Source organism: Sceloporus undulatus, chromosome 4, assembly GCF_019175285.1.
Source record: "Sceloporus undulatus isolate JIND9_A2432 ecotype Alabama chromosome 4, SceUnd_v1.1, whole genome shotgun sequence".
NCBI classification, from domain to species: Eukaryota; Metazoa; Chordata; class Lepidosauria; order Squamata; family Phrynosomatidae; genus Sceloporus; species Sceloporus undulatus.
Genome location: NC_056525.1, coordinates 97,131,962 through 97,276,140, shown reverse-complemented (window position 1 = coordinate 97,276,140; position 144,179 = coordinate 97,131,962). Strand labels below are relative to the sequence as shown.

Genomic DNA, 144,179 nt, shown 5'->3' with positions numbered 1-144,179 from the left:
TCAATAAAAAACCTTCAACCAGGATTGCATCTGCACTGCAGAAATAATGCAGTTTGACGTTACTTTAACTACCATGGCTCAATGGTATGGAATGCTGGGATTTGTAGTTTGCTGTGGCCCTAGAGCTCTCCAACAGAGAAGGCAAAATAGCTCACTAAACTACAAATCCCTGCATTCCATAGCATTGAGGCATGGCAATTAAACTGGTGTCAAACTGCATTATTTCTGCAGTGCAGATGCAGTTTGTGACGAGAAGGGATGTTTGAAGACAAGAAGCAGTATTGCTACAAAAGAATACATGGGAAATATTGAACATGATTATAACCCCAATCCCAGATTTTGCACCTAGCATTTTCCATGGGCTGGAATACACCTTAAGGGACTTGGCCCACTGAATTTTTGGCTCGATATGCTTAAAATGTACTGCAACTTTTAAGCAGCCAGTCATTGACCTACTACTGTGCATTGGTTATCAAATCTAACCAAATTACTGCTGGAACACATAAACCTCAGGCTGTGTTTCAGGTGAAAAATCACTCTAGTTAGTAAAAAAAAAAAAGTCATAACAGCTATAACATTATGAGTTTTCCAGCAGCTTGTTTTAATTCATATACATATTTCAATGCCTTACAGGGGCATTCTTATCCTCATCACTTGGGACTTGGGGATTTGCACGCATAATTTCCAATAACACTAATCAGCATTTGAGTATGCATTGAGTGTATAACAATCCTCCCCCCATCCCTCACATATACATATTTCAGAAGGAGATATACTCCTGCCCTGAAGACAGAAAGTGAGAGCCCTGTATTTTATTTTATGCAGATTCTTTATATAACAGAAATAACAAAATACTGATTTTCCCAGAAACTACACATGTCTTCACCTCAACAATTCTACCATACACCTTTTTTCCCCCTCAACTACATTATTTCCTTTCTTCTTTCTTCTTCAAATAGCAGGGTAAACTCAAGATACTTACTGAAAGATCTTTTGAAGGAGTCTTCGTTTAGAAATGCACCTCCCTCCCCCTCCGTGTCTTGTAGCCTCATGACTTTCTGACATGCCATGCCATATTATTTTAGTGCCATCTGCTGGATAAATCTTGTGAACCACTCCAAACAACATAGATGTCACTAAGGAAAGAGCAGTCCGGACAGAAGCTGCAACTGAATATTTCACAGAAAACACATATTTTCATAGTGGCAGCATCTCCTGGGAATGGAGACTAGTCAGTAATTTGTTGGGAAATTCAAGTTTATACATTAACATTAATGCAGCTAAGAGTTGATTTCATTTCTTTTCTTTTTCTGTTACTAGAATAAAAGTGGTTGCTTGGCTAGCCTCAGCAGCCTTCTTCCTGAGATGGACTAGTCCACAGGATATGATATGGAAATTATAATTAGCAACCACCACAAACACAAAAAAAATGTCCCACATACCCTCCAATGTTTCATGGATGAAAATTGGGGCACATGTGGCCAAGCAACATTAAAGTGTAGTCAAGATGGCAGAGGTTGCTAGTGAGGAAAAACAAACAGGCCAGGAGAGGCTGCAGTGGTTTGCTTTTGCCTGAGCCTACTGGGAAGGACAAGATTCTATCTTCTCTCCCCCTCTCCCCCTTGCTGAAGTAATTGAGTATCAGGTATTTTTTGCACTTTGAACTCGGGTTGTGGTAATTGAAGTAAACTGAGAATAGAGTGGGAAAGGGAAAGAGAAGAAACTGACTGGGAGATTTTAAAAGCAGCTGGGAAAAACTGGGACAATACACCATCAATGGGAACAGTCTCTGCCAAATCAGGACAGTTAGAGGGAATGTTCCCTTGGCCATTGTGCTTTCTTCTGCCAAAAGACTCTGTATATACTCTAAATAAAACCTTAATTCACAAGAATCAGGCAGGAGCTTTTAACTAATCTCATCCCCAGCCATCTTCACCAGAAAATGCTTATCCATTGAGCCAATTTTGCTCATAGGTGACTTCATCTGATTTCTTACTTAGTTGGGGGAGAAACAATAAACCACAATTCAACTGCTGTTTTTCCCCACTAAAACATTCAGGAATAGACATCCAAATTGGAAAGTAGACATAATATTTCTGAACCTCCAAAGCATATTTTAGTGGACTGGGAATAAATTTTGCACTCACATTTTACCTGCTTCAGACCTTGCCTTCTAAATAGTGAAAGCAAGTGCAAATTATATTCTGAAATTCAGTTAAGAGGTGACATGGCAGCCATGTTTAACTACAGTATTTGAAAGGATGTCATAGTGATGATGGAACAAGCTTGTTTTCTGCTGCTCCAGAAACACTACAACCATCCAAAACTCTGCTATCCCATTTCCATATTTCCAATTTGTTTAGCGCTGTATGCTGTATGTGTTTGAACTGGTATATTGTGTGTGAGAGATTATACTCTGTATATACTCTAAATAAAACCTTAATTCACTCAAAACCTGGAATCCTCCCTGTTAGTACACTATATATTGGTCACATGGTCCAAAGGTTACCTAAGCCTCTTGCAAAGCTACTTTTCCAGCATTTGTATCACTGACAGCTTCTGGGAATCTCCAGGCCCTCCCCCACCTCCCCTTGGGTAACAACTGAGCCACATATCTTCCCTCCAACTTACTGAAAAGCACGTGAAGCCAACATGCTTGGCCATTCCATGCTTTGTGGTGAACAGAAAGGATCAGAGAAGCATCTGGCTATGTGCACATAGCCAGATTTGTACTGATTACAATAGTACTGGGTTCTCTAGAGTACCTTAGTGGATCTCAGCTTTGATGTCATCATTTTGTGTCTAGCTGTGGATACATATCCAGATACTTCTCCAATGCTACTCACTCACCACTAGCATGGAATAACCAAGTGCAATGGTTTCAGGAGCCTTTCGGAAAGTCAAGGAGGTGTTGGGTACTGTGGAGAGAGGAAGAGAGCAAAAGTCTTCCAGTACCTGAAAAAGGGCATCCACATGTGTAAGGAAAACTATCTGAGCCATGGTCTCCTTAATTGATGATCTCCGTCTAGGCGCTGACAGGGGAAGTGTGACCATGCTGGTGCTCCTGGACATCTCGGCAGCTTTCGATATCGTCGACCACGGTATCCTTCTGGAATGCCTGTGAGAGATGGGAATTGGAGGCACTGTGCTCCAGTGGCTCCATTCCTACCTTTCGGGCAGATTCCAGATGGTGAAGCTGGAGGATGCATGCTCCTCTATGAGAGAATTGACATCTGCTGTCCCTCAAGGAGCTATCCGGTCCCCCATGCTGTTCAACATTTACATGAAACCACTGGGAGAGATAATCCAGAGACATGGGGCGAGGTGTTATCAGTACGCTGATGACACCCAAATATGGTTCTCTATGTCTCTGACTGATGCAGTGACTAGGGAAGGCATCTCTCCTCTGAACGCCTGCTTGAAGTCGGTAATGGGCTGGATGAGGGGGAAAACTCAGAGTGTATCCAGAGAAAACAGAAGAACTAGTGATAGGTCCCCAAGGTCTAAGGAAGGATATTTGTCCACCCGTCCTTGATGGGGTCACACTTCCCCTGAAGGTCCAAAACACACTGCAGAAATAATCAAGTCTGAAACCATTTTAACTGCACTGGTTCAGTGCTTAAGGAATCCTGGGAACTGTAGTTTATTGTGGTACCAGAGCTCTCTCACAAAGAAAGATAAATGTCTTGCAAAACTACAGTTCCCAGAAATTGCTAGCATTGAGCCAAGACAATTAAACGGTCTCAAACTGGATTACTTCTGCAGTGTGTTTGGGACCTTAGCTTTTAGAGACAAATGGCCAAGCAGAATGATAATCCTTATTTCTTTCTGCCCTCTGTGTTAAGCACTTTAGCTTGCCTTATTCATCAAGCCATGAAATGAAGGAAGGTGCTGTAAAACAGATCTTTAAAAAAAGAAATATGATTATATTTTATTTTACTTGTTACTGAAAAATGTACACAATCCCTTAACAGAGAAACCACTTCAGGTTTTGCTAGATGAGAATCAGGATAAGAAGGGAGCCAGCAATATACAGCAAGGTCCAAGTGGCTGAATTTGGATTCATGAAAGATTAAATTGCAAGGCAACTATGTATTTCAGGAATGTTTAATCTGAATGATTCTATTATTATTACACTGATGTATATCATCAAAAAGTCAATGAAGCAAAGAGATTTGGCATGTAAAGGGATTTGGCATGCATAACTAGCATACAGACTTTGTCATTTATAGACACCATTATTTATTACAGATATTTATCCTGCCACATGCCTCTTGAGCCAGAATATCTTGCAATACAATACTAAAAAGTATCATCACAAACTACCTCAGATTCCATTTTAAATGAAAACCAGGAGACAGTTATTGTGCGTAGTATTCACATTGTCAGTCCCATAAAAATATCTTTTTAGCTTTACGAGGAACTCCTCCAGATTTTATTTTTCACAGAGATGTTGTTGTTAACTGCCCCTGAGTCAACCCAACTCATGGCAACCCTATGAATAAGACACCTCCAAGACCCCTGTCCTCCACTGCTCTGCTTAGGTCCTGTAAATTCATACTTGTGTGTGACCTCCCTAATAGAGTCTACCTTGTCTTTCTTTCTTTCTATTTCCTTTCACATTTCCTAGCATTATTGTATTTTCTAATGAGTTGTGCCTTCTCATGATGTGGCCAAAGTATGGCAGCTTCAGTTTGATCATCTTGGCTTCCAGGGAGGCTTGATCTGTTCAAGGACTCATTTTTGTCTTTTTGGCTATCCACACTATTCTCAGCACTCTTCTCCAGTACCACATCTCATATGAGTTGATTTTCTTCTTATCTGCTTTCTTCACTATCCAGCTCTCACATCTGTAAATGGCGATGGGGAATACAATCAACTGGAATATTCTAAGTTCTCAATTCTATATCTTAGTTCTCAATTGTATATCTTTACTCTTGAGGATATTTTCTAGCTATTTCATGGCTGCGATTTGCTTCTTCTGATTTTTTGACTGCAGTCTCCATTCTGAGCAATGTTTGATCCAAGGTATGGGAACTCTTTTACTATTTCAATTTCCTAATTTTGGAGCACTGGTTAAATGCTGGTACTGCAGCCACAAGGTTGTGAGTTCAATCCCAGGGCTCCAAGGTTGACTCAGCCTTCCATCCTTTTGTAGGTCGGTAAAATGAATACCCAGCATGTTCAGGGCAATTGGTTAACAGATTGTAAACCACTTAGAGAGTGCTGAGTTCACTGATAAGTGGTATAGAAATGTAAATGCTATTGTATATGTTGAATGTAAATAGCTCCTCCATGGAACTATTTTTGTTTTGTTTTGTTTATATTCAGCATTAAGCCTTCCTTTGCACTTTCATCTTTGTACAGGATTGAGATCTGCAAGGATTCTTCGGGGACTTCAGTGGCATACTATGCTGTGTGGAAGAGATTGGAAAGGATTGTTAGGACTAAATTCTGTCCCTTAACCTGGCCTACCACTCATGTCCTATCTTCCCAATATAACAATGGAGCCCAAAGGAAGGGAGTTGAAAGAGAGTACCAGGGCGATCCTGATGATGACCACAAAAATCAGCCCTTAAGCCAGATGCTCCAGATGCCAGCAAAAGAGGCAGTAGTTACCTGGAGTTCTTTGGATAAAGGTCTAGGACTTCATTTCCTTGGGTCTAGAACATCAATGAAGTCCTAGACCTTTTTCCAAAAGTAACTACTGCCTCTTTTGCTGGCTTCTGGAGCATCTGGCTTTAGGGCTGATTTCTGTGATAAATAAATTTATATTGGGCTCTTGCATCTGCTTTTCCTCTTTTTCTTTCTAAAGATACTTTTAATTTATATTTAGGTATGAAATTGTTGTGCATTTTACAGAGCAGTTGGCAAGAGAGAGAGAGAGATGGGAACTCAAGAGAATTTAGATGGTACATCAAATAGAGGCAATGGGCATTGCCATAAATACCACATTTCAGATGCTGCTCCAGCGGCTACAATTTGTGCCACAAAAGCAAATAGAATTCTGTCTACCTGCTCTAAAATGCAAGGAAAGTACTTCTTTCAGCAAAGTGACATCTGTACAGGAGAAACCAGAAATTATGTCTGTGAATGAAGTCAGTGATTGCTTTGGCTTTGTACCTGCAAATGCTGTTGGGTCACCCTGAATTTAAAAAAAAAAGAAGAAGAAGAAGAAGGGGGGAGACTATATGTCAACAAACTCTGCTTTTAAGCAAACTTTCATCAGACCACTTTGACCTGTTCTCTGTGTATCTGTCAGAATTATTTGTTCTTTCATAGTGCCCAGAACAATTGCAGGGTAAAGGTTTGTTTACCCTTTTTGCATCCCATTCAAATCATTTACTTGCTTTGCTGTGCGAAGCTGTTCAAGGGGAATATGAGATGAAGATATAAATAATAATGACCAAAAATAACAACTGAACATTTAAAATAAACAGCAACAGAATTTTAACCATTTGATTGCCAATAAAATGGGGGAAACATAACACAATATCTATTAGAACTTGAAACAAACTTGCTGTTGGGTCAAAAAAACGAATTCCTGATGATAATGCAATGAAAATAACCAGCCACAGTGGGAAAATAACATATTGCCTACTTCAGTTTTAAGTATTATAATTACAGAAGATATCTTATCCAGCCTAGTTTTTAGATTTCATGTATGTAACTAGCTATCATCTGTTGTAATTTCCTTTTACTGGTTCTTAAAATACAAGATATCTTATGTTAAACTTTGATCTCAAGTTGGGATGACTGGTAAAGGTCTGCCAGTTATACAAGGCCTATATGGAATTTATCAGACAAGGGAAATTGGAAGTATAATCCAAAGGCAATCTGAACGCAATCATGGGGTTTAACTTTATTGCATGATAACCCACTACATGCAAATTTGGGCAATGGGAAGTCAGTCCGAATGCAATCATGGGGTTTCACATTATTGCGTGATAGACTGCCACATGCAAATTTGGGCAATGACATGCTATTTTGGGGCAATGGGAAGCCAGTTCGAATGCAATGCGCATTCACGTAATTGTGCTAAACTAGCAACTTTAAGTGAATGCATTTTGGCCCCTCTTTCTTTTCATTCAAATTTAAGAGAAATTCCTCTCGTCTGATAAACTCCTATGTCTACTTAAAAATGGAATAACGGCAGCAAGAATATTGTGCAAGGTGTTTGAGCCACAGATGTAAACTTTTTCCGTTATTTCACTTTTATGGACAAGAATGAATAATTTCAACTATTTTCTCCATTCTGCAAAAGGGTCCTCAAAAGCTGTGACATTTTCAAGGGCTTTTTGCAGATTGAGATTTACTTTGCATGAAAAAAAAATTGTGGGGTTTTGTATAGGAAACTGGACTCTCCATGCAGGAAAACTTTCTTGGCACAGAAAATGAAGGTGTTTTTTTTCCTACCCCATTTTCTATGCAAAAAAACAAACAAACCCAAATCCTCCCACTGTACTTCTAGAGTAGCTACAAACAAAGTGTGTGCAAGAAGTGTACCAAACTGTGGAAAATCTTGTTGCATTCAAGGTTTCTTGGCAGAGAGTCCCAACACATTTTCATCAAAGACTGGAAAACAGACAAATTGTCTTCATATCCCTAGCTGAGACGTATTGTATTTTGGTGTAAGGTCAAATGCCTTTGTAGAACCAATAGAGAAATACTGTGGCCTCTTGTAGCAAGTCCTAATTTCTTCCATGTGTCCTTTGGAGAACATGATTTTTTTAAAAAGCACTATCTGAGAAAATGTCCACCACTGGTAGAGGTGGTAAGTGGATTAGCACATCAACCAACAATATTGATGCACAGGCTAGTTGGCATGGGAGTACTTAAGAGAATGAGTTCAAGGTCTGCGTGAGGCTTGACAAAGGAACAAAAAGTTTTGCTTTGAGGAAACTAAAGGAACTCTAGAGAGACAGCATGGTGTAGGGAGTTTAAGTGTTGGATGAAGATTCCAGATGACCAGGGTTCAAATCCATGTTCAGCCACGGGAACCCACTGGGTGACCTAGGGCAAGTCACACACTCTCAGCATCAGTTGAAGGCATGGGTAAACCCCCTCTGCACACATCCTGCCAAGAAAACCCCTTGATAGGTTTGCCTTAGAGTCATAGAGAAATAGATAGTGAAGGGGAGAAAGTGAGGCAGGCACTTCAAGGATGTTGGGTTTCTTTTCTTAAGTAATAACAGTAACAGTGGCCCAGCCATTCACTTTTAATTATGCAAATTTCAGTCAAAGCAGGGAAGAGGAGGGGGAGAGGGAGGAATTCCATTATAAAGATAAACACAGGCCTTGCTTCTTTGAACTTTACCACATTGCCCCAGGAAAGGGCCACTAGCATTCCAAAAGGGAATGTTCTGGGGACAGAAGGCGGTGGGGAATGGATTTTACCACACAGCGGGAATGCTGCTGCTGCCGCCCGAATATCCCCATCCCATTCTGGATGTGTTCCCCAGGGGGTGATTTCGGGGAATGCTTCTGAAGCATTCCCAAAAATTGCCCCCTCTGGGATGCATCTGGAACGGGATGGGGATGCTCAGCGGCAGTGGCCGCATTCTTCCTGTGCAGTAAATTCTGTTCCCTGCCACCTCCCATCCCCAGAACATTCCCTTTTGGAACGCTAGTGGCCCGTTCCTTGGGCAATGCGGTAAAGTTCTTTGTTAGACACTGTGAAAGGGAAAGACTGTTGAGTGTTTTATGGTCCTTTCGAGTCACCACCCAAAGTGTTATTGTTGTTATGCCTTGAAGTCAAATAAGTAGGCAATTGAATTATGATCCAGGTGAGTAGTCCCAGTCAAATTTTGTTCACTACATCGTATGAAGTGTTTGTGCTGTTTTCAAAGGCATCTTCATCTGTTATTATGTCAATTTAAATGTGAAGTTCCAAACCAAAGATAACAATGGCCAAATTATCTCCATTTAGAAGAGAATATAGTAGATACAACAATCAAATCCAGCAAAAGAGGACGTGTGCTACAACTTTTGCACAGACCTGTAAAAAGAAGATCCAGGACCACTCGTAAGCTTTCATCTTGTTTCTTCAGAAAATTCATGTCCCTCCAAAATCGGGTTAATCTCCCTGAACCAGAGAGCCACAGATGTCAGGATTAAATTTTTGTTTCTTAGGTCTACTCTGCACTGCTGAAATAATGCCATTTGACACCACTTTAACCACCATGGCTCAAAGCTATGGAATTCTGGGATTTGTAGTTTTGTGATATATTTAGCCTTTTCTGTCAGAGAAACAAACTAAAAATCCTAGAATTCCATAGCACTGAGCCACGGCAGTTAAAGTGATGCCAAACTGCATTATTTCTGTCATCCTCCGGTCTGCAAGGGAGTGACCAGGCAGGCCTAGCTTCATCAGGGCTAGCCTGAAGGAAGAGGCTCCTCCCTCCATAACTGCTATCCTCCAGCCTGCAAGGAGTGACCAGGCAGGCCCAGCTTCATCAGGGCGAATGTGAAGGAAGAGGCTCCTCCCTTCATAACTGCCACCCTCTGGTCTTCGAGGGAGTGACCAGGCAGGCCCAGCTTCATCAGGGCTAGCCTGAAGGAAGAGACTCCTCCCTTTATAACTGCAATCCTCTGGCCTGCGAGGGAGTGACCAGGCAGGTCCAGCTCCATCAGGGCTAGCCTGAAGGAAGAGACTCCTCCCTCAATAACTGCCATCCTCTGGCCTGCGAGGGAGTGACAAGGCAGGCCCAGCTCCATCAGGGCTAGCCTGAAGGAAGAGGCTCCTCCTTTCATAACTGTCATCCTCCGGCCTGCGAGGGAGTGACCAGGCAGGTCCAGCTCCATAAGGGCTAGCCTGAAGGAAGAGACTCCTCCAGCCATAACTGTCATCCTCTGGCCTGCGAGGGAGTGACCAGGCCGGCCCAGCTCCATCAGGGCTAGCCTGAAAGAAGAGGCTCATCCCTTCATAACTGCCATCCTCCGGCCTGTGAGGGAGTGACCAGGCAGGCCCAGCTCCATCAGGGCTATGGATTCACCGTTCCTCTAATGCTAGTGAAAAGAAATTAAACAATAATCATTCTCCATCGAAGCAGCCATCTCTTTCCAAACTGCCCAAAACGTATAAGACAAATGATAAATACTAAAGTAAGTTTTCAGATTAAGACCTGAAGATTTGTAACATGCTTTGTATTAGCAAAACAATCACATGCATTCTTTATAACTAATGAAGAAATGTTCTCTGTCTTACATAAAAGGATTAGGCTGGATCAAGAGCAGCATTTGCAGTGTTCTGCTCATAATAGAAGAAAGAGTTGTGGAGGCAATTTTTCATCCACACCTCTTCAGCCCCACTGTGTCCAATTCATGAGGATTGGAGGGCCATCTGACCTATTCAAGGATTTGCAGTTGGGGGATATCTCTCTAGTTTTTTTCCCCCTTCAGTAGACAGCCTCCATTCAGTTCTGGTGTTTTCCATGAAAGGAAAGAGCCCTTTTGCTCATGGCAGAAGCAATATGATGCCAAGCTCTTTTGCTTTGAAAACTTTATTTAAAAATAATAATACAAAAATAAGTTCTGATAGGAATGCTTGCAACAGAAATGTTAGGAGGAGATCTCCAGAGAGGTACAGTTATGGTAGTGGTATACCTATGGGATCAAATTACAAGTTATAGGTTGATGCTCCATCATCTATCCTACTAACTGCCTTCACTTTGTCCTTGCTCCATGTTGCCATGGCATGAAGGAAATGGCATGCCTGACCTTTGAGAGAGCTGGGTAGGCTGGCTTCCCATTTAACCCAATTGTTACATGCCAAATGCACCCATCTTCTCTTCTACATGTAAATACAAGTGCAGCTGACCTCCACCCACCAAGAGAGAGGCAGAAAGCACAGCTCAGTTAAATTAAGGTAGCTCAGTCAATTTAACTAGAGCATCTTTTAATCAGCTGGCAGCCTTGGTTGTGTTTATGATTACTGAAAAACAGATGTTTGGGAACATTTGGCTCTGTATTTAGTGCACATAAACAGATGCAGAAAGGTGTGTTAACTTGGTCTCATAAAAGCTTGCCATGTGAATATTAAAACAGTTTTGGGATACATCACTGAATATCAGATTTATTCTCAATGATGCCATTCTTCCAATAGCACACTATTTCAGCAGTTATAAAGGGAATGAGCCATACTTTCCCACTGCAATAAACATTTCCCAGGACTATTTGAAATCTGTACTTAGCACATCTTGCATTCACTGCCACCTTTCTATCATGCCTCCTCTTTTTTTGCCATTTCCCAACAATTTTAGATAAAGGGTAAATGGGGAACTGGGCAACCATCAGTCTGGCAGAAGGAGTATTGCCAGATATTCAACACAAGAAATAAAATGGGACACTCAAGCTTTATATAATTTAGCATGACTGACTACTCTGTGGAAACTGATGTAACAGAAGCTATGAACTCTCTCTCAAGAACTTGCAATCACACTAAAGTTTTTCAAGAACTTTACAGAAAGAGCTCCCACCCCAACAATGTCCAGTATTTTTTTAGTTTCAGCATGAATATAGTGGTTCTCATATTATCTTAATGTATATCTTTAAAATAAATTCTAGGGAAACAGAAATAATTGACTAGAAATAGATGTGACTATTTTAATGTAGGTTGTCGCAGAGTTTGTACAACTATCCAGTGTCTTTCCTCTATTAAGCAGATTGCTCAAGACTGTAGGATATATTTGTTGTCACACATAACAACACTAAAAAGACTTAATTCTATCTATATCTCTATACATAGAGATATTGGAGCTATACAGACCACCCCCTGTCTGGATCCAGGCAATGGCAACCTCATGCCACGGCCACAATCCAGCCTTTGGAGGGTGCAAAAAGCACCATAGCCATGGTGGCACAGCTGTATGGTGCCCCTTCAGTGCTGCATCATCTGGAGCACATTTGGAGTGGCGCGCAGCATCATGGCACCCTGGGGGCAGAGTCAGGGATGGGGCAGGGACACTGCACCCTGACTCGACCCACAGGCCAACCTTTCAGGCCGGTCTGTATAGGGCCATAGAGATATAGATATAGATATATAGAGTTAGCCCTCTATATCCACAAATCCTTTATCCACAGATTCAAGCATCCATGTCTTGAAAATATTTTTTTAAAATATGAATTCCAAAACGCAAGCCTTGATTTTGCCTTTTTATACAAGGGAAACCATTTTACTATCCATTGTATTTAATAGGACATGTCAGGGATTTCATAGGAAGTGTTGACTTACTGCCTTCATCTTTGTCTATGGTATGAAGAAAGCTGGGCGGGGAGGGGAGATGGAGAAGAATCAAGTTCATTCATCCTCCACACGTCTTTGGGTCTCCATGTCCTTCCCATGGGAAATTCAGCTGGTGTTCCAAAGGTCATCATGACCTCAAGAACATGCTCCAGATATGAAAATATGGAGAGCCCAGATATAACATGTAATATGTCAGGTATGCTAGCAAAGGCTGATTATGAAGTGAAGTTTAAGTTTTGTTTAAGAGGACCAAAAATAAAAAAGAGCAGTATATTGATATTGTTAAGGATAGTGAAGCCTATCCCCCCTCCTTGATTTTTCCTATGAAATTATATGTACTACAGTTATATCCCTTGCCTTCCTGGTTTCCACTGGTTTGCACCAACTTATTGTTGCTGTTTTTAATTACCATCACATCAGCTTTGACTTGTGGCAACTCTTTCAATGAGAATGTAAAGGAATCCTTTACATTCTGTCCCAATGCTATTCAACATTTATATGAAGCCGCTGGGAGAAATCATTCATAGACATGGGGCAGGGTATTATCAGTACACTGATGACACCCAGACATACTTCTCCATGTCTCAGTCATCAGCGACAACGACAGATGGCATTTCTCCCCTCAATCAATGTCTTGCAGCAGTAATGGAATGGATGAGGGAAAACAAACTCAAGTTGAATCCAGACAAACAGAAGTACTTACGGTAGGGACCCCTAAACCAATTATTGGGCTGCAACCTCCAGCCCTAGAGGGGCTCACACTCCCCTCAAAGGACTATGTTCGCAGTCTGGGGGTGCTTCTTGATTTGTCACTTCAGATGAGAAATCGGGTGAATGCGATGGTCAAGAGCACCTGTCATCAGCTTTGGCTGATATGCCAGCTGCGCCCTTTCCTGGAATCGGGTGACCTCGAAACTGTAGTACACGCACTGGTAAGCTCAAGACTTGATTTTTGCAATGGCTCTACATGGGACTACCCTTGTGCCTAGTCCGATACAGAATATGGTACAGAATATGGCAGACAGATTGATTACTGAAACAACCAGGAGTGACCACATTACACCAATATTGAAGTCACTCCACTGGCTGCCATTAATTTCTGGGCACAGTACAAGGTGTTGGTCATTACCTTTAAAGCCCTTCATGGCTTGGGCCCAATCTTTTTAAGGAATCGCCTACTTCTGTATAATCTGCCCTGTGCATTCAGATCCAACCTGTTGCAGTCCGCAAAGACCAGATTGACTGCGACCTCACAGAGGCCTTTTTCCGCAGTCGCTCCCACCTTATGGAATGGCCTGCCGGACAAGATCCATCAAATTACCAACCTAGGCCCTGTAAAGATAGGCCCTTTGTGGCGTGTCCACAACATGCTAGGGTTGCCTTGGGGTGGTGCATGCACACATCCCACAACCCTAGCACGTTGTGAATGCACCGTCATTACACAACGCCTTACTGTTGGCGTGCATAATGATGACGTCGCAGCTGTGCCGCCTCCAAACAGCGCTGCACAACTGTGACGTAACCACGCCATCTCTACCACTTTGCGGCGCAACAAAAAGGAGCCGCTTTTGGGAGCTCCTTTTTTGCTGCGCAGCAGCGCCACACAGTTTGTATGCTGCGGCACTCCTGCACAGCAAAGAGAGGCACCGAGGAGGCACCTCTTTTTGGCGGTCTGTAACCCGCCCTAGATAGCTTTAAGAAAGCTCTCAAGATAGATCTCTTCCGGCAGGCCTTCCCGGAATAGCACCCGGCCACATAAAGATCCACATAAAGATCCCCTCATATACATATATATGTGATGATTCTGCCCACCATTATTGTATTATTGTTTTTAGATGTTATTGTTTGTAATTTTAATTGTTAGAACTGTTTAATCCTTTTGGGGTGGGAGATTGTATATATATTGCTGTATCATTTTAATGTTGTATGCCGCTTTGATTGTTTTAACAAAAAGTGGGATATAAATAAAAGTTTTATTTTATTTTTATTTTATTATTATTTAGAATCTTGCAGCACCTTTGAGAGTGACTGAAAGATAAAAGTTGGCAGCATGAGCTCATCAGCAGCCACTTGAGCAACAGTCAGATGCTTCCTAAGAGACAGGGAGAAACAGCTGACTAGCCATTTCACCCCCTCCCCCACAAAAAAAAAGATCTGGAGGCATCAACACTGAGTAAGCCTGTGCTAGAAGGAACTTTGGTCTCAGCCATCCAGCTATTCTTAAACGCCAGTGCAAGGGGCAATTTTGACAGGGACTCTACTTCTGCCTGTTACATTAGCAATTTATCATAGAAAAGTATTGGAACATCAGTCTGCTGCTTCTCAAACAATGAGGGAACAGATTCCCAATGATCACAGTGACTGCTGCCCAGTAAGTGGGAAAGGGGGGGGGGGGGGGTCGTGCTGGAAGTTACTGCATAGCTGCATCACAACTTTGGTTATACATTCATAAGTAACCAACCGTTGTCTGAAAAGATCTTTCTAATGGCTTGCAAAAGTACTTTTGGTTGCCAAGGAAAACACCAGAGTAGAGAAGAAGCACCACATGTGGCACACATGCAGAACACTCCCATGTTGAAATTGTGGCAGGTCAGTAGTGCCAGGTCATCCAGGATAATGTCTGCTTAGGTTAGCCCTACCCAAAGATATCCAAGCATTGACTGCACATATATCAAAAGAATTCCTATGAATTCTTTTAATATAACAGTTTTTGTTACAGATATCCAAAGGTTTTGTTACAGATATCCATAGTCAGTTGTGTGAGTGCTGTGGGCAGGCCTACAGACAGCATGGAAGTGTCAGAATTGGAATTAATGGGTGGATGTTGGACCATCAGATAAAGTTGATTAATTATCTATTTAAAATATTCAAAAAAGCCAGAATCCTGTATATCTTTGGAAGTGGAGTTTACACAGAAATCAGAACTGGGCAGTTTCATAATGTCCACATCCAGTATAGGACTGGTGATATGTTACTAGATAATATATGATAACATCTCATTTATTATATAAATTACCATATTATTTTTTTAAAAATATTTAAAATTACTGTAGTAGTAGTTGGTGTTGTGGTCAGTTTAATTTATATCTTTCCTTTTCCCCAAAGCCAAAACTCAATGTCCAATAATCTATTAAAATAATGAGAAGCATATACTCTTACTCGAAAATAATGGTACTGGCCTTTAATGATTAAAATAATGAATTTTAAAATAGAAGTTGCAAATTTGGATGAATTATCAGTCGCAAATTAATTTTTAACAATCATCACAGAGCACTGGGTCTAATCTAGGCCCACCATATTATTTATTTATTTCATTTACAAGGGGTGGTGCCAGCAGAATGGTTCTACTCTTTCTTTAGAACATAAATTCCTTAAATTTGTAGAGGGGTTGAGCTGGCACCCAAAGAAGCTAATTGCAGTCAGATAGGTGGGACTATAATTCACTTTAATGCTCTGTGAGTATGTATGCACAGCTATCAAAGGTGAATCATTCACTGTTTCTACCATGTACAGACCAAAATATCACTGTGATTTATTTTAGCATCAATGTGTCTGTATTTAGGGTGCTCCATTATCCAAGTGAGGATAGTTTTGACTTTAGTTACTAGCGAGGCTTTCAAGTAGCTGCTCACTAGCTGGTTCAACTTAAGCACGCTTCCTGTTTTACAATGGCATAGCCACTTTCATTCCTTGCATGAATGCCATTTCCCAGCATTGTACTAACTCAGCCAGCTCTATTGAATTGGAATCACACCCTCATCTATTGTATTAGGTTAGCACCTCCTTACCTATAATAAGTCTGAAAAAATACATATCAAGGCTTCCTTCATCAAATGGGACTTTTCAGTGACTTATTAAAAGAACCCCTGTGGTATTAGAAAATGCAGGGTTGCTGTCATCTAGCTAAAATATCCTTTTAGAAACTCTTCATTTTTATGTATGTAAAAAGGCAATTTCTTGACTAAACTCTTTGATTCTGGCCTGAATGAAATCAAGTGTTTCAAAACTTTTTTTTCTTTTTGAGATGCCCCAAAGGTTCACTTCTGTACTACGGAATGCAAAGGACTAGGAAGGTTTCTCATAGCTCCCCTTCAATGAGCTCATAGAAAATGATCATTCATTACTCACCACTAGATTTTTTAAAAATGAAATTGAATAAAATCAGGTGAGAGGAAAGTAGGAGCTGCACCCCTCTTGATCGTGAACAGCTAAGGTAAAAAGAAGCCCTCTAGAGAAACGATGATTACCTGTTCTGTAATGAGGTTAATATATACTGTAGCAGGAGAGTTCCCAATTAATGAGAAATAGATAGTGAAGGGGAGAAAAGCAGTGAAATTATTCCCCATGTTAATCTACTAGTCATGAGCTATTTCACTCAGGCTGCCAAAGAAAATATTAGAATGCTGCACAGCTTGGTTGACATTAGATCCTGAAACCGAGAGAATAGGAAACTTATTTTTCAGCCTGCAACTCTCAGATTTGCCAGCCAGTATGATTAGTGTCAATGCTGGCTGGGGGATTCTGGGAGCTAAAGTCCAAAAAAAGTAACTGCGAAGCTCTGCTGTGACCTAAAGAATTCCCTTAATGTCTTCTTCTTACTCCTTCTGGTAAATATCCAGATAATCATTTTATAGGGTCCCAATCTCATAACTTTCTCTTTATGCACACACTAGTGAACACTGTGCCAAATTATACTTGTACTAATACACTTTTATCCCATGGATTAATAAATGCCCTCCTGACCTTGTGAGATCTTTCCTCCAAAGTACAGCATGCATAGGCTGCAATCCTGCTGGTGGCTGTGGATGAGACGATCAGAAGACCCTTGTAATATTTCCTCATCAGAGCCTCACTTGCTGGTGAAAGTGGGCTGGAAACATCCTCCTCCTTGCAATCCAGTGGGAAGCTGAAGAGATCTCTCTTTAATGTGGGTTGGAGAGACCAGGATATTTGATGTTGTGTGCCTCCAAGTCATTTTTGACTTACGGCAACCCTAAGGCAAAGGCTAACCTTATCGTAAGGTTTTCTTGGCAAGCTTCTTCAGTGGGAGGGGCGTTGCCATTGCTTTCCTCTCAGGCTGAGAGAGTGTGACTTGCCCACCCAGTGGGGCTTTTGCTCAAGAGGTGAATTGAATCCTGATCTCCAGAATCACAGTCCAATGTTCAAACCACTACACCATGCTGGTTCTCTTAGCCCAGGATTAAGCCCAGGATATGTTACTTAAAGTAATCTTTACATATCCATAAGTATCTGATGGAAGATACTAGCATGCAACTTTTTCCCCATGCAAACCAGGGCTGTTATAGGCAATTGTGGGGAAGGTAAAATCTAGCTAGGATGTTACTGGGGTCCCCAGAATTCTGCAGCGGAGGAGATGGAATACAGGACAAAAATAGAATTTGGAGACTCGAAAGGAAAGTTCTGGAGCAAGTTTCACTTTACTACTTTGAGGGGAAACAACAACACAAAGAAAGGAAGGGGAGCCCAGAGGAAGAAGGCAGGTAAGAGAAGTAAACTGAGTGGAACTGAAGTTGCACATGGTCTGAGATCCTGGAAACTCTCTTAGTGTAATTGCCCTAGGCTCCCAGATGAAAACCAGGGTATGTGAAGTCAAGCAACATTACTGTGAAATGAAGATGGCAAATGTGTCTGCCCGACTCACTGGGCCAGCTATTTGCTGTGCCGGGCCAGGGGGGGAGCAATGGCCACTGCTCCCAGCAGCTGCTTCTTGCCATGGAGCCTGGGGGGCAGGAAGCACCCTGTGATTGGAGAAGCACCTCAGAGGGGAAAGCTTCCTTCCCATTGGCTGGGGGAGCTGCCCTTCCAGCCTCCTCCTGAGCTCCCACTGCCATTCCTGCTGAGATCTTCCCACCCCTCTATTGCCCAGGGGTTGATTGGGGTATTTTCTTGTCTCAGCTCCATGGGTGGCAGCATGGGTCTTGGATCTGGGACATAATTAAGCAGTGCTGTGGAGCATTGGTCTGGGAGGGAGTCCCCTTGCAGACCCAAGGGCTCCGGTCCAGACATGGGTTGCCAATGCAGGGGCAAACCCCTGGCCAGCATCCCTCAGTGACAGGGAGCATGCTGGCTCATGCCCAGTGGTATCATCTGTCATCCCTGCTATCCAGCCTTGACCGTTTTGGGGGTTCATCGATCAACAGGTGGTTTGGTCAATGCCAGATCCGGACCCATGCTTCATATCAACCCCGTGTCAGCTGTAGACAATAAAGTTGTGACCTTTTTCCTTCTAGTCACTGGTCCTGTGTTTATTTTGCCCCTTGCTTCACCACCCCTGCCATGCAAACATTATTAATGAGGAGGAACACAAAAACTAGGCGAGACTGCAGACTATAGTCATGTGCCCATCATGAGGGACTCGAAAAGGTTTGAAGGAGACATTTTGACATCATTGTCTGATTGTCTGGCAGAGAAGCAACTAAAAGGCTGCAGGGCCATTTTTCAACCCTGAACCCCCACAGGGGTTGCATGCTTGACATGCCTTGATGTTGTTCCTTTTTTTGTTGGTTTTAAGCCCCTTTTTATTTTTATAGAATATAGGAAGGTTGGGAAGAGTAGTCATGGGAGCAAAACCTCTGTTTCGTAGTGGTTTGAATCCATTCTCTAGAATGGGGCCTGGTTTGGAAAATTTCCCCAGAAATTAAATTTGAAAAGTCTGGAGGTTTTTGGGAGGCTTCAGGCTTTGCAAATTGTACAGGTCATACAGGCCATACCTTTCCCACCCCTGGACTACAGAAACTGAAGCCAGCTGAAATGCTGCAATGAGTGTATCACAAAGGGCAAGGCTCTATTGGGATGTTCAAGACAACAAAGTTTTGTATATGTGTATCTGTGTGTGTGTTCGTGTGTGTGCATGCATACACATGCATTTTTGGCTCATAAGTCAACAAAGTGATGCAAGCAAGGTGAGAGGAAATATGCCCCTGAAAACATGGTTTAGGAGTAGGAGGAGGGTGCTAGGAAGGGTCGTGAGGAATAGGCTTGTGAATCAAGCAAACCCTGAGCAGGTTGTAGTTTTGATCAGGACTTCATGTAGACTAGGTAATCAAGAAGGCATTTGCAGATATCCAGAGTTCCAAAATGTTGTATAGTACAAGAACAGATGGAGAGTTGAAGGATGCTGAGCATGGGATGAAATTAGGCCAAGATTTCCCAACCCAAAATTTCCTTTTTATTCAACCTCCTCCAGAAGACACAGCCACTTCCAGAGCAACTGGAAGTGATCTAATGTCACTTCCAATTCTGGAGGTGGGCCAAAATACAGCCAATTTCTGCTTTTGTGAGGTTTGGGTGAATGTAGGGCCAGGAGGGTCAAACTTCCCTCAGCTGTTTTATGCTGATTTTTAATGCTTTGGTTAGCGTTTAGGCTGATTTTTGTGTACTGCATGTGACCCCTCCCCCCCAGTTGCATTTTGCCCACTCTTGCTTTAAAATATGGGTCTACAAAAAGAACAAAAAGTTCTTTGATCAAACCTATGGATCCCAAACAGGATCCGTAGGTGTTATTAGACCACGTTGATCAATGCTCAAAGTGTTCTGGACCTACAGCTCAACATTATCTGGGCCTAAAAAATAGGAGCCTTTCCTTTAAAACCTATAGAATGCTGTCTTTCTGTCAAGATTTAGTTTCTTTGAAACTAAAAGAAAATCATTTTTTCCCAGTGGATCCAGATGTAGTGGAGACAGCCTTACAGCTTTTAAAGCTTCTTAACTACTAACTTGCAAATATATGGATTGTTTTATTTGGTGAATACTTCTTGAGGCTTGATCTAGTAGCCTAGTCACTTGTCTTTGTTTTCTCTTATTCATTCTCTCTTACTCTCTCTCATTTCCCAGGTGTCTACACTGGATTTCCAAAGCCTACTTTAATGCAACTGTCTTTTCTGAGCTTCATTAACATACTGCATTTGTTACTCTTGCTTCAGAGGCTGTCTAGGTATCAGAATATGCTCTACCATAACTCCCTTTTATCTCTCCCTATACATTTCCCATAGGTGAATGGGAATTTATAGATGGAGCTGCTGATGTGCTTTCATGTAAAGCAGATTTTCTTTTACTGTGATACATTTCATATCTCACTTTCTTCCTTTTCCCTGTCAATTGCAGTTACCAGGCATCTTGAAGATGAGATGCCCTGGGCTTTTTTCAAGTGACATTTCTTTATGGATTGCATGGCAAGAATATAATGAAAGGTTGTAGGCTAAGGAGATTCCAGTGGCATTCCAAATTACACAATAGTAACAGTGGGCTGAAGCAAAACCTGAACATGTCCTACTTCTAGAGTAGTGGACAACTTATTCATTATGCCTAAGGTCAGTTTGTGTAGAAGGAATGGGCTGTGAAAAGAGCCACAGTTATAATAAAATTCCTGCTTTCCTTACAAACAGCTCAAAGTTGTTGTTTGATATTAATATTGGTGCCAACCCCATAGGCTGATGGGTTCACCATTAGATCAGGTATACTCCTTCCTGGACCAAGGCTACATATAAGTATACCTTATATTATTGATATATAAATATATATATTGTTTCTCAATGAGAAAGAGTGTATTAACATCTCCTAGTATATCCTTCTTGACAGTTGAAGACATCACACTGTCACTGTGCAGGAGGGTTTTTTCTCCTTTCTCTTTGCCCCAGCAGGAGATGGAAATGTCCAGAACTGTTTTCATGAGATTGGAGAGAGGGGGAATCATTGGTTTTTCCACAAAAAATATTTTGGACATAATATACATTGTATTTGTACAGAAGCTGTATTTTAAAATAATTGTACTTTGCACTAAATATGGTGTTTTGTGCAAAAAAAAAGTTTTGTGCAAAAGTATGTTTTCACAAAATTCGATGATTTTGCACAAAATAACCATCCAAATCATCACAAAGGGTCTCAGTATGCCAAAAAACCTGAAAATGCACAAAAACTGTCCTAAGTTCACCAAGCAGGGAGAATAAATTGCATAAAACTCATAAATGACTTATTAAAATGTTTCAGTTTGTGATTTGTTAATTTTTTCCCCATTTCTGTGTACATCAGTGAGATTAGTAAGATCCCTACATTAGACCTGTTTTGACCAGGTTTTGGAAAATGTCAATCTTGTCTCTCCCAAACCTTTGGGAAGAGATTAACTTGATGATGGTCATGACTTTGGCCAGTATAAAATCTTCTATTTCTCAGCTCCAGTTAAAGCATGAGCATGCTGTCTGTCACTCTGCTTGGGATCCATGTATCAGTTCACCATTCAGTGGCAATGGCATGGTGAATGGGTGAGTGTGTGACCTATTTTCTTAATCATGGCCATGAGGGGAAAAGTCTCTTTCTTGGGAAATATGTTCCAACCAGGTGGATTTGTGTGTGTGTGTGTGTGTGTGCCTAAATGAACAGAAGATTTACTCCATGTTAACATGTGTAAGACAAAAACAAATTCCTGCCAGTAGTTGATGAAATACAACCAGATGTTTTTGCTCTTTGGAAAGTTACACACTATTTTTATTGTTTGCAGTAGGGAAACTTACTCATAGTTTCTCGATATAATACCATAATTCTCTTATCTGCATGATGACCTGCCATCACTGCAACCTATTTTTGTGAGAGCCAAAGTATATACTGTCATTCCCATCTGTAAGCAAAGGTAAAACAGAACTCCAAATCTTTTGCTTTTAAACTTAAAAAAACAAACTTTTAAAAAAATCTCCCCTTCTTTAAACTTACTAAGGCCACCTAAATGATTCTTGGAATAATATTACCTCACGATACAGAATTGTTCATTATTTTATTAGGTAGTTTGCTACAAATGTGTTTGTATATCATTCCAGGTAGATTTAATTTAAACCTGGCTATATCCACACTAAACAGTGATAATAATTTAACAGTCCTGTCTTCACTTTATAAAATCCCAGGGTTTGCAGTTTAAGGAGGGACTAAGAATTCTCTGCTAGGAATTTCTTATGTTGTAGTTCAACAGGGATGCACTAGTTTCCTAGCAGAGAATTCTAAATCTCTCCCCAAACTACAAATTCCAGGATTCCATAGGACAAAACCATTGCAGTGGAATTAAACTACTATAATTGTCCAGTGTGGATACTCCCTTTGTTCATCTGCATTAAGTTTGAGCTCTTAAATTTTGAGATAAGTTACCACGGCTTCAGTGTTAGTCAAATTTCCCTAAGATCTGCTTAACCAGGGCTGATTGTATATTATCTAGATGCAATGGTTTATTTGCAAATGATGGGGTTGCAGCAGCCTCCTAGCTTTTCCTCCTGAGTCTCTCAGTAATTTCATTCTGTAAGAGCTGTATTTGCTACATGGACTGTCTTGTTCCTACTCTCTGGGTGTGGTAAAAGCTGCTATCCTGTCAATAGTACTGAAGTATGATCCAACTGGATCTTGAGTAGCTTCTATGTATGGAATGGAGGAGGGGTGCTGTGAAGGTGAGACTCACCCACCCAACTTTTCTCTGATGGCAGCACAATGGGTCTTTTTATCCCACCTCTGCCACCAATATGGGATGGCTACCTCCCTAGCTGTCACCAAATTGCATGACGTGACTCTCGAACTCTGATCCCTCACTTGAATGACTCCCACACTTTTCCTTTACCTCTGGGCCACTCTATAGGATGACAGGACACTTACTATTTTGAGTGTTCTGAGCAATAAAAGTATTATTAAACCCTAGTAGCGTCTGGCTTATAGTTTCTTAAAATACCTCATGTGACCACAGGTTAAACCAAAACAAAAACCAAAAAACTTTATTTACATGATAGCTGGTCACAGTACCTCTCTTCTTGTGGATTCAGAGATGATATGATGTTTGTGTGCTAAACGGTTACAGATTCACATATGACTTTTGACTAGACTCTGAACTTTAAAATTTTGTTGCTACTTTATGACTTTACCAGCCACACCAATGCACTTTCCACAGTTGACCTCTTTTTAGGCCAACCTGGGTACTCAAACCCCTTTCAACATCCCCCTTTCAGCAGTGTATCTCAGCCACCTTGGCTGTTAAAACCCCTCAGGGTCTATTAAACCTCTGATTCAGAGCTCTGTCTCTATCTGGTCCCTAATTCCCTATCTACCTCATAAACGCTCCTCTCTTCCTATTTATACTTGCTCCCAGGAGTAGCCCCCACCTTTTCTTGGCTAAGCTCCCATTGCTGTTGCTAGGCTCACACTGGTTGGATGTTGCCAATGCTGCAATCTACCTTTTCTCCACAGGCGTCATATTTCCCTTTGCTTCAGGCAACTAGAAGTTCTGGGTAGATCAGCATTATATACTGTTGGAGTTCATCTTATGTATAAAATGCCCAGCATTGTGTGGAAAACATACTAATAAAATAAGGGTGAATAGAAAGACCTTTTACTATTGGAGGTGCATAGGCTCCCACTATACTATGTATACATTTCTGCTTATATACAATAGGACCAATGTCTGTGAAAGTTAATTTTCTGGATGATTGTTAGATGGGAGATTCTGGGAGTTGCAGGACCCTGAATAACTTTTTCAAGTTCTCATTAGGGCTAACTATCATGAAAAAGGTGCATAGTAGGTGATTCCTGATGTTGGTAGAAAGGTTCTGTTGTCTCATCTGTGACCTGAAGTCACTGTGCCCATATCCGTTTGTACTGGCAGAGAAATGAGAGTTGCTGTCCTCATATTGCAACTAGTGCTTTTATCATTTAAGTCACTGTGACCTGGTGCTGTAAGATCCAAAGTATCATATTTATCATTGTTCCCATCTGTTCTTAGATTTAAACTGAACATGCAACTTGACATTACAATATTAACCTGCTTATCAACTACTGAGTCATAAAGAGTTTCAGAGCACAAACATATGCAATGTACACAGTTCACTACTCAGTTATACTGGTTTTATAGGAGAGCCCTAACATGGGGTTATGAGGCTGGAAGAATGATGTGCTGGATCCTCCATTACACCCATAGATCTGATGACTATTACCAGACAGAGCAAGGAGGGAAGACTGGATTTCTCAGGCTTTTAATCCCAATCATTCTATGTTGGGGTGGGATAAATTTCCCCACCTATAAGCAATGGCATGGATGGAATTTACTATGTTAACTCCAGGCTGTTGTAGTTTAAAGGTCAAGGCTTGGGAACCAACAATGTTTTGGATCTAGAAGCCTTTACAATCAATTCTACAAATGCCACGTACAGGGCCTTATAAGCCAGATGCTACCTCTTCTTACCTTCTGTCACTCTAACCCCACATTCCAGGAGTAGCCTGGAGTATTCTGGTCCCAAAGCTTTCCCAGTGTCCTACCACCACCATTACCTAGGCATTTTGGAACAATGCCTAGCATTGATCACATGGCTGGGCACCTCATTCTGACCTTATTATACACTGATACAGGGTACCAACCATTACTTGTCAAAATGTGGAGCAGGGAGGTTACATACAAACATAGCGCATTATTTATCTTTTAAGTTGTCAGGTTTTGGCATGGTTACCTCCGGATAACCATGCGCTGAATTACAATGCGGGTCACAGTATGCCCTAATTCTTGAAGGAATACAGAGATATTATTTTCCCATTATTTTTAGGTTAGGGCCAGTATCTAATGTTTGTATTGCAAAATAGTGTCTACCAATCAGACACTGATTCTTTGACCAGTGCAGTTACTGTGACTGTGTGCATGAGCTCCAAAGAGTCAGTGAGAGGAGTTTAAAAATTAAAATGTTTATTTCTTTAAAACGTTTATACACCATCATTAATCAATTATTTCAAGGCAGCTTATAAAGATCAACATGATAAATATAAAGGAAACAAGGACAGATAAAAATGTAAAGCAGCTTCAGCCATGAGAAAATAGTCCTTCCAGTACCAGGGAGACACATTACCCAGTTATAACACTGTTATTCCACTTTAACTGCTATAGTTTTACCCCATGGAATCCTTAGGTTTGTAGTTTGATAAGGCACTGGAGTTCTCTGGTTGAGAATTGTAAATACTCCATCCTATACTTGAGATCCCAGGAGTCCATGGGATGAAACCATGACAGTTAATTTGAAATAGTATTATAATTCTTTATATATAAATTTGTGGTATGAATGGGCCTCAAGTCTCAAAAGTTACTGCAGGCTTCAAAGGTAAACACGATCATTTGAACTGTGCCCAGAAGGAAATGAGTAGCTAACTTTTTCAAGTTCTTTTTCATTCATTCCTTTCATTTAAAGGAAAGAAAGAAATAAAAAATTAAAAGTAGCTCTCCACCCCAAGGTCACCAAATGCCCACTCCCACTGTATCAGGGTATAAATGAGATGACGAAAAGAACTTGGCCCAGCTTATCTCTTAACGCAGCACTTGAGAAAAATAATTATGCATTATATTGAATTAAATCAAGCATAACAATTCAAAGAAAGGATTGCAGCAGAATAAAAATAATGCTGCTGGTGGGGAATGTCTTGTTCCAAGATGGCTTTCTTAGGAAAGAGTGCTAACCGTCACCATCTGGGGAAATCCTTGGAATTCTATGATTCCTTCAAGGGATTAGGCTAGGATGAATTGCAGGCTCTAATATGCTGGGTTTCCAGCCTGGAAATCAGCCAGTTGGGATACTTGGCTTAATTGGCTTCCTTCATTCACTTTGCACCTACATGTCTTGTTGGCTGCCACATTGCATATTGCTGTAGTTAATAGTGCTGTACCCTTATTTCACCAATTCATTTCTTTCATATCATCATTTAGGTGAGAGAAAAAATTCACTGTCTCTGGACCCTCAAGCCAGCTCGTGCAAGACACAGGTGGAGCAAAAGCTTGTAAGAATATTTGTTCCTATTAGCCCCTAAAGGTGACATTCTGGAGACATACCAAATAATCAAGAAATTATTGGACAATGACTGATATGCTACCAAAAAAAAGCTTGAGATGTGGACCCTCTCTGTAGCAGTGGAGCTGTTAAGAAAAGAAATAACAATCATGGTGACAACAACAATAACACAATTTTTTTAATGAAATAAAAGTATAATCTCAGAAATATATAATTCTAAACACATAACCTATTTATGGCTAAATAAGTCTCACCCCTGCAGTCTGTTCTGGAGGGAAGATGGAAGCAGCTCCACAGGGCAGGGAGGGTTTTTTTTGCCAGCACTACCTATTCTGCTGCCAAAAGGACATTCATAGATACAACCAATTATTAGGTCCTAGTTTAATTTGTTATTGGACAGGTGTATAGTTAAATATGAATGTGGTTGGCTGAATGCTATTCTCTTCTTATTGTTGGTGAAGCATTAGCTAATTGGAATGTAATTATCTTAATATTCTTAAAGAATCATCTTGATATATTGTTCTGTAAGCTTTAAAAATACAACTATAGACCCATATTCTACATTGTTATGGATGCATAATTCAGTTATGGATTAATAATGCAGAGCCTTATAGCATGAGAAAAGAAAGTCAAAATGGAATCAGAGAGTAGTTGCTTTCTCCATAGCACTCTGAACAATGCGGTAGCACTAAAATCCTTTTCCTGAGGGAGACAGTATTAAAAGTATGTCTTTTATCAAACTGATTTTTTCAGTGTGACATAAGATACTTTTTATTACCATCTCCCTCAGGAAGAGAACATGCAGAGAGAGGCATGGAGAAAACCACTACTTTCCCCACTCTGTTTCAGCTTTCCTTTGTCATGCAATAAGGCTCCAAGTAATGTCTCCTAGCCCAGTCTCCTCAAACCAACTTTACCAGGTAGTAGCCTCACCAAGAGTTGGAGGTCTGTTCAGCAGGAGATCAGGGTGCAGGATGATGATCTTTCCACACCCTTTTCCAGCAAGTGAGGCTGCAACAATTAATTGCAACGGTAGTCCTGATACTGCCTGCTGGCAAGCTGGAGAAGTTGGAAATAACCTTTTGGGTCCCAGTTGCCATCTGTACAGGCTTCTATCACTCTGTGTGTCTGCTGCCTGGTAAAGCAGGTCCAACAGGGCATTTACAATTGTGACAATAGCACCATGATTGTGACTACACTGTGTAAGTTAATATGGAGGACTTACAGATCTGTAACTCTTGGTTAGAAAGTGTAACTTCAATACCAAATACCAGCCATGGTTTTCTATGGAAATATAGACTATGATAAGCTGATGGTGGGGGAGGTGGTGAGGATGAAGTGAAAGATGATGATGATGATGATGATGATGATGATGATTAAAAAGTTAGTGTGTGTTAGGCGAATGTGAAAATAAAGAACATTTTTTTAAAAGTTAGTGTATGGCTTTATGCAAGTATCCTTAAGCTGTTCTAAGGAAACCCATTTCTATGACTTACAGATCAGAAGTGTAAATATGTAGCATTTGTTTCATTCCAGCCAACTTTTGCTTGAGAAATCCAACAGATCAAATCACTTAATTCTTGGGTGGATTGAAGGTTGTTGTATACCATGGTATGTAAAGGAAATCAAACTTCATACATTTCCTTAAAGGACTGTAAGCGTAAACCCAAACACTTCTTCAGAAATAGTTCCAAAATCGGCTTGTCCCTCACTAAAGGAAGAATTAGTATTTTAATTTTCTAAGACCTGAGAAGCAAATATGAAAAACAGACACCACTTTGACTCTTCTTTAGGAAAAGGATAAATGAACTACTCTGCTTAACTATCTGTGTCCATGTGAGCATATTGTTGTTGCTTGGGAGCTGCTTTGCTAATCCCTGCTTTGTTGTTTAGGCAGAATATTAACAGTATGAAAATAGTCTCACTGCACCACAGTTTAACAACATGAATATACAATAAGGAGACTGTGGGACTATCGGCAGCAGTCCAGCAACAGATAATAAGGCTCCTGTTACCAGAGAGAAATGTTTCTGGAGGGAGAATGGAACTGAAAGTGATCATTCTCATCAGGTTAATTAGGCTCTTCATGTTTCATACTATGGAGCAAGTATCCTGCAAATTCAAAGCATTCTTTCTTATCTCACTGCAGCCCTCATAAGCATATATAGACATCATGTTCTCTCTTACTCTGCCCTCCATGTATTGAAATTCTGTGCAGCACAATGTTTGTGTAAATAAGGTACATTATCGTGGAGTTGTTGTTTGAACAGCAACATTGTGAACTTCTATATTCATTATTTTATTTTATTTCATGAATTCACAAACTTCATTTGCTTTTTCGTTCTTCAAGCAGTTTTAATACACTGTAAATGGCTTATACAAGAGTTCCCTCACTGAGCAAATCTATACTTTCATTATGCCATAATCCGTGCTGCTATGTGAGTGGAATGTCCACTACATCCAATGCATGCTCAGCCTAGGAGGAAAGGATAAAATCCTCCAGGCAGAGAATACAAAATGGTTTAGAGACAACAGGCAAGCCCACAGCAACCCTAGAGAACCTACCAGTACACCCACACACAATGGACAGTGTAAAGGACAATGTCCCCACTTGCTGTCTGCTACTGGCAACTAATGAACTCATGTCAATAGCAATAGTAAGTACATTTCTATAGCACTTATCAGTGCACTTAAGCACTCCCTAATTGGTTTAAAATGTGTAAACTAATTGCCCCCAGCAAGCTGGGTACTCATTCTAGCCTACAGAAGGATGCCAGGCTGAGTCAACCTTGGAGCACTGGGATCGAGCTCACAACCTTGTGGCTAGGAATGGCTCCAGTACAGGCAGTTAACCATTGTGCCACCAGGACTCCCTTTAATAGCAATAGCAGCTACATTTTTATAGCACTTCACATTGAACAAACAATGTCAAAGTGGTTTAAAATGTGTAAGCTAATTGCCCCCAACAAGCTGGGTACTCATGTTAGTGATCTCGGAAGGATGCCAGGCTGAGTCAACCCTGGAGCCCTGGCTGGAAATGAACTCACAACCTTGTGGCTGTGAGTGAGTGGCTGCATTGCCAGCATTTAACCTCTGTGCAACCAGGGCTCCCCAATGAGGTGTCAGTAAGTGTATGTACCCAGTACATACACACCAGTGGCATTCAAGATATAGGACTGGAGGGAAAATCTATGGGTACTATGGTCTATCAAAAGGATAAATAAATGGCTCTTGGAGCAAAACAAATCTAGTAGCAAAACTGAGACTGTCCTACTGTGGATATAACATAAAAGAAGGTTTCTTATTGGAAAATATGAGAATGCTTGGTAAATGGAAAGTTGTAGGAAAAGAAGGAGAGTGTATTACAGGCATATTGATTCAATCACAGAAACCACAGCCCTGAGTTTGTAAGACTTGAGCAGAGCTATTGATAACTGGTGGATCTTGGAGGGCTCTCATTCATAGGGTCACCATAAATCAAAATGACTTGATGAGAAATAACAACAACTAAAAGTAGAACTTGGTGATAACACCATTTGGAACAGAAACAAAACAGAAGGATTATCTCATTATTGAATGCTTCCTAAATTATTTGTCCTTTTTTCCCATTATTATTTATTTTGCTTATATATCCCATTTCTTCCAGCATGAGACTGAAGCATGATTTGTTCTAATGCTAGCTGTAAAACACGGCTTAGAAAACTGGACCCTTCCAGATGCTACCGGACTGTTATTTCCATCATCCCTTGCCATTGGTTGTGCCAGCTTGGACTGCTACAGCTCAAAAACATTTGGAAGGCCATACCTTACCCAAATAACTATTCCATTTCCCCTTTGTATTTTATGCTTAGGACCCTCCATGCCATCTTTGTGTTTTAAAAACATAGCTTTAGCTAAGCTGAGCAGCTACAATGAATGACACTCTTGATTATAAAGTGCAAATTTGCATCCTTTTATTTTGCATAGCTGACTTGGTTCACTCACTCAGTAGAATTCAGGTGAACTGGCACAGCAATAATAACCTTCATTATTCCTGTAGCTAGGTGACACAACTCCAAGTAAATGGAATAATATCATTATAGAGGAGAAGCAGCTGCTTGATGGACCCTACAATAAGTAAGTTCAGAGACAAGGGCTTCAGAAACCCACTGGGTTTTCTTTTATCCTTCATACTCTAAATGAATCAGCAGCTTGAAAAACTTTCTTCTTTGTCTCTCTTGCTTTTGAATAAGCAGCACTTACATTTTGAATAGGGATGGAAAGATGAATCTATTTACAGTCTCTGTCAGTTTTACATCTGTTCTTTTTTAACTCTGTCCCATTCTTTTAAAAAAAAAATCCATGAACTTTTGTGTTATTTTTTGTGTATTTTACATTTTATCCTAAAATACCATATTTGTACTGATATTACCTAAAACACCATATTTTAAGTAAAGATTTTAACCTAAAATATGCTCATTATATGTATTTTGATTTCTCTCTCTCTCTCTCTCTCTCTCTCTCTCAACCAAAAGAAGCAGCATAGAAATCAAAGGATAATGGCACTACTATCTATATATTTGTGTCCAGAATACCTTGAGCCAGCCACACTCTCTCAGGCTAAGAGGAAGGCAACAGGGGCCCTCCTCTGAATAAATCATGCCAAGAAAACTCTAGGACAGTGGTGGTGAACATTTTAAAGACCAAGTGCCCAAACTCAGTGGCGTTCCCACACCGGGAGTCTGGGGTGAGGGACTTCTGGGGGTGGAACTTCCAGGAGGAAAATTCAAGGCGCACTGTTTCAGCCTCAAGCTAGTAATAGCAAACCCACCTCTGACAAAACTTGCTAAGAAAACAGCATGATGGTTTCACCTTACAGTTCGTGTGTGTGTGTGTGTGTGTGTGTGTGTGTGTAAGCAGTGCAATCTGGGTAATGTAGCCAGTGGTAACAATCCTCACTCCCATTTCTGAATGTATTCTCCACTGACCAAAGTCGGCCCTCCACATTTGCAATTTTGACATTTGCTGTTTTCATTATTTGCACATGTTAAACCGGAAGCCTCTCCCTCTATGGAAAGCCTTGGGAGACCAGAGGACTGAAGCACACTGTTCCTCAAACCCCTGATGCCTTGAGCTTGAGAGACGCTTCTCCCAAGCCTTTCCAGCGAGCATTCCATTCCCCAAAACCCCTGCTGCCATAGAAGGGTTTGAAAGACACTGTAGAAAATGGGAACCCTGAGCCATAAAAATGGACATCCTAATACAGTTTGTCAAGGTTGCCAAGTCACTATCACAAAGTACATGTGCTGGGAAAATTCCATCAAGCTTGATAAACTCAACAGAAAATTTGACTATAGCATAGGTGTCAGCTGACCATGTACAGCCTTTTGTAAGGTAAACAACCTGTCCCCAGTCCTTGCAACATAACTCTATCCCTTGACCTCATTGGGAACAAGATATACCATGTAGCCTTCATGGTGTCAGCTTGTTATTTTTTGCTATGTTAGCACATGTGAAGCCATATTAGCTTTCCCTTCAGTACTAATCATGGAATCTGCTTCATTCTACATGTATTCTACACTTTAACTAGGTAGCTTAGAAGGTAAATATAAGAGCAGCTAAAATACATAATATGTATTCTCTTTGATACTTAATAGAAAAGTAAACGGTACTAAATGACACTCAATAGACAATTTTTCCTAAAATTTGCACAATGAAAGTGTATCTGTTGAAATTACTACTAGTTGCTTTAATTCAAAGATATAACCACCTTAATTTGTAAAATCAATATGTAAAGAAATCTTGTAGCACCTTTGAGACTAACTGAAAAAAAGAAGTTGGCAGGATGAGCTTTTGTAGACTATAGTCTGTTTACCAGTTACAAATGCAAATACAATGCTTCTGAGAAAGTAAACTATAGTCCATGCGAGGTCATGCTGCTAACTTTTTTCTTTCAGTTAGTCTCAAAGGTGCTACAAGACCTCTTTACATACTATTTGGTTTGTTTGACTTCATGCTTTTTTAACCTTCCTGAAATAGTTGTGTGGGTTTTTATGCCCCAAAAAATTGCATTGTGTGAATTATATTTTCTGTTACCAGTGAATATTATAGTTTATTGTGGGGTATAAACCTTTGACACATCCAAAGGATCACTTATATTAGTGTACGTCCAAAAATGTAAGGTAAAATGAAAGCGAAATAAATCAGATACAGTTGACACTTTGTATCCACAGATTTAATCATCCACAGTTTAAAAATATTCAAAAGGAAATTCCCAAAAGCAAACCTTTTTTCTCTTCTTTTTTGCCATTTTCTGCCATTTTATATAAGAGACACCATTTTTACTATGCCATTGTATATAATGGGACTTGAGCATCTATAGCTTTTGATATTCACAAAGAGTCCTGGAACCAAACCCCTGCAGATACAAAGAGCCAACTGTGAATTAAAATTAAACAAACATATCTTACTCGGTTAAGTATAAGTATATCTTCCCTGTGGGTTAAAAAATAATAATTTTATCCTTAATGGGGCCAAACTACTGATGGCAAGAGCATGTCACTTTAACATGACTGGAAAACAGCATGGAACTATATATATATATATCCTGACATATTACAAAAAGTAGACCAACAGCAAAATAAAACAAAATGAAAATAAATGTGTTGGTACACTTTTTATTTATCTTAGAGCACAAGAAATAAACATACTTTTCTTTTCAGAACATGGGAAGATACGTTAAGGTATACATTAAAGTAATTTGTCAAAGTTATAGCTAAAGTAGTTACCATTAGTCACGATTTTTAAAAGTAACATTTTATTATATCCCATTTCTCAGAATGATGTAAAACACAGGGTTTAACTTAGGTTTTTTTCCCAAAAGAATTAAAAATGACAAATCCATCTGCTTATACCAGTGACAGTTGTTGGCTTCCAAATTAATAAAATAGTAACTCCAATGTTGGTATTATTCTGTACATTATAAAAGCTATTGAAAGTGCTGAATCTGTGTGAAGAGGTAGATAGCTGACAGTTCCTTTAATGTTCAAGCTGAAACCTGATGAGATTAACCACCATACTGACATCAAACTCAACAGCCATCTTTGATAAAGTCATTCTTTAAGTCTTGTGATATTCCTCCACCAAACCCTTGTGACATCAATGAGGCCATAACCTTGTTACTATAAAAGTAATTCAGTTTTGCAGTATGAGAAGTTCTCCCATGTTAAATTCCAAAGAAAGGTACTTATTATTCTCTTACTAGCAAAGTAACTAATTATAATTTTTATATATTCTTCGATTTTATTGATTTGTTTGTACAGCGCTGTGTACATCTGCAACACTTCACAAATAAAGCTTAATAATAATAATAATAATAATTACATGTCACAATTTGTAACTAGCTACATTTAGGTTCTGGCACCTGAAATGTGAAAATCAGTCTTCTTTGTTCATGCTTGTGTAAATGTACTCTTTTGGTTTGCTATCTGTTGGCTGGCTCTGTAATTGTTGATTTAACCAGACTTTTGTAAACCAGTATTTAGGAATATAGTCTGCCTAAAATATGTTCTTGTTGTGTGCCTTAAGAGCTTATCCTATGAACTTTAAAACTGAATCCAGCCTCCCAGGCTGGAGCCGAGAACCAGGATGGAGGCGGGGATTACCACATGCTGAATGGCTGCCTGATCGCCACCTCCAATCAGCCTGAGTCCAAGCCAGGTCCCAGCCACACTCCACCAGCACTTTTTCAAAGTTAGAAGCCTTCTGACTTCAAAAAAGTGCTGGCAGAGCGCAGATGGGACCTGGCTTGGACCCAAGCTGTTGGTGGGCAGTGATTAGGTGGCAATTTAACATGCGATAATATCCACTTCCATCCCACTTCCCGGCTCCAGCCCGGGAGGCTGGAGCCAGTTTTGAAAGCTCATGTGATAAGCTCCTAAAACAAACCTATCATGGGATTTTCTTGGCAGGATTTGTTCAGAAGGCAGGTGCCTCCCTCTGAGTCTGAGAAAATGTGACTTGTCCAAGGGCAGCCAATGAATTTCCATGGACAAGCAGGGATTTGAACCCTGGCTTCCCACTGCCCTAGTCCCACCCTCAAACCATTTCACCACACTAGCCTATTACTGACTCCTAAAATTTACTCCCTAATAAATTAATGCACGCTTGATTTAGGAGTGAAACAGATCAGCACAAAGGGACGGCTTGAAGCTTCTCTTGCCCAAGATGCCTCAGGACCACAGCAACCACATGCCGCAGTCTGAAGGGCACCCTCCACCACAGTCCCAAATTGGAGCAAAAAAAAATTACTCCTTTTTGGGTTGGGTTTCCATGGCCCAGAAGCAACTTCAGTGTGTCTTGATGGCATGCATAATCTAATCACCATGCCCACAAGTCAATCAGAAGATGGTTTTTTAGGCCTGTCTGTTCGGGCCCTTACTTAATTAACAATGAGAGGCCTGAATAATATTGCTAACCCCAACCAAAATAGGCCCATTGAATAAACAGGATTTACCCATAGGTTCATTCACCTTTGAACAATTGATTCAGAGGGCCTACTTACTCTTTCAGCCCCCTGGCAAAGGGTTCCTGGCACTGCAGACTGGGAAAATGGCATCTACACTACTCTCCTGATCCTTGGATGTCTTGAGACAAGGAGTTGCTGCAAGACCTTGAGTGCTCTCTCCAGCTGTTTGTTCTCAACAAACCCAATGAGCAGATACCATTTCCCAGTGCCCCAAACTGCAGCACCTTGGGAATCCTCCAGCAGGGACACCGCATCCTGAAAAGATAGGTTTTTGGGGAGGTGGCTTCATCAGATGTAACTGCAGTGACAGAACTCCATCACCATAGTTGCATCGGACAAGGGAAGATCTTGGCCTTCATCCTTCATGATTTACACAAACATATCAAAAGTTATATGGCACTGAATTATTATATTAGTTTCCTTCCTTTTTGGTAAGTTATAAAATTTCTTTGTTAAATCATGTTGTTTACTAGAATTATATATTATTTTCTACTAGAATTTACTAGAAATTGTTTTTAAAATGTAAAATATGCATTTAACTAAAGGCACAAAGGTCCCCAGATCACACAGACTAGCCCAGGGTTTGCCCCATCTCCGCTAATCCACAGGGCAAGATAGAGGAATCTCAGTGCAAGAATATTGCCTAGAAAAATACATGTATGTATATATGTATGTATGTATATTTTCATCATCTTTTCTGTTTGATATTTTTGCATGAATGGCATACTTTGTGCAACTGTGGTTGCTGCTTAAGATATTGCATTCTATCAGGGTCTGACCCCTGTGAAATCAAATGGGGTTATTTTTAAGTCTCAGGTTTTGGCCCTGAAATCTCAGCACTTGGGCTACATCTGACCTGGTCAAATGTATGTGCCATGGTTTTGTAATGTTAGTTTGTTTGTTGAGTCAATCAATAATGAACCCAAAATGTGCTGGTTCATTTTAATGATTTGCAAATTAAGCATGTGACTGAGTGTAACTCTCTATAAAAGAGGGACCAGCTAGACAGTTTTACCTTCCCCCTTCACAATGAAGGCCTTAATTCTAGCAATAGCCTTAACCCTTGTGGGTAAGTATAGTTTCACCATTTGCCACAAAATTAATTAAGCAAAAACTCAATATTTTTTTCAATTAAAATCTAAAATACCCCAGTACCTATTTATAATATTAAAAATGGTTCTTTTCATTATCACAAATAATTGGGGAATATTTACAGCTAACTCTGCATGAATAAAGCATGGGTCTGCATGAATAAAGCAACATCTTTTTAATAAAATGAGTGCTATGTATGCTGTAGAGATGCAGGGGCTTAGTGGTTAGGACGCCAGTTCTGACGATTGGCAGGTTGGTAGTTCTAGGCCCGAGTGCTGCATGATGGGGTGAGCTTTTTTCACTAGTCCCAGCTTCTGCCAACTTAACAGTTTGAAAGCATGCAAATGCAAGTAGATAAATAGGCACCACTTTGGTAGGAAGGTAACAGCATTCAGTGCAGCCATGCTGGCTACATGACCACCAGAGCAGTCCTCAGGCAATGCTGGCTCTTCAGCTTAGTAACAGAGATGAGTACCACCCCCTACAGTTGGTTACGACTCGACATTCATGTCAAGGGACTTCCTTTACATTTACCTTTATGTATGTTGTCCCCATGTGTACATTTTAACTTCTGTTTTTATATTTCAGGTTGTCAGCAACAAGATCAACGTAAGTATCCCTCCATTTATTCCTATGAAGAAAAATAAATAAATCTATTCAATTTTGGAAGTGTGGTTCACACTCTTAAGTCACTTTAGGTAGTTGAGCCAATATTTTTCCTATATTGCCTATCATACCTATTTGAATTTTCTTTTCCAGAAATTGAATCAAATAGAAACAAAATTTTCTCCTATAACTATGAGTTTGAAATTCTGAACAGACTTCCAGGAAAAGGTTTCGCAAGTGCTGGAATTAAAGTTAAATGTAAGGTGGATGTTGGTCAAATTGATTCAGATCGCAAGCTTATGCAGGTAAGAAAAATAATCTAATATGAATGTTGCTTTTTCTCTAAAGTTTTAAAGTTATGTCAGCTCAGGTAGAATTCAACTAACACTCTTATTTTTTATGCACTGACCTAAATTCCAATTCACACTTTCCCAGCTAATTCTCACTGAGCTCAAGCTAACGTCGGCCTTGGAGGATTTGTTCTGCTGCGTGGTCAAATAGACAGTAAGATGTAATTTCGGATGCACAGTAATTTATTGCTGAATCAATTCAATTGTTCTCGGGCTGCAACACCTGAAATTATTTAATCAGATGATTTATGTAACTAGTAAACAATCATATCTTGTCAAGTAAAGCTGGATCCCATTGCATATTTCTGATGATTAATTTCATGAGTCCTGAAACTGCTATAAAGTCAAAATAAAATATAGGATGGTCTACTTTGAGCCCTCTTATGTATTGGTCTTTTCAAGCATAACAATTTTTGCTTTATACATAATAAGAATAACAATAACAATAATTTCTTACCTGCCTCCCCCCATGGATCAAGGCAGGGGCACAATAACAATTAACAAACAAACAACATCAGGGTTTTTTTAAAAAAATAAAATTTTATTAATACATTCTAAAACAAAACATGACAACAAACAATACACCAAATCAACAATAAATGCAGGCAATAACCCAGGTAAGGCCCTGGAAGTTATAGATAAAAGGTGTTTTCAGGGATCCTGAAAGACATCTTTCCATAAAAATTTAGCTAAAATTGGGGGATGTCCAGAGACTAAACCTTGCTGGATGTATTCAATAAATGGGTGCCAAATCTTATGAAAGGTCAGTCCAGAGTGTAAGCCTCTTGCTCTGTTGTTATTATCTGCCATTTTCTCCATTAACCACAAGTCCCAGTTAAAACACACATCGACTGAAAGGGACAAATAAAATGTGCATATATTAAAACGATCCACATTGAAAATTCAATATTTAAAATTCAACATTTAAAAATCACCTGGATAAGCCTGTTGGAAGAGACTGGTCTTTAATGCTGTTTTAAAGTCAGACAGCTTATTCAGCTGTGAAATCTCTTCTGGCAGGTCACTCCATAATCTAGGGTTTACATGAAGTTTTAGCAAGTGAGAAACTAATGTTGACCAGCACACTCTTCCTTCTCTAGTCCCTTTCTCCTTTCATTTACTTTGCCATTTCAACCCTCAATTGTTTAAGACATAATTTCCTTTTAAAATTAGACTTCAGCTATTTAAGATTATTTTACAGAGATCATAAAACCTAATTCAGTTCTGCTTTGAGTTAGAAAATGAAGTTAAGCTGGAAGTCCCTATTTCGGATCTGGCGAATTCTAGTTTAAAGAGGTCAGCAATGAAATGTCAAAGCCAGTTTATGAAGGGATGAAGTTTATGTCCTAGTTTAGCCAGTGAATCTTCTGCTATTCCACTCCCATTGCTGCTTTTCAAATGTCCCAGGTTTTCTTTCTTCCTTCCATTTTCCCTTTTACCTTCATCTTAACTTCATTTTCTTTAAACTGAGTTCAAAGGACAAAAGCCATCTGTACTCAGTAAACTAAGCAGGTGGGGAAAGGATAGGAGGGTAGAATTTTGACCTCCCTAAACTCAATAAATATCAAGATTTCTCTATTTAATACAGTAGTTCTGTGTATTCTTCATTAATAATTTTGGTTGTCTTGTCACCTGGCGGCACCCTTTGACCATACGCTGATATGGTTCAACCACATGTGTACCAGTTTGCATCTGTTAAATATTGGTGAGTACTGTATAAGGTCAAGAGAGGAGCAATATACAGGCCAAATAGTCCATTCATAGCTTACTGAATCATAGATTTACAAGTCAGGATTGCGGGTCCAAACAAGTAAAATTCAAAAATTGGTCCAAAACTACTACAGTACCCAAAAACTTCTCCTCGGTATAACAAAGACTTGAACAGGCTCTGTGGTAAGCTATACATAGATCAGAGTCTCAATAAATTGGTTCCAGCTTGATTCTGAAAAGGTGTTGGTAATACTTTGGATACTGTGTAGAGCAAATGATTAAAAACGGTCATTCCCTTTCATTTTTGTTCTGGACTTCCTCACAGGTTCCTTATAAAAATGGGGCTGGGGGGAGGGGGAGGGCAAGTATTTACATTCATGTTAAACAGTGCAGGGAGCCTCTGTGACCTGTTTAAATGGTAAATCACTATTCCTGGAGGCTTCAAAAATAGGAAGGTAACTCGTCCAGGATACATAGTTAATCTGTCTAAAGAAGCAGATCCAGAAGTTTGTGCACAAGGACCACAAAAACACCTTTGGTGGCCATGTGCATCTCCAGGAAGGCACTTTTCCCATCCCTGTTTTAGATACAGGGGAAAACTATGTACGTACAGAAACATCTCACACACAATGTCATTCATTTCCTTTTGTTTCTGCTCCTTTCTTTTTCCATATGTAGGCTATAGTTAACGTACTGTGACATACAGATGCTTTAAAAAAATTAGACAGCACATATAATGCTGCAATCTTGTGTATAGCCTTTCCAGAAACCTAAATAGGAAGACTCTGTGGTTTCCTTGAGTGTTGTTTATTGTTTTATTATGTGTTGTTTTAAATATTAAAAATAGATTGCCATTCAAATTAGCTCCATGAAAACCCTAGGAGTTGGGGGAAATAACAAGAAATTTACACTTTGAATTTTTTGTTTGTTTGCCTAATAGGCCCACACTTTTGAAGTATTTGACTACAATGGCATCTATCCCTGGCAAGACTTCATTCCCTCACCGAAACTGACAGAATTGTTTGAGAGAGAGGTCAAGGATGTAATTACATTTCAACACAGGAATGGGCATGTCGAAGATATCATGGCTCCAGCAGATATCTCCAAATTTGCTTTGAACATCTACAAAGGAATTTTGAATTTATTTGAATATACCTTGAAGATCGACCAGAAAAATTACAATTTAAAAGAGGTGAACTCTTAATTTCCATAACATTTGTGATCCTGTGGCTTTTATTTTTCCTTGCTTTTGCACTAACCGCTTATGGTAGTGTGTTTCAAACATGCGCAACACTGCCCAGGCTGTGCCAATTAGAAAAGTTTTGTTCAGATATCCCATGTCATAAGATGTTTCTGAAGAAGGGGGATCAAGTTCACACAAACCTATTGCAAAATTTAAGATGCCACAGACCTCTTTTTTGTTTTTGTTGTGACAAACTAACACAACTATCCTGCTAAACATTTCTGCCCAGTCTGAAGACTTGTTCTGCCAGGTAGTTATTGCCAGTACAGACATCTAAGGTTCAGATGCCAATGATGTTATTTCACCAATGGCCACTTTCTAGTTGACAGCATTGGATTAAGATGGTTCTTCTAAACGTCATCCCATTTTACTTACAGTGCAGCAATTGCTACTAACATCAGTAAAACAATTCCACATTGCCTTTTCAAGAGAAGTAATATATTTAGAACATAGTCCACAATCTGCATTTTCAAGCCCCACTTAACTGAAGATGCAAACCTTTTTTTTAATTTAATGGGATGTACCTCCAGGTAAGGGAGCACAGGGCTGTATCACTACTATGCCTAACTGCCTTGAACTCTGGTTTTAGTATATACATAGCTATTTTCCTCCACATATATTTTCAAAGTGCTTCATATATCTTCTCAGCAGCCCTTTTCCACAAGATTAAGGAAAGCTAGTTTATCTCAATATTACTAACAGAGGCAGGATTTGGAGTTGAAAAGTAATGTCTTGCCTTAAGCCGTGGTCATGGCTGAGATCTACACCAAGACATAGCTGAAGCCATTAAGCACTGAAGTTACATTGTTGGTGCCATTACCACTAAACTGCACAGTTGAAGCTACATTTTCACAACTGTGATATTAGACCAATATGGTTGATGGGTCTGAACAAAAGACAGGAATGTGTGGGCTATACTCACTGTGTTGTCCAGGTAAGGCTCAGTCTTTTGTATTCCAGGATCCAATAGAAGGTAATAAATGACCTCCTCATATCTACAGAATATGACAAAATAGAAAAGTTATTTGTGTGTGTATAGTGTTGCTTTCCATACAGATTTGCCCTTGTGTAGGCTCTTCAGTACATATGTTAGGAAGTGAGAGAGGTCAGGAGGAGGAAGCCAAAATGGAAGAGGTGAACCATAGAATTTAGGGGTTGAGCCAGCACCCTATATTTTGAGATTCTAGGGTGCTCTGCTGAGTTGACAGAAAGAAGAGAAAAATAAAAATATCACCAGCTCAAATATGTTGTTTTGAGAAAGGGGAAAAAACTGAAACTAGGTAATGTTCTTGATCAGCAAGAATCAGATGAACAAATGAATTTACATACATTTCTGCATTTGTATATTTGGAACAATCAGTATTAGAGCTACAATGAAAAATAGACTGAATCTGAAGTTTGCTGTGATGTAATTGGTGGCGAGGGGGGTGTACTTTGTATTTTGTATTTTGCTCCCTCTGCTTTGTAATCCGCCTTGATTCCACAAGGAAAAGACAGAATATAAATAAATCATATTATTATTATTATTATTATTATTATTATTTAACTTGTGATTTACTACAAAATATTTCTTGCTACATTAAAACTGATCTGTGAGGTAAACCTGAAACAAATGTCTAATCCGCAGTTTGACACGGCTTTAACTACCATGGTTCAGTACTATGGAATTCTGGGGTTTGTAGTTTGTGATATAGTTAGTCTTCTCTGCCACAACAAGCTACAAATTCCAAGATTCCATAGCATTGAGCCATGGCAATTAAAGCAGTGTCAAACTCCATTAATTCTTAAGTATAGATTAGACTAAAGTTACATCAGAACTATACTGTGTTAAACTGTAATATAATCATATTGAAATCCTGATGACAGACTAAAATTAATTTCATGTTCACTGCCGTATATTTATGTTAATTATGCCAATTTTGATGAAGATGTTGATCATTTGAAATTAATTTGGGTACAGAGTACCATTCCCATCCATGGGGGGGTTCAGTTCCACTCCTCCTACCTCATATTAGAAAAAAGTGCTCATGCTCTAGCCCTATTACAGTCAATGGGTGGTGACATGCATGCTGCCCCATACATGCACCACCATTGACTATAATGATCCTCAGATATACAAGTCCATGCATGGCTAGCCCACCAATACAACAGGCCCACTGTAAATTCAGAACAGTGTTAGTTTAATTTAGAAAATAAATATTTTAATGTACTAATATTTAATTTAGGAAACTGGCTTGGAGGCAGTGAACAACATTCAATACCTGTATCGCACTATGCCTAGTTTTATATCCATGCTAATTTTTTCACATTCCCAGTGGCCTTAAGAAGACATAAGAGAACATCGTATGGCGTCTAAAACTGGATCCTGCCAAGCCCACAAAATGAGACAATTTGATATCCCTTCCCATTAAAGATTTAAAGGAGGACATACCAGTCTCAAGGAAGACTCAGTGGATAACTTTGATTGCACTCTATACTGGCTAAGATTTGCATTATCCACTCTATTATCATTTTATATCCAATGATAAAGTGAACAAGCAAGAGCGGACCATTATCACTAGACCACAGAGCATAATTACAGGGACCTATCACTTCAGGGGCTGTCCAAGCAAGTGCAAAGACATGGCATCTTTTCTCCTGCAGCATCAACACCATGCACTGTGGAGTAAAGCAGAAACCATTTATCAAAGTTTAAACTGTGAGCTTTTCTACAGCGAAAGATTTATCCCAGAGCAAGAGTGTCAGGGAACTGAACTGATCAGATGCTCTTTGGGGGGCATATGGCCAAGGAATCCACCTCTTCAGTGTTTCTATGGCTATCACTGTGGTTGTGGAAAGGAGAAAGTGAACTGAACAGCCCTTCTATTTCCAAAATTGAGTTGGACCAGCCAAGGCAGCAAGCAGAATGTGCCCCTTGACTGGGAGTGTGCCAACCTAGCAGCACCTCAGAGAGAGAGAGGGCTTATCCTGTGGCATGTGTGACATTCTTGCTTGTGGCAATTGATGCATTAGCAGCTAACTTTCAGAAGCGAGAAAGCTTTGGAGGGCCCAAGGCAGTACAACTTGCACAGCTAGTACTGTTTGAATTCAAAGTATGATGAAAGTAGTAAAGTGTCCTTCCAATGCAAACTCCCCCCCCCCCTTCATTATGAACCCTCATTAAGTCGGATTCAGTACTGACAGGTTATGGAGTGCTTCATACCAGCTCATTAACTAATGGGCAGCATAAGGCATATGGAAGACTCTAGACTTGAAACACCTTGGGGGGAAAAAGACAGGATTTAAACTTAGTAGAAACTCTCTAAGCATATACCAAAATTGTACTTCTGATGAATACAAAATTGTGTTTTAATGTTATAGATCTGAGCGAAACCTGCTAATGTGAAAAAGAAAGTGAAGGTTCCTTAGCTCTTCAGCAGTGCTTAATTATTACCGCTTTTATGGCACATCTGTGCATCTACAATTCTAAGGCTTCTAACAGAAGGATGTATGAGTTGTAGATTAGGTGTAATGGGATTTTTAGGGGAAGAGTTATCAGCCTTGACTCTGAAATCCCTTCCTTTTGAGGTTTAATTCTGACTGATCAAATTATTGCACCACATTTTTTATTAAAATTTTCAAATTATGCTTCATATACAATAAGTCCTAATTGGAACTGAATCAGGAACTTCCCAGTAGGGCAAGCCATGACTTGACTGAAGTCTGTAGGGGTTTTCAAGTGATCTTTCAGTATTAGCCCATGTTTGAATCTTTGACAAGAAATGTTTGAAAGGAAAAGAGTAAAAACATGACAGTGATTAAAGGCATGCATTATAGTGAGGTTATTTTAGGCAATCCCACAAGTGGGTGAATATATATCTAAGAAGACTATCTAGACTGACTGACTGACTTGCTAACTAACTCTCTATCTATTTTTATTTGTTTATTCAGAATGGCATTGAAGGCAAGTGCAACACAACATACCTCCTGAGAAGTGCAGAGAAAAATGATGAGATCTTAGTGACCAAGTCAAAGGACTTAAATGACTGTGATGACATGGTTTTAAAGGTTGTTGGTGCTGCATATACTACTCCATGCAAGTTCTGTAGGCAGGTGGGTTCAGTGAATGTGTATAATCTAAGGTACACTTGATATAAGCAAGCAGATCCATTATGATTTGTTTGCATATAATTACATGAATGTTTTGTCATATGTTGTTCTGTGCCTTCAAGTTAATCCCAACTTATGGTAACTTTAAGGCAAATTTATCATGGGTTTTCTTGGCAAGATTTGTTCAGAGGGGGTTTGCCTTTACCTCTGCCTGAGGCTGACAGTGTGACTTGTCCATGATCACTCAGTGTATTACCAGTGTATGGCTGAGCCAGAGTCATAGTCCAGCACTTAAACCCAAAATCATAGTCCAGCACTCAAACCACTACACTGTGCTGGCTTTCCTGGCCATTCATTTATGGGACTCACCATACCATGCAGGCAATTTTAAATTCAAAAATTAATGGGAACAGGAAGATGATAATGATGCAGTAAAAACTGGAACCTTCATATAGCTTTTCCCACATAGGTTACCATGTAGTGTAGCTTTCCATATATGTGACAGCTGTGAAGTTAGATAAAGTTTATGTCTAAGCAGAAAAAATATCCTTTGAAGAAATATTTGGACACTACACTGGTCTCAGATGCCTTTTTGCATTTCCCACATGCAAGAGAGAGACATGAGAGAAGAAAAATCTGTTAACATATGTGCTCTTATGTCTGAACTCTACCACTAACAAAAGGAGAGAAACAGAGATTGGAAAGCAAGGAGAAGAGATCTAGCATGTATGTGAAGCAAGGTACATACCTTGCTTCACTTACATGCACCCTCTCCTTCCTCTGCTCTCCTTTTGTTATTCTGGGCCACCATCAGATGAAAGGCAAAAGCAGTGAGGAAAGTAAAAGTATTAGAATAACAGCAATCTTTTCCATCTTGTGGAAGCAAGAGGAAATACTATAGCACTACTTGTTTGTTTGTTTGTTTGTTTGTTTGTTTGGAGTATTTATACCATGCTCTTCAGCCAAAGGTTCTCAGTATGGCTTACAATTGTTAATTAGACATTGCCCTCAGGATTACAATCTAAAAAGACAAAATGCAAAAAGGAGAAGGGAATGGCATTGGGGAAGGGGAATAAGTCCATCAGTTCTTCTCTCCCTCTCAAGCCTGGACCATGGCAGATGGATTGGAGGGAGGACCTGTCTTCATTTTCTGCCTTGGCCTGATGGAGCTGGCCTGCCTTTCTCTCCCTCTGAGGGCAGATGATGTCAGATGCCATGGAGGGATGTCTCGTCGTCTTACTTTTGACTAGGCCTGATGGAGCTAGACTGTCTCACTCTCTCCCTGTGAGGCTGGATGATGGTGGATAGAAGGAGGGCCTTCTTCTTTTTCTGGCTAGCCCTGATAGAGTTGACCTGCCTTTCTCTCCCTCTGAGGACAGATGATGGTGGATAGAGGGAGGATCTTCTTCCTTTTCTGTCTAGGCCTGATAGAGCTGGCCTGACTTTCTCTCCCACTCCCTGAGGCCAGCTGATGGTGGACAGAGGGAGGTTGAGAAAAATGTATTGGCTTTGATCCAAAGATTCATCAAAAAAGTCATTTATGAAAACGACTTTGCATTATCTCTTCTCTTTTAAGACTACCTATTAAGCGAAAACAAGGATGGAATTGACAGTTATTGCCAACATGTTCTTTTTGTGAGTGTCCCTTATACATGCATTACATTGGTCAGGAAGCAGATAATTGAACTAGACCAATCTAATCCAACTAGTCTAATCCAACAGCGTTCTTCTTATGGAAAATCAAGATAACAGAAAGAAAAGAAAGACGGCATTAGAAAAAAATTACAGTGCGGCTGCACTATACACGGGTGCGCCTTACACGGACTCCAGCATAAGCTGGAGGTCCACACCATAAAAAGCCTCAGTGCATCCAGAAGTTGCAATGGCATGGGTACCGCTGCATGCACAAGCCCCATTATGTTCAATGGGGCTCAAGCATACACGGAATTCCCCTTATGCAGAGGGTCCGGAAAGGATCCCCCACATAAGGGAAGAACCCACTGTATTTTCCTTGACTATCCTTTCCCCTGGCCTACTCTTCTCTTTAGAAAGGAAGAGCTAAGTGAAAGGGAGAGCAGATGGTTTACATATAGAGTACTCCAATGTGAATATCTTAAATCTCCTGATAGGATTGGAAAAAACTCCTGTCTAAAACCCAGACTGTCACTGCCATTTGGGCAGATGATATGGAGATAGATCAACCAATGACTTGACTTAACATGAGGCATTTTTCCCATGTTCTCTCTCTCTCTCTTGCACTTTCCAGTCCACTGCCAAAGTAAAATAAAAGTTATAGTTATTTGGGAACTAGAAAGCCTCAGAAGGCCCAGGACTGAACCTGTGGTCTGTGGAATCCTATGATGAAGTGTACTAATAAAATTGTTGTATCCAATTATAATGAATGAGTGCTTATTTATGGATGTCTTATCAATATAATTAATTATTATATATAACATAATAATAAAATGCCCTGCTATTACCTTTTTCGTAAAGAAAAACAAGAATTTTCGAGCCGCAGCTACATATAACTACAAATTCAAGGATACACAGAGGAGAGAGCGAGAGAAGCTGCTTCTGGAAGTGAATAGCCTGGAAATACGACAGTTCTCACCATTCCATGAGTTAAATGGAGGATATGCCCTAATGGAGGCCAGGTACTACATCACTATATAAGTGATGTATTGTAATAAAATGAATTAGTTCAGCATCCTAGTTAAATGCCCTGAGACCAACCTTCAACTTATACAGTGTCATGTTTATTATAGAATGTCATGGATTGCTATAAATCTGAAACAGGTGCAGAAAAACTCAAGCTTTTTTAAAGGAAAAATTGCAAGTTTCTGATTAGTTTATTTAAAAGAGTATTATTGAAAATACAGTTTTAAATCCAACACAAATATAATTTAATGTGAAAATTGTTATGATTGCAGTAAAATAATTTTAAATATGGAAATGTTCTGATAAGGAAGTTCTGGGAAACAACAATGAATTGTTGAGGCTGAAATACATGTGACCTTAGTCATGTGATGTAACAGGAGTGCATCTCCTGGACATTTTTGTATATTAGGGAAAATATTCAATGGTCATGATATAGCATGTGCTCTACAAATGGAATAGGGATCCATGCTATTTTCCTGATGTGGGTTGTACCATATTTAGTTCCTTCTGACACATAAAAGTGCTGTTTAGGTTAATCATGTTCTGTATAATTTGAACATATATAATAGGTTGTACAAATTCAACCATGAACAAGGAAGTAAATGGCACATTTATGACTATGTACAGAGATTATAAAATTTAAATTCAGATTCTATATATAGGTGTTGGTCAGTTCCAACTAAAGAAGAGCCATTGAATCAATTGTGAATCATACATTGGTAAATCTCATTTATTCAATAGATTTACTCTAGTTAGGACTAACCACTATAATTCAAGTGTTTGGATACAATTTTTCCAGTTATATATGTACTTTGTGGCCATTATGCAACAACTGTGTGTTGAATTTTGCTTTACAGTACACAAGTACAATATAGGATCTCATATTATGCAATTATATGAGTGTAGATTTACACTGCACAAGTACAGTGTAGGATCTCACCCATCATGTTTGGAGTACAGTATCAGCAAATCTTTATGGCCAAAAGATTACACATAGGGACAAATAAAGCACAAGCGATTTTAAGGCCAGAACTGATGGCCCTGAAGGGGTAGTTTGAAGCCATCCTTCCAAAGACAGACTGTGGTCAAAGCAAACACATGCCATAGCCCAATCTGCCTGTGAATAAGATCAGGCCAGAACAGACAGCCCCAAAAAGCTTGCTTCCGGGCATCACTGGCACACAGCATTTAGACACTGCATGTCCTGATGATGCTAGTAAGCTGGCTTGAAGCCGCCCAGCTGCCCAGAACATGGGCAGCTTCATGACACTCTGGCTGCGTGGTTACATGCCGCATGCTTCCAGATCTCATGAAGCTGCCATGGGGCCACGGCAGGAGTGGATCTTATCCACTCCTTTTTTGGCTAGGTTCAAAGTGGATTGGGGCTGTGGAATGTGTTTGCCACTGTCCCCATCTGTCTTCACATGGGGCGGCTTGAAACCCCATATATTTCAGTCCCATATATTTTCCCCCATCCATTCCTTTTTCAGCCAGGGAAAATCCAGCTTTGACAGCCCTGCCATGGTCCCACGGCAGCTTCATGATGCTCTGGAGGCATGTGGCATATAAACACCATGCCAATGGAGCATCATGACCCACATCTGGGCAGCTGGGCAGCTTCAAGCCAGCTACCCATTGTCTAAATGCTTCACACCAATGACACCTTGTAGTGGGCTTTGTTGGGCCATTCTGTTCCAGCCCTTAAGTTGGCATGGTAGTATACCAGTTTACTTCAAAAAAAAAGACACCCCCCCCCCCCCTCTAAAAGTGGCCAGTAGCCTAAAAATTTAGAGGTATTATTGCAAAACCTAAAGACAGAAATACCCTTAATATAACAATCTACTTTCCTTGCTCTAAATTTAATTTAACTTTTCTTCTATAGCCAGAAAATGATGTTCATTGGTTCCCAGGAACGCTTGCCCAGAATGCCTTCTAACTTGAAGAGATATGGATCACTTCTATATCATTTTAAAGATGAACTTCCTCCACTTCCTGTCCAGTTACTGAAAATCCAGAACCAAGAAAGAGAGGTAACCAAGAAAGAGATTCAAATTTGGATACCAATATTATTTTTTAACCCAAGAACTGAGAGAATATATGACAAGTTTCTTCTTTTTTCTTACTAATTTTTTTTATTAAAAAAAAACAGATTGAGGAAATATTGCAGTACTTGGCTGGCCACCCAAATGAGAAATTTCCACCTGATGGTACAATAAAATTCCTGCAGCTTGTACAACTTTTGCGCACAGCAGATAGGACAGATTATTTTGATTTATTCTTTAAACGACACTCTAGCCAGCCAGCATATAGGTAAGATAATACAATATGTATTTTTACTATTTGAGAAGCACAGCTGAATGCTATAAATTAAAGTTATCAGAGTTTGGATGTAACTGCTACTTCTTTTCCTACAGGCGGGTTATACTTGATTTAATTCCTGCTGTTGGCAATCCAGTTGCAATCAGATTCTTAAGGCATAAAATGGAACATGGAGAACTGACCAGCTTTGAAATATCACAAACTCTGCTTATGTTCTTCCATTTCTGCAATGTCTCTCAAGAAGTAGTGGAAGAAGCTATGGTAAAATGCATTGCAATTTTAAACTGTCCTTTTTTCCCCCTTTTTTTCTTTTTTGTAAGCTGGACATACATAGGACAACCTAGCAGGACTTCAGAAACTGACAGCAAATATAGGACAATATCATGCTACACTGTTATAGTGCTATTATTCTGCTATAACTGCTGGGGCTGCCTCCTATGGAATCCTGGGATTTGTGGGTTAGGGAGAAAAATTTACATTTCTCAACCAGGTAGCTCTTACACCTCTCTAAACTACAAATCCTAGAATTGCACAATAACCAGGCATACCAGTTAAAGTGAAATAATAGTGCTAAAACGGCATAGTGTAATATTGACCTAAGTCAAAGAGTTTAAAATATAACTGTCAACTCTGAGCAGAGGTAGGAAATATATGTTCCAAAACCTCCCAACAGAAACCTTTGAAGTCCCCAGATCCCTCCCCCTAATGCTGTTTTCTACTTTGGAAGCTCCATAGCTCGTTTTAGATGTTAAACAGTATAATTGATATGCATAGGATTATTTTCTCTCCTTTAATCCTTGAGTACGGTCTATAATGCATTTGCATCTAAGTTTATTGAGACATATGTTAAGCCTGGGCAAAACATTTGCTTCACATTTATTTCTCCATTTTGATGATTAATTGCAGCAATAACTGAGTTTTCTTTCCACAGATCATTGTGACAGAAGTTCTTAAAGGCCCTGATAGTTGCTATCGCAGACTTATCACTCTTGGCTATGGATCACTACTTAACAGATACTGTTCTGCGTCTGATGTGTGCCCTGGCAAATATCTTAAGGTATAAGTCTACATTTTCATTGCATGCAATGAACAAGAACGTAAGAGAAAAAATATTTTAGCTTTGTAATAATAATAATAATAATAATAATAATAATAATAATAAGTCATCACCATCATCATTATCATCCTCATTCCAACTGGGGGCTTAAAGTGGCTTTGTTGTTGTTTGTCCTCACTTCCTTTCTGACTTATGGTGACCCTGAAGCAAACCTATTAAGGGGTTTCCTTGGCAAGATTTGTTCATAAGGGCCTTCCTAAGGTCACCCAGTGGGTTTCTAGGGCTGAGCAGGAATTTGAACCCTGGTCTCCAGAGTCACACGGTTTTAAAAAGAGCAATAAGGCTAAAAATGTGCATTAAAATGAAATTAAACTAGCCGCAATATTAAAATAAGTCAACACTACACTTAAAAACAAACAAAATGCAACTATACAATTAAAAACAGATCTGATTAAAACAATACAGCACCTTCTCAGCCCAATCTCTAAAAACTTTTTGTTTTAAAAGCTTCAGAAGGCTTTTAAGCATATATATACACACAAACACACATCTCCTGATGATAGAAGGACAGCAGTGAGGAGGCCATTCTATCCTCCTTGGGAAGGCAGTCCCAGACCCCAAGGGCAACCACTGAGAAGGCACTATCTTATGCCCCCATCAATCACACTTGTGATAGTAGTGGGACTGAGAGAAGAGCCACTCCTGATAATCACAGGGCCTGGGCAGGCTGATAGTGTGCCTGGATAGCATGGACCTGATCTATCTGATCTGAGAATTTCTCAGCATATCAACATACTGTACAATTATTTAAGCAATTATAATCTATTTCTGCCAAGTACCCTTTAGAACATCTTTTAACTTAAGGTTCTTCATAATCACCAAAAGGAACATAGCACCAATATGTCCATTAATTTGTTTGTGCTCTCATATATGATATAAGAAGGCATTTCTCACGTATACGCAGGAATTCAGCATGCCTGTCTGCACCTCCAACAATTATCATTCATATTTTAGATATATTCCCCAAATTATATGGGATATAAGATGCCACTGCTAGTGCACACTGACATTCAAAATAAGGTGGAATAGATGCTAAATCTTTCCTAGAAGTCACTTATAACATTTCTAAAGAGAATTTATCTTATGTTTTCTGAACAAGATGTATTTTCTTAAGAATATATTCACATTTGCTTGTTTTAAAGAGAGGGAGTGGCACCAAGGGGGTTGGTGAGCAGCCAGCCATCTGATGCCATCTTACGTTTCCAGAACAAGAGGTATTACCACATCACATTGTGTAAAATCATCATGAGGGTTGGACCACATGGTGTTTGTGGTTCCTTCTAACTCTATGATTCTATGAAAATCTTTTCATTCAATAAAATATCCCTAATTTAATAAAGTGATATTGCTAAATGGATATTAGTGGCTTACTTATTCAATGTGATAAGATGCCTCTCAGGGAGCTAACCAGAATATAATTTTTGCCAGATGGCAGAAATAACTTTATTGTATGAAATTCCATTTGATATTTGATTTGCATTCTTTCATTTAATAGTCACGCTTTCTATCAAAATAGTCACCTTCCTTTAAAAATATATAGAATTTTTTTAAAGGTGACATCATATTAACTAGATTAACAATTTGTAATTATGGATTTTTAACTAGCAAAGCCTAGCAATTTACCTGAAATGAATAAGAAAGGAGTTCTGCTACAATGTGCGCATACATGTAGACAAATTCATGATCACGTCTCATGTCTATACCACTAGTTTTGGTTTGTCTGTGTGTGGCATTTTTGCCATACCAGCTCTTCTTATGTGCTAATCTTTGTGGATTTTAACCATACTGCTTCCAGGACTTGTTCAACATTTAATCCATTTTTTAAAAATAGCCTCTGACTGATTTTGCAACAAAAGCAGCGCAATCATCTGATATAGAAGGAATACAGCTAGTTATTAAGACCTATGGAAATGTGGGCCATCAAGCTGTTTTGAAGCCGATCATGAAGTTCATGCCAAATTCTGCTTCTTCTTATGATCTCAGAACTCAATTTAATGCAATATTGGCTCTAAGAAATCTTGGCAAAAAGGATCCTGTACGGGTAAGAATATGTAACCTGGGCTGTTTAAAGAACATTATTATACATTTTTATTAGTTATACCTGATGTAACACAAAAATATCATGATGATGTGATAGTTTTCTCCTCTGAAAATGTTATATGTTATTTTGATTCAAGAAGTGCAAAGTGAATTCATGTTAAGTTTTGACTAGAAAATCCTTATCCTTATGTAAGAGGGGGATTTTCTAGCCAAAAATTAACATGAATTCACTTTGCACATCCTGAATCAAAAAAAGAGAACGGACTCTTTGAAATTCCCACTTTACCAAATTTTCCAATAAATTACTCCAGTCAAAAGTGTATACAAAAATAAACACTTGATAGGAAAATGTACATGAAAATTGGATTTATTAGTAGAGATAGTGAGAAAGGTTATGCTAGGATAAATTGCTAGCCAATATAGATAGATAGATGATAGATAGATAGATAGATAGATAGATAGATAGATAGAGATACAGATTAAGAAAATGAGCCTACAAAAATGAGTACCAAAAAAAAAACCCTTCCCACAGTAAAGAGGTGTTTGTAAAAAGCTGAAAAAGTGAGATTTTTATGTCATGATCCATGAGAGATTTCTACAATTAAAATTCACATATATCTTTCAGTGAGCTGTATGATATGGTGCTTTGGATATGTGTTGTGTATGAGAGAGGGGTGTGTGAAGATGTATGGGAGAGAAAGGGGAAGAAGCTCCTCGTGTATCTTATTCTGGCTACTTCCTCTTAAAAATCCAAAGTTGTCTTTCTTTTGCAGTTACAAAAGGCAGAAAAATAGAATATTGTTTTACATTTTCTTAAGTAGCAGTAATTTGTAGGGGAAGCTTTTCAGAGCATTTTTCTCAATACAGAGGAATGAAAGAGTGCCTGATCTTTGCTGGGTGTGTGTGTTTGTTTGGGTTGTTTTTTTTAAGGACTTCAGTAATGCCATAATATGCACACAAATCCAGCAGACAATTTGACTTTTGCTGCTTTTAACAGTTTTCTCTTTCACTATTTGATAGAACAATTCATTGTATGACTACAGAGCTGAAGTTGCATGTAGTTAGTCAAAGGGGGAAAGGGCCCTTTGAATCAATGGGAACCTCATAAGTGTTGGTAAGTCGATACTTATTAGACACGTGGGGACTTAGGCCCGTTACAGACGGGCACTAAAGTACGGAGTCAGTCCGTACTAGGGTTAGGAAGGTGCGGTGCTTCCGCACCCTCCTAACCCTAGTATAGACTGAGTCCGTACAAAATGGTGGCGCCCCATCTACATGGGGGCCACCATGAGGACGTCACGGCTGCGCCGCCTCTATACAGGGCGGCGCGGACGTGATGTCCTCGCTCCGCGCCAGGGCGCATAGTGCGCCCTGAGCACGGAGCAGGAAGGAGCTCCGAAACGGAGCTCCTTCCTGGTTTGGTCCGCTGGGCACAGCCTTCATACAGCTGCGCCTAGCGGACCAAAGGAGAAAGAGGCCAAATCCTCCTTCCCGCCGCCGCAGGATGTCCTTGAGGCTTGAAGCCCCGAGGACACCCCTTTCCAGGCTGTGGGGAAGGGACCTTTTGCCGCTTCCCCGCAGCCTGGAAAGCAGCGGATCGGGGCCTCAGCGGCTGCCAGTGTAGCCACTGAAGCCCCGATACTCCGGGGAAAGGGGCGGGTGCAGACCGCCCCAAATGGGCAGTCTGTAACCCGCCATAGTGATTAAGCTGCTAGTTCTGACAGCCTCAAGGTCAGCAAGTTGGCAGTTCAAGACCCAGGTACCACGGGACCAAGTGGGCTCCCAACACTAGTCCCACCTTCTGCCAACCTAGCAGTTTGAAAGAATGTAAAAGTGCAAGTAGATAAATGGGTACCACTTCAGTGGAATGGTAATAGCATTCCATCAGTTATGCTGACCACATGACCATGGAATCATTTTTGACAGCACTGGTTCCCTCAGCTTAGTAATGGAGATGAGCACTGGCCCCTTCAATTTTTATGTAAGTTCCATTGATTCAAAGGCCCTATTGTAGTTGGGACTAAGAACTGGTTTTATGGCCAAATGTCTGCTGAATGTACATAAGCCTGTTGCTTTCTGAACTATCATGGGCCAAAAGCCTCTTAAATAATTTTAGCAAGGAGAAAATTAAGACAAGAAAATTAATCTTTCCTATCTGCTTTACATAGGTCCAAGGACTTACCCTTCAAATAATCCTAAACTACAAGATTGATGCTGCAAGCCGAGTGCTTGCTGCCATGGTTCTGTTTGAAACCAAACCAACCCTTCCTGTGTTGATGATCTTGGCTAATGCTATGCTAAATGAACCCAGCATGCAGGTGGAAAATTTTGTCTACACTCACCTGAGTGCAGTGGCCAGATCCACAAATCCTGATTTACATATGATGTAAGTCTTATAAAAATGTTGATTTCCTTTCAAATGAATACTATACAATAAGCAGCAACCCTTAACATGAATACTCCTACATGTATTTTCCCCCCAGGGCTTCTGCCAGTAGAGTGGCTCTCAAAGTACTCAGCACAAAAATCCAACAGTCAGCAGGTTTTCGATTCAGCAGAGTGTTCATCTTGAGTGTATTCAAAGGTAAGAGACAAGGGTTTTTTCAGCCAGTGTTTATTATTTCCAGTGCTACAGTGCCTTAAAAATAAATGGAATTCCATCTGTTAAGAATAAAAGCTGTTTGCTTTAAGACCTAAAAAGATACGGTGCATCTCTCTCCACCTATAATTTAACAGACTAACATCACAGAGTCCCATTATTTAAGAAGTCTACTGAAGAATGTAATGAAGTGCTAAAACAGAATCTCTGTGTTAAAAGACACCTGAGGTATCTTAGTACTTCAGATACCTTACAGATGGAAGGAATATTGTCCTCTCAGATCTTTATTTCCTATAATATTCCAAATAATAATAATGCCTGTTAATCCTTTTTAAATGCACTGCTTATGTTAGATACAATAAAGCGCTAGCAAAGCTTAAATACTAGATGACCTTGTCCTCTGATTAGAATAGGACTAATGAAAAGGAAACAAGAAATGATGTGATGACCATCACCAAAAACCTTAGCTTTTAAAAACCAATCATAAGCTAGTAAATAAAACTACCAAAGAGAACCCATGTTATAGTGGTGTAGTTGTTTGAGCATTGGACTAGGACTCTGGAAGGTCTGAATTTCCTGCTGAGTCAGGGAAGCTTGACTGTGTGGCCTTGGATAAGTCACACTCTCTCATCCTCAGAGAAAGGCAATGGCAAAGTCCTTTGGAACAAATCTTTCAAAAGAAAAACTACCCTGTGGTAGGATCACCTTAGGGTCTCCATAAGTCCAAAATTACTTGAAGGCCTGCAACAGCAACAACTGAACCACACACCTGCAAATAACTGTAGAAGACTGTACTCCACTCAAGTTTATCATTCTTCTGCTAAATCCTACCTTTTAATTACCCTTAGCTGTTTGGCTAAGAAGCAAGGCAGAATAGTAATTTTGCATCCATCTCTTTAACTCTTCCTGCAGGGAAATGTCTCGCTTCTACTGCAGTGAGAGATGTAAAGATAATTGTCAGATACCCTGTATGTTAAGTCTTGAGTTAGCAGACTTTCAGAGAGTTTTAACCAGCTGAAAAAAATCAGAGGGATAGGTAGACTCACTGATCAATTGCCTGCCTTTTGGGGCACATGAGCTCTAACAATGGATGAAAGATTCATTGGATGCAGGTATCCAGTCTAGACATATGGATGTAAGGTTGTCACTACACTGTAAACACGCCTGGCATCCCATGTTGTAGCAACTTGGCCTCCCTTCAAAACATACGACAGAACAAGACATTATGATAGATATAGGTTTGTCAAATGCCTATTTTAAAATTATTTATTTAAAAGATTTATAAGATACCTTGTAGAATAAAGCCTCCCATGGTACTGTGCAGCAATATTTGAACCATAGAATATAACAGAACAATATGATCAATTATATAATACAACTATATAACAATTATATAATAATATGAAAATTGTTTGGCTAGGAGGCAAGACAGACAACTAATGTTGCATCCATCTCCTTCTGTCTAACTTCATACTATTATGTTACAAAGAGAACAGCAATAATTAATGTCTTCTTCTTGTTGTTGTTGTTATTTATTTATATCCCACCCTTTTCCCAGAACTGGGATCCAGGGCAGTTTACAATTTAAAAAAAAAAACAGTACATTTTAAAGCATATAAAAATAGCACATTAAACTATGATTAAATTACTACAACATTTAAACAAATTGCATGTTAAAAGAATAAAATATTTTTAAAAAGATAAAAAAATATTTGAAACACTATAACACTCCAGCTATGTGCCTTCAATTTGTTTTGGACTTATGGCAACCCTAAGGTGAATTCTTGGCAAAATTTGTGCAGAGGAAGTTTGCCTTTACCTTCCTTTGAGGCTAAGAGAGTATATTCCTTGAGTGCTGCTCAAGATCACCTAGTGGGTTTCCATGGCTGAGCAGAGATTTGAACACTGGTCTCCAGAGTCACAGTCCAACACTAAAACCATACAACATGCTGGCTCTACTGAAGCTTAATATCAGGAATATTGAGTCACATCATACATTGCTTCATAACATCATGGCATCATACAATACTGTCTTGAATGTGGAGATGACATTTAATCTGTGTTGTTGCTATACTGCTTGTTCTATGCCTAGATTATCCAGAAACTAAAATATTGTTTGCATACATTTCACCTTTATAGGCACTTAGTTGATAATTAGCTGATACTGAACAAATAGTACCATTTGATTTGCCATTTCAACATTTATTATCAGACATGTTAAGCTTCTTAAGAAAAATTTGGCAGACCAATCTTTATCCATCTGTCTTCTGAACATCCATATAGCCTCTCTAAAACTGCAAAGATGGCAAGTCTTTTTTCATATTCTTATCATGTCCATTATGTCATAAGAGATTATATGGATCTCCTAGAGATCAGAGCTTTGGTGGCGGGGGAGAGATTAAAAAATAATTGTATTTATGGCTTTTTATATATAGTAGTTCTTTGTTTTTCCAGTTCTCAAGGGGTGGCAACTGCAGCAGGTCTAGAGACCAATTTTCTGCCCTTGGGAGTTTTGGACTTTTGGAGGTGCCATGTAGTTATTATTATATGCCTTCAAGTCATTTCCAATTTATGGTGATGCTATCTTAGGGTTTTCTTAACAAGTTATGTTCAAGGCAATTTGCCTTTGCCTTTTGGGGGGTTGAGAAATTGACTTGCCCAAGGTTATCTGCTGGACTTTCATGGCCAAGCAGGAACCCTATCATCAGCATCACAGTCCAACACTCAAACTACTACACCACATCGAATTTCTGGCTTTTTCATAAGATATTGTAAACATTTAGCAGTTACTGTGTTCTGCAATAGAAAAAAAAATGATCAAGCTTCTTGTTGAGTTTTGTTTGTCTTTGCAGAATCTCTTATGGCTGGTATAGGAACTAAATTTGTCTTTATACATAAACATGGGAGCATGTTTCCACTGTTTGTAATGGCAAACTTCAAGGCAAACTTTCTTGGCAACATCCTTTTTCCTTTGGAGGTAACTGGACATTTTCACAATTCACCTGTATTCTGAACCACATATTAAAAATACCTTCATGCTATGTGTAAAAGGTGTATGTGAAACATTGATGAATTTCATGTGAAGTCGATGAATTTTATGTGAAGTCCAAGGCATCCATGATTTTTTTTTGGGGGGGGGGGGGGGGGTCAGGCTATGTGGTCATGTTCTCGAAGAGTTTGTTCCTGACATTTCTCATCCATGGCTGGCATCTTCATAGAATGCTGACATGGAAGTGAGTGGAGTATGTGCAAATGAAAACCACCCAGGGTCAGGGAATTTCCCAGGAGACAATGCATAGACACCCTAAGGCTTTGCCATTCAACCACAGACCGACACAGCTTAATATGTAAATCACTTCCTCTCAACCAAGGGTCACACAGTATATATATAGCACACTCTCTTCCATGCCAGCATTCTCTGAAGATGCCAGCCACAGATGCTGGCAAAATGTCAGGAATAAACTTTTCTAGAACACAGCTATATAACCTGACAAACCCATAAAAACGATGAATTTTATTTTTAGATTTGGATCTCAGCTCCAAGATTTCTCATTATATATCTGCAAATATTCCAAAATCTAAAAAATCCAAAACACATTTGGCCCCAAGCATTAAGGATAAAGGAGACAGCCTATATTGATTGTGATGCTCAGTTGAGTTCAGTTTCTGAATGTACTCCTATGCTATTGATCAGTGGAAGGTAGTGATTTCTCTGTCAGTGGAGCAATGAATTTACTCTGGCTTTGAGTTTCATCAAATTCCATCACACTTCTCAGCCTTTTGACAAAGATCAAGTGTAGCATACTCAAAATAAGTTCAGGATCTTGGATTGTTCCTTTAAGGTGATGTCTGAACCCTGGAGCAGATTCACCACTTCCTACATATGCAACAAATCACCACCGATAAGGATGACCTTGGAATTAATTATTTTATTTCAAAATCCATTTCATTCAGGGTTTTTGGTGTTGGTGTTTTTTTTTATATATTACAAACATTCCCAATTTTGATTTAAAAAAAAAAGATTAGGTTTTATATAGCCTTTCATGCTAACAATGGATTAGAGATTCTTTTTTTAATGAAACGTGAAGTTAACCCATACTCCAGTAGAACTCACTTCTGTGTGATTCTTGAAAAGCCTTCACAGTGGGTTTAATATGCTAATATGCATTGCAATCCTGTACATGCTAACCTGACAGTAAGGGTTAATAAATAGTATTGGGCTTACATCTGAGTAATCACAGCTATGCATAAGCTTAAATGGGAAACACATTTGTTAAATAGTTGGGTTGATTTAAAATAATGAAAAAAATTGTATTGATTTAATTTATATGGAATCTTAAATGTCTTTTTAATAATTTTATTTTACCTTCCAACATAGGTGGGCATTGGATCTGAAAAAGTGCATGATGTCTTAGAAAAGGTATATGCAAGTGGCAGAGATGTCAATCCATTCACTGATCCAGAGGGTCTTCTCTCAAAGGTAAGTGTCGAGCAAACAAACAAACAAAAATCTAATAGGAGTTAGTCATACAAATACTATGGACATTTAAAACCCTGAATGGCTTGGAGATGGGATACGTCTCATATCAGATTGCCTATTCCCTAAGATCTAACAACCCTAGGTGATCAAACCTGGCTGGGTGGTCACAAAAGAACGTTTTTTTTTTTTTGTTTAATGACCAGAACTAGACTTTGAAACTCTTTGATCCAGGAGGTTTGCTTGGTGCCTCTTCATTCTCCTCCCCACTTGCATACAACTGTTGTAAAACATCCAAAAGGCAACTCACATGCTGGGTTTAGAATTATTTTGAGATTATTCTTTTCACTGCTTTTTTTAATGGGTTTCATCTATTTTTCTGTTTATTTTTGCAAGTTTTGATTATGTAATGTGTGTTTGGTTTCATTATTTTTGAAAAAATTTTACAGCATGTTGCAACAACCACTGTAGTAGAAGAGTTGCATTTGCCTATTATTTAACAAATAATAAAAGAACATCTCAATAAGAATCTGCTTCTTTTCACCAACAGTTCTCTGACCAGAAAACATCCCATGGATCCAATAGCCCTATTGGAGGAGGATATCTAAAAGTGTTTGGTCAAGAAATCATGACGGGGGCCTTGACAACTGATATGATCTCAGAAATGTTTCAGGTGACTCTTTTGACATCACTGTCAGATAAATGATCAATACCATAAATGTACAATCCCTCTTTTGTCCTTCCTGTTGATGATTCTTTAAAGCTTTGATTGAACACACTATACTCTAAATTTTATTAGTGATATTTATTAAGACAATAATGTCATCTTCCTGGGAGACAAACACTGCCCCCAAAGTGTGCCATATTCTAGTTATCTTCATTTAAATATGCCAAATCTATCATTGCAGGCATACCAAGGAAGAGCAAAATCCCCCTTGCTAAAGGAAGTTGTGGATATTCTTAAAAATCACAATACCCTTCAGTGGGACAAGAATGTTATGACTGCAGAAATCCATCGTGTTGTGCCTACCTGTACTGGACTCCCATGGCAAATAAGCTTGGTTCATATTTCTAACACAAAATTGGTTGGAAATGGTAAGACAATGGAATGTTAATTCTTGGATATAGTGATTTACAAGACCTCCATAGCCAAGATGCTACATCATGAGGTGTATTGTAAAGTTCTGCACAGGTGGAAGAGACCTATCTGCCTTTCAGCATCACCAAAAAACCTACTTATTAGCTTCCCCCCCACACACACACACACACTATTTATCAGCTAGTGGAAAGGGGCAGCATAGAAACATCAAAGAATGTTCTTATAGCTGGATATACACCAATGATATCATCTTCCAGGACCTCCTGGGAGTCTCCCATGTAGAAATATTTGATATGTATATTAAACAGAACACAGCAGATCTAATAGAATATTAGCTTGTGGCACACACAAGAATAATTGGTCTGGATGTAGCACAAAGAACACATGTTTATTGACTAAGAAAATCCATCTTAATGCAATAATACTATTTTACGGTATTGATTTTACTTACTTACTTTCAAACAGCTCAGTTATCGATAACCCCTGAGCCAACATCACATTTGACTTTGCTAGACCTGATTAATAACAACCTTAAACTGGAAACCAAGCTGAGACTCAGGTAAATAAAATTACTGATACATTGAATCATCAGATACAGTGTGTACATTAATGCTTTGATGTATATAAGTGCAAACTCAACATATTTTTGTTTGACATTTTTAGCATTTTTAAAGATATGTTCCTGACAATGGGAGTTATAACACCTGAAATTCGGGCTGTACTGGAAGAAAATGCCAAACTCGTTGTAAATGTACCTCTGAATATTGACGTTACTCTAAATATTAAGGAAAAGAATTTCAAAGTTGAACTTCCACCATGCAAGCAGCAAACTGACATCATTTCTCTAAGGTATGTTGGATTTGCTCCAAATGAGCAGTGGGGGGGGGGGTTATATTTGTTCATTTCGGTATAATAAGGGATTTTTAAAATAAGAAAGAAAATGTGCTGACCTCCTTAATTTATTTTTGCCTGTTGTCTGAAGCTAGTGCTTGGATGGGGAGGAGTGGATATCTTATTTTAAAGTTATACACTCCAATCAAAATTATGATGGTGTAAATTTTATGGACTATTCTACTGACCACCCCAAGATGTCCTGGTTCCTATCTCTGATTGTTTTAACTGATTTTAATTGTATTTTTATAATTATTGTTATATTGGAATTATTGTGTTGATTTGTTTTAACAAGAGAAGGAATAGTGAAGTTGATTTTATTGTATTGTATGGTTTTTATTGTTGTAATGCCGCCTCGATCTTAAAGGAGAGGTGGGGTAGAAATATATTATTATTATTACTATTATTATTATTACTATTTAGCTTTACATAATTCAAATAGACCTCTGTAAATTGAAAGTTGCTTCAAAGCTCAACAGTACAACCCTGTACATGTCTACTTCATAGGCCCTCTGAAATAATCTGGAATTACTCCTAGGTAAAGATATACATTTCTGTCTTCCCAAAAATATGTTTAAGACATGATGCATCACTTTTTAATAGGTAATGACATTGCACAGACTGTAACTGGATTTTCAATATCCTTTTTTAAGTTTGATACTACTGAAACTCTGCAACTGCATGACTAACTATTGCTTTAAAATGTAAAAGTACAGTGGTTGTTATTTTACAATCACCGTAGACAAGCTGTATTTCTTGATATGAATATTATACTCCCTTTATGACTTTAGAAGGATTGAAAGTAATGCTTTAAACTCTAAACAATGATTTCAAGTGCAAAGAAAATAGTGGGTTGGGCCCATTCTTATTAATATTTAGAGCAGTCAATGAGATTCAATACCTGAAATCAATGAGATTTAATTAAATCACTGCTATAATTAAGACTGTTCTCAATATTAACTTTTGGTTGTGAGATTAATGTGAACAGCTGAAAGCACATCAGATAAACTGACAGTCAAAGGAATAAAATAAGATTTGCTGTTTATTAAAATGCTTAGAATAAATAAAGAGGTTTTCATTTGACACTAAAAACCTGGCAAGGAAGGTTTTCAGGTGATAATACTCCACAGAGATGGTACTTCCAATTACAGCTAGAAGCCCTTCAATTCTTGCTAGTCTGATTGATTGATTTCTTGCTAGTCTGCCCCATTTCTTGGTGCATAGCATTAAATTCTAAACTCGGCCATCCACACACAGCCTGGTGGGACTGACTCTGTTCTTTGCCTTTGCCAGTTTGGGGTTGGCAGGATTGGGGATACTGTGACAGCTCAGTAGTAGAACTCTGCTTCTACTCTGCTTTACATTGTTTGGTAAAACAGTGAATTTGTCATTAAACCAGTAATGATTTCTCTAATTGGATGGTAGTCCTGATTAGAAACCATATTAGCTTGGCAGCATTTAGGAGAGAGAAAAAATTTAAGTGCCATAAATTGTATTAGTGCAAAGTATATGAACACCTTGCCAAGCAACACATTTTTCTTTCCAATATTTGGTTAACAAACACATGGATACTTAAAATCATATTTTTCTTTATAACCTCAAGATGAAAAATGAGCATATACATAAAACTTTGGGAAAATCAAACTCTGGAGATTAAAGCAAGAATATGGAAAGCTTCCAGAGAATGCGCTATCCAAAATACATCATGGCAAGCTGTTGAAAAATGTCCCTTAAGTGTTCTTTTCATTCCATTTTTTAGGACACTTATGAACAGCCCCCATGAAAGAATTCACATATGTATCTTATTTATATGACTGATCACAAATAAGATTGATTATGTTATCTGTTATTATTTATGCCTTCCATACAAACTAGCATTAACTATATGTATATATACATGATGGTATTACCAAAGAGATAATGGCCTGAATCCCATTGTTAGTATGGTATAAAGTAGACTCATTGATTCAGTTCCTGAATGGTAAGTCAACACATATGTAAACACCATTGATTTATTGGGTCTACTCTACTGGGGGAACTAACTTGAATGGATGCTTTTGAATGCAACATACATAAATGCTAACTGATAAAAGTTAGTATCAATATGGTTCAATTTCTTTCTTTTTTTAATTGTGTCATTTGTTCTATATTGTTCTCAGTGGTAGAAACAAAAAGAGTATCAAGAGCAAATAGCTTTTTGAACAGAACAGGAAGTAGCTTTTTGAACAGAAACTTGATCTTGGTTTTTTCTTTCTTTCCTCTTTTGTAATTTGTATACTTTTTACTTATACTAAAGAATTACACAGTTGCACAGTCATCCAGAAAAATTCTCTCTGCCCCTATTCTCTGCGGTGGTCAGATCTTCTCATCTCTTTCATATCTCATCCAACATCCCACAGTCCTGCCAATAATTTTGCACAGAAGCAAAACTTCATCCAAATTTATTCACATGTGCATCTTTACTGCTCATTATTCCAGATTAGCCATTTCATAAGCACAAAAAGCCTTTGACGTTTGGAAGATACTCAGCCCAGGATAATTTCTGCTGGAGTAAAGGAGTGGTGGGGCTGGCAGGGGATCTTGCCAAATGTTCTGTTGCCTCTTGGGCTAATTCAAAAGCTCTCCCACCCCTTCAGGCCATCTTTTCCTAAGATGCAGGGTCCTGCAGAGTAAAATAGGAGCTGTGAAAGTTGCCTCCCCTGCCAGTAAAGTTCTGCTAACCCATACTCTTTTATCAGTTAGTATTTCATAATTTACTTATTCTCGTTTGTCTTCGTGAGTTGTCTCTCCTGAAAAATACTGTGCTTGTATAAATGTGAGATGTCATTTATTTATCAAGCCTTACCAACTCATGATGACCCTAAGGCGAGCCTGTCATGTGATTTTCCTGGCAAGATTTATTCAGAGAGGGTTTGCTTTGACATCCTCTGAGGCTGAAAGGGTATGACTTGCCCAATGTCACCCAGTGGGCTTCCATGGCTGAACAGGGATTTGAACTCTGGTCTCCAGAGTCATAGTCCAACACTCAAACCAAACCAGCTCTCTATTTACATATTGAAATATTTAAAAATCTAACTATTAAATTGTTATTTGCTATCACCTATGAATAAGATTCTTCCAAGAGCCCCATTTATCAACAGCCATGCTCAAACCTTGCAAACTCAGGGCTGTGGCTACCTTGATTGAATTGTTCCACATGTACTGAAATGCTTTTTCTTCCTCTTTTCCTACTGCCTATCACTTTACAAAGGATTTCTTCTATAAAAGATGGCACCTACAATGATCATAACATTTTCTTGTAACACCTTACTTCACATTTGTCTGAACTGATTATCTACAGTTTCAAGGTTCAGAAAGCCATTTCAGTAAATGGATAAGAATGTGGTGACTTTCTTTTTTAAAAAAAAATTGAAACTGAATATAACATCTTCCCTGTTGAAAAATTTGCTAGTATTGAGAAATGATCTACTTCTCTTATTCTGGAAATGTACAATTCTCCCTTTTTTATTTTCCCCTTGAGCAAGGATCACAAAAAGCAGAACCTTTCATACTCTACCTTTAGGCCTTCCTTGTAATTTTTTTTTCATTCTTGTTATTAAAGTACCAGAATAGGATATTAGACAGCTTATTTTTATTATTCTGTGTGATTCTTCAGACAGTGCCATATGTAATCTGTGATGCAACTGCTTTTGCTGGCTCTCCATGTTCAGTGGGAAAGAACCCATCAAGCACTTTTATGAAGTAGCAGGGGTAGAGTGGCTTAAAACATAAAATGTACTGCAAGAAGATGTGATGCAAGTAAGGGAAGGATGCCAATGATTGCCGCTTGGAGACATAGCCTATGATTTGGTGATGATTTAAATTATTGAATGTGAATAAAGTGAAAGCCACTTCTTTTTAATCTATTCTGCCTGGATGGGCGATCATGAAATGCAAGTTGATTTGTAATTTCTTTCATCCCCTCAGCTTGTCTTAAAGAATATTTTGGTTCAGTTTTTATTCCTGAAATGTCTAGCTAAGCTTAACGTGGAGTGTGGCTGGCATGCCCTTTATCAGAAACAGAGAGTTTAGGAAGAAAACAAAGCCCTCGGGTGATAACACATTATTTATTTATTTTTATTTGACTGAGGTGCCCTGTAGAAAGTGCAACTGCATGCTACAGTACCCTCACCACTACAGGCACTGACAAAAAGAAAGAGAGAGAAAGATAAAAGGAATGCAAATCCACCTTTCAAATAGAGTAGATTAGGTGTTCTTAGGCTTTGTCACCAAGTGTGAAGCACATTATACTCAACATGGTAATACCAATCACCTCCCGTTCACAGCCAGGCAGGTCACTCAGCCTGTCAATGTTTCCAAAACAACCCTGAGGCAACAACATCAATGGACTGCATGAAATACAGAATGTGTGTCTGTGTCTGCATGTGCATTTAATGCCTTTTAAAGCAAGCTATCAACCAAAAAATGGAGAAGAGGAATTAATGTCCATATCACCAATGCTCTTGTACTACCAAAAGTTCAGAGATGATGCTTTATTAAAATGCTGTTAAATAAATAGACTACTAGCCAAATTCACATAGCCATGTTGGTCTGGAATATCATTGTGCAAAGGGATCTTGTAGCACCTTTGAGACTAACTCTGTGAAAAAAGTTGTAGCATAAACTTTTGTAAACTTGGTCTACTACCCCAGATGCATGGAGTCTGCATCTGAGGAAACAGACTAAGGGACTTGATAGACGGGCAGCTAAATGCTGCCCCTGTTTGGCCTGCATCATTGCCGCGGCAATTGCACACCGTGGCAATGATCCGCTCCCTCTTGGGACAAAAAGAAGCCGCTGTAAGCAGCTTCCTGGAAGGGGTGCCATAGTGGCACTCACATGCCATCATGATGACCCTTCCAGCCAGTGCCGTTTGGGTGCTGTGATGCACGTGTGTCATCCTGGCACACACCGTGTAAACAGGCACAAGCCATCATGGCAACCGGGCAGCGGACTACGGTTCTCAGCCATGTGGACGCCAAACGCTAGTCCACGTACCGGCCGGCATAAACTGCCTGTCTGTATGGGACCTAAGTCTACAAAAGCTTATGCTACAACTTTTTTCACACACTCCATGTAGCTAAGGAAGTAGACCAAGTCTGTGAAAGCTTATACTACATGTTCTCTCTCACAGTCTCAAAGGCACTACAAGATCCCTTTGTAGACTGCTAGTATTACACAGCACATGCAGCAACCCTTGTGTAAAGAGTACTTTATGAGTAACAGCACAGGGAAAAGGCCTATATAACACTGTTTTATGTGAAATGCAGCCATTTGTTTTGTCTTGTTTTGCATAATGGGACTGCATTACAAATGTCTGGCTAAAATGAATGACAATATACTATTAACGGTTCACATTTACACCCAATGATGTGCTTCATTTTGTCTGCACTATTATCCTGAGAGGAGCATTAAACTATGAGAAAGCAACTTGCCCACAGTCATCCAGTGGATGGGGATTGTGATGTGAACCTTGAGTTTTTGAGACTAAAACTGAGTACCATAGTCACTATGAGCCAGAAATGTCATCAATGTTTGCCATTTAATTTAATCACAATTGGCTTAGATTTTTCCTCTTCTCAAATAGTGACAGTAACAGTATGAAGAACTTTTTTCAAGTGTAGACCACCTACTTCACAGGAAGGAAATCCCCAAAGGATGTATATAACTGAGATTCTGTAATCTAAGAAACATCTTTATGTCTAGAACTGGCAGAACAAATATGTCCATCTCAAAACCACCCATCAACCTACTATACATACATATTGTCTGTTCTAAGTGTAAACTATCTGTGGAGGATTCGCCAGAATAACCACCACTGAATTTTATTACTATTTAACCAGGGCGAAGTGGTTGATGAAACTCTAGTGCATGGGCTGAAAAATACCCTTGATTTTAACAATAACTTGGAAATTGTTAGTATGTGATATCATTTTTCAGCTGAAGACTGGAACCATCACCCCAGATAGAATTATACTATTTTGATTTTGCTTAAAATATGACTAGCCATATCTACAAGTTCAATTTGTGAGGCAATTTGCAAGGTACAGCATTTGCTATCAAGTCCATATTGCAATACATAATTCAGATCTTTTCAATATCTTTGTATTCTATTGCATTATTTCACTTACTATTTATCTTGCAGGTTTAAGACATCCGCTGTCACTTGCAATATTGAAGAGGCACCTGCTAGTAAGTCAACTCCTGTGTTTCTCCCTGAGACAATGTCTAACATAATGAAGCAGTCCTTTGATTCTTCATCAGCTGAACAGGATAGAACAAAGGTAATCCATACTGAATGTTTGGAGGCACATGTATTTGTCTTCCAAGTGGAAGACAAATATAGAAGAGAAATAGTGTGAATTATTGGGTTAATTCTTTTCACATAATAGTAAAATAGGCCTATATTGCATTGTAATAAATATTGTTATAATGTATTGTAACCTGGATTTAGCAATCAGCAAGGCAATATAAGAGTGCTATAGTTGCAAGACAGCATTTCCATTAACTGTAGATAAATTCCCAGAACAATCAGTTCTTTTCACCATTTGTATTGTTGGATGATTCAGCAGTTAGAACTGGGATGTGCTATTTAGAGAGCCAGTGCCTTATTGTTTCATTAAGAAATACCATAACAGTCCATAATGCTGAGTAAAATAAGTGATCCTGATACAATTGAACTTCTTTTTGTTGTTTGCATCCAGGTTATTTTCAACTTATGTCAACTGTAAGGTGAGCATTAGGTAGAAACAGCCTTTTCTTCGCCTAGAGAGGTTTGCCATTGTCTTCCTCTCCAGAGCCAGCATAGTATAGTGGTTTGAGTGTTAGATTTATGGCTCTGGAGAACAGTGGTCAATACCCAGTTTGGCCATGAAATCTTCTGAGTGGCCCTGGGCAAATCACATGCTCTCATCCACAGGGGAAGGCAATGGCAAACAAATATTGCCAAGAAACCCCCATGATAGGTTTGCCTTGGAGTCACCATAAGTCAGAAATAACTTGGAGGCACACAACAACAACAAGGCTGAGAAACAGTGACTTGCCCAAAGTCTCTTAGTAAGTTTTTATGACTGAGCAGGGATTTGAACCCTGGTTTTCTGGGATCCTAGTCCAGTACTCAAACTCAGACTTTTGAATACTGGACTAGGATCCCAGAAGACCAGGGTTCAAATCCCTACTCAGCCATAAAAACCCACTATGTGACTTTGGACAAGTCACTGTCTCTTAGTTGGAGCTACTATGTTGGCTCCAACTAAATTTACTCAGAACTAAGCCTGAGGGCAGGGAACCGTCCAATTAAAAAGATTGTATGTACAGTGCTGTGTAAATTTACAGCGCTTTATAAATAAAGGTTAATAATAATAATAATAATAATAATAATAATAATAATAATAATAACAACAACAACAACAACAACTAAATTGTATTGAGTTGGATGTAGATTAACCTAGGCTTAGAGAAGACCCGCTGGAATCATTATTTACTTCTGACATTGCTTTCAGTGGGTCTCTTCCAAAGATACTGAAGTTTGGATCCAAGCCACTGGTTGTAACAACTTTGGAGCAGTTTTGGTATACAGAACATGGAGACAAAGGGCAACAGCCAACAGTAACATTGTTGGAATAGAAAGCTCTTTTAGCGCTTCTGTTTTGAACTTCCTGGTTTCCCAGCTGGAGGTCCAGGAGAGCAATTGGTTAGCCATTTGTCCCAGTTGCTCAACTGTATGGATGATGTTTCAGCACTTCCTCACACCCTTTGCCATTAATTGACTCTGGGGAAATTCTGACAACATCAAGATGCAGTTGCACTGGGGCAGAGAGTGGATGTTTCTTCTGCAAACTCCATCAGAGTACATACACTGGTGTAACCAAAGCTTATGCCATCATGTATCGCCAACAGGATTTTAGCCATAGGAAAATGCTTTACACTGAATCAGACCATTGGTCCGTTTTGCCCGAGTCTTGTCAGCTCTGGCTGGCAGTGGCTTTCTACGCTTTTAGACAGAATTTCTTCCTATCCCACCAGGAAATTCCTGATATTGCCTTATACTCTCCCAATCAAGTTCTAACCAAGCCCAAATAAGCTTTCAAAATCACATGATATCAAGTGTATTCAGGATAGTATAATGGTAGTGGCTATTACATACACTGCTAAAGCAGGATGGGAATTATTTCAATTTATCATAAAAGTAACTAAGTGATATCACATAATATTTCTTCAGTCTTTGACCAATTTTTGCAGGTTTATGTAATCATGGTGAAGATCCTAGGTGGCCTATTTGTTAAGTATATTTAACTAAGTAGCAGCTCCCAGCCCAAACCCCAATCCCACTTTACCAAATAGCAGCCACTGTGAATGGAGATCTGTTCTCCTACCATTCAGGATGTGCTATATTGATATTTCCATTCCCCTCCTCTCCTGCCGTCAATTGCCAGTGTAAGGAGGAGCTGTGACAAGGATTCAGTTTCTGATTTTTGCATGGGAGACCACAGAAGGGGGTGGTGGAAACGTCAATAGGCTATGCCCTGATCTACAGGAGAACAGATCTTTGTTGCTTGTGATGGCTGCTACATGGTACAGCAGGACTAGGCAATTTTATGATCGTGGCAATAGTGCCATGATCATAAATTTACAGGGGCCATGAATACAAATCAATTATGGATGCATAACTCTATGGTATACATCCATACTAGCAAATGCCAGGCTCTATTTCCAAATGAATTACTGCTCATTGCCAAAAAGATGGGGGGAGTCTGAAGTTGTGATCTTTCATCCTTCAATATATTTCTTGCCCATCTAGGATGAACCTGCTTCAGAAATCAGGTCAACGGAAAAGATCTATTCGCAAAAACAATCAGAACGCCACTTAGATTCAGTTCGACATACTATGTGCTTTGAGATGTGTACATTTGGATGTAAGGCTTGCCTTGAATCATCAAATGCATATGCTGGATGTATCCTAGGTGACTCTCTGTACAACATAGTTGGTGAACATGTTTTAAAATTAACCCTGAAACAAGGTAAGTCTTAGTTATACTCCAATGTAGTTTGTAGCTCATAGGGGGAAAAATTATAGCAAAACAGTGACCTGTGTGAAATAGTAACTTTGGAAAATCTCTTTATAATATGTAACACAATGGAGAATGAATGATGCATCTTTGCTGAAGTTCATTTATTCATAAGATGTCTTACCCAATGATGAATTCTGAAAATATTAAAATCCTGGGAAGATAGGACTTGCAGGTCCCCACTACAGTAGAACCATTAAATCAGTGGGTGTTGTGTTACTGTTGACTTAACCATCATCAGGTGTAGTGATAATAATGGACCTGTCATTGTAGTTATATCTAACAATTCCATCTTGCCCCCCCCCCAAAGAAAACTCTACCTTTGCAGCCTGACAGCACCCCAACCAATGTATGTCTGTGGTGCTTCTAATCAAGGCACTGGGAATGATCATACAGTGCTCTCCTGGTTATGGGGTACACCAAAGACAGACAGCTGGAGAGACCACTCAGGGACCTGTCACAACTGCTTGTCTCAAGCTGCCCCATGACAGGGGGAGTACTGCAGACATGATTTCCTAGAGCTCCAGCCTTCAGTGCCCGAGAAACCCTTCCATTGAGGTGCTACCATACTGAAAAGGTTGGGTTTGGGGTTCACATTAAGACATCAGTGACTGTAAATGAAACTCTGGCATACCATCCTATATCTACTTACCAGAATGCCAGCTGTGATTTACATCTTTGTGACTATATAGGTAACATGTTATGAGATGTACTAATTCCTCTCCCACAATCCTATGTTTTGATCATGCAGTACATGCATATTTCTCATCTATAGTTTTTTATTTATATTTTATACCATTTAACAACAATTATATAAACACATTCAGGCAAAACATAAAAAGTATACATAGAAAAATTAAACAAATAACATAATGCACAGCCACCCACACACCTATATATCATAACATAGGCTGTATCTGCACTGCAGAAATAATCCAGTTTCACAATGCTTTATCTATTAATGGGCTGGTACATACCGGCGCGAAACAGCGTGGTGGCAGTGATATAAGGGCTCGGTGTGGCTCAGCGTCCACATTCGCCGAGCCCTAATATCATAAGGCTGCGGCCCCATCCACATGCAGCGCAACCTCGTGATGTAAGGGTGCCAGAGTGCCCAAATGGCTCTAGCCAGAAGCAGCCCTTCTGACGGCGCAAAAAGGTCCGTTTCGGACCTCCTTTTTCAGCCAGATTGTCGCCACAGCCATGTGGTTGCTACAGCAATGATCCGGAGAAGAAAAGAATGGCCTCTCTTTTCATCTGCACCGCCCCAATGTTTCCAAGCACCAAATGGCCCTGTGTAGTGATATACAAAAGACCACGTCCCCTTGGTTTTAAAAATGGAGTGAATTACTTTGAATAATAATGTCCCTATCATTATTAACTGGAGCAAAAAAGCAGCACAAGAAATATCTTTGAGATGCAGAGGCCCCAGTTAAAAACCACAGTGACTATTTTTCCAGTCCAACAAACATAAATAGATAAATAGAATGAGTTGATTATTTGCTTGCCAAAGATCTGTCATGATTAGATTTGGCTATTTGGGGGCCATTGCTTTTTGAAATGTAACCATGACTAGAGTATATGTGCTCTGATTCAGAGGGTGGGAAAGTTACCATTTTGTGGTTGTAGCTATTGTCCAAGAAGTTACTTTTAATCTTTATTCTGATTATATAGTATAGTCTTCCATCCCCATACATACATTGAAATCTTTTTATAAATCTTTTTTTAATCTATGAAATGATTAACTCGGATAACATAAATTGCCAATAGTTCCCGTTTTTAGTACTCTCCAGACCCTTATAATTCTGCTTAAATAATAACATATGTGTGCCAGTCCTCTGTGAGGAGGTGTACATAGTTGGTATGGTTCACTTTCATCTAGATCTAACTCCCTTGCAGGCATCTGGAGCTGAATATTACCCTCTTTTTGTAACAGGCAGATAGGTTAATTTGTGAACCAAAGGGTAGAAGTCCTGGCTTCCGATTATAGTGTCAGGGTATGGATCTGATTGCTTTCCAGCCATGTCAATAACATGTTTTGTTGATTTGTATCCTCCAAAATTGCCTGTGTTTGCAAAGTCCTAGTGAAATCTGAGCTGGTGCACACAAAAAAAACCACAGATACAATATGTGCTTTAATAGATGTATTGCAATGATTCTCAAACTTTTGTGATGGTTTCAAGTGAGATCACACAAGTGTCTGAAAGTCACAAGTAGGCTTTAGCAACACAGCTGTGTGCCATATGAATCAATGGTCCAAATAGGTAGGTGGGGATGTCTATAAAGAGTGCCATGTCTGTATCTGGGACATTGTAGCTTATTGCATAAATTATAAGGATCTTATGCAACAGTACTGGCTATAATAATTTATATAATTTCAGATGATACTAGAGCACCAATTGAGAAGTTACAATTCACAATTCAAGGAGGTGCCCATGCTGCTGCAGAGAAAGTGCGGCTGCTGAGGAATGAAGAAAAGGAGATAAGAATTAGAAGAATTGAGGTATTTCTCTAGTATGTGCTTTGATCATCAACACATGGTGGCAACATCTAAACCAATTATGGTCTATTACTTATTCTTGTTACCTTCAAGGCTTTAGAAGAATATGTGTCATATGCAAAGTTGCACTGATACAAAAAAAAACTAATGGAACAATTGAACAGGCATGATTTATCCTATTCAGCCATCCAGGCATATTTATTTTGAACCAAGCAAGATGATGCAGATCACAGAAATATCCACTATAAGAGAGTTGCAAGTCTCCTCTCTTATGCAGGCTGTGTTGTGGAGAAACTTTCTACAGTGGACCCTTGTTATAAGCTGGAGTTTGGTTCCAAGATCCCCCATGGATAACAAAATCTGTGGATGCTCAAGTCCCATTAAATACAATGACATAGCAAAATGGTGTCCCTTATTTTAAAAAATGGAAAATCAAGGTTTGATATTTGAAATTTATACTTTTTTGAACATTTTCAGAAGGACCGACAGCATATTCATGCTGCATAACTGACCTAAGGCCCTGTACAGACGGGCACTTTCTGCCGGCCTGTGGGCAGAGTCAGGGCACAGCATCCTGACACTGGAGGTCCTGACTTCACCCCCAGGGCATCATGATGTCATGTGCTGTTCCAGATGGCACACAGCATCATGGCATGCCTCCAGCGCTGCATCCAGATGATGCAGCACCGAAGGGGTGCCATGCAGCCATGCTGCTGTGGCTATGGCACCCTTTGGAAGGTGCAAAAAGGAGCTGCTTTTTGTGGCTCCTTTTTGTGCCCTCAAGTGGCTGCACCAGGGCCACAACGTGAGGTAGCCACGGCCCTGATCCAGCCAGAAAAGGGGCTGTTTGTAAAGCCCCTCAGTTCCTAAGAGGCTAGAAAAATCCATATGAAAAAAACACAGGGAAGTGTAAGGTTGTACCAATCCAAGCCTCTGGAATTGAGTTGTTCCTGAGAAAGAGGGAGTGCCTCCCCCACCCCATCTTTGATTTTAAAGTACTGTTTAAAGTATTGCTAGACACATGTGGCCCCATGACACATTTGTACCACCAGAGGGAGCATAATAATGGATTCAAAGAATCACAGGTTTGTGCATCAAGTCACCTGTTGACTTCATGTAATTCATAGGGTTTTCTTAGGCAAGGAGTACTCAGAGGTGATTTGCTATTTCCTCCCTCTGAAATATAGCCTACAGCATCTGGTATTCATTGGTGGTACTCCCATCCAAGTACTAAGTACAAAAGTATTTACTTTTAATCATCTGGCATGAAGGAGAGAGAGACTGGAAATGTAATGCTGACCTAATTACAAATTAGATGGCTAATAGTGCTAAGTCCCATAGACATTTCCAGATCTCATGTTGCCAAGCCATAGTCAGTTTTTCTTTGGAATCTTAAAGTTATTTTAATGAGTTCCCACTTCCAATGAGAATGAAAAACAATGCAATGTCCAACCTACAAATATGTTCTGATTCTATACATAACAAAAATCTATAGCAGGATATAGACCGCCATATAGTACGTATTCTATACGTACTAGGGTTAGGAAGGGGCGGTGCTTCCGCACCCCCTAGTACGTATAGAATACGTACAACATGGCGGCGCCCCTTCCACATGGGGGCCGCCATGTTTACGTACTGGACGCATAGCGTCCAGACGTGTCGCGATGCCTATGACGTCGCGAATGCGCCAGCGGCGCCTCGCGACATCATAAAGGCGCCGCAAAAAGAAGCTCCAAAATGGAGCTTCTTTTTTGCTCCACGCGGGAGCCGCGCGGTTTGGCTGCTGCGGCTCCCGCGCGGAGCAAATGGCGCCGGCGGGAGACCGCCTCAAAGCGGCGGTCTGTATCCCGCCAATGTTCCCCATTGCCAACACAACCTCCAATCTTCCATTACTCTGTGGGTCTGACATTAAAATATTTCTCATTGTACATTAATTCTGCATAACAGTCATGTGCAAATTTGTTTTAGTTTTCCGACATCTTTGGATGGTGATAGATAGATAGATAGATAGATAGATAGATAGATAGATAGATAGATCTTGCACCCTCCATGCTATACAAGTACATCTGATATAGTAAAGGTCTCTTACACATTTGGAAATATTTTAAACAAGAATAAATTTTAATTGGAGGAGGAATTACAGACTTTTTCTGGATATATCCATCAGGAAACGACAAGCAACAGCGATGAATCAGACTCCAGCTCTGAAAGCTCATCCAGATGGCCTAGGGATACAGAAAAAGACATTAATGAGCATGAAGAAGAGCAGCAGGAACCTGGTCAGAAGCATTACCATAACCAAGAACAGTCCTCTGAGAAAAGGAAGCAGCCTTTATCTCCTCAGCATAGCAGCAGCAGCAGTAGCAGCAGTCAACAGCAACAACAAGAGAGGAGCAGCGACAGAAGTAAGAGAAACAGCAGGAGTAGCAGCTCCAGTAACAGCGACAGTAGCAGCAGTGAGAGCAGCCCTCAGGACAGTGAGAGCAGGGAAAGTAGCAGCAGCTCTCAAAGCACCAGCGAAAGCAGATCCAACCAACATTCTAAGAGAAGGACCCAAAGATACCAGAACACAAAATGGGACAAGAGTCAGTCAAGCAAAAGAAGGAGACCGTCTGATGACAAGCAAGACAGGCAAAGTTTGGATGACATTTCTCCTCCAGTAAGTGTTTCTTCTTCAAAACCACCACAACTGAAATGCAGTTCATCCACATATTGGTGAGAATTCCTTTGAGTAACCATTTCTTCTTGGAATTTTGCAGAAGATACGAGGCCTAGAGTGGTCTGTGTTCAGCTTCAAAGAAAGCTATCCCAACCAGGTAGGTTCCATACCAGAAACTCACATCATTCATTAACAAACCCATCATGGCATTTTATTGCCAATTTTCTTCAAAAGGGGTTTGCCACTGCCATCCTCTGAGGCTGAGAGAGTATAATAAAATAAATTATAAAATATTTTTTTTTAATTTTTATCCCGCTTTTTGCCAAGCAATCAGGCTAAAATATATCCATATATACATAATAACCCCACCCCCCCCCATTAAAATAGGAGTATAGCTTGCCCAAGGTCACCCAGTGAGTTTGCATGGCTGACCTGGGATTTGAACCCTGATCTCCAGAGTTGCAGTCCATTGTTCAAACTACTACACCACACTGACTTTCTTTAGGAAAGCGGGGATAACACTATGTCTTATACGTTCGCCCTTCTTTAAAGCAAATTATCCCTACTAAAAGGGTAGTGATGATTCTTTCACCTAGGGTTTACAATATCATGTACATTTCTATATAACCTATCATTGAACTCTCTAAGTGGTTTTACAATTTGTAAGCTAATTGCCCCCAACAAGTTGGGTATTCATTTTACCAACCTATGAAAGGATGGAAGGCTTAGTCAACTTTTGAGCCCTGTGATCAAACTCACAACCTTGTGGCTACAGTACTAGCATTTTAACCACTCTGCCACCAGGGCACAGGGTTCTCTTAATAGAGTTGTTTCCAGTCAACAGCAATAATGAACGTATATTTATTATGCTCACACACACACACAATAGGAAGAATACACAGTTTCCTCATTAAATCTTGCCCTTCAGATTGTAGCACTTTGAGGGTTTTCCAATCATCATCATGGAAAGAGAAGCATTTTTTCCCTAATCAACAAAGTTGCCAAATGGCAAATTTACATAAAAGTCTCCTATGTGAACTTTTAATGATATGGCTCCTGTTTATTGCATCTGTGGATGAAAATCAAAAAATAAGGTGTCCTCAGCAACCATTCAGCAGACTTCAGGAAGGGAATCTTCTAAGGCTTTTGCTGGCAAAAGACAAATGGACTAGCTGTAAAAGCTATGCAAGAACAAAAAACAGTAACATCAATTAATTAGACAACTAAATTGTGGAATCATAAAATTTCAGATAAAATAAAAGGAACAACTATATAAAAGGAACAGAGCAAGAAAAAAATTGAGACTCCATTTTGGATTGTGTTTATAATTTTTATTTTAGTTTGTATTGAATTGCTGTATGTAAAACTTTAAAAACCATTAATTGTGGTAAACAGAAGTGAGAATAACTAAATAACTTACAATGAGCTAGCTATGTCTGTTGAGATTTTCCAGTTGATAATAATACGTTACTCAGCAAAATTCGGAAGTACATTTGATTGTCTAGATGTTTTGACCAGCAAGTACCATCAGGCCCATTCAGTAGTAAGGGATTGTGGGAGTCTAAAGTTTAATCTATACTGCAGAATGAATGCAGTTTGACACTGCCTTAACTGCCATGGCTTAATCTATCAAATTCTGGGATTTATAGTTTTTCAAGTTCTTTAGTCTTCTCTGTCAGAGAGCTCTGGTGCCACAACAAAATACAAATCCCATGATTCTATTTCACTGAGCCATGGCAGTTAAAACAATGTCAAAACGCAATATTTCTGCAGTGCAAATTAAGCCTCAAGGTACCATACTGCTATAGTGTACAGTTTTCATATATTTCATACCAAGTACATGAATATTTTTCCTAATTGCTTGTGCATCAGAATAGTGTCATATGGGTTCTTGTGCATGTATGTCTATTATATGTCTATTGATTGTTGACCTCTGATCTGGAAATGAACCCAGCATCATATATTGCCAATCTGATAAGACAAATCCCAAACCATATGGTATTCTCGGCATGGGATCCACGTGACATAATACCATCCCCAATATTAATATCATCTTACAAAACCCATCACTTAAAAAAAAAAGGAAACAGGTGTTTTTCTGCTGTAGGAAAATCAGCATAGCCTCCTGAAAACTCACAGAATTGTGTAATAAGGAGAATTTCACCTCTTAAAATTGCATTCCTAATATGCCTATTGATACACACACAAAAAAATGGAAGACTGGGAATCTGACAGTTCATACTAAAGGCGATGATGCATCACTTTAGATGCTGCTTAGGAAGTAGTAGATGGATTGATATGCCAACATGATTTCCTTATCTCAGATGTTGGAAGTAGATACGGCTATTTTCTCTTCAGGGCTGGAGTGCCAAAAGAAGGAAGCATTCTGCTAGTGCCTATGGAGATGTCATATCTTCCCAATGTAACTCTGAAATCTTTTTAGAAAAATAAGAATTCAAGACAGAGAAAGAAAAATATTGCCTTACATTTTCATGTAGACCACAATGCTCTCACTCTCCTTCCTGTTGTTCTCACTCCCCTTCTCTCTTTGATTTTGCAAATCAGGAAGACTCAGACAGTTCATCATCTTCCTCTGAATCACAGAACAGCCGTCCCAGTGACACAAAGAGCAGCAGCAGCAGCAGTGAATCAAGACCTTCCCAGCAGGTATGTTTTAAATGTAATAATAAGAGATGCTCAAACAGCGAAACAGATGGTCTTGCAGGATGGTGGGCTTTTCTTCTTTGGATGTTCAGTAAAGATGTTCAGTAAAGTTGAAGGCAGCAGGAAAGGAGGAAAACTACAACCACAACATACATGGATTGACTCAAGCAAGAAAACCACAGCCCTGTTTTTGCAATACCTTAACAAAACTACTGATCAGCAGGGCTCTTGGTTTTTCTCACTGGTAGGATTGCTGTAAATTTAAAGCCAACTTGTGGTCAGTTAACAATGAAAAGAAAATGAAGTTGGACTCATGCTGTCCTTGCCAGCCCTATGATAATGTAAATAAAATCATAAGGAAGCTATGGCTTTAGAAGGAATTGTAACTTCACATATACATTATGTTGTAATATAGGTTAAATCACCCCTTTCCAGAATTCCAAAACCAGAGCTATTCCAAAAACTAAAACTTTTTTATGGGTGGCTAAGATAGTGACACCTTGGCTTTCTGATGATTCAGTGTACAAAACCTTTGTTTCATGTACAAAATTATTTTTAAAATATTGCATAACATTACATTCAGGCTGTGTATAAAGTGTATATGAAACATAAAGGAATTTTGTGTTTGGATTTATAGCTCATCTCCAAGATATCTTTATGTATGTATATGGAAATACAGACTTTCTAAATTCTCCCCCCCCCCCCCAAAAAAAAAAAGAAAAAAAGAAAAAAGAAAAGAATGAAATCTGAAACACTTCTGGTTCCTAGCATTTTGGATAAGGAAGATTCAACCTATAACACCAGAGACTACCTAGATCTTGTACCCCTGGGCCAGGCACTAAAAATAAAGTGGTTAATTGCACCCCCATAAGTTTCCATGTGAATTGGTCACATGCAGTCTATCCCTCAACCTAGCCTATTCTAGCTCCAAAACAGCATTTCCTTTTTCAAAATGAGAAGAAACTAATTTTCAAACCTGGAACTGCACCCAAGGAGATCCAGCAAGTGGATCAACTCCTGACCTCTCAGCATCTCCTCCCTTCCTGATAGTGGTTGGACACTAGCGCAATGTTGGATTTTCAGAAACAAGTTGGCAACTCAATGTGGAGTCTTAAAACCATGTGATCAAATATAGCAAATACATCTTGCAACATGTTTTCAGAATGGAAAATGTTTTCAAAATGCAAATAGCAGAGGACTAATATGAACCCAATTCCATCTGTGCAAAAATGCTCAAATGATTTCATCAAAGTTTTTTTAAAAAATAGGAAGACTATTTCCCTGAAAATGTTTTCAAGTAAATATTAAGGAAAATTTCTAACAAGTGTCTGTACTCTGTGCAGTTGTTAGCATTTCTAAAGCACCTCTGAATCATCCACATGGAAATGCCCAATCAAAGGAATGAACATGGTCAAAGAGGATTTTGACATTTACATAAATACTAATTCTTTATTGTCAATCTCGTCTGAACCTCTCCTAAATATTAAAAGCTTTTAAAATATGATTGCATAGAAATACAATTGACTGCAATTATAGGGGTTCTTAAAGCAACCTGGTTATCATTGCTTCCATAGCAATCAAAGCCATGTGTCTAAAGTCCAGCCATATCTAGTAACTCAGAAACAGGCTGATGAGTGGATATGTGCCTTGATTAAGGTAGAAATCTTGACAGAAATGGAAAGATATATTTTTCCAAAGGTTTGGGGCAGACCTTATGTTCATGCACAGTTAATGACATTTTTGGAGGAATATGGATTTTTCTTGAGTTTTTGTTGCATTTAGACTGGGTTCATTTAAAGTCCTTGTAACATCTAATGTGCCGACGCAGAGTAAGAGCTCTTTAAAACCTCTGCAAAGATTAAAGGAGATTAAAAGCTACCTTTCTATAAGTCATCAGCTTCATTGTGTTAGCTCTTGTATAGTTCTGAGAGGGAGGTAATGAAGCAATTGATCACAACAAACGTTGAAACAGTGTCCTTTGCTTGCTTGTTTTTCAGACTGAAAATCATGAGAATGAACTTCTGCCTTACTTCACTGTTGTGGCTCAGGCACTTAGGCGTGACAACAAAGATCAGGGCTACAAATTGTCAATGTACATGAATTATGACATCTACAAAATCCACAGCAAAATGGTTGCAACAGAGCTTGCCAAAACTAAGTGGAGGGCCTGTTTTGATAGCCAGATGTTACCTTACAGATTCCAGGTAAAGATGTTGGTTTTCATTTATGTTTTTTGTTTATTTTTGTTTCATTTTTGCAATGTGAAATGAATTTTCAGCAACACCTCCAAAGCCAATTGGTAGACAAAGCTAGAGTAGATCTATTGGATCAATTGGATTTACCTAAATGTTGACTCGGAATTCAACAGCTGATTCCATGAATTTACTCTAAGGATGGAAAGAATTTTCATAAATACTCTAATTCCCCAAAAAAAAGGGGGGGTTCCCATGTTTCAAGCAACCCTGATAAATAAAATCCTGGAGGGACACAAATCATCACAATTCAAGGTTTATTCCACATGGGGGGAGGGCAGAGAAAATGATATTTTCTGCATATAAATGTTTTCACTGCATAAAGCATTAATTTCTGCAGATAAAACAGAATTTATGCTCAGAAAATCTTGTTTTTTGGAGCAGAAGAGACCCCACATATTGATTTTTGCAGAATAAATCCTGAAATGTAAATAATCTTTGAAGACAGTACAATGGAAAGAAAAAATTGTTTGGTTATACATTCTTGTTCACAAAAATAAAATATGTAGTTTTACATCCCCAGTCTACTCTAGTTCAGATTACCAACAGGATTCATTACGTTAGTGTTATGTTAATGACTACCATTGCAGTTGTGCATTAATCCATGCAGGTAATTAGCTTTCATTCCTATAACATTAATGTATTTGTTTTACTTCCTACAAAAGAATTACATGAGCTGGGGTAATGAATGCCGGGATTACAGAATTGAAATGAAGGTTTCCAGAGGCCAAGTTGCAAGACATGCTGCCTTGCAAATGAACATGAAGTGGACCAAGCTTCCAACCTTATTCAAGGAACATGCTTCTCGGTATACCAACCACAAACTTTATCATTATCCTAATTGCTGGACTTTGAGGTCTGAAATAATTTGACCAAATTATCTTATTCATATCTTGATTTCATCAAGGGTTATGGAATTCCTTCCTGGTATTGCCTATGTTTCAGGCTTTTCAGCACTTTATCAGAAAAATCCTTCCCGTGAGGTGATGCTGAGAATGATTGCTTCATCTCCATATACAACTGCTATGATCCTTAAAATTCCTGGGGTATGTGCTCAATATTCCTTCTTTAAAAAAATGGTATGGTATGATTTTGGGCTTCAGATGATTAAATGGAAGATAAATAAGCAGTATATATGTTAAGCTACAGTAAGGACTTTTGCTCAAGTAGTTGTGCATCCTGTGAAATCAGAAAGTACAGACATTTATGTAAGGTGAACTCTCATATTTGACTAGGAAGGGCAGAAGATTGTTGACCATTGTGAAACAGGTGATCACAGACCTATTGTACCAACTGTGTTGTCAGTTGTACAATGGTCATACCCAGTTTAAGTCCACTAGCATACATTTATAGTGCACACAAAGTGCATACAATTCTGCTCAATTTTGAGTGTACATTCATCCCTCCATATTTGCAGATTTGATATTTGCAGATTTGATTATTCACGGATTTTATTAATATGTTTTCTAGGAATACCTAGGTCCTCCAGTGCAACTCTATGGCCAACTTTAAAAGTTGCACTGAAAGACCTAGAGATTCCTAGAGAGAACACTCTATTAGGCCTTTGTAGCTCCTCCAGTGCAACTCTATGGTCAACTTTAAATAAAAGTTGCACTGAAAGACCTAGAGATTCCTAGAGAGAACACTCTTTCTAGCTCCTCCAGTACAGTTTTATGGTCTTTGTCTGTTGAACGTTGACAATAGAGTTGCACTGGAGGACCTAGAGATTCTTAGAGAGGTGTCCTCTCAGGTAGAAACATGGTGTTTTTGTTATTTGCAGTTTTTCCATATTCACAGGGGTCTTGTGCCCCTAACCCTAGTGAATATGGAGGGACAAGTGTATTTCTATATGGCTAAAAGGCATCATATAGGCCCAGTACAGACCGGCGCCATAGCACATCCTGGCGACATGCTAAGGTTGCCTCGGGGCGTCTCTTACAGACGCCCCGCAACCCTAGCATGTCTTCCGTATGTCAAAATGGTGATGCCCTGTATAGATGGGCGCCGCCATTTTGACGCAACAGATGCCTAGCGTCCACACGTCACACTGCCATAATGATGTTGCGAGTGCGCCATTGATGCACTGCAGCATCATTATGGTGCCACAAGAAGAACCCGCTTTTGGGGGGTTATTTTTGTTCCACAGGAAAGTCCCGCGGTCTGGAGGCCGCGGCTTCCCTGTGGAGCAAAACCAGGCGCCCTTTTTGGGCGGTCTGTACCCCGCCATAATTATCATTTTTCCTATAATTTTAATATTTGTAGCTCCCTTCTGCTTCACTTTTCTTCATGGTGCTGGTAATCAGTGTAGAAATGCTTCACTTTCTGTAGAGGAAGTCTGGCAATTGCACAGACTTCCAAATGTTGTTAAAATACAACTCCTATCAGCCCTAGCCAGTACAGCCAATGAGAAGGCTTGCTGGCAGTTGCAGTTGTACAACATTTGGAGGGATGCATAATTCCCACCTCTGTTATAGCAGATGTTTGTTTTTAAGCAGGGAAGAGGAGTGTTTTACTTCTCAGGACCTTTTTCTGAAGGCACTAAAAAGTACATGATAGGCCACATAGTCTTTATCCTGTCCTTCTCATATGTTTCATGGGTTGGGATCCCTTGATCCTACATGCGTTTTGGATTATAGCTCACATGGTCCTTTGCCATGAGTTATGTTGGATGATTGTTGAGGGATCAGTAGACCAAAATACTTCAAAATATAAAAGTTCTCCTCACCTGTTACATATTAGTAGTTCTTCCAGCTGCTTCACTTAAAAATCCTTGATTATTCTTGGAAATGTTGAAAGTGTTTATTTTTTTACTTGTGGTTATGTGCCTTGATTAAGGTAGAAATCTTGTCAGAAATGGAAAGATATATTTTTCCAAAGGTTTGAGGCAGACCTTATGTTCATGGACAGTTGATGACATTTTTGGAAAAAAATGAATTTTCTTGGGTTTTTGTTGCATTTAGACTGGGTTCATTTAAAGTAGTTTAATGTTTAAAACTGTGAGCTCCAAAAATTTAAATACTGTTTATACATTAGTCTTTTTGATAAACATTCAGTCAAGATCCAAGCTTTTGTCTTTAGCCACATTGATCTTAACACATTCAATATTTGCTTTCTAGGAAACCTTTTACAAGGATGGTCTCTGTTCTCCATTTATTCTCCCAGTTGTTCCAATTGAATATTACCAGCCTCCTCAAATAACCTTCAACATTTTAGATTTAGCTTCATGGTTAGCCAAAGGAGATCAAGGTAAATGAATACTGATTTTACACCACACCAGTATTGGGATTTATGAACTTTAGGTGTCCCTTAGTTTACAGTAGAATCATCTCTGCATTCATCTGAGATTAAATCCAGCCTTACTTGTCCTTCAAGTAGACTTCAGACCCGTTGAAAACATAAATAATTTAAGCCCAACTGATTTCAGTGCATCTACTCTAAACATGACTAAGACTGAATCCAAACCTCTATTTTCAGCTTTAATACTTTGAAAGTGCAGTCTTATGCATGTCTGGTCAGATGTAAATATTACCATGAGACTTAATATAAGGTGTTTAAACCTTTGTGTGGCTTTCTTGCTTGTCTATAGCTGCTGTGATTCACTACTGAACAAAACATGAGATCTTGCAAATCCACAGATTCAACACCACTGAAGGAATGAAACCTAAGTCCAAGGAGAGAAAATATTTTTAGACTTTTTACATGAGTAGCAACTAGATGACTAGGCCTATGTTCATTGTTGAATCTGACACTGATGGTGTTTATTATCTTCTCAGCTGTATGTGAGGTGGGTGAAGAGAGGGTCGTAACCTTTGATGACAAGATATTCAACACTACCCTCAGAAACCAAGATTGTGACCTACTAGTTGTACAAGACTGCAACAAAAATGCCAATTATAAACCAAAATTCCGTTTATGGACAAGCAGGTCCAATCCTAAACTTCCAAGAGAGATTCACCTCAATTTGACTACTGTGTAAGTTTTAACAAGTGTAAATACTTTTCTGATGAAAATAGGTATTAGACTTTATTTCCATTTGTTTTCTCAGGACAATTTCAAAATGATTATTTAAAGTGTTGCTATTTTCTATAGCCTAAATATAATTGTTAGCCCCAGCTATTAAACCTATTAGGTTTAGATGGAGTAGGACATTGGGCTGAGGGGGTTGTCCCAAAGGCTTCATAGAAAATGTGCTGGTCTCTCTCATTCTGAGTAACACAGTGAGGAGTATCACTCTGTTCTAGCAGACCACAGCACAGCATGTTACAAGGCCTTCTGGGGGTCTCTTAGAGTTTAAGCTCTTGCCAGATTCCTGACATGGAACTGGAATACATCTACATTTTCTGCATGGTTTTCAAGATCTTTATTCTCTTCTTCAGATTGTATCAATGAAAGGCATCTTCCTTCAGCTCCATCTGGCTGTTTGCTTTCCAGCTAGCCAGCTGAGCCGAGTTTTTCATCGTATTTTAATAGCATAGTCTTTGTGAACTTATATTAAAACTTGACAGTGTTAGATAGAAATATGTCAAAATAGATGAATGGACACCACTATTATCTAAAAAGGAGGGAAGGGTTTCCCAGTAGGCATAAAGAGGTAACATTAGTAATGGCAACTATATCAAAAAAGACATGTAACATGGCCTGTTGCTAGAAATCAGTTGTATTGCCTGTCCATACTAGTAGACCTCCACTGGCTTTGCAATAATGCACAACTGAGTTACAGAATCCAGTCTGCATAAGATTCAGTTGCTTTCTTTAATTTGTATGAGATCAGATTCTCATGCTGTGAGTACTTTAGCATATCATGATATTGTCCACTCAGGTCAGGCTGCAGCAATGGCAGAAGGAGCAGTTCAAAGATCATTACTATAGGTTTTTAGTGGAAGTTGTGATGGCAGGGTGGACACAAGCTAATCATTAACATCAAGATTTTTGTTCGTCATCCTTCTAACAAAATACACCTTTTACTTTTTTTTCTCATCATCTAAGTTATATCAAAGTCTTACCTTCATTGGATGCAATCGTTGTGCTATGTAATGAGAAAGCAGTACTAGTGGACAAATTGATGCATGAAGATTCTGCAGGTATTAAATCTTACATCATATTTTCTTCTTCAGTTACCATAGATTTTAAATTGCTTGTGTTGGCCTACTCTAGCTGGAATGAACAGCAAATCTCAGTGACAAAGAATGGGATTTTCCCCCAAAATTTTATTGAAAGGCCTTCCTTTAAGAACACAAGAATGTAATTTTAAAATTATAGTGTACAGTGAATCAATAAAGCTGTGACTCCTGCTGTGTAAGTTGAGCATTATGCCTACTAACTGGATGGACAGATTTGGACAGTGAATTTAGTGGAAGCTGTCATGATGCAATCTCAAAGCATCTTAGATATCTAGTGGGGGAAAGTACAATTGTGCCACTGTCCCCATTTTGTTGACCAATCTCAAAGCATGAAGAAATGTATATAATGTATATATAAATAAAATTTCTGCGTTTTTGGGTGTTCTGTTGAAAAGTATTATTGTTTTAGAATTAAGCAAACCATTCTAAACTATCCCATCTCTTTGCAGCAAAAATTAAAATTTACAGAAATAATACCACTGTTGCCATTGAAGCTCCAGAGTACGGTTTAGTGAATGTGACATATAATGGTAACCTACTGAGAGTAAGTCCACCAGTTTGTTCCTTTTGTACTAGAATCTTCTGCTTCTTTCCTTTAATGTATTACATTGTACAATTGGGAAAATCATGAATATCTATAGCAAAGATCTATTATCTGTGCAGGTTACAGTTGCCCCAAAGATGAAAGGTAACACCTGTGGAATCTGTGGAGACAACAATGGAGAAAAAAGAAATGAAGGTCTGATGCCAAATCAAGAGCTGGCTGTAAATGACATTGATTTTTTTCATTCCTGGTCATCAGCAGACAACTGTATTACAGGTTAGTTAAATTAGAAAACTGTAGCAGCAACAAAAAACACATACAGCAAATATTTCATCCAATGGGTTTAGTTTTGGGCATCACACATACTACTGCCATTAGCTTGTAGCATAAGCGGACATTCAGTTTACACAATAGTAGCAGGGTGAAACACCCCACCCACTTAGAAAATGAGCTGGTAAGACCTACAATTACAGATTGATTTTTCCACCTTTCTTAACAATGACCAACGATGTCTTGTTTCCAGAATCTAACTAAAAAGCATTAGTCCTAAATTATCAATCTTGAACTGTGCTCTTTATTATAAGAAGTTGATAAGGGGTAGATCACTTTATTCCATGCAATAATAGCTAGGAAAGAGATTGTGATGTTTCTGGCTCCTGGCTTTTCAGGGTATAAATTAAAATCTAACTGCTACATATCATTCTCATTAATTTCCCCCCTTCTTAAAACTTAGTCAGATAACTAATTGCAACTAAGTGCCATTATGTGGCAATGGAGAATACTGTTTTGGAGGACATCAACAATTACAGAGGCTTTGAGGCCTTAAAGCTCATGGATTTATTGTTTGTTTGTTTGTGTGTGTGTGTTTGTTTGTTTGTTTGTTTGATCACTCAGAAGAGTCAGGTGCTATCAGGAAACATGAGAAATGGAGTCCCCAGTGCTGCAGTACTTAATGGAATTGATCCAAAAGGCATAAGCATTTTTTTCTCCAGACTCCCTCATGACAGTGGTAACTTCTAAGCAAGGATAGTTATCAGATATCAGGTAGCACTGGTTCAAGTATGAAATATCATGAATTAGATGCTTGGAATGGTATTGAGCTCAGTGAGCATACTTATCAGATACAGCAGATCTTCCTGATTGCTTCACCTCTAGAGTACAATAATACCTAGGGGTTTTATTTTCAGTTGAACCAGTACAACTGTAGTTGAATTAACTGTTAAGTACAGGACTAATTCTACTCCAGTTTGGATGCCAGGTGACCATGAAAAACAGTGTGAATAAAACTCGGAAAAGAGTGACAAAATATTATTTACTCTGCTTATAAAGGGAATGGTGAAAATGAGAATCCTACAATAGCTTTTTAAAATCATATATCTGTCTATCTAATCATTTGGACACAAATCCAGTTATCAGTTCCAAATAGAGTAGATCCACTGAATCAATGTGCTTTCCCTATATTTTGATTTACCATTCAGCAGTTGATTTGGTGAGTCTATTTCAGTTAGAATTAGCAATTGGAATAAGGCCTTGGATTTATGATGTGTTATTAATATGTTCATTTCATAAGAGGATCTTTAATCCTCATATTACTTTGAATTTTTCTAGTAATGTATTGATGGTGGACTTTACTTTTCCAACAGAAAATGCACCAACCTCTCCTGAGCTTGAGAAGGCAGCAGCAGCATAACTCTGAGGGACAATAGACAGAACGTTTTGAAAACTGCCTTTACAAGCTCCTATTAACTGGGCAATTGGATGGCCTCATGAAGAACGTAAAAACCTATGAAAATATATATGCATTAATTAATGTTAATATAAACTAATTTAAATTAAATGTTTGTGTACCTTGTGAAGTTCATAATAAAAACATTGTGCATTTAATAAAAAGACATGTCTTTATTATTGTTTCTTATGCCTAAAGTAGGCAGATTGCAAATATGTTATAATCATTCATTGTTTATTAGTGTTTAGTCACTTCAAGAACTTCAAGATCTTTCAGACTAAAAAGAGATTGATATAGTTTATCAGTAAATGGCTCACAAATGACCGTAGCACACTCACAAGACACACAGTTTGCTTTTATAAAGATAGCAGTAGTCTTAGTTCCCACATAGAGATCAGCAATAACATATTAAACCGTAACAGTGTACTAGTTCCTTGTAATTGTAATGATTGCCAAACATTATGGTTTGAAGCAAGCATCCTTGATGTTGAAAATTGAGGCCTCATTCTCCAAATCAAAATCCAAGCCACCCATGACAGTTCCTTCTAAAACTAATAGTGCTCTGGGGAGGAATTTCTGGGAGTACCTAAAGGTGCACAGTTAGAACTTCCTAAAGCTATAGTACTTGAACAGCATAGCTTTAGGGTGTTTTACAGATATAGCTCTGTGGAACTCCTGATTCTACCATTGGCACTTCCAGGAGGCTTTCCACTTTTAAGCTTCACAAAAAAATTGGATAGGTCCCATGTGACTGGTATTTTGGTTTAAGGAAAAAGTAAAGAGCTTAGTTTACAGTGGCATGTAGAGATGTTTGCTGCAGGGCCCACTATACTTGTGAAGGCCTTGGAGGGGTCTTACCTCAAAAAATACAAAAACAGGAGCAATAGTAACAATGTTTGGAACATGCAACAAAATGAGCTTCAAGCATAGAGACTGTAATGTTAGTCATCTGATCATGACATTGGATAAGAAATAAGAAGTTGCTTTCTTAATTAATGTTCCAAGCTCTTTTTAAAAAGACAGTAATATTATAAACATTACCATTAACTATAATGAGGTTGCTTCTCTCCTCCTTTCTGATCTTCTGAGATGGTCCAGTAAAAGAGATAAAAACCATTTGCTTCAATTTTCACTGCAGATGTTATGTCAACTGTCAGAAGCTGTTGTATAATTAGTTTTAAGTGTGATGTGTGCAAACAAACCAGCTTTAAAAGAGATTATAGATCTTGGCTTGTTCAGATAAAATAGTTAAAACTAGGTGCTGTTTCCAATTCAGGCATCACAACAAACCTTGGTTAGTTGAAATGGGAAACAGATGTTTATGGACTTCTTATAGCCACAACAGAAAAAGAGTGGTGAGGGAAGGGACTAAGATAAATGAACTAAAAAAAAATCTGCCTCCTTTGAAATACATGTTCATTTAACAAAACAAAAAAAAACCTACTTCATGTCATTTTCAATAGCTTTACACATTATTGGCACTGCAGATCATTTAGATGGTTGGTAAAAACTTGCTGTGGTTAAGGGGACTCAGACCCTAGTTTCCCAGAATCCTGATCAAATCACTACATGATGCTGGCTCCAGGCTTATCAGTAACTAAGTAAAACAATGGCCCGGGACAGACTGCCCTAAAAGGGCAGCTTGTCGGCGGCCTATTTTCCTCCACAGGGATGGCACAGCCCCCAAACAGTGTGCCATCACTGCAGAGGAAAAAGATCCCGGTATTTCTGAGTTCTTTTTTGGATGCCACAATGACATCGCAAGTGCACCAGGCGGCGCTTCCATTGTATGGATGGGACATCGCCATTGTTACGCCGCCACTGCATACTAGGGTTAGGGATTCTGTGGTTGCCGCACAATCCCTAACCCTAGTATCGGTGCCAGTACACTGCTTGTTGGCCAATGTTGCGAAGGGTAATTGGTTTTAATCAAAACAATATAAAAACAAAATGAATTTCAAGGGAGAATTGTTTCAAAGCTATCCAGGGTAGAGTCAGGAAGCTAATTTGTGGAGTTTCAAAAAATGAAGCAATGTTTATATCATCTCATTTGTCTTATCGGTTTTGATTCCCTTACAGCAGACCCTGAATAATAGAGGAGCTCCTTCGGCCGTGCGTATTGCTGGTGTGGCATTTAAACAGCCGTGCCAGCAATACAGAGAGAAAGGGGCCGAGTGACCCCTTTCCCCGCCGCTGTTGGCGTGTCCATGGGGCATGAAGCCCAAGGACACCCCTTTCCAGGCCGCGGGGAAGCGGCCTTTTGCCGCTTCCCCGAGGTCAGGAAAAGTGGCAGATCAGGGCCTCCGGGGCTGCCACTGTGGTAGCTGAGGCCCCAATCCATCGGGGAAAGGGGCGGGTGCAGGCCGCCCCAAAGGGGCAGTCTGTACACCACCATAATCATTCAGCAATTGATTCAGTGTGTATCTACTTTAGTTGGGACTGCCAAACAGAAGTAAGCCTCAGAAAGGTTTCAGGTGACATGTTAATATGAAGATACCAGGAAGCATACATGTCTCCTGTGTTTTGTTTCTCTCTTTTCACCTGATAATTTTGTGGAGATTGAAAACCCAAATGGAATCTTATTCTCCTGAGCATCCCCATTATAACTGGAGCACCCAAGGTGATGCTGAACTGATCAGATGTGCTGTTTAAGCAATTTTTAGATCACATACCATTATCTCCATAATTACAGTTACTGTGAGATGGGAGAAAGATAAGCATCCATAGTTACTCTTAAAATGCACTGCTCTTTTCTAATATTTTGATATGTTCAAATTTATTCTGTCTTGAAATGGTGCTGTGAATCCCTCACCACCACCACTGAAACCTCTCTTCTCTTGAAGAGAGGTTTTATCTCTGTCATTTTTATGTCAGCTCTAAAATTGTCACTGGCATTATCTTATCAGATACAAAAGTTTGCAAAACTTCATCTCTCTCTTTCTTAATAGTTTAAAAATGGAAGACTGTCCTTTAATATCATAATATAAATGCTACTGAAATGCAGCAGTGAAACGGTGTGATTGTTTCACATTATTGTGGTTTGTCTCTGGAGTCTGCCATGAAGAAAGTAACTATTTGATTTTCATTCTGCCAACATCAATGGGAAAACACTATCCAGTTACATGGTTCATTCAAAGACAGAGCTGGTGCATTTGGAATGAATGTTACCTGGAAATCACAGCAGCAGCCAACTGGCTCCAAAAGAGAGGTGAAGCAAGCATGCTGAGAGAAAAGAACAATGACGCAGCAGTTGTTTGGTTTTGCCTTTGGTAGCGCAGAGAGTGGCAGACATCCATTTTTGTCACACAAAGCTCTGCTCCAAAAGTGGCTTCAAATAGATTGGAGGTGAAGAGCAGGGCGGGGGCAGTGGGAATAGTGGCCAGGACAGTTCTGCTTTCTTCTGTTCCATTCAGGACACAGGTTTGACACGTATCATATTATTTCCATTTTTGAAAAGCTGCTTTCATTTTTTGTTGGCTATTCTGAAGACAAGAACTCACGTTCATTAGTGGCCCCCTACTGAGATGGCTGAGCATCTATTAAAGGCAGGAAAAGACCTAAAGATCCTATTCACTATGAAATCCAAACATAATGAAATCTAGTAATGTGCCTTCTTCAACTGGATGAGGAAAAGAATAAACTCACATGAAAATGTGTCTTCTAAAAAGCTTCTTAAAATTATATTAATGTTACAGGTTTCAGAACACCTGTATTTTTTCAGTAAGCCATCATAGATACATATTGTTGAGACATATGTTTGGTATTGAGACTAATTAGAAAGCTGTTGGAAATTATTACTGATCTGGTTTTAACAGTTAAACTCGAATTATAAACGTTTAGAAGGTATGTCTTGCCATTCTGACTTTCTGTGCCATTCGTATACTGATGGTATATGAAACTTACAGTGCTGTGACTGGAATATATTTTAATTCCTGTTTAGCTCATTTGATCTTCCTGCTAATAATATGAATCTGGAAGCAAGTCTGTGTCCCAGAATATGGACATCCAATCTTCAGATTTCAGAACTCATTCATATTAAACATATTTTCATTGTTTTCATTACATTATGCTATATAACTTCATAACTCTGGTCACTTTCGTGAACTATTCCCAATCCAGCCCCATAGATACTTATCCTTTGCCATGCAGTTGTAATAATAGCCTATCCTTGTTATTTGTACTTTCTGGTGCTTTTTCTCAGCACAATCACTTAGGCGGGTTACAGACGGGCAGGGGAGGACGTCTTGGAGGTGTATTCTGCTGAATGCGGAGCCTCCAGACGGCCCGCCCCGGGGGCGTGCTTCAGGTGTTGGAGCTTCCACACGGGGGGGCAGTGAAGACGCCTCACCTGGGTCCATTTCGGACCCAGAGTTTCCAAACCGCCACCTCGGAGGACGCTGCAAAAAGAGAGGCAGCTTCCTCACGGGCGGCCCAAACCGCGGCTTTTTTTTTTCTTTTGCCGCATGAGAAGTGCGCAGCTTCGCAGCTGCAGCGCTAAGCAGTGGCGGCAGAAAGCCTGTCTGCGCATTTAAAGCGCCCAAGCCCCTTTAAACTTTTTCCCTGTGACTTTAAAGCTAGGCAGGAGTGGTGTGAGGTAGCAATGTCCAAACTCTGTCCTTCCAGGCGTTTGGACTTCATCTCCCAGAATCCCAGACCACAGGGCAAGGTGGCTGGGGATTCTGGGAGATGAAGTCCAAACGCCTGGAAGGACAGAGTTTGGACATTGCTGGTTTGGGGACCAGTGAGCCAGGCATGGTGGGAGGAGAGAACAGGAAGGGTAGAATAGAGTAGATAGGGCTGGGAGGGAACACATGCCCTGGGAGGCGAAATGATGTCTTTATGGGACATCATGGGACCTAGTGCCTTGTCAGTGCTCCCTGCCCCTTGATCCCAGGCCCTCTCTAGTTGCCCTTTGCCTTTGGGGGCAAGTTTAGAGGGCATCAAAAGGTCTTGGGCACATTCAAGCTCCGGGGTCTCTTTTTTTTTTCCTTTGCCGGCTGGCGAATGCGCAGCTGCGCAGGGCTAAGCAGCGGCGGCAGAAAGCCTATGGGCACATTTAAAGTGCCCAAGCCCCTTTAAAACAATGGTGGTCTCCTGCCAGCTGGTGATCAGCTGGTGTTGGCATCCTTGTCCGTTTGCACTTTGCCAGTGTCAGCAGCATCATAGATGCCTCCTCTCCTTTGGTCCCCGCGCTCCTGCTGAATCTGCAATGCGCAGCCACAGCTGTCTCCGCTGCCACCGCTGTCCCCCTGCCATCTCCCCTCACCTCCCTTGTACATATGTCAATATTTACAGTTTTAGCGTTTTTTATTGTTAGGTGAAAATGGCAGAGGAATGTGTGTAGGGGGGCACTTTAAAGTGCAAACTTTCCAAGCAGCGCATGCGTACATGTTGCTCTAGGGTTAGGGTTAGGGTTAGGGTTAGGGTTACGAGGCTTAAAATGCGCTGCAGCTGTGCCTCAGCTTCCACAGCTGCATGGCAGCGGACGTTGCAATTAAAGCCTGACTGCAAACTGCGCATGTTCCAAGACCCCAACTCACTATGCGACGGAGCTTTTAAATGGGCAACTTAAATTAGCGGCGTAGCAATTCTGGTGTACCGGTGCAGCAGCTCTCATGGCTTCTTCCACTTCTCAATATGTGTCAGCATTCAGGTAGGACTGCTCCAGTTTCTGCAGTTACTCCAGTTTCTGGGACCATATAGCTATAATGTCAGCCATCTCAGTATGAGACCAAGACGTCCCCCTGCCTTTTTTCGGGGTGCTGGTGGATGGCTGAGCCATCCTGCCTGGTGGCAAAGGGGAGCCGCCACACAGCTGTGCCAGGAGCAGCCGAACTGTGCCCGTTCCCAGGTGAGAATGGCGCAGGAATGTGTGTAGGGGGTCACTTTAAATCCCAAACTTTCCCTTTTCACTTTCTACAACCAAAACATCCGCCGGCAAAAGTTACAACTTCCCGCGGTTCTACCAACGCATGCGCACAACTGGCTCTAGGGTTAGGGTTACGAGGCTTAAAATGCGCCGCAGCTGTGCCTCGGCTTCCACAGCTGCATGGCAGCGGACGTTGCAATTAAAGCTTGGCTGCAAACCACGCATGTCCCGGGACCCCAACCCATTATGGGACGCAGCTGACACGGAGCTTTTAAACCGGCAACTTATATTTGCGGCGTAGCAATTCTGACGTATCGGTGCAGCAGCTTACAGACGGAGCTGCGCAGGTACGTATCAAACAGAAAAGAAGCGGAAAAAAGCAGCACCTTTTTAATGCCGCTTCTTTCCGCTTGGGGCGTGCGGGGGCCGTGTTCATGGCGGCATTCAGGGAAAGCCCGTCTGAAGGCTCTACCTTCATGACGTCATGAGTACATCCCTTTTTGCCCGTCTGTAACCCGCCTTAGAATCATAGAGTCATAAAGTTTGAAGACACCACAAGGGCCATCCAGTCCAATCCCTTTCTGCCATGCAGGAATACACAATCAAAACCCTTCTTACTGATGGCTATCCAGCCTCTGCTTAAAAACCTCCAAAGAAGGAGACTCCACCACTCTCTGAGGGAGTGTGTTCCACTGTTGAAAAGCTCTTACTGTCAGGAAGTTCTTCCTAATGATTAAGTGGAATCTCTTTTCCTGTAGCTTGAATCCATTGCTTCCACGCTCTAGTCTCTGGAGCAGCTGAAAACAAGCTTGCTCCATCCTCAAAATGACATCCCTTCAAATGTTTAAATATGGCTGTCATGTCACCCCTTAAGCTTCTCTTCTCCAGGCTAAACATACTCCCGTTCCTCCCTTCCTGTGCTTTTGCCAAAAACAACTTGGATGGAAAGGCTTCTCTAGTTATCAACATGAAACAAAATTTCCTCATTTTAATGAATGTGTGTTCTCCTCTTCAACACAGCCAACAAAGCAAGCAGAATGTTACACAAATTTTACTTCCTTCCCCTAGCATGCAATTCCACAAGTGTTGATTTCTGATCTAAGGGTCATATGTGAAAATCATTGCATGCTATCCATTAGCCTGCTAGTCAAAGCAGCCCCACTATTGTCTTCCACATTGTTGGAAGGTGAGGCAAATAGAAGACCATAATATGATTGGCTCTCTGACTCCTCCACAGAATTACTGTGGGTGATAATTACTATGGTGCTTTGTACTTGAAACATGGTATCATCCCATTGACCAAAAGACTCAAGGGATAGTCATAGCAATGAGTGATCTGAACTACCTTCACTTTGACTGGATAAATGTGTGTACAGCATAAAATAAAGACATACCATTCATAGGTATCTTAAATGATCATGATCAATGGGATGACAAGAGTAAGATGATCCTGGATTTAATCCTATGTACTACTTGTCCAAGTTCTAGCACAGGTTATTAGCATGTTTGAATCAATTGGAAATAGTCAATAAAATGTAAGAGGAAAAGTGCCAGGGAACTCCAAAACAGTTTTATTTGCCTTCATAGTAGGAATCTTCTGTAAAACAAAAGAAATTGTGAAATTGTGAAATGGAATTTGTAAGGGAGAATCAAAGGGGTTAAATCCTTCCATGTTACTAGGGGCATACTCAAAATCACATTAATAAAGGCTTCACTAGAAATGCATCACAAAAGCCAGGATAAAGTCCAAAAGGTCAGTAGCATGACTGATGAGAAGTGTTAAGATGAAAAGGCTTCCTTTAGATATTATTGTTATTGTTGTTGTTGTTGTTGTTATGCTTTATTTACATAGTGCTGTAGATTTAAAATATTAAAAGGTTTCCTTCAGAAATTGGAATTGTGGTCCAAATGAGGTGGACCTGAAAAAACAGAAAGTTGTCCAAAGGAAATGGAAGAAGAAAATTGGGGATGGGAAAAAATAAACCTTGAGGAGCATATATAGTACCATGACCAACAACAGATAATTCTTTAAATATAACATAAAATCAATTGTTTGAAAGTTATCCAGGGTAGACCCAGGAAACTACAGGCCAATTAGTCTATGCACACAATGGTTAACACCCATGAGCCTTGGAAGATACTGTCAGAATGTGCAAGTCAGCACAGTAAGTTGTGACTAGATGAAGGTGTAGCAAATGGCAGGTGTAACCAGAATAAGGTAAGTCTGCAATTACTAAATGAGAGAGCAATTGGGCAATTAGGCCAGGTAGCTATCATAGCCAATCTGCAGACTATAGCTGCTTTGCAAGTCTGCTGGGTTTTTGAGAGTATACAGGTATTGTTTGCTATCTGTAGTGCTTTTCATGCTGGCTGACTTTGCTCTCCATGATTGTACATGCTGCTGGGACTGGTAATGCTATTCATTACTGAGGTAGTATGCTAACGTACTAGAAGCTGTACTATGGTTTTCTGGTTTTTTTTGCTCTTTTGTACTGAGCCATTCTACTGTGTTTTTTTGCTTCAATTTTATGACTCCACTGAGTAAAACTATTTTTGTTAGAGTACCTCCAAGACTCTGCTGTTATTTTTTTTACCTCAACACATACCCTAACACATACACTCTTATGTGTTGAAGTGACCTTCCAGACAGTGTGGAAGGATGAGAGGTCACTGCAAGAAGATAAAAATGGATGGAAAAAGATGGTCAAAGCAATGCTTGCAGCCAGAGGAGCACCTCTTAGAGGAGGAAGATTAGTGGTATTGAGACTTGTGGTAGGCCTGTGCTGAATGAAATAGGATTAAGAGGATTGGTGTGACTGTCAAGGTGGAGATTTTGATTGTCTGGGCTGATTAGCAAATCCAATCCTGTAGGCTGTAGTACGGGCATTAAATAAAGCATTGGTTGTCTCATGTGTCTTACAGCTGAAGAGCCCGGCCCCCTCAAAGGGGAGATCATCAGTCCTGGTATAAATGTCTTCTGTGAGGCTGGCCAATCTGAGCCATGCATTGCAACACAAGGAGATCAATGCTGACATGGGCTTTGCTGCACAATCTAACTAGCTGCTTGGGTTTGTTGGCTTGCTACACTATGGGCTTCCTGCTAAATTAGAATAGCAATATTCTTATGATCGTCCAGCAGGACGGGTATGAAGGAGAGCTTCTTCCAAACAAAGTGTTGGTAGACTGCTTTATATGTTTGATAGGTAGCTACCAGAATCGCAAAGCCAACAAGGAGTAAAAGTGTCTACCTAGGAAGTCTAGATGGCAGCCTTCCCTATCCAGTGGAATGGAGTGAGGTTTTTTGGTTACCTTAACTGTGAAGTCTCCACTATGATGGAGCTTGGAGCTGGGTAAGTAAATAAGAAACCAGTGCCCTCTTGCTGAACCTTGTACAAGGTCTCCACCTTCTGGAAGATGAAGGTATGGATGATGGCTTGAACCATGACTGCTTCAGTGGATCAAATAAAGTGGGCAGAAGAGGGAGCATGACTGAAATGGCACCATGCACATCAATTGGATCCAGAGGGGGAGTCTGTTAAGTCTTTACCTCTAGTCCTAGGAACTTGGCTGTGCAAACAGTTAGATCATATGGCTGTAGATCCTTCAAGTGAGATAGAGGGGTAGTGTCTGCTACATTTTCACCAGAAGTAGTGAAGGGGAATGAAGATTGAGATCATGAGGTTTGGGGATCAGTATTATTATCTAATCACTTGTCATGGTCCTGTAGTGCAACATTCAGATTCAGTGCAGCTGTGGCTGGTGCTAACGAGGAACCCTTCAAGGCAGCTGGGGGCATAGCAAGAGGTGGCACTGTTGAGTTTCCCTAACACTCCTCCCCCCAAAGCCCCCATATTAGATTGCAAGTTGAAAAATGGAGTAGGGCTCCTTTAACTTGAATGTTTGTGTGACAAGCTCCACCTGCTTGGAAAACATGGAGGAACAGTGCTCCCATATTCAGTTCCTGCAGTATCTCACTGGGTCCAACACAATGTCTTTGGTGAAGGCAGTATTCTGAGGATTTAATCATGATATTTGTTTTTCATATCCACAGTTAGGTCAGCAACTGCCTTTATTCTTCTGCACATTTTGGGATTGTAGAACTCTAGATCCCCAACTAATTTATGTTTCCAAAGAGGATGCAGATAGGTGGCAAGAACGATGGAAAATAGAGAAGGGTTCTTTGAGTATGTGCATATGTGCATGCATGGTGGGAACAAACAAAAGAAAACCCCTGCTATGGTTGTGTAACCAGACATAGACAAATATGGGGAACACATGGTCACAACAAAAACATTCATGTGACTACATGATCAGCTTCCCATGGGACTTTCCAAACTGATTTCAGCTTGGTTTTTTGTGGGCTTTTCGGGCTATGTGGCCATGTTCTAGAAGAGTTTCTTCCTGACGTTTCACCAGCATCTGTGGCTTGCATCTTCAGGGATTTCAGCTTGGATTAAAACAGATGCATGTAGCAGTAAAGGGGTCAAACCAGAGCAGGATTTGAACTCAGTAGAGCTGAGATACAACCTTCATGTAGATTCAGCCCTAGTTAGGACTTGGATGATAGGCCATCTGGGAACTTCAGGAAGATCAGGAAAAAGTCCAACCAGAAACCATGGAGCGTCTTTGCCAATCAGAGTTGACAATCCTGCCCTAGACAAAGCAATGGTCTGACTCATTTCCAGTTCTGACAGAGGGTTTGAGCCCTGTCTCTGAAGGACTTGCAAAATATTAAAATTAAAGGACACTTAAAATAAAGGAAACTCTTACTAATGGAGTCCTCTATAAAAGGAAAGGGCTTAGTCAAAATGTATTATTCAGATCTTGAATACATTGTGAAAGCTAAGGAAAGGACAAGAGTGTTTCAAAATGTCTCATATACAGAGTAGGTAACAATTTTGCTGTTATTATCCCAAAAATCTTTATTTTCATAAAACATAAGGTTGGAGCTGGAATAACAAATAAGCACAACTGGAGGTATGTTATGTTCATGTTTTAAATACTGATTTATGAGTAGCTTGTGCCATCTAGAGATGTGTTAGAGTTATTACTCTCATCTGGAATCATTGCTGTTTGATTTACAGGTTTGCAATCATCTCAGGCAACTTGACATATATTCCCACCCACCTCTTTTTAATTCTGAGGAATGCTATTTTAAATGTTAAAGCTTTCCAGTCTCCAATTTTACCACCCCAACTTACTTTATTTTATAAGCTATATGTCACTTGTATATGATACACCAGCAGTATTAGAGCTAACAGTACAGTTTGAGGGAAGGAGAAGGAGAAGTCCAAATCTTTCCCATGATCTCCCAATAAAAAGAAGCCAATTCCAAATACATATGAGAAATCTTTTTGTAGAACTCTGTAAGTTTTAAGAAAGCCTCAATTCTTTCCTGACCCAAGTCATAATTTCCAACTTAGGCAAACCTCTTTATTGGGAAAGAGTACTAGGGAGACATGAAATCTCATGTGATAAGCATCTTGTTTGCCAATATGAAGCATGAGTTCAGGCTGGATTAGTTGCACATGTATGGCGAACTTTTTGGGTCATGGTGGGAGGAGAAATTCAACACTTCCATCCACTATGCTACTTTCCTGCTCTTCCGAATGAGAATTCTGTCCCCTTCTCAAATGTTTTTTTTCCCTGACCTTTCAGAGAGAGATGATATTATTATTATTATTATTATTATTATTATTATTATTATTATTATTATTATTTTCATATATCCCACCTTTCAATATAGAAACTCAAGGGGGGTGATGATCATCATCACCACCATCATCGTCATCCCATCTTTCTCCCAAGGTAATTTCTTTAATAATTTTGAAAATCATCCATAACTAGGACTCATGTATTCTGCTCTGTTCACATTCCTTTGATAGTTTTCCTTGCTCCTTTTCTGTGGATTTCTGAACTCTCTTTCTAAGGGGTCATTCACATGTTGTTGTTGTTGTTTTAGCAGAATGATGTGGGAGTGATGTGGGACAGCATCTTTGCACATCTTGGTGAGTTTGGTTGCTCACATGTGCCAGCACTCAAATATGCATGGAGTCAACAATGCTAATGTATTTGAAACGTGTTCGAGGCATGCAGAGTTTTATCCCAGGTCTATTTGCATCAGTTATTCACACTGCTGATAATGCAAATCTTAAAATAAAATAAAAACAATGGGGGAAAGCCTGGTATCAATTCTCCTGGGTTAAACATTTTTGTTGTTGTTTTTTTTGCAGCCCCACCCCCAAACTTAATCAGGTGCATTTGGGATACATGTGAATAGCAGAGATTCAATCCAGATTCATCCAGGATTATTTTCCCTGTCTCAATAAGTGCTAAATGTTCTACTGAAATTTTATGTTACTGCAGTGCTAAAAATTTGGGGCATAAAGCATGGTGGAGAGCAGAATTTCTACTGTGGGACAATGCCCTCATACAGGTAAGTCTTGAGAAGAAGAGAAGTAACAGGTAGAAGACAGTGTTCTGCATTCTGAATTTAATAGTTTTTATGTTTTACCATTTCCAGACAAGAGATGAATGATTAACAGCAGTTTACATCCAGGTGGCAGTCTTTTGGGGAATTAAGGGGTACCTCGTGCCAGTGATGTGAGACAGGCCAAAAAGTACTGCCAGGAGGTGGGAACATCATATAGAAAGGGGTTGAAGGCAACCCTCTAATGTTTTTCATAAAACTCTTAGTTTTATAGCTTCATCTCAGAGGAAAACCAGCATTTCCAAAAGAAAGAAAAAACTGCTCTCAATGTAGTGGTTTAATAAATTAAAAGTGTTCAAATTTTCTTCCACTAGAGGGCAAACTTGATCAGGTTTTTAAAGATACTCAAAATACTAACAAATAAACTTCTGTGAAGTAGAAGGTTTTCATGGCCAGCATCCATAGTTTTTGGTGGGTTTTTCGGGCTATGTGGCCATGTTCTAGAAGAGTTTATTCCTGACGTTTCGCCAGTATCTGTGGCTGGCATCTTCAGATGCTGGCGAAATGTCAGGAATAAACTCTTCTAGAACATGGCTACATAGCCTGAAAAACGCACAAAAAATAAACTTCTGTTTTGGCTTTTCTTATGAGATATTTTGTAATATTATAGAATTACAATTGATCATAATTCTATACTAATTCTGCAGGGGGGGTGTGGCAGGGACAGCGCTGATTAATCCTCTGTTTCCTTTTGTTGTTTTTTTCAGAAGCTTTTAAAGTGCCCTGGTTTCTCTCACCTCCTCCCACTTTCCCCATTTGTCCTCAGCTTATTTCATTTGCTGCAAACTGTGTTAAAGTACTGTAAACTCAATTAACTGAGTGGTGAGGAGGGGGCAGAATATTGCCCCTTACAGTAGGCTCAGGCAAAAGCAAACTGCTGCAATCAGTCCCAGCTTGTCTGTTCTTCCTTTTTAGTAATTTTGTCCATCTTGGGCCCACTCTGATATTGCTTGGCCAAACATTTCCCAGTTTTTATCTGTAAAATGTCACAGGGCATGGTGTGTGTTTGCATGCACATGTGTGTGTTTATCAGTCTCCACTAGAGGCTCAAGACTGTGAAACCTAAACATCTGAAATTTGGCATTGTACTAAAGGGACACGGAGGGTGTGCATCTCAGGTAAAAAACACTGTTGTTTTTTAAAAGTGACTTCTTTTTGAGCCATGGAAAGAGCTCCCCAGTCACTTTTCACCGCTTCTTTGGTGCAACTCATGTCTGGTGAGGTGGGCAGTGTGGGGGTGGAGTCAGGACGGCCAACATGCCGACACCAGGCGCTCACTCTGCTCCGAGGCTGGCATAAGTATTATTTTTTATGTTTGTGATGGATTGGGGACTGTGAATATTTTATGCTTTACTGTATGTGTACTGTATTTACCTGCACCTGACCCTTTGTGCCACAGATTGGGGCCAGGGCAGCCACACCAGCAGCACGGAGGCCCGAATCCAGTGCTTTTCAGAACCAGGGAGAAGCAGCAAAATGCCACTTCTCCTTGATCCAGAAAAGGGTGTCCTTGGGGCTTCATGCCCCGGGACACCCCGACAGGTGCAGCCATTTGGTGGCTGCAGGAATGAGGAGCAGACTCGGGGGTGGTGCGAAGACGTCACACATGCTTTGGCATTTGGACGTGGCACATGCATGACGTCATAATGGTGGTGCCTGCCTACACAGGGCGCCACCATTATGTCACCACCAGTACATGCTAGGGTTAGGGACCATGCGGTTGCTGTGCAGTCCCGTAACCTTAGCAGAGCACGAGCACGGCGCTTTTGCACCATCTGTACCGCACCATTTACTCTGACACTAAGTTCTGCCCAATGTAATGGCACTTCCTCCCAGCAACTAATATGAATGCAGCCTAAAATATTCATCTGTGAGAAAGGAAAGCAGATGGGCTTAGTTGCCGACATGTTGCAAACTGCATAGAGGTACTTATTTGCAAACAGCAGTATCGATGCCTATGGATTTCATTTTTGATGTAAGCCTATATACAGTGGACCTAACCCACGTTCACATAAAATCCAATGTAAGGGATTCAGTCATTACAAAATGGGATGTGTAACACCATTTTAATTTTTATTTTTTGCGAGTTTTCTTCCAAATGAGAAACTCAGACAGGAACAATGTATTTGTTAAGGATAGCGTTCAGTCTTTAATATGCATTCAATCATTCACTAGCATAATCAACTTGATTACTTGCATTAAAGATCAAAAACAAAAATTAAAGCCAAGCTCAACTAGTTTCAGTTAGCATATCAAGAATCAGAATATGAATCCACCAAGGAGTTTTTGTCCAAAGGGAAATTATCTAGGTAGCTTTCTGCTAAACGCAGCATCTGCCTCACTGCCATCAATAACAGAATATCAACATCATCTTTAAGGTCTAGCTCTGAAGAATAATTTTTAACAGGAACTATTTGACACAACGGGATGCCAAGTCTTTCTGCTGCAAACTGCATCTGTATTGGAAATAAACACATAATGGTTATCAGAGGAAACTCCATTTTCTTGCCCAACCACATCTCAGGCGTGGTAGAGAACACCAAAAAGAGGTGCCTCTCCTTGCTCTGCAGCAGTGCCGCAGCAACCAAACTGTGCGACAATGCTGCGCAGCAAGAAAGAAGCATGCGGAAGTGGCTCCTTTTTGCAGCGCAGTTGCGCAATCGCAAACCACCAGAGACAGTGCGATGATGTCACAGCTGCGCAGCTGCACAATTGTACACACCATGTGGATGGTGCTGCGCAGCTGCGATGTCCTCGTCACGTGCTAGATTTGCGGGGCGTGTGCATGCGCCGCCCCAAGGCAACCCTAACATGTCACCATGCAAAGGGCCGATATGTACCGGGCGCAAGAGAGGTTAATGCAGACATTATTAAGACATTACTGACATTGGCCATTGGCGCACTGTGGCATGTTGATGACACAGGCATGGCGCCGCAACATGCAGACGTTGCCCCACACTTGCATCATTATGGTGGCCCCCATATGGATGATGCACTCGGGTTCAGGAGCGTGTAGACACTGCATGCTCTCGAACCCTAGAATCAGTGCCAGGATGGCGCTTCCCACCCGTTTGTACCAGGCCTATGTGTCTCTCTTTGCCTCCCAGTCCCTTCCCCAGTGCAATATAATAAAATTGTTTTTTGTGGGTGTTTGTATGTATGATATAACAAGAATAAGGATCTCTAAAATGGATTCCAGAAAATTCCCTAGACTCTGTCTAGAGGAACAGCTGGCTATTGGGTGCCATAATTTTTGGGTTTGTCAGCTATCCCTGGTACTGTTCCAATTAGGCTTTTCTCCCTCTTACTTTCTTTCAGCCAGGCACGCAGTTCAGGATTCCCTAAAACAAAGGATCTAGGACATCAGCACCCAATCAGATATAGCCTTGTTAGCTGGGTGTAAATCTTTCAACTGGTTAGCTAAAAATAAAATCATATTTGGCCTAGAAAATTATCTTGAGTTGCATTTAACACAGAGGCAAAAAACAGCCTTTAACAGAGCTAGATTCAAACAACTGAATTCACTGGTAAGAACAGGACAGTTTCAAAAAGTACCTTAGCATAAAAAAAAATATGTATTTGTGGAGCCCCAGCTATTGAGGATACTCCACATATCCTGTTTGACTGTTGTCTTTATGATAAAAAGAGATCACACTTTTTACAACCATTTTTGGATTGAATGACCTACTGGGATCTTACCGCAAAATTCTCTTTTCTCTGGAAAGAACATACATATAGTGCTATGTGCAAATAAATTCATAGTTGATGCTGCTCGCTTGAGAGATCAATTTATTATACAAAATGAGGTTTCATGTCATGGTAATGAGTTCATTTAAACATTTTATTGTCATTTCTCACTCTGTTTTAGCCAGTTATATTTTAGACTATTTTATTTTGTATCCCATTTTATTAAATTTGCTTTTATTTAGTCTGTATTTGTTTTAACCCCCTATATGAGTTTTAAGTGTGATCCAGTTCTATCTCTGAATTTATGCGGATACTTTGATATTTTTTATCTTGTATTTTATATATTGTATTTTGTAACTGTATTTTGAATTCCACTGATATGGTCAGCTGACTAATCAATAAACTTGTTGTTGTTGAATAAGGAATAACATATTTTGTTACTCCTTATTCCTACTCCTGTAAAAACCTCGTACTCCTTTTCTCCTTACTCCTAGTCCCCAGCCCTGATTCAAATAAAGATTTCTTAAATCAATACTGATTTTTTAAATCAAATTAGGTGTAACAAATTAATTTTTAATGAATTATTTCCCAGCTCCATTTATCTGTTATTGTTCAGATGTGCCTTTCAAGTTCTTTCCAACTTATGGTAACCCTAAAGTGTCATGGGCTTTTCTTGGAAAGATTTATTCATAGGGGGGTTGCCACTGAATTCCTCTAAGGCTTACAGAATGTGATTTGCCCAAACCAGCCCTAACCTTTCTCTCAAATAGGGAAAATGAGCTTATGCAGTAGTGTCTGCTCCCTGCTATGTCACACATTATTTCTAAAACTAAGTCCATGTCCAAAGTAAAAACAACAAATAGCAGAAACAGTTTAAAAGATTTTAAAAAATTAGATAAGGTATCATTTGGCCCCTTTTAAAAAGCTAGCAAAAGAGGCCTTACATTATGTTCAAATTGAACATTTATTCCATATGGCAACATTTAAGGATATACCTTAAAATGAAAGCATTCCTTCTATACAGTAGCAAAAATGAATGAAAAGATTAGCATGCTCAGTGAAGACTTACAGCATAAGAGCAGTAGTGCTTGTTCAAAATATTCCCTATTTACTGATTTAATACCGAGAAGGGTTGCCAGCATTTACCTGTTTCTCAACAGTTTTGCTTCTATACACATCTGAAACATTTTCTTCAAGAGATGGACAAATTTCATCCACTTTGGTAAGTATTACAAGTTGTGGCACACCTAAAGAAACAAAATGAATTATGAAAAGAAATTATGAAACAAACAACGAAATTACTTCCTACCAGAACACTGAACTTTGTTTTATCAAGTATTAAATATTTTCTCCTCTATTAAAGTTATTCATTACCATTTTACCTTGTGAATATGATAACACAAACTTAAGTGGAATACAGATTTTTTTGGCTCTATATTACCTCAAAAACATAACAATTTGAAAAAAATATTTCATATCAGGCCTAATATCCAATTTTCTCACAAATTATTTTTCAAATATTTAACCAAGGGGTACCAATCTCTTTGAAAAGTATCCAAATCTCTTATTTGAATTATTTGTGTTAATTTTTCAGAGTTCATAAAATCACATACTTTAAGTATCCAGTCTTTTACCTCCAAGATAGATTTTTCCCTCCACTTTGCTGCATCTTCTTTATATCTTGCTAAAGGAACTTAATTTTATTTTCTGGAGCACCCACAGGAACAGAAGGAGATGGGGCCTGCCTGCATGAATGTCTCTCCAATAACACCTGAACTGAGAACAACCACATTTTGACAAAATGCAGGCTTGTGACTTTGGACCAAACCACAGGGCTGGTAAAGAGTGGCCAGAGGCTGCTGCCGCCATGATCAGGCTGGGTCCATGACAACCACATGGCCTGCTCCCAAAACAGGCTGCTACTGCGGTCCCACATCAGTGCCATTAGGAGCCAGATTATATTTGCCCCCCCCTTTTTTTCCTATTTTAATTTATGTTTAAAATAACAACTTGGTTATAATTACATTGTGACCAGCAGTATATCACAGTAAATTATATACAGAAACATATTTTCTTTATACGTTCTCAGATTTTACAGCTCACCTATATTGCCATTAATATATTCCATTATTAATTGAAAAGTACAGGCATGAGATATAACATTCTATCTTAAATCTGAGGGCTTTCAGTCCCATAACTTATTAACCTTTTCCAATTTCCTCAGAAATTGTTGCTCGGTTTTCCCATTTATAACCATTGTCAACTTGTCCATTATAGATAAATCATATACTTTCATAATCCATTCTTCAAATAAATCCATGCTTATTATCTTCCAATATCTAGCAAATATCAAGCGAGCTGCTGTAACCAAATACAAAATAACACCTTCTTCTTCTTGGTTTAGTTTTCCTTTTATATCTTCTGTAATATTTAGTAACATTAGTTTAGGGTTTAATTCAAATTCAATTTGCATAATATCCTGAATTTTGGCATGAATCAGATTCCAGAATTGAAAAGCTTCAATACACTCCCACCACATATGATAATAAGATGCATTGGGTTGTAAACGTTTCCTCTTATCTTAAGCAATTTTAATGGTGATAGATGCCATCTATAAAACAATTTATAATAGTTCTTTATTAGGTAAGCACTTTTAGTAAATCTTAAATTTTTCATCCAAACTTTTCCCTAACTTTCTAATGTTATTTGACAGCCCGTATCCTGTATCCATTTTACCATGTTTACTTTTAGTCTCTTCTTTCAGTTCTATATCGAGGAGTATCTTGTATATTTTAGTTATCTTGAAATATAATTTTGTCTAATTCATTTCTCTTTCAATTCCTATATTCTTAATATCTTCTTGTAGTCTTCCTCTAATTTGATAATGTGTTAACCATCGTAATTCTATTCCTTCTTCCTGTAGTTCCTGTATTGTTTTTAGTCTTTCTTCTTCTCCGTTTTTAGCTAGAATATCATATATATATATATATATATATATATATATATATATATATATATAATTTTTGTTCCATATTTTGAACAGAGCTTTCCTTATTACATGTTTATTAAAAAAATTACAGTTTGTGACCTCATCGTAACACAGGTAAGCATGCCACCCTCTTTCCAAACCAGCACTTTCTAGAGCAAGAAGTCTTTTTTCTTTTAGATTTATCCAATCCTTAATCCAGATAAATGTGCTGGCATTATAATAAATTTGCAGATTTGGTAAATCCATTCCTCCTTTCTCTTTATTTGCTCCTTTTTGATCCAGTCCAAAGGACTGGAACACGGCACCAGAGCAGCTCCCAGCTGCTTTGGGGGCATGCATCATCTGAACACCATTTCCCCACAGCAGCCAGAAGCTCCCTTATTTGGCCCGTGTGTTTCAGATTTGTTGTTGTTGCTTGCGTTGAAGTTGTTCCCAACTTACTGGATTTTGTACTGTTGAGGGGGAGGAAACTTGCTTGAGAGCAAATGGTACAAATTCTGGGTAGCACACTTTGCCCTTTAAATGAAAAAGATTGTTCCTGGGGAGGGTGCATGGGCCAGACAAGCCGAACTCTAGCGTGTAAACTCTGCATCCAATAACCAGTGAGCATCCTAACTTTGAAGCACAATTATTGACCATATAAATGGAGCAAATCTAATCTGAAAACTCATGGGTCTCTTCAGATGTGCACCACTGGTTGAAAGAAATTCCAGCCAGGGAGAATGTGTTGTATTCCACCATACAACATATTCCTTAATGATTTATCTGCGATTAAAATATCAATTCCAGGGAGATGTTTTATGCCATTGTCAGAATGCCAAACTAAGTACAACCAATATTCATCCTACAATAGAAGGCCAGTGTTCTCCTATCATTGGAAAACCATCAACTTGAAACATACTGCTTATGATATAGCAGGTGTGAATAACTGGTTTCTTTCCACAAGTTGCTCAACTGCAACATTATTATCTCTGATCCACTTTAAGAGAACTTAAATCCAACAACATTTAGAGGATCACAAGCTCCCATCCAATGCTAAGGGACAGAGAGTACTGCAAAATAACAGCATAACTTTATAAAATACTGGTTTCAGGCTGCTCAAAACATAAATGTGAAAAACTAACCAAATTTGTTACTTTTTCGTCGAATTTCTCTTAGCTTTCCTCCCAGATTATCAGGAAGGATCTCAATCTTGGATCCATCAATGACAAAAACCACACAATGGATCTGGTCCTTCAAAGATGGACATTTGACATAGCCTGATGCAGTTGGCTGCATAGAAGCAGATGGATTAAACTGAAAATGAGAAAGACAGCAACAATAATATGAGAAAACAGCTAGGACAGAATCAGATTGTTAATAGAAAATGCTAAATAAGTCCCTATAGTCTAAACATTTATCAAGGAACAAATGTGTTCTAGATATACAAATGTGTTACAAGAAACAAGAAGGTAAGAATTATCTGCTGTTTTCTCATTATGCAGAGGAGAAGGGTTGTGTCATTTAACTGACTCCCCTTCCTTGTCTTATTTTCCCTGTGTTTAACATTAGACTGCAAGGTCCTTCAAGAAAAGGACCATCCTCTATAAATTGTCTTGAGTTCAATGCTGCATAAAGATAGCCTTTTTAACAGGTACAATAATCTATGGAGATTATCGCATTAGCTTCGCTGCTGGGATAGACCCGGGATGTAACTTTCTTAAGGCAGATCTTATCACATTCACCAGTCACCAAGTATGCAGCCCATATGCAACCCAGGCTTCTCCCACAGCTTTCAAGAACGGGATTTTCCCATTCTTGAAAAGATGCAGGACAATTCCATATGGGCTGCATACTGCCCAGCAATGGATGAATGCAGTAAGATACACCTTAAGAATGCTACATCCCGGGTCTATCCCAGCAGCAAAGCTAATGTGATAATCTCCTAAATTGGAAAGGGACCTGTTCCCACCAGGCCAGTCTAATACTGAATATTGGGATAGCAAGTGATTTCCTTCAACCTTCTCAAAGCAGCTTTTACTGACTTCCTCTGTTGGGACTACAGCCTTTGGGTCAAAGACATCATTTTAAGTGAATAAGGGGCAACTGTATCATCATTTAAATTATGATTAAGGCAATACAGAGTGGGTGTGAGACAAAGGAAGAAGCACACAGAGTGGTTCAAAATGTTTAAACAAATTAATGTATGTTTCTACATATGTATTTGATATACCAAAAGAGCAAGGACTACAACCACAGATACGAGTCATAGAATCAAAGAACAGAAAGAGACCTCAAAGGCCATCCAGTCTAACCCTGACACAATCAAAGCACTCCTTACAGATGGCCACCCAGCCTGTATAAAATCTCCAAGGAGATTCCACCACACTCCAAGGGAGTGTCTTCCACTGCCAAACAGCTCTTACTTACTCTTATTTCTCCCAGGTAAACATACTCAGCACCGAGTCGCTCCTGATAGGTCATGGTTTCAAGACCAAATGCTGATTCACTCTCCCAAGCAAAATCAGACCAACACTTCCAAATCTAAGCTTATTCAAACCACTCAACATAAGAATCTATTCTCTGAGCATGTGTCCACATAATTTTTATTATTGAAAGCCACTGTAGAAGATCAATGACTTGGATGACAGAGTTGGGGACATACTTATCAAATCTGCAAATGACACCAAACTAGGAGGAGTAGCTAATACCCCAGAGGACAGGATGAAATGACCTTAATAGATTAGAAAGCTGGGCCAAAGCTATCAAAATGAAATTCAACACAGAGAAATCTAAGGTATTGCACTTAGGGCGGAAAAATGAAATGCACAGATATAGGATGGGCGACACCTGGCTGAATGAAACTACATGTGAAAGGGATCTAGGAGTCCAAGTAGACCACAAGTTGAACATGAGTCAACAGTGCAATGCGACAGCTAAAAAGGCCAATGCAATTTTAGGCTGCATCAATAAAAGTATAGTGTCTAGATCAAGGGAAGTAATAGTGCCACTATATTCTGCTCTGGTCAGACACTTCCTGGAATATTGTGTCCAGTTCTGGGCATCACAATTTAAAAAGGATGTGGAGAAATTGGAGCGTGTCAAAAGGAGGGCGACTAAAATGGTGAAGGGTCTGGAAACCATGCCCTATGAGGAACGACTTAGGGAGCTGGGGATGTTTAGCCTGGAGAAAAGAAGGTTAAGAGGTGATATGACAGCCCTGTTTAAATATTTGAAGGGATGTCATATTGAGGAGGGAGCAAGCTTGTTTTCTGTTCTCCAGAGACTAGAACCCAGAGCAATGGATGCAAGCTACAGGAAAAGAGATTCCACCTCAACATTAGGAGGAACTTTCTGACAGTAAGGGCTGTTCAACAGTGGAACAAGCTCCCTCGGAGTGTAGTGGAGTCTCCCTCCTTAGAGGTCTTTAAAGAGAGGCTGGATGGCCATCTGTCGGGGATGCTTTGATTGAGATTTCTTGCATGACAGGGGTTGGACTGGATGGCCCTTGTGGTCGCTTCCAACTCTATGATTCTATGATTCTAAGATGAGGTTGTATAGCAAGGACATTATGTCGCGTAGCTTGCCAGACAAATCAGCCTTCAGGCAATTGTAATGCTCAGAGATTGGCATGTGCTAATCAGTTTAGAAAATCAAGTCACAGGCAACAGGCTATAACTGATGTGATAACTGTGTACTGCAATTATGAGCTGAGAAGTCTGCATTATCATTATCATTATTATTATTATTATTATTATTTTATGCTTTATTTATATAGCGCTGTAGATTTACACAGCGCTGTACATATGAACAATAAAATGGATAAAGAAAACCTGCCCATGAAGTACAATCTAAGAAAAAATAGCATAATACATATAAATAATACAAAACAATACAGTAAAGGGTTCAATAAAGTAAAGCAGGCAACAAATTAAAAATGTCGTTCTTCAGTTAGTTAATTAGGAATTTAAAACACAAATTCATGGTACATGAGGATTTGTTAAATTAAAAATGAGCCTCAGAACAAGTGATGTGTCCTACCTGATACCTGTCAGGGACATGTCCTTGTAACAGGTTAGGGACTTCATCAATGTCCAGTCCAGCTCCTAGCTTTTCTTCTAGTCCCATAGTGTCGCAGAAGATGATAGGTAGTGGCTTTCCATTGTCTTCATTTTTAATTTGATAGGTCCTGTACTGTGTTGTTGAGTTGTTGTTGTTTTTAAAAAAAAATATAGCAAATTAAACAATATTGAAATACAATCCTATCCATTTTGTTTTTTTAAAAAATATATGTAAACAGTAAATTATCAAATACTGGTATAAAGAAACTTTTACAATATAATAATATTCCAAATTACGTAAGAGAAACTGCAGCTCAACTATGACATCCCAAAGAGACGTTCCTTAACATCTTAGCAAGGGGGACTAATCACCCAGTGTGGTGCCAAGACTGTTAGCTACCAGCAAATGGGTGGAATTCCCCTGGTGGATGACCAGGAATACCACCAATTTTTGTTTTTAATTGAGGAACGGGAAGCAAAGTGCAGGGCAATCCATCACCCTAATTACATTGTCAGCTTACTTTGACTAGGGCAGCACTGGAAGGGATTTTTAGTCCTTTTACAAAGTTTTGTTTTGTTTTTGTCTGTTTGGTAGTCACTTGTAACCCTTTAAAAACAATCTTCTAACAAAAACTATATTTTATTTCTTATCTTCATAAAGACCTGTAATTATAAATTTGGTTGCTGGACCTGGTAAAAACCCCACTTGAACATTTTTGAGCATCAATGAACCATTGCCTTTTAACTTGTCAGCCAAACATGCAACTTCATCTTTTCTCTGTCTAGACTAATATTATCAGATGTGCTTCATGGAAACAGTATTTTTTGAAATGTAAATATAAATATAATATTGCAGTATTATATTGCAGTGTAAATATAAATATAATATTTATACTGCAATATAATACTGCAATACAATATTTTTGCAAGATGAACAGATGAACAGGAGAGATAAACATGCTAAATATTGGGGGGGGGGCATAGAATGATGCCTCAAGTCACTGAAGAGTTTTGGAGAAAGTGAGAAGCAGGCAAATGCTTTCCCCAAGTGCCTGCTTCTGTGGGAAACCTTGATCTACCACCACAGGACGACATCACAACTTAGTGAGAGAAAATCCTAAAACAGACATGACAGGTTAATATGGAACTGAACACCTGTTCCTGCTTCTCATGTTGATGATTATTATTATTATTTTGAGAATTTATTTTTCAAATGGCTCGTGATGGACTTATTTAATGCATCCAATCACATTTATGACTATTGGGAAAAATTTTCATACTCCAGTTAAAACTACAGGATAACAGTCTATGAAATAAACCAATGAAATAAACTGCTCTGGTTGCTACTTACATGACATTGGAATCAAAACTTAGCAAAGAGAATTCAGAAAACAAATTTAATTGTACTATTTCATGGTTTGGATTTTGTTAAAGGGAAAACAAACAATTCTTCCTATATTAGTAATACAGAGATCTTTAAACATGAAATGGAACTTTCTTGGGATCTCAGCAGATTTAGTTTGTTCAGTGTGGTGGATCTGGCCACTGCCCAATTTGAAGTATGAGTGTAGAACTGTCTTTTTGACTAAGTTTGACTGAAAAAATGTATCTGAAACAGGAAGAAAACAAGTAATGAAATTTACAGTGACTTTAGATTTAGCCGTGCAGAGCAAACCTGAATAGTCACACTGGTAGAATCTGATCCTACTATGGCCTGACTTGTCACGTAGCCCCGAAAAATAGACTTCACAGAGTTGAAAAAACTGGATTTGCCCACTCCAACTGGCCCTAGGAACAGAACTCGAAACTGTGGCACTGAATTCAAACGAGGCTTGTAAGCTGCTATCTGGTTCATCAGTTCTCTTCTTTCTCTGTTACAGAGCAAAACACAGTTATATCTATTAGCCACCTTGACATGTAATTCTAAAGATTTATTTGTAGAATAAAAAGGCAAAAAGCCTGTTTACAAACAAAAGAAAAGACTGAGCATGTGGGCGGGAAGGAAAACCCCTGTACAAAATTATTATAGAGCTAGAGTACAGTTACTCTATGCTGCCCAGTGGTTCATATATTTCAGCCAATTTCATTTTCAAAGAGTCAATTTAGCAGAAGAATTAATAAGCTCACAAATGTACTCAAGCACCAAAAGAAATGAAAAAGAAGAAATGTAGGAAGAAATGAAAATGGCAATTTTAGGCATTCTGTCTGAACATCAGCATCCTGTAAGTAGTATAATCTTTCATACTTGCTTTAATATGTTTAATATTAATATATTTCTTTCAGTTGCAATACTGATTTGTCCCCAGTGTGCCCTTCTCTGCATCCCTACAGTATTAGTCTCCCAATATGAACTTGTCTTTATTAACTTCTATTATTCTCTCAAACATTTAACGTTGGGGTACAATTCTGGAGATCAAGGTTTGAATTCCCACATGATACGCGGGAATTCAAACCCTGATCTCCACAATTGTAGCCCAGGATTCCATAGGCATCCATGACAGTCAAAGCATGTCAAATGACATTATTTCTGCAGTGTGGCAGCAGCCTGCGTCCTCTCAGTCAAGCTGAGGTGGACAAAAGAGATGCTAGCCGTTAGACCCTGGGATCTTTTTTTGGACCCTTTCCTCTACATTCATTAAGACTTGACAAGTACTACAAAATATAAACATGCATTTGTTGACAATTAATTACTATGTATATGTAATTAATTAATTTGTATAAAAGTTTGATAATGTCAGATTGATGGTCTGAAATCAACTTACCCAGATGTCCAGATAACCGTCCTCCACGGTTTTTCCATCCTTTCATCAACATCTGAGGGGAAATATTTTTAAAAAGAAAAAATGAAAATGTAAAATGGGTTGACCACCATTCACAGAATCTTATCTCTTTATTCCAACTCACCTTCTACACGATATACTTCACATTCTAAAAGGGCATAGTTATTTCCATGTAGGTGTTCTCCAAGGAATAAGTAGTTGCCAGTATCAACATTTGTGGTTACTGCGGCACTATTTTGTGAAAGGAGTATCAGAGATCCACCAAAAAAGTTAGGACCGCTACTGCTATGATCATAAACAGCCTGACTGGCATTTTTGACTGGGATTTTTAGTGGGCAAAGCTTTTCTTCTTTCCCTTTCAATCTGAAGAGGAAAGCTTTTTCATCAACTAAATATGTTCCAGAGGAAGCATAACTCAGTACAGTAAAACCTCCAAAAATATAACCACTTGAGTTGTATGCCACAGCTACAGTTGGGCCTTGTCGGTTGCAGATGTTATGAAATATGTTTGCATTGTACCCATGAACACTTCCCTTATACAAAAGGCACAGGTGTTTGCTTCCCAATAAATCTATCAGCCCTTTCTTCTCCTCTTTGGTCAATCGGGATTTAATATCAGCCATTTGTAACCTAAAAAAAAAGGAAGAGATAACAACAAATCTGTATTAGACACAAATGGATTGTCAGGCCTTCCAGATATTGAACCTCTACTAGAGGTAACTCACAAATCCAATGGGGAGACATGACTGAAGTTACAGTCCAACTACTTTTGGAGAACCAATGTTTTCCACTCCTAATTTAGATGGTGGACAGTACAATTCAATGCATTTGTACTTAAAAGCAAGCCCTACTAAATCCAGTGGACTTACACCCAGATAACTATCTACAGAATTTGTCAGGAACAGCGGACTCATAGCCTTTGCAGACCGGCAGAAAGAGCCAGTGTGGGGGCAGTGTGGGGGAGTGGCAACTGCATGATGACCACCCCAACTCCGCCGCCATGCCATCCGCCTGACCAGATGGTGGGAGGCATCATACTGTGTTTTGGATGCAGGGTTTACATGCGCTGCACTGAAGAAGCAGCAAAAAGCCGCTGCCACCGCAGCTACGGCACCCTTTCCGTGGTGCAAAAAGGAACCACTTTTTGCAGCTTCTTTTTGTGCCATGGAAAGGTAGTTGCCACAACCCTGACAAGGAAAGGGGCGGCTGCAGGCTGCGCCAAAGAGGTGGTCTGCTGAGCCCCTCAGTTCCCATTATCATTTCCCCCTGGATCATACTTAAGAGTTCCCATCATCCAGCCCCCCTCCCTGGCTATGATCTGGATCAAATTGACTACAGTGGTGCCTCGGGTTACGAAAGTAATTCGTTCCGCGGCCGCTTTCGTAACCCGAAAAGCCTTCGTAAGCCGAATTGCCATAGGCGCTAATGGGGAAAAGCCGCGTTTCGTGCGAAAAAGCGCCGAAAAGCACCAAAAATTTTCTTCGTAACCCGAAAATACATTCGTAACCCGGAACAATGATTTCTAATGGGATTTTTTCGTATCCCGAAAATTTCGTAACCTGGGTATTTCGTATCCCGAGGTACCACTGTATTCATGTTTCCCCATTCCTTTCCTGCATTATCATTCAGTCACACTTAAAAGGAAGGAGAGCATCCCTGCTTTGGGATGTGCTATCTATCGTTTGTTTGAGTGATGTATGTAAATATTTTAAACTCAATTAAGATATTTTTTTTAAAAAAAAAGAAAACTACAGTTCCCTAGCGTTGAGCCAGGGCAGTTAAAGCAGTCTCAAACTGGATGATTTCTGCAGTCTGTTTTGAACCCTGGGCAAGTCACTGTCTCTCAGCCTCAGGGGATGGCAGCAGCAAACCCCACTCTGAAGAACCCTTGACAAGAAAACCTCATGATAGGGTCACCTTAACTCAGAAAGGACTTGAAGGCACACAACATTGAAGAGGTGGCAGCAGGAGCTCTCTGAAAACAAGCTGAGCCTTGGGGGGGGCTATACACGCATCCCTCCGTATTTGCGGCTTTGACTTCCGTGGCTTTGACTATTCACAGATTTTATTAATATGTTCTCTCTAGGAACATCTAGGTCCTCCGGTGCAACTCTATGGCCAACTTTAACCAAAAAGATGCACTTAAAGACCTAGCGATTCCTAGAGAGGACTCTCCACTTGGCAGCTGTAGCTCTGCCAGCACAATTCTATGGCCAATGTCTGGCAGAGTTGCCCTGGAGGACCTAGAAGAGACTCCTAGAGAGGTGTCCTCTCAGGGAAAAACATAAGTGTTTTTGTTATGTGTGGTTTTCCCACATTCAGTGGGATCCTATCATGCCCCTAACCCCAGCCAATGGGGAGAGAGGGGTGTCCTCCCCTCTGCAGTTCTGAGGCAGCAAGGCCTTGTTGTGGATGGAGCTCTTTCCCGCCCTCAGACTCCTCCTGGCAAACAAAGGAAACAGAAACTAAAGGAGGAGGAGGCCATGAAGGAGGGAAGGAAGGAAGGGGGGAACCGTCAGCCCCAGTCGAGGCCTTTTCTTCCCTTCCCCTTCTTTGGCCTCCTCAGATTCCTAAGCAGTCATTATCATCCAAGGAAGAGAGGTCTTCTTTGTAGAAAATGAGAGCTCCCCAGGGAAGTCCTGGAAGGAAGCCCAATGTCCATGCTTAAGCATTCGCTTTTGTTGCTGTTGTTGTGTGTATGCTTTCGAGTCCTCCTTTTCCAGGACCTGTCCTCCATCCTTTCCACCTCCCTGTCCAGGAGGACCTCCAAAACGCCCTCCATTCCTAGGAGTGTTTTATATTTATGCATAGACAGATAGATAGCTTTGACTTGGAAGGTCCTCCATTTTGGCAGTGCCTCATCCTCCTTTTAAGTAAGGCGAGGACCCCTCTGGCCACCCTAGCCCTCTTTTGAACTGAAACAAGAGAAGTTGGAAATAAATATTCCCCACTTCCAAGCCTCCTCCCCCCCCCCCTTTCCCCTTCTTCTTTTTAGGTGGGTGTTGGGTGCCTTTATGAGTCGTTAGGAAGCACCTATAATTATCATGGAGTTTCCTTGGCAAGATCTGTCAAAGGGCACACTCTGAGGCTGAGACAGTGTGACTTGCCACGTGCCTTTTTCCAGCGCCGAGCAGGGATTCGAACCCAGGTCTCCCAGAGTGGCAACGTCCAAACCACTACACTATGCTGGGGGCTTTATCACAAGAAGCCCTGTGGTTCATTACAGGGTTCCTGCATCCAAGGACTCCATCATAACCCACCAAAGAGCCCCCTCCTCCCAATTTTAAGAGCCCATTTCCACCATTTCCTGCCCTTACCGTGTTCTTTTTTCTTCCTTCCAGGAGGGGATTTGAATTCAGCTCCCAAGCTCAACTCTCAAGGAAGCAGGGAGGGAGTGGGAAAGAAAAGGGGTTGTGAAGAGAGGACCCGCCCTTCCTTCCTTCCCCAACTTCATGGACAACCCTCCTGGTAGTAGCTACAGAAATATAGAGACCAAGCAGCAAACAGCCCCTTGGAGAAACACATTTCTGACTCTCTCTATATATATACTGTACATATATATAATATCCGTCTGTCTATACCTATCCAGATCTAGATCAATCTGTATCTAAATACAGATGAATATATATCTAATTTATATCTATCTAGATATACATGTCTAGAGATAGATAGATAGATAGATATTAGATATATCTACATCTATATAGATATACGACAGACAGATATTGCTGCCAAAAATATAATAAACATCCGTTGTCCACAATAAATGTATTCTTATCTTTCTTATCTTTAAACCTCCAACAATGTTTGTTTAAACTCTAAATAATACTTTCTCAAACAATGTGGGTTCCCCCACCTCCCTTTTCTTCTTCATTGGCTACCTCTCCTGCCAAAAAATACTCTACATCCACATTTTGCTCTTTGAACATTGCTTTGCATTGTATGTAAATATTTACTTTTTTAAAAAATCCCCCCAAAAGGGTATTCTGATCTTTAAACCAATAATAAGGATATTTTTTATAATGGCAATTGCACAATAACTTTAGATGCCTTGTTGCGTATTCATCAGTATGTGGATTGTTTTTGTAACAAAAATCACATCCATGTCTTGCTGTTTGGACATTGTTAAACTTATTGTTTTGCATTCTTTGTAAAGCTTTAATTTAAAAAAAAATCCAAAAAGGGATATTCTGATCTTTAATCTTCAAATAATGTTTAAACACCAAATAATATTTGTTTCTCAAATAATCTTTTCTCACCCCCCCCCCCCCCCTTTCTTTCTATCGATCTCCATTTTTTTCCACCCACATTTCATTTCTTTTACACTGGAAACCACTGGCAATTTAAAGTACATCTGATACCTTGTGATATCATATACAAGCTGCTGATAGCCTAATACTGACATCCTGGTCTTATTCCTACTAATTCAGTTAAATTAGGATTTCTTTTTCCAAAGCGCTAAATACACATGACCAAGGGTGCACCTGCACTGTAGAAATAATGTACTTTGACAGCACTTTTAAGTGCTGTAGCTTCATCCTATGGCATCCTGGGATTTAAAGTTTTAAAAGGTCTTTAGCCTTCACTGCCAGAGTGCTGGTGGCTAACAAAACTACAAATCCTAAGACTCTGTAGGATGGATCCATTGCACTTAAAGTGGTGTCAAACTGCATTCTTTCTACTATATATATGCACCTCTATGATGTTGCCACACTGCCAAATTAATGCAGTTTCACACTGATTTAACTGCCGTGGCTCCATCCTATGGAATCCTGGGGTCTGTAGTTTGATGTGGTACCCGAGCTGTCTGATATAGGGTGAGCAGACACCCTCCTGTTCCAGCCCATGTCCTACATTTCAAGCTTCTGTCCAGGAGGAATTCCAAAATGTTCTCCATTTTGAATTTATATTTTGAAAGTATGTTTATATTAGTGTTTTTAGCTTTTATTTTGTAACATCCTACGTTTTTCTTTAATGCCCTACATTTTGTGGTGCCTTGACCTCCTTTGCAGTAATGACATCTGGTCACCCTGGACAGAGAAAGCTAAATAGCTCACAAAACTACAGACCCCAGGATTCCATAACATTGAGCTCTGGCAGTTAAAACCGTGTCAGACTGCATTAATTCTGCACTGTAGATGCAGCCCTAAAATGCCTATTTGAAAAATGCGTTTTTGGTATTTGCCATTGTTATTTTTGAAGCAGATTTGGGGGGGGGGGGAGGAGAGATTAGTGAACAGTAGATAAAATTGTTCACTTCTTTTCCCTGCCTTTCAGCAAAGTCTGGAGAAGGAGAGAGGGAGACACCAGCCAAGAAGTGCACAAGAGAGGATCAGCATATGTTGTCATGTGCTGTCAAATCTGCTTTGATTTACGGTGACCCTAATTCAGAACCAGTGGCTTCCTTGATTGGGTCCATCCACCTATAAAGTCTTCCTCTCTTCCTACTGCTTTCTTCTTTCCCACCATTATAGGTCAGAATGAAAATGAAAAGTCTATTTCTGTACATTTGTAATACACACACACACGTGCATCCATGGACACAGAATAACTGTCCCCGAAAAATTGGCCATTTCTGGTGTAATGTCAACAAACCCAACATGTTGGAATTCAATGATATAGCAATGTTTATCTATAAAATTGGAATATAGAGAGCTCTTGTAGTACCTGTAAGACTAACTGAAAGAAAGAGGGTCGGCAGCTTGAGCTTTCGTAGACCATTTTTATTTTTTGCAACAGTGTTCTTCCAAATAAGAAAGTGAGATTTGAACACTGTATCTCTTAAGGATATCTCTCCTTCTCTGGCTTTTCTTTTCTGCAACCAGACTTGTTTATCTCTTAAGGATATAATTCAGTCTTTAATATGCAGTCATTCAATTATTCACAAGCAGAATCAACTTGATTACTTCTATTAAAAATCTAAAAAAATAGAGTTGAACTGTCTTCAGTAAGTATATCAAGAATCAGAATAAATATCCACTGTAGAGTTTTTTTCCAAAGGGAAATCATCTAGGTAGCTTTCCGCTAAGCGCAGCATCTGTCTCACTGCCATCAATATCAGAATATCAACATTATCTTTAAGGTCCAGCTCTGAAGAGTAATTTTTAACAGGAACTATTTGACACAAGGGGAGGCCCAATCTTTCTGCTGTTAACTGCATCTGTATAGTAAAGAAACACATAATAGTTATCAGGGAAAACCCCATTTTCTTGTTCAACCACATCATAGGCATGAAACAGATGGGCCAAAAGGACCACGCCAGGACTGGACTGACACCATCCGAACCACAACCATGGCAACCACATGCGCCCGGTCCCAATCCAGGCCACCACTGCAGTCCTGAACCTGGCCACCAGAAAGAGGAGATTCTGTGTCTGCTCCTTGGTCCAGTTCTTTCTAGATGGTGTGGCGTTGGTGCAGCACCCAGCTGCCTTTGGAGCATACGACATCTAAATGCCATGCCCCCAACACAACCCAAAGCCAGTGGTTTTGGTCTGTCTGCTTCAGGCCTAAGAGAAGTTAGTCCAAGACACTGCTGACCTTGTTATTTTCTGGGACATTTCATAACCTTCATGTGTAAAGTGTAAAGTTCACAAACAATTATTTGGCACGCAGACTGGATTACAGTATGCTAAACATGAAAAAGACCAGAGTTCCATTTTTTGCTTAACCATAGAAGCCCACTAGGTTACTATGAACATGTCACAGTCTCTCACCCTCAGAGGAAGGCAATACTCACCTTATCTGAACAAATTTTGACAAGAAAACCCAACAATACGTTTGCCTTAAGGTGTCCATAATTGAGAAATGACTTGAAGGCATACAACACATTTCCAGATGTAAAACATGTTTGAAAAATTTGAAGACAAATTGACCCCTCTGGTTATTTCACTCCTCTCTGCTCCTCTATAATTTGGTTACATTTAGCAGCCTTTCTTCTTGTGGTTAGAAAATAATAATTCTTGCATCATAAAAAAATACTGATTTGAAGCATCTTTTGTATTACCGGTATATATTATTTTCCTTTGTTCAAACATAGCTTTTTGTGCAAAAACTTGTATTTTTGTTTGTTTGTTCAGTTTACTTGTAAGAGATTTGGGTTTATCTGGATTTTGTCCACATGAAAACTTTCCTGTTCTGACTCCTAATATTTTTCTTATTTTTCTAATTCATTTCAATTTGTATGCAACACATCCAGTGTCTTCAAACTGTTCAGTGTCTTCCCTTTATTGATCAGCAAAAAAGCAGCCATCTTCCAATTTCCAAAATAATACTCTGAGCTAAATTCAAGTGGAAGATTATTAATAAATAAGTATTAGTGCTTGTGTTTCGCCATTCAAATAATGACTTCTGGAAATAGTACTTAATTTTTAGAAAATCAAATTAGGTGTCACAAATTATTTTTTGATAAAGTATTCCCAGGCTCCTCTTATCGGTTGTTTTCTTCATGTGCCTTTCAAGATGCTTCCAACTTATGGTAACCCTAAAACCTAAAATCAGGGATTCTTCTTGGGAAATTTATTTAAAGGGAGTTTGCCACTGAATTCTTCTGAAGCTGAAAAAAATGTGACTTGCCCAAGTGGGTCACCCAGTGGATCTCCCAGACTTAGAAGTGAAATAGACCTCCCCTGAGAAAGCCAGATTGGGGCTGCGACAACTTCATGCTGTGGCTCCATTCCACCTTTTTGCTGGCCCAAAAAGAAGCGGCAAATAGCCCTTAGAGTCCTAATCCAACACTCAAACCACTACACCACGTTGGCTCACTTTGCTTATCTCTAATAAAATACAGCATGTCCAGAGGTTTGTCAGAACCAGTCAGAGAAACAATGATAAAATTATACGAGCCCAAACCCTTCCTAAATAGGGGAATTATGCTTGTGCAGTAGTGTCTGCTCCCCACTGTGTAAAACACTCTTTTTTTACTAGGTCCATGTCCAAACTGAAAACAACAAATAGCACAAACAGTTACAAATGCAGTCTTCCTTCTGGATTCGCGGGGATTAGGGGCGGAGGACCCTCACAAATATGAAAAATTCACAAATAATGGTCGAGGATGCGCCAATTCCCCCTCCAAAGCCTCAAACAGCACTAGCAAGCTGTTTGAGATGCTGGAAGGGCATGGCAGCGTGTGCTAGGTGCTTCTCCCTTCCCTCCGAAGGCTTGGGAGAAGTCCGGAGACCTCTCTCAGGCCTTGGGAGGGAGGAAGGAGGGTGCTTTGGCTGCTTCTCTCTTCCCTCCGGAGGCTTAGGAGGTGTCCAGGGACCTCTCTCAAATCCTGGGAGGGAAGGAAGGAGGGTGCGCCTGCCACTTCCTCATTCAGTCCCAAGGCTTCAGGGAGCTCAATTATTTGTGTGTCCCTTGCTGTACACGCACCCTCCTGGCTTTTCCATCACTCACACAGGGAAAAGCCTGGCAGGGACGGAGAGGGAGGAGCAGACACCCACAGAACTAGGACTTGAGAATAATTGAAACCACGAATCCCAAAGCCACGAATCTGGAGGGACAACTGTAAATTAAAATAAGCTACAGCTGAGTTGAGATTGAGAAGGATTGCCAGCATTTACCTGTTTCTCAACAGTTCTGCTTCTGTACACATCTGAAACATTTTCTTCAAGAGATGGGCAAATTTCATCCACTTTGGTAAGTATTACAAGTTGTGGCACACCTAGAGGGAAAAAATGAAATATGGAAAGACATTACCAAAACACCAACATGGATTTTACAGTCTCTTAAACTGCAGGGATCATACAATTCTACTGCTACAACATCTCCACCTTCTGCTGGTCTGTTTCTAGACATAATTGAAGTGCTGGTTAAAACTCTACCCAGGTTGGGTCCAGGCTTTCTGACAGACACTACATTGAGTACCCCTTATCTAAAATGCTTGGGACCAGAAATATTGTGTGTGTGTGTGTGTGTGTGTGTGTGTGTGTGTGTTTGTTTGTTTGTTTGTTTGTTTGTTTGTTGTGTGCCCTCATGTCACTCATGTAAACAATTTCAAATTTTGGAGTATTTTGGAATTCTGGAAAAGGGAAGCTCAACCTGTATCTCTCCATGTAAGCCTACTGATCCCTTCTTTCAGTCCTGCCACCTTCACAGAAACATGAAACAGGGTCTTCTCAGTGGCTAATCCCTAAGCTCTGGCACTCCCTTCCTAGGAAGGCTTGAATGCCCCTCTTCTTGCTGTTCTTCTGTCAGGAGGATAACTTTTTTTCATTCCAACAGGCTTTTTAACACTGAAAGTTATTAAGGAAAGGGCTTTTAAGAGGGTTCTGAATTGATGTAATTGTGTTGGGTTTTTATAAACTGCTTTTTATCCTTTTTAAGTGTACATTTTAAGTTAATTGTTTAATTCCATATTCATATTGACCTTTTATGTATATTTTAACTATATTGTAATTGTTTCAATTTGGAAAGCTTCCCTGAATCCCAATTTGGGTGGAAAGTCTGGGTGCACATGAAAATAAAATAAATAAAAATAATTAGAGTAACAGTAATGATGATGATAGTGATAAGAACAATAATAGCAATCACAATAGCTTTTTTTTAGCTACAATCCAGGAAACCTCTCTGAATTTGAAATAGTTACACTATTTGTACTGAAAAATGATGCTCTGACTTAAGAAAAAAAGAGTCTAAGACAGAAAATGCAAATTTAGCTATAGGATTTTGTGCTTTTGAGGGGGGGGAACCTTGCCCCTTAACTTGCCTGAAAGCAAATGGTGTAAACTCCAGGCAACAAGCTGCCCATTAAAGCAAATGAAGGGACTGCCCCTATGGATGGTACTTGGGCCAGAGGAGCCCAACTCTTACATGAAAAGTCTGCATTCAAGAATCAGAGAGCATTGTTAGTGTGATGACTGACAACAAAAATTGAGCAAATGCAATCGGAGAACTCATGTGCCTCTCAGGTGTACTTGAAACATATTCCAGTATCAGGCAGTATGGTGTACAATAATCCCTACTTATTTATCTATGGGTAGAATGTCAACTCCAAGTAGATGTTTCATGTGATTTTCAGAATGCTCAGCTATGTTCATCCAATATTCATCCTACAATGAACAGCGGGTGCTCCCATATCATTGGGAAACCATCAACTTGAAGCATACTACTTATTATATAGCAGGGTTGAATAATTGGTTGTTTTCCAGATGATGCTCAAGTACAACATCATTATTCATGATCAGCTATAAAAGTTGAAGTTCAGAAAAGTCTAAAGGACCACAGGCTCCCATCCTATGCTAAGGAACAGATAGTATTTCAATATGACAGCATTGCCTTATCAAATATGGCTTTCAGACTTCTCAAAAAGTAAATGCAGCAAACTGACCAAACTTGTTACTTTTTCGTCGAATTTCTCTTAGCTTTTCTCCCAGATTATCAGGAAGGATCTCAATCTTGGATCCATCAATGACAAAAACCACACAATGGACCTGGTCCTTCAGAGATGGACATTTGACATAGCCGAGTGAATTTCGCTGCATAGCAGCAGATGGATTAAACTGAAAATGAGAAAGACAATAACAATAATATGAGAAAATAGCTAAGACAGAACCAGATTCAGAAAGTGCAAGAGACTTTCTACAGTGCAAGAGACTACCTACATTCTAAACATTTAGCAAGGAACAAATGTGTTCTACCAAAGATACAAATGTGTTACATGAAACAAGAAAGTCAAAATTACCTAAGGTTTTGTAATTAAGTATGGTCTAAATATCCTAAAAGGCACTAGATCCTGTTTGATCTTGGAAGCTAAGCAGGGTCAGCCCAGGTTAGTACATGGATAGGAGACTGCCAATAAATACCAGGTGCTGCAAGCTACATTTCAGAGAAAGAAACTGGCAAAATCATCTCTGAGTATTCCATGCATAAGAAAAACCTATGAAATTCATGAGGTCACCATACGTCGACAGATGAACTGAAGGCACAGCCACTCAGATAAAAAAAGGGGGGTTGTGTAATTTAATACATTGCACTCCCCCTTCCTGTTCTTTTTTCCCCTATAGTTAATATTAGACTGCAAGATCCTAAAAGAAGGGACTCATCCTCTGTTACTCTGCAAAGTGCCTTGCATGTAACGCTACATAAAAAGAATAAGAAGCAATTGTATCATTACTTTTTCAGTGTTCATTTCAACTGTGTTTAATGGGAGGGAAACAACAGAGTGGGTATGAGACAAAGGAAGAAACACACAGAATGGCTCAAAATGTTTAAACAAACCATATATGTTTCTTCTTATTAATTTAATATTTCAAAAGAGTAAGGACTGCAACCACTGCTAGGAGCCATAGAAGCCTAGAGTTGGAAGAGGCCACAAGGGCCATACAGTCCAACCCCCTGATATGAATGAATACACTATCAAAGCACTGCCAACAGATGGTCATCCAGCTTCTGTTTAATAATCTCCAAGAGAGACTTTTCCACTGTCCATGGGAGTGTGTTCCACTGTCAAACAAACTTTTACTACCAGGAGGTTCTTCCTAATGTTGAGGTGGAATCTTTTTTCTTGTAGTTTGAATCCACTGCTCTGGTTCCTAGTCTCCAGAGCTGCAGAAAACAAGCTTGCTCCATCCTCAATATGGCAACCCTTCAAATATTTAAATAGGGCTATCCTATCACCTCTTAACCTTCTCTTCTCTAGGCTAAACATGCCCAGCTCACTAAATCACTCTTCATAGGACTTTATTAAATGGGGAAAATCAGAGGTTTAAAAAGGCATTTTCCCAGGACATTCATGTGACCATGGCAAATATTTTATTTATTTGTTTGTTTGTTTATTATTCACTCAGTCGTATTTTTCAGAAGCTTACATACTAGAGATATGCATGTGCTAATCGGCCTGGTGAATCAGTCATAGATGCAAGGAAGTGGCTAATGTGAGAATTATGTAGCGTAATTTGAGTTGAGAAGTCTGAAATATGTTCTGTTCGTTAATAAGGAATTTAAAACAGAATTTCATTTTAAAAAGTATTCAAAGTAAAACCCCAGAGGATTAGGTGACACATCCTACCTGATATCTGTCAGGAACATGTCCTTGTAATAAGTTAGGCACTTCATCGATGGCCAGTCCAACTCCTTGCCTCTCTTCTAGTCCCATGGTGTCACAGAAAATGATAGGTAATGGCTTTCCATTGCCTTCATTTTTAATTTGATAGGTCCTGTACTGTGTTTTTTAAAATATAGCAATTATTCAGTATTGAAATACTTTGCTATCCACTTTTGATTCTTTAAAAATATGTAAACAGCAAATATCAAAGACTGGTATAAAGGCAGCCTTTTATAATACAGTAAATATAATATTCCAGAATATGTAAGAGAAACAAAGCCCTGATGTGCAACTCAGTCACTGTAATCTAATTGTTAGCCCAAACTAGAGTAGACATATCAAATCTATAGGAATTTGTAAGTAATTCATGGAAGTCCCATTGATTTAATATCTCTGCTTGGACTGGGACAAGGAATTAGATTTATGTCAGTAATTTCCACAACATTTTGCACTTATCTACATAGAATCTTGTATAGATAATACCTCAGTTAATGAAATAGATGTGTTCTCAGGCTTTATTTCTTTAAAATAAATTTTGGTACCAGAAGCAGTGGAGTTTCTATATGGGGTGACACCCGGTGCGGGAGTTCCAGGGGGGGTGGGGCTTCCGGTCCTGGACTTCCAATGGGGTTTGCAGGGTGGGGGGCGCACACAAGCCAGAAAGACATTCACGAGGGCTGGAACCACGCCCCAACAGACTGGAGCTGCACCCCGCAGCCCTGAGCAACACCCGCGTGGGCCCAAGAAGCACCACAGCAGCCCCAAGGAGCTCCTGTGTGGGCCCGAGGAGTGCCAGCACAGCTCCAAGAAGCCCCTGCAGTGGGTGGGGCAGTTCCCACGGGGCAGAATAGTGCCCATGAAGGCCAAAACAGTGCCCATGGGGGTGGGAAGCTGACCAGGTGTCACTCCCCCCTTCTGGGGAGTCACCCAGTGCAGCCCACAACCCCCCGGTGACACTACTGACCAGAAGTAGAAATAACATTGAAAGAACAGGGGTAAGTTCCTTACCACAAAAAAGAAGAGCAGTTCAACATGTTTTAGCAAACTTTTTCTTCAAAACAAACTTTAGGCAGACAGGAAATGAAACAATCAGGTCAGGTAAGCCTTGCAGAAATACGTAAACAAATAATTGTGACTCTTCTGGGGACCCATTTAATATTTCTTCCAAAATCCTAGGATCCCAGGGCATGGGGTGAAGGGAACATGTGGGGGCGCCTCCATGATTGTGGATATGACACTGAGCACACCAATGTGCCAATGTGACAGTGATCACACCAATGCCTTAATGCACTGGACAGATGGTTATCACACATGTGACAGCGTGGCTGGTCCCATAGGCATCCAATGAGATGGCAGCTGGGCAGGAAGAGGAGGATAATTGTGGTCACAAGCATTGTGCTCATGCAATGGTGCACATGCATGGTGAGGAGTCAAAACAAAAAATAACCGAGTGGTGCAGCTGGACACCACATCGTGCGGACTGCCCATGGGTATTCGGCCCACCTTTGGATAGAATCACTTTTTCTTGTCAGTTCTCTCAGGCCCAAGGAAGAAGGTTGTATGACTGGAAAGGTATGTGAGAAGGTGAGAATAAGTGAAGTAGAAGGTAGAAATATGAAGAGAGTTAAGATGTAGGGTAAAAGTAGAAGATGGGGAAAACAGTGGTGAAAGAACAAGATGAAAAATGGAGATGGAACAGTAATAAGATATTATAATGGATGGTATTTTATTATGATTATGTGAAAGGGTATAAGTGGAAGTTTTGTTGTAATTATACATAAAATTTATATAGAATATGTTTATAACTATTGAATAACGGAGAAATGGGGAATAACTGAGAATTTGATGATGATAATAATAATAATATAGTAGTAATGAAGTAAACCTTCACCCTGGTTGCAATTATCATGACAATGAAATGAATTCAGAGACCAAATTTCAATTGTTCAATTTCATGGTTTGGATTTTGTTAATGGGAAAACAAACTACTCTTCCTATGATAGTAACAGAGACCTTTAAACACAAAATAATAAGGTGAAATAGAATTTTCTTGGGATTTTAGCATGATTTTAAAATTTATTAAGTGTGATGGATTTGGCCACTGGACAATTTGAAGTAATAGTGTGCAACTGTCTTTTTGACAATGTTTGACTAAAATATGAAACATGAAGGAGACGAAAACTACAGAGTAATTAAAAGCATCTTAATTTTAAATTTAGAAGTGCAGAGCAAACCTGCATAGTGACACTGGTAGAATCTGAACCTGCTATAGCTTGGCTTGTCACATAGCCCCGAAAAATGGACTTCACAGAGTTGAAAAAGCTGGATTTCCCCGCTCCAACCGGCCCTAGGAACAGAACCCGAAACTGTGGCACTGAATTCAAATGAGGCTTGAAAGCTGCTATCTGATTCATCAGTTTTCTTCTTTCCCTGTTAAGACAGCAAAACACAGTTGTCTATGTTAGCTACATTGGTTTATGCAATTATAAACATTTTTTATTTAGTATTTTTGAAATTTTACAAAACAGATTTGATATTCTTTCCATACATACATGTACTTTTGCATCTTATTCATTTTTTTTTCACAAAAAATCCTAAATATCACCTCAGTTCACCCCTTTCCCCCATTCCCTTCTTTATACTCCATCCAAAATTTTAATTCCTCCTGTGGAGGTAATTTCCCATCTTCTTTTCTTAATACATTTTTAATAATTTTTTTCCATATTTCATCAAAATCGTTTCTTTTCCATAATCCTTTTTTTACTTTCAATTTACATGTTAATTTGTCATTAATTGCTAACTTCCAAACTTCTTTATAACAATCCTCCAATTTCACATTTAGTTTTGTTTTCCAATTTCTTACTAAGATTAATCGCGCAGCAGTAAACAAATTTGTTACAAGGTTTTTTTCTTCTTTCCATTCTACTTCATTGTATATTGATAACAATATTATGTTTGGTTTTCTATCTATCTTTATATTCATAATATTTTCTATCTCTAATATTACTATTTCCCAAAATTTTTGTGCATATTTACATTGCCACCACATATGTGTATATGATCCTACTTCCTGACAGCCTCTCCAACAATATTTTCAATTATCTTTGTTTATATTATGTAGTCTCACTGGTGTCAAATACCATTTCCAAATCAATTTATAATAATTTTCCTTAATTCGCACAAACATTTATTTGTGGGGTAAAGAGGCAAATAAAAAATCCTGTTTATACAAAGCAGAAATTACTTAGGATTTGGGTGCTAAGGAAAACTGTTAGGAAAATTGTTATAAAGTTGGAATATAGTCAGTTTTTGCTGCCCAGAAGTATATACATTTCAGCAAATTTCATTATATTAAAACGTCAATTTAATATAAGAGTTTAAATGCTCACAAATGTACCCAAGCACCAAAAGAAATGAAAATGGCAGTTGCACCTCATTTCAAGCCTCAGCCATTTAGACAATGCACGAGGACAAAACAGGGTGAATTGGGACAAAGCCGTGCTCCTGGGCAAAAATTCTCGCTCAACCAGAGCAAAGTCAGTAAGCGATATGTTCATGCCATGGTGCACATTCATAGGGGGAGGCAAAATAAATAACTGAGCAGCATGTCTTGGTGCCGCATGCTGCAGTCTGTGGGTGTTCAGGCCACCTTGGGACTGAGCTGTGCAGACAGCAGGAGTTCCACCCAATTTTGGAAAATCCACGAATTACCTGGTTTTCCCCTCTGCCTGCTCAGCATCTTAATCCAGGCTAAGGTGGACAAAAGAGAGGCTAACAGTCTGGATGTTGTATGGTGGATGTTAGACCCTGGGATCCTTTCTTGGACCTTTGGTCTTACATCTGTCTTGGCTTGTCCCTGCACAGACTTGACAGTTACTATTAAATGGTACCGTGCATTTGTTCACAATTACTGTAATTACTATTATAATCTATAGTTTGATAATCTCAGGCTGACAGTCTCAAATCAACTTACTCAGCTGCCCAGATAACCGTCCTCCATGGTTTTTCCATCATCTCACCAACATCTGAGGGGAAATATTTTTAAAAAGAAAAAATGAAAATGTAAAATCTGCTGACCTCCATACAGAGAATCTTATCTCTTTATTTCAACTCACCTTCTACTCGAAATACTTCACATTCTAAAAGGACCTGGTCATTTCCATGAAGGTCTTCTGCTCCAAATACGTAGGACCCAGCATTAACATTTGTGGCTACTGCAGCACTGTTTTGTGAAAGAAATATCAGAGATCCACCCCCAAAGTAAGGACCATATCCACTATGATCATATATAGCCTTACTGGCATCTTTGACTGGGATTTTTAGTGGGCAAAGCTTTCCATCTTTCCCCTTCAATTTGAAGAGGAAAGCCTTTTCATCATTTAAATATGCTCCAGAGGAAGCATAACTGTGTACAGTAAAACCTCCAAAAATATAACCACTAGAATTGTATGCCACAACTACAGTTGGGCCTTGTCGGTTGCAGATGCCATGAAATACATTTGCAGTGTACCCATGAACACTTCCCTTATACAAAAGGCATAAGTCTTTGTTTCCCAATAAATGTAGCAGCCCTTTCTTCTCCTCTTTGGTCAATCGGGATTTAATATCAGCCATTCTTAATCTAAAAAAGAAAGAAGAGATAACAACAACATCTGTATTATATATGCATAGTTTGCAGGGCCTTCCAGATGGTCCAACTCCCTTTGAAGGACCAATGTTTCCTACCCCTGATTTAGATAATGGATAATAGAATTCAATGCATTTCACTCAAAAGGAAGGCCTACTAAATCCAATGGACTTAGTCTCAGGGAACTGTCTACAGGATTGCACCTTAAAATTCTTGTCACATAGTGACCCCCACAAAAAGTCCACCACTCAAAGTATAGGCTTTGGACAGCATTACTTAAAGGAGTGCCTCTTCTTCCACTAATTTGTTGTTGGTGTTGGCGTGTACCTTAAAGTCATTTCTGACTTATGCCTACCCAAAAGCTTGAGATCTTCTGGAAGGGCTCTCCTTTATGTCCCACCATTGGGACTATGTCCCATCAGAGGTCGTGTGAGAGGGCCTTCTCAGCCTTGGTGCCCCACCGGGCAAATAGCCTCACCTTGGAGGCCTAGTGTAGGGGTCTTTTGGCACCAGGTCAAGACATGGATTTTTATTAAAGCCTTTGGAGCTCTACTTATTTTTAAACATGCACATGATTTAACTCTTTTTACATTTTAAAGTTCTTTTAACTTGTTTGAATTCTTATTTTATTTATTGCAGTTTTGAAATTCTTTAGTTTAGATTGTTTGATCTCTTTTCGTTGCCTGAGATCTTATGATAAGAGGGGGCATCACAATAAAGACACTTCCTTTGCAATCTGAACTATGAACTCAACTATGTTCATGTCCTTATAAATATGTTTTTATAAAAGAAAAGTAGGGGAAAGCTTAGAATAAAAATGGCAGGGTTATCAGGTTGCAAGCTCTATATTTGCTGGTGTAATTTAGCCCACATATGCAGCCCAAGCCAACATATGGTTATTGGGAAGTGGCACTGCAACATTAAACATAGCTTTATACATTCGGATCTACTGGAAGGGGGTCTCCTCTATGTTCCACTAGTATGGGCATTGGAAGTGCCACTGCAACATGAAATGGATCTTTTCATTTACCATGCAAGGCTAAGTTTCAGATTTGCTACAGGAAGGGAAGTGCAGGGAAGTGCCTTCAAGATGTGAAGTCGAAGGCTTCCATGGCCGGCATCCATAGTGTTTTGTGGGTTTTTCGGGCTATGTGGCCATAGAAGGATTTCTTCCTGACGTTTTGCCAGCATCTGTGGCTGGCATCTTCAGAGAATGCTTGCCAACAGGGCGTAGTGGATTTTAGGAAGGGGGGGGGGTCCAGGACTAAGTGCCACCAGTATAATGGGGCTTGATGCGGCGGCGCAGCAGCACACACCATTCATTTTCTAATGGAAGGGGGGGTCCGGACCCCCAGATCCCCCCACTTGGTACATCCCTCTGGAAAAAGCTGGGTGTTTGTGTGTGTATGTATGTATTACATACACACACACACACAGTGTGAGCCTGGGATGCAGAGGATTTACATGTGTATTGTTCTGTTGCTGATGGCAGCTCAGGCTGGGAGGCTAATGAAAAGAGGATTAGTGTCTGCTAATCAAGATGTTTCTGACTCAGGGGAACCCTAAGGCAAAGCAATCATGGGGTTTTCTTGACAGGATTTCATGGGGGGGGTTGCCATTCATTGCCTTCCACTGAGGCTGAGAAAGTGTGACCTGTCCAGGGTTACCCTATGATTGAGCTTGGCTCAATGAGTATTCTCAACATTGTACTGCCAGAGTCCTTATCCAACCCTCAGGCTGCTACACTACACTGGCTCACACCACAAAAAAGAAATAGAAGAAGATCCCTCCCTTCCTGGTGCAAATGTGAAAATTACCCAGTCATTCCTGGCATGGAAAGTGTAAAGATGTATTTAATGTTGCAGTGTCTTTCCCTGCTTGTTGTGGCCCCAGAACAATGCCACAACAACAAACTAAAATCCCCAGAATTCCACAGCAGAAAGCGGGGTCAAACTGTATTATTTCAGCAGCATGGACACAGTTTAATAAGTTTCCTACCTGGATCCTTTGCCTTTTGCTCTCTTGCCTCTGGGAGGAAACGAAAGTGAAATGAACAAGTTTCCAGGAAGAGAAAAAACTCCCTTGTTTACACATTTCACAGAGATTCCCTTCTGCTGTGGCAATCCAGAAGCCAGGGAGAAAAACAGCCCCCTGGGAAAGTACTTCTGGTAGGATTTCTTTCTTTTTTTCCCTCATGCTAAAAATATAATGGTCCCCAAACTGTGCTCTTTAAGGGATTTTGGACTTCAGATCCCAGAATCCCAAACTACTGGTCAACATGGCTGAGGCTTCTGGGAGTTGAAGTCCAACATCTCTTAAAGGGCCCAGTTTGGGGACCACTGCAGTCTACATTGCAAGAAGGGTATTCTTACAATGACAACAGCACAAAAACTTTAGAAGGCTTATTGTTGATTCATGGATATGTGAATTGTTTTCATAACAAAAATCACATCCAGGTTTTGCTGTTGTATTTTCCCTTTGTGAAACTTATGGTTTTGCCTTGTTTAGAAATCTTTAACTAAAAAAACCAAAAAAGGGTATCCTGATCTTTAAATTTCAAATAATGTTTTGTTTCAAATAATATTTGATTCTCAAATAAATGTGTATTTTTTTTCCTCTTCCTCCCCCTTTCCTTCTCCAACAACCACCTTTCCGAGGATGTTTCACTTCATTTCTTGTGAAAGTTGTGATAACACTTTGGAAATTTAAAGAATTGATTTCACAACATCTGATACCTTGAGGGACCATATACAAGCTGATCGCCTAATAGTGACGTCCTGTTCTTATTCCATGGAAGCAGGGAGGAAGAGAGAGCAGAATCATGCTCTTCTCTGGTTGTTGTTGTTGTTGTGTGCCTACATGTGCCTTGGCATGTTTCTTCAGAGGGGGTTTACCATTGCCATCATCTGAGGCTGAGAGAATGTGAGTTGTCCTGGATCACCCACTGGATTTCCATGGCCAAATCGGTATTCGAAACTTTGGTCCAAAGCACACTGCAGAAATAATCCAGGTTGAGACCGCTTTAACTGTTCTGACTCAGTGCTAGGGAATTCTGGGATCTGTAGTTTTGTGAGACATTTAGGCTTCTTTATCAGAGAGCTCTAGTGCCACAATAAACTACAATTCCCAGGATTCCTTAGCACTGAGCCAAGGCAGTCTCAAACTGGATTATTTCTGCAGTGTGTTTTGGACCTTGGTCTCCAGTCGGAGCCCTAGTCCAAGGCTCAAACCACTGCACCACACTGGTGCCTTCCTCATAGACTCATACAAAAGCAAACCCCTCCTAGCTTGCATGTTCTTCCTTAATACTAACTTTTGCCACCGGCCACACTCTGGTGTTTCCTACCCCACACATAACTCAGCTTTCATCAGTCAAATGTTGGAGGGTATGCGCCTGCCTCCTCTCTCTTGCTCCCCAGGCATTACAGTGGGGAAGACTAGGTGCAAAAAGATGCCTAAATAGCCCCTTCTGGGCAGAAGAAGCAGCTGCCTCAATCCCTCACATGCTCACTTGTCTCCTTCTGAATGGTATGGTGGACACTGGGCTTTACTACAAGTCTTTGGAGAAAGCTAGTTTCTACAACTTGTTGCCCACACAATGCATTGCAACTCATTCTCCGGGTGGCTAGCTGGCCTATTTTCTGCTCTGTTTTCACAAGCTAAGACACACACACACCATTGCTTTTTGTGGTGCTGGTTGTTTAAACAGGTTTTCATGAGTAACTGCATGCAGGATGCCTATTTAAAGGGTGCAGTGCTCTTTTTATATTTAAAAAATTGTTATGCTTTCGAATGATTTTATATCTTTTCAAATAAATTAATGTTTTTAATATGATGATTTTAATTGTGTTATAATTTTTATTTTCAGGTTTTTAGCTGGGGTTTTCTTGCCTGACTCAAGAAGTTACCAAGAGCTCAGAGAGACATGGAGAGAGCAAGGAACAAGCCCTTCTCTGAACAAGAAAGCTGGCCAAGCTGGCCAGGGAAATAATGGACTTGGATGGCTGAAGTAAAGCACCTTTTGACGTATATTCTTCTTAGTGATTTGTTTGTAAGTTTGCCTGCTCCTTGAGTCTCTTGCACGGTGCACCCAACCCCTCCATACTTGGACAGCTCATCCTGCACCTACATGCCAGACTTATACCCTGAAGCCTCTTTTGCTGCAGCCATTTTCTTGCCTGAAGACTCTAAGAATTTACCATAAAGAAATTTTTTCCTACCTGAGAGGCTCTGGGTATGTTTGAGAGGTCATGAAAGTATCTGAGTTACCCCTTCCTATGGAGGAAACAGCCTCTGTAGCACACAGAAATGCCTAACTGGTTACAAGTTTGACTGTCCTCAGTTACACTCAAGTCAGACAACAACTACAAGCCCTCAAGTTGTTTCAGACATATAGTGACCCTAAGGCGAATCCATCACAGGGTTTTCTTGCAGGATTTGTTCAGAGGTGTTTGCCCTTGCCTTCCTCTGAGGCTGAGAGAGCATGACTCGCCTAAGGTCAGCCAAGGTGTGTCCATGACTGAGTGAGGATTTGAAATTTGGTCTCCCAATGTCCACCACTCAGCCCACTACACCACACTGGCTGTTGACCTGAAGGCACAGAACTACAAGACACCTAACAATGAAATGAGGTATACACAAAGGTGCATAACCACAGTGTGTAACACAAAGAGCAAAAGGTTCAGTACTTTGGAATATAATATAAGTGAGGGGGAAAATGTGCAGTTTTTAAAAAGCAGTGAAGCTTCATAAGCTGAAAGTAAAGGATGTACAAGTGCACATACACACACTGCCACCACCATCAACAACACAAAAATTTAGTCACCAGAAGCCCTATAAAGAAAGAACCCCTCTGAAGCTGAAGCATCAGTTCAGGAAAAGAAGCCAACCACATGTTAATAAAGCCCTGCTTAATGTTAAATACTGTCTCTCTGACAGAAAATTCAGTGTGCAACACATTTTTTTTTCTTACTGTGGTTGCTTGTTTCCATTCACTGCTGTGGCTTGGTGCTGCTTCCACAATCCCTGGCAAGTTTCTAAATGAGGCTGAACTTTTAAAAGGAGAAGAACTGAAAGTGAAAATAAAAACTTTTCCAGGAACTGGCAATCTGTTCTCAGATGTCAGGTTTTACTATTCAGCACAGACATGGAAGACTGAGCTATTAATATGCTCTCTTCTCAGAAGTCGCAGGCTTTACCTGAAACCCTAAAAGCACCAGATCCTGTCTGATCTTGGAAGCTAAGCAGGGTCAGCAGTGGTTAGTACTTGGATGGGAAACTGCCAAACAATACCAGGTGCTGTAAGCAGAGGCACCAGTAGGCGGATGTGGGTGAGGTGTGTGTTGCCCTAATGTCACCCCAAGCAGTGGCATGACTAGGGCATGTGAGTGGTCCAGACCACACTGGGTGACACCCCAGAAGAGGAATGACACCTTCTCGAGACTCTTCCTGTAAGCCTTACTGCCACCATGAGTAGCACAGCACAAGGGCACTGCACTGAGGTAGATGACCAATGGGCCCTCCACCTTGCTGCTGCTGTGTCATCCTACTGTGTCATCCATTGGCGCACTTGTGATATCCACCCTGTGACGCAAAAAGAACCTGTTTTTCCGGGTTCTTTTTACTCCAGATGGAAGCCGTACAGTTTGGCGGCTGCGGCTTCCCTCCGGAGGGAATTAGGCCACCAGCAGGCTGCCCCTTTGGGGCAGTCTGTACCGTGCCATAAACTACACCAAGCTACCTCTCCCTCCTCCTCCTCCTCCTCCTGCCTTGTGTGACAGTTTCTGTTTTAGCTTGGAAAGTTTGAATTGAGTCATTGCAAAAAGAACAACAACACATAATCTCAACACCTCATTGGCAAGACAGCTTTACCTTCACTAGTGTCTGAAAATTTGCACCCTCTTGCACCCCTGCAATTTTATTGCTATGATGCCATAAAGTACTGACATTTGGAAGAACAAGCTTCAGAAGGAATTTCCCGTCTCTGATTGGAATGGCTGATGGAGAAACAAGATATTGTAATTATCTCACACATTTCATTTTATTATTGTCCACCATTCTTCAGGCACCAGAAGTATTATTCTGTCATTTTACAACACTACCTCCAATTTTCACACCTCCTTCCTATAAATCTAATCCACCATTGCTTATGATATGTTCAGCATACAAATTAAACAGGTACAGGAATAGTGCCATCAAACTGACATTTCCTACAACTGTCAGTAAACAGAGGTATGAGAAATAACTTAGCACCAGCTGTCATGAATGGCATACAACCTTTTAAAATGTGCTCCATAGATGTTACAGCATTTTTCTTTTCAGCTGTTTGAGAAAAATATTTAAACATGCTAGTTATCATTGGAGAGGGTGGATATTACAGCTTGATTAAATTCATTTGTGGACTTATAGGTAGCTAGTCAAATGTACAGATAGGCCCGTTACAGATGGGTATAATAGTAAGGACTCAGTCCGTACTAGGGTTAGAAAGGGGCGTCACTTCCGGATGCCCCTAACCCTAGTACGGACCGAGTCCATACAAAATGGCAGCGCCTGTTCCACATGGGGGCCACCATCTTTACGTAGCGGACGTGCTGCGTCCGCACATTGCACAGTGGATATGACGCCACGAGGCATAGAGAAGCGCCATTTTGGCACTTCTTTTTAGCTGCGCCAGGAAGCCTCGCGGTTTGACTGCTGGGGCTTCTCGGCGCAGCTAATGACGGCGCAGGCAGCGCGCCATAATGAGCTATTTAAAATTCCATGGAATGGTTTTTGAATTAAAAAAAAACCCTTAGTTTACATTGCTGTGTAAATAAAGCATAATAATAATAATAATAATAATAATAATAATAATAATAATAATAATAATAATAATAATAATAATAGGCCACTCCCTTAACATGTCTGTGTTTCTTTGCTCTCTCATATATTTTTTTCCCCTCAAGTACAGAACATTGTGTATTTCTTAGATCTTCAGCATTCATTTGCTTGTTTCAGTGCCTTTGTTTGGAACTAGGCATGTTGCCATCTTTCCCTTCCCTCCTTGTGCTGTTCTCTAGCTTATTCATTATTTTTGAGAAATAACAAAGCTATTACAGGTGAGTCAAGATACCTATTCATACTGTGCTGCTACCCAGAAATGTAATGATCGGAGACAGCATGTTCTTGTTCCATGAACATATATCAGAACACTCAGGTATCACTAGTCTCCAGTTCATGGTTCAATTAACCACACATCATTTCTTGGGAGCTATTACTTTTATTATAAAAGTATCCTACAGAAAGAACAAAATTGCTTTAATCCTAAATAAATGAACAAGCATACTTGTTGCGCCATTGATGAAGTGTACTCTAAGCATTATGACACTGGCTGTCATTTTCTCTGCTATGTGAAGGCAATCAAAACTGGACTTGCATTTCCCAAGGGAAAGAAACAGAAGAGATGACAATTACTTCTTTTGTATGTATTTCCTTCCTCAGATAATCTTTCCCCAATAAATAGTTGCTTATATGATAACTGAGTGTTCTTAAGATCACACATGCCATCATACATTGTATATGCATCTGAACTATAACACTTGGAAGTAACTAGGAGACAGGGCAGGCCCAAGACATTCACCACCAGTTAAGATGCAAAGTCATAAAAGACAGCTCCCCAAGGCTCTCTTCTCTTCTCTTTCTGTAAAAGTACAATATCAACAAATAAAAACTAACTTGCTGCCCATTCATGACACCCAATATCTGCCAGCTGAAGTACTGTCTCATTAAAACATAAATCCACCAAACAGTGATACCTTTACTGACCAACCAAAATGGACAGTATACTTGTTGCAAGCTTTCAAAGCTCCACTGGCTTCTTCATCAGGCAAGATGTTACATACCAAACATGATAAAAATTAGAGATGTTAAATAATTTTACATTTCTAATGTGTGGATTTTAAATAGTTTTTTTAAACAAAATTTAAAGTTATTAAAATTTACTTTCTTGGGCAGCCACCTAGGTTTCTGCTCTGGAGAAAAAATGGCATACAAATAAATAGATGAACAAACACCATACACAAGCCCATTCCCTGGGGAAGGGAGCATCTATTCCATCTACCGGTACTTACCTCTGTCCATGCCATGCCTGGCAGAGAGGGCCATCAGTGGCCCACCACAGTGTCATATTACTCCATCATTATAAGTTCTTACCACAAAATGGAACATGATGGAGCGTTCAATGAAATAGTCTTTCAATAATTTACTTTAGCTAAAAATTATTAATAATAGCTACACAAGAAAATGGTTAAGAACACTGAAATGTGACAAACCCATTCTCAGTCAACAGAGAAAGCAGGGACCAAGGAGTGGAATTAGAACCAAAATAAGAAGCCTATGGTAACTTTTCAGAAGGCAGGAGCTATGCAACTGAGTCTGAAGTTGAAAGGACTGGAGCTACATGGCTGAGGGCCTAATTCTGTTCTCAGAAGCTAGTGACCTGCAGTGGCAGCAGAAACACCAGGCATCTCAGCAGAACATCTGTGCAGCCAACTACCAGATGAATGAAGGGCTCCAGATCTTTCCAGAACACTACATCATTCTTATCTGGCTGGATACTAGCTCAAAGAAACAGTTGAGATATAAATTGACTTCAGTTATTATCTCTGCATATAAAAATCCTAACTCTTTCAGGACTGCCAAAGAAGTTGTTGCCTTGAATCTGAATTATGTGAGAAAGCTGGGATATAAATATTATTGTTTCTCTTATTGGTATTGCCATATTACTCACAGATGTGTTCATAGAGCTCTCTAACTATAAATGCAAACTTCAGGGTCATCACTCCAATGTAGAAATGGCCATACCAGTCATGCAGCCAAATCCTGCAGGTGCTTATGCATAATAAATGTTCCACATTAAGTGGAATTTATGCAACCTCAGCATTTCCCAGATGGATCAAATATAAATTGTTCAACATGTTTATTGATTCATTTTCAAATAATTTGATACTACACAGAGAGAGAGAGAGAGAGAGTTTTATTGGGTAAATTTTATTTCACTAAAGGTGTTTGTATCCAAATCCTAGAAATAGAAGACTAGTGTGCCTTGGGAGTTTGTTTCTATGTATTCATGGTACCTTCAGTTGCCACAAGATGGTGCTCCCAGTACAGTCTTGTACCTTGCAAAATTCCAAACATGATGTGCAATCTAGAATAAGTAGGTCAAAAATCAGTCCTTAGCTTGCATTTGTAACCCTTGCTCAATCTCTTTCACACATGTACTCTTCCCATCTCTCGAGACTGAATATATTTTATTTTATTTTATTTGCAAAAGAGTGTCTGTACAAATCTATGAAGATCAATTTGTCTTTAGTGTTTACAGATTTGAAAATACAGGTTTCGTGCCAATTATATAACTAAACAAAATAACATTTCACAGGTTTATAAACTACATCTGTGCTTGTGTTTGCTAGAGACACAACAATCCATCTGGATTTAATTTTTTTTAAGTAACATTAAACTCTAACTAGATGAAACTGCCAAAGCATGAATCTGTTTCATGAACTACATTGGATTATGCGTAGTCAAGCAATATACCACTAAAGTAGTAAAAATTAAACCCTGAGAAAAACATAGTTAATACATTCAACTGGTGCCTTAACATATAAGTTAAGTTCATAACAGAGTACAGTATGAAATGAAAAAGAAGTTGAGGGGCTAAGCCACATAAAGAGAAAAAGTTATTCGTGAAATAAACATGTTTGCACGTATCACCACACTAGGAGAGTTAGCTTCAGGAAGCATGCTTTTCAACGGAGCTTTAGCCAATAGTCAGGATGTTGTAAAAGTGAAGCAATCAGGAAGTCTAGAAATTTACCTCAATGGCGTGTCTAATATGCAAAATCTTCAGATGATCAAAGATGGAGGGGAAGAGAAGTAATGTGTGATTACTTGAGGAATCATAAAATAATCAAATGTGGATCACAAGCTTTGGAAATGCACTAAATTCTTCCATTGGACAATCATGTTCTTACCCAAGAATGCAGGATGGAGAAGGGAGGATGTGCACGCATACGTGTGTGCGTACCTCCCTCCATACTCCCAGCATACCTCTGGGCCCCCACAAAGGAGGGGAGAGAGGCAAGCTGGGAGTACGGAGGCACGCATGCATGTGTGTGTGTCCTCCATTCTCCATCCTGCATCCTCCAGGCCTACTGCCTCTTTCCTTCCACCCCAGCCTCCTTCTACTGTAGGCCTGCCAGGGCAGAGAACATGAAGGAGGCAGGGCAGCAGGCAGCAGCATGGAGATGGAAGAGGAGGAGGAGGAGGACCACCAGAGGACTGGAGGAGAGTGTCACCACCACCACCTCCACTGCTGGGCCCCAGATCCGCAGTTCCCAAACTTTGGCCTTCCAGATGTTTTGGACTTCAGTTCCCATATTCCTCACTGTTGGTCAAGTTGGGATCTGAAGTCCAGAACAAAGGGAGGACCAAAGACTGACCTAGATCAAGAAGGGGGTATAATCATTACACTGGTTTAATTTGCTTCCTCCCCTTCAACGTCACTGCCCACTGTTGGCAGTTTCTTTTCTTTTTTTAATCTTTTTTTATTTATAAACAATCCTTTACAAACAAAAAATAAAAGGACACACCAAGACAAATACAAACAAATACACTACAACAACAAGAAAAACAATACAGTACCTATAACATGTTGGCACTGTTGGCAGTTTCAGGCATGTTGTCTATTTCTAAATATCTGCACTTATGAATGGATTGTAGAATCAAATATAGTTGTGGATATATACATAAGGAGGGTGAAGGACAGTAATGTTTGGGAAGTGTGACTGAGTTGGATTCAATCGTTGTCATGCTTTTTCTAATAAATATCTTAAATGTGTTTTTTATAATGTGCAGAGAATGTGAGCCACTTTTCACTCAGGGGCCATTCAGACTACCTTTTACCCTGGATCAGGAACCGAATTATGCATGTAAAGTTCATATTCACCCCAAATCTCCCACAAGCAAATCCGAGGCTTCCACAACCATTTCAGGGCAAATGCCCCTTAGCACGGGTCATTTGGAATTGGGGCTAAAAACTGTATCTTTTGGAAAAACCTGGGTTTGGTGAATATGAACTTGCCCTCGATCATGACCAGGGCAAGTTCAGGGGAGGATTTAGGTCAGAGGAAGAACAGTGGGCAGAACATTCCCTCCCCTTCATCGGGGCGAAGGAGGAGGAAGAGGAGGAGGAAGGAGCCGGAGCAAGGATGCAAAAAAGGGCAATCGGAGTGACAGGATGCAAAGGGCAATCAGGGTGACTGACAGGGGATGCAAAGGGCAGTCAGAGGGAGGGCAGGGGGTGGAACTGGAGAAAGGGTGGCAAGAGTGATGGAGGAGGAGGAGGATGAAGAAGCCGGGGGGAGAAGGGGGCCATGGAGGGCAGTCTGTAATGGAACAGGAGGAGGAAAAGGAAGGAGCAGGACGAAGGGTCAAGTTCAGTGGTGGGAATTAGGTCAGAGGGAGGGCACAGGATGCAACAAGCTTCCCTCTCACACCAGGCAGCTTTCTCTCGCTTTTTAATTTTTAAAAAAATATTTTTGACAGACTATGCGCATGTTTTTTGCTACAGGTAGACAGATATATAGATAGAATGTGGCTGCCTGCCTGTTCACTTTCCCTTTCATTTCCTTGCTTCCAGCAGCAAGGCACTGCTTTTTTTCTATGCGAATGCTACAATGCGAATGTTACAAATGTTTCTCTTTCCAATTTGGCAAATTGATACAGAATACTTTTGCTACTGTCTCCAAGGAATTCAGGGGTAGCTGAGGGAAAGCAAAGAATGCATGGCATCCTTTTCTGGCATTCTGAAGTGAGGAATTTATTATTATTATTATTATTATTATTATTATTATTATTATTATTATTACACATGTATGAGGCACTCTGTGGTGGCAAGGAGGGAGGATGCAGAGATGGCATTAGATTGCATTTTGGGGTTGAAAACAGGGCCAAGGGAAGATCCAGAACCTGCAGTGACCCAAAAACCCACAACACACACACACATGAGGTTTTAAAATTTGACAAAATATGTGCATACTGGCGCCTGTTTTTGTTTTGAGGGGAAAGCACACTTTCGATTGCCCAATGGGTGCAGGAAACATCACCTATGATGAAAGCGGAAGTAAAGTTAATTGACAGCAAAGGCGCCTTCATTTTAAACCGATTTCTCTGCAGGAGCGTTGGGGGCATTCAGGGTTAAAATACCCTGATTGAGGTAGTGAGCACTTGCTTCTGGAGGGATTGGGGGGGGGGCAAATCTTCCCAGTTCCTTCTAGCACAAAAAGCCCACTATGAATGGGGCCACAGTTATTCTTCACTCCCCCCCCCCCCCCCCCCCCCCCGCACAGATCTCAGCAGCATGGCCAGTGTATGGATACAGTTTTTAGCAATTTCAGTGGGTCATCTGTGGCCCATGTGTTTCACTTTCCCAAACACTAGTTTGAGCATTCCCTCTTTGCTTTCCTCCTATAAGTTGTTCATACAAACCAGAGTTTTCTTTTTTGTTTCAAATTACATATTATGAGCCCATTCTCAATGGGGGAATAACCCACTTCAGGTTCAGGGTCTGTCATGGGAAAAACCCCAATTCCAAAAGGTCTCTCATCCCCATTATGGAAAGGGGGCCTGTTTGGAATCTGGGGGGGGGGGGGAATGGCACGCTTGTCATTCCTATTGGGAAAGTCAAGCAGCCACCCCCTTCCTTCTTCCTCTCCCCCTTCCTACCTTACCAGCGATCCAGGGTGGCAGAGGCTGCAGAGGGACCCCATGGGTCTACCTCTCCACTGCCACCCTTGGATCACTGCCTCCTCCTCCTCCTTCTTCTCTCCCTTCCTCTGCCGGCCTCCCTGCCTACCTAGTGTCTGGGGGCCGGAAGTGAAGGCAGTGGCGGCGGGCCTCTCCTCCAGTCTTCCGGTGGTCCTCCTCCTCCTCCATCTCCATGCTGCTCCCTGCTGCCCTGCCTCCTTCTTGTTCACTGCCCCGACAGGCCTACAGTACATGGAGGCCAGGGCGGAAGGAGAGAGGCAGTAGGCCTGGAGGACGCAGAATGGAGAAGGGGGAATGTGCTCACGTGCGAGCCTCCATCCTCCCAGCCTGCCTTTCTCTCCTCCTTTTCTGGGGCCCAGAGTCAAGCCAGGAGTACGGAGGGAGGCACGCACGTGTGTGCATTCTCCCTTCTTCATTCTGCGTCCTCCAGGCCTGCTGACTCTCTCCTTCCGCCCCGGCCTCCTTGTACTGTAGGCCTGTCGGGGCAGAGAACAAGAAGGAGGCAGGACAGCAGGGAGCAGTATGGAGGTGGAGGATCCCATCAGATGAAGACTGGATTATTATTAACAATTTGGCATAACAATTGCATAGTTCCAACCTCTGACCCCTGTACGCAAAATGCGTTAGTTAAAAATGTCAAGCTATCATGTTTTCAGATTAGGATTTTGATAAACAGATTTATTTTCACTTCGATTCTTATAATTCTACATTTAAACTCACTGTTTTCTCACTGCAAGAAGTAGGAGAAAGGACAGGTAACTGTAGTTCTTTGGGTGGTCATCTGTGCATTCACACAAATGGCTTTTCTTGTGTCTGTGCAGTAGATCTTTCAGATCCTTCTAGAATGTTACATAAGCATTTTGCCAGTAGACCTCCTGCAGCCATAGGGACGTTCCTCCTGAAATGCCAATTTCATGGATTCTAATGGAATCCATAGGACAGGCAAGAAATGATGAGGGGACGACAGGTGAGGTTTTGTGAATTCATAGGTGGCCATGCAAAGAACTGCAGTTACAATACGACCTATCCTTCTTCTTTGTGGTCTCTGTGACTCACACAAATGGGAGACTATCAAGCAAGAAGGAAGTAGGAGTGTCAGTGCAAACAAATCAAAATTTACTGAACATTAAGTGAAATGCAAGACATCAAAACACAAAACATGAACATAATGCCCCCTACCAATTCAAGCCAATAATAGTAAGCAGTTTCAAGGGATGGAAACACCTAGAAATGTCGGTACGTGGTACAGAAGTCAAGGGCATCACTAGTGGGGTGCAATGTGTGTGCTACTAGGAAGGCAGAAGATGTGGCAATGTCCCATGTGGAGTGAGCTAGAATTAGAGCTGGAAGGTCCTTTTAGGCTACTTTGTAGGTTAGATGGATAGCCAGTACCACCCACTTCAAGAAGTGCTACAATGAAGCAAGCAGTCATT

At 39.9% G+C, this 144,179-nt stretch overlaps 3 protein-coding genes across 5 annotated transcripts; 1 reads left to right on the top strand and 2 right to left on the bottom strand.

The window, feature by feature from the left end:
• The first annotated feature begins 34,886 nt into the window (after positions 1-34,886).
• LOC121928734 (vitellogenin-1-like) lies at positions 34,887-87,578 on the top strand. Of its 2 annotated transcripts, none has more exons than XM_042463868.1 (34): positions 34,887-34,983; positions 36,233-36,253; positions 36,404-36,555; positions 39,251-39,502; positions 43,484-43,645; positions 46,136-46,296; positions 48,183-48,330; positions 48,450-48,610; positions 48,715-48,880; positions 49,551-49,676; positions 51,568-51,777; positions 53,945-54,162; positions 54,260-54,360; positions 57,228-57,352; positions 58,754-58,855; positions 59,403-59,525; positions 59,761-59,947; positions 60,417-60,510; positions 60,615-60,800; positions 67,027-67,165; positions 69,682-69,901; positions 72,331-72,452; positions 74,617-75,108; positions 75,209-75,265; positions 77,674-77,775; positions 79,770-79,976; positions 80,690-80,832; positions 80,932-81,070; positions 83,141-83,270; positions 83,798-83,996; positions 85,011-85,105; positions 85,594-85,688; positions 85,808-85,964; positions 87,332-87,578. In XM_042463868.1, exons 3-34 carry the CDS (start codon positions 36,550-36,552, stop codon positions 87,376-87,378), a joined length of 4,872 nt encoding a protein of 1,623 aa, XP_042319802.1. In that variant the 5' UTR covers positions 34,887-34,983; positions 36,233-36,253; positions 36,404-36,549; the 3' UTR covers positions 87,379-87,578. The 2 variants fall into 2 exon arrangements, with proteins under 2 accessions (XP_042319802.1, XP_042319801.1); XM_042463867.1 differs by lacking the exon at positions 34,887-34,983 and adding an exon at positions 35,582-35,621.
• A 14,247-nt stretch (positions 87,579-101,825) lies between these two features.
• On the bottom strand, positions 101,826-116,721 carry LOC121928917 (interferon-induced protein 44-like). Its single transcript, XM_042464236.1, has 8 exons — positions 116,587-116,721; positions 113,394-113,899; positions 113,252-113,303; positions 112,165-112,360; positions 110,470-110,622; positions 107,574-107,745; positions 104,607-104,707; positions 101,826-102,229 (listed from the first exon to the last, which is right to left on the bottom strand). The coding sequence occupies exons 2-8, from the start codon at positions 113,890-113,892 to the stop codon at positions 102,026-102,028; spliced, it is 1,377 nt and encodes a 458-aa protein (XP_042320170.1). The 5' UTR covers positions 113,893-113,899; positions 116,587-116,721; the 3' UTR covers positions 101,826-102,025.
• Positions 116,722-118,971: 2,250 nt separating this feature from the next.
• Positions 118,972-134,981, bottom strand: LOC121928916 (interferon-induced protein 44-like). Of its 2 annotated transcripts, none has more exons than XM_042464234.1 (8): positions 134,915-134,981; positions 129,431-129,936; positions 129,289-129,340; positions 127,550-127,745; positions 125,280-125,432; positions 123,600-123,771; positions 121,834-121,934; positions 118,972-119,429 (listed from the first exon to the last, which is right to left on the bottom strand). In XM_042464234.1, exons 2-8 carry the CDS (start codon positions 129,927-129,929, stop codon positions 119,226-119,228), a joined length of 1,377 nt encoding a protein of 458 aa, XP_042320168.1. In that variant the 5' UTR covers positions 129,930-129,936; positions 134,915-134,981; the 3' UTR covers positions 118,972-119,225. The 2 variants fall into 2 exon arrangements, with proteins under 2 accessions (XP_042320168.1, XP_042320167.1); XM_042464233.1 differs by lacking the exon at positions 134,915-134,981 and adding an exon at positions 131,941-132,073.
• Between the last annotated feature and the right edge of the window lie 9,198 nt (positions 134,982-144,179).

Excerpts from the sequence above, each read along its gene's own strand:
- LOC121928734 (XM_042463867.1), top strand. The coding sequence starts at position 35,582 with ATGAAGGCCTTAATTCTAGCAATAGCCTTAACCCTTGTGG. Across the intron at positions 59,948-60,416 it reads CACAAAATTGGTTGGAAATG|CTCAGTTATCGATAACCCCT; the intron begins GTAAGACAATGG and ends ACTTTCAAACAG. Across the intron at positions 69,902-72,330 it reads AAAATTAACCCTGAAACAAG|ATGATACTAGAGCACCAATT; the intron begins GTAAGTCTTAGT and ends ATATAATTTCAG.
- LOC121928917 (XM_042464236.1), bottom strand. The coding sequence starts at position 113,892 with ATGGCTGATATTAAATCCCGATTGACCAAAGAGGAGAAGAAAGGGCTG. Across the intron at positions 110,623-112,164 it reads CTACCAGTGTGACTATTCAG|TACAGGACCTATCAAATTAA; the intron begins GTTTGCTCTGCA and ends TCAACAACACAG. Across the intron at positions 107,746-110,469 it reads ATGTCCCTGACAGGTATCAG|TTTAATCCATCTGCTTCTAT; the intron begins GTAGGACACATC and ends TCTCATTTTCAG.
- LOC121928916 (XM_042464234.1), bottom strand. The coding sequence starts at position 129,929 with ATGGCTGATATTAAATCCCGATTGACCAAAGAGGAGAAGAAAGGGCTG. Across the intron at positions 127,746-129,288 it reads ACGGTTATCTGGGCAGCTGA|GGAAAGAAGAAAACTGATGA; the intron begins GTAAGTTGATTT and ends CTGTCTTAACAG. Across the intron at positions 119,430-121,833 it reads GCAGAACTGTTGAGAAACAG|ATGCAGTTAACAGCAGAAAG; the intron begins GTAAATGCTGGC and ends TTTACTATACAG.